This window comes from Thalassophryne amazonica, chromosome 8, assembly GCF_902500255.1.
Source record: "Thalassophryne amazonica chromosome 8, fThaAma1.1, whole genome shotgun sequence".
Taxonomy (NCBI): domain Eukaryota; kingdom Metazoa; phylum Chordata; class Actinopteri; order Batrachoidiformes; family Batrachoididae; genus Thalassophryne; species Thalassophryne amazonica.
The window spans coordinates 43,255,978-43,387,046 of record NC_047110.1 but is presented as its reverse complement, the minus strand read 5'-3'; the positions used below and the strand labels follow the sequence as shown (position 1 = coordinate 43,387,046).

Below are 131,069 nucleotides of genomic sequence, written 5' to 3'. Positions count from 1 at the left end.
AGTGCTGAATCAAATTTTTCCAGAAACTGTGAGAGACAGCCAGGTGGAAACCATTCGGAAGATTCAGACGGCTTTCGGTGAGGATACTTTGGGCATCACACAGATTAAGGAGCATTACAACTGGATTAAAGATGGCCCACAGTGTCGGAGGGTGCGCCGCGCTCCAAGCGGCCATCGGCAGGCTGAAACGACCAGATCATTTCCAAAGTGAACACTGTGTTGATTCGGGACGTCGTCTGACTATCAGAGAAATTGCAGAAGAGCTGGACATCAGCACTTTTATGGCACATTCCATTGTTACAGGAGATTTTGTAATGAAAGACGTGCGGAGGAATTTGCGCGTCGGGACGGAGCCACAATGGCGCGCAACAAAAAGCACGTCCGTGTTGGAAACCATTCAGAAGATTCAGACAGCTTTCAGTGGCTTTTCAGTTGAGTGAGTAGCTGCTTCACAATGCCCAGCTGTTACACAATTTCTCAGATACTCAATTGACACAAGAGATTTTGTCATGGAAAGTCGCGCGGAGGCTTCGCGCGTCATGACCAATTCGCTGATGAAGCGAGACAAAGGAACACCTCTGTTTCGGAGTGTTAGAGGACAAGTTGGGACAAGCCTATCTCGGCTTTCAGTGCTTACCAGTCGAGTGAGTATAAGAGAAATTGTGGAGAGCTGGACACTTTTAAACCCTGTGGTTTTGTCGCACAGTTTGAGCTGGAGCCAGGTACAACTATTGAAAATATTGTAGTGTCTGCCCAGCTTAAGTCAGTGAAGTCTGTAAGTAGCTGGAAGAGGTGGTACTGGACTACAAATGTTGATACGGCTGACAGTTATGCCCGGCCCTATTTACCATTTCCCTCTTCGCTCTGTCTTCTTGAAAAAATATCTGTAAACTTTGCACACTTGGCAGCATCTTCCTCCAAAGCTTTTCTTTTTCTTAATGTATCTTTTTCAGCTCCACCTGGCTTTTTTCTGTCCATCTTTTCACTCACGGGCCACTCCTCCTATACTTGCTAGTAGTGCAAGTCCCATCTGAGCGGACAGGGCTTGGTTGGACTGAACTAACTGTAATGAATGCATAGGGGTGTTAAACGTGTAATGGTATGTCCCTACCTTAGGCTTTGGAAAAGATAACAGCGTTGCAAAAGAAGCAGTTTTAAGTTATTTTCTTGTGAATTTTCGTGATTGTAAAACATTTATAACACTTAATGTCTTTTCTTTAAGATACAGCAGCCCAAGTGTCTTGCTGTGTAGCCTAACAGTGGTGGTCATATATGTATCCATATATTAACACCCCCTCACAACGGCCCCAGGTTGGACCAGCCCACTGGGAAAACTCCCGACTCTCCTGATTACCCAGCACGCGGTAGCATGTATTTGTATTGAACCATATGGCACACTTGCACCATTTCAGTGCACAGAACTGTACTCAAAATACACAGTACGACTCTGCACAGTATACGGTTATACACATGCATGTATTTGTTTCCACAAATCACTGACATGTCATCTCATATCCACACACTGTGTGTAACTCTTGTTTTATGATCTACGCAGGAAGGCGAGTCCTTTCTTCCCCTTCAGCAGAGAGAACATAGAGAGGGCCGACTCCCACAAAATGATGAAATCTGGACGCCATTTTGATTGTGTGTAACTGGGACAGCTTGGGTGCTGCAGTGGAGTGACGTTTTGTAAACAAAACTTCTCTTGACTGTGCTACAAGCTACTGTAATGCACTATTTGACTTTAGAACACAAGGAACTACTATTACAAACGTTTACTTAAACAGCTGTTATAATTGTGGAGTGTATAGAGTGGAAAATAAGGCACTGTAAGTATATTATAACTTAGGCAGCCTGATATTTTATATTTTTAGTTTTATATTTTATATTTAGTTTTATATTTTCTGTTTTGTTTTTAATCAGGTTCTTTTTGTCTCTTTCTCTAAAATTGTATTATATTGTAAAAAAAGTATTAAATTATAATTATTAAATTGTATTATTATTATTATTATTATTTCTGTTATTGTATTATTATGATTGTATTATTATTAAAATAAATTGTATTATACTTTAACATAGAAAACGCCATCAACTATTTCAGAAGACCTGCTTCACTGCACTGCTTCAGTCTGCGAATCACTGCTTCAATTGGTTCAAGGTTCAAAGCAAAGCCGCGCTGCAGAAAAGTTGATTACAGACCTGCTGCAGGCTCTGACAAAACACCCCCAAAAACCAATGGCCACTCTGAAGGACCAATAAGGGAATCGTTAAGCAAAAAGGTTATTGATGTCATTGGATCGAATTATTTCTTAACGATACCCTTTGGAAAGGAGTAGAATGCCACTTCCTTGTTTGTTTTATTGTACTTGGTGCAATTGATAGCCGAACACTCAGTTCCTTTAGAGCTTTATGTTTTTCTGATGTTGCTGGTATGATAGTTATGATCCATGGTCATGAAAAATGCACATAAACAAAAACGTTTGTCTCTAATACGACTCTAGAGTGACACAAAGACTGCCATTTGTGCATCTATAGCAACACCCAGTTACACACATTCAAAATGGCGGCCGGCGCTCACCCAATTCCAATGCAGCATATAGGAAGTCAGCCCTCTCTGTTCTCTCTGCCTTCAGTGCAGGAGGCGTGGTCAGCCCCCTGAGCCTCTTGTGTCTAAACCATAGAGCCGTATATGAGTACTAGAGTCTGCAGTCACACTAAGACGTGTGCTAGCAAGGAGGCATGGTCGCCATTTTGACACCGGGCAACTCAGTGGCCAGCAACCACCGACTCATAAATCTTGTCAAGAAACAGCTGAAAAATGCTGGAAAGCTGCGCATGTTGGCAATGCCCCAACCTGAGGAAGAAGGGAGACAGCATTTCCTTCCATAACTAAGTTGTTGTTATCCGTTCGGCTGCTAAGGAGTTTTGGTTATTCTTGTTACTTTTTCAGTGACTTTTGGGCGATAAACTGGTGTATCTTGCAGAGCGTCAGACCTGTGCAATGCATGAATATGAAGTTGTATACCATTTACATACGATAGTGCCTGGCAATGCCTGGAATAAAATGTGACTCATGAATGATCATCCGCAAAAGAATTGACTGTTAGATTTGAAGGGCCTGTACCCAATCTGAGGATTTAGAAACCACCTGGAATGGAATTTTACTCAAAGCTGAATTAATTCAGTATGATACAAAAATGGGTTTGCCATGTGGAATTAATTAATGCAGCCTGTGTGCCCAGTCTGGATTGTGTGTATGTCTGCAGAATTTGGAGGCCGAAACATACTGGATCTGTGTAAACTTTCAAGAATAAAGCCACCTTGACATATGCACAAATTTGATCGCCACACTGCGCCACGCAATTCATCATGGAAGTGTGACCTGCTTTGGTCCCGCTTGACGCAACGCTATATTAAAAAAATAAATAAAAATAATCATTTCATTTGCTCTCAGAACTTGGCTGATGAAACCATCTCTCATCGCACCCAGAATCACAGAGAAATTATCCACAGCTGCAGTCTCTACCGTGCATGTTGTGGAGCGGAGGACACATTTGGAATCGTCTCAAAGGTAATTATTTATAATACTATGTATGTGTATGTACACTCAACAAAAATATAAACGCAACACTTTTGGTTTTGCTCCCATTTCGTATGAGATGAACTCAAAGATCTAAAACTTTTTCCACATACACAATATCACCATTTCCCTCAAATATTGTTCACAAACCAGTCTAAATCTGTGATAGTGAGCACTTCTCCTTTGCTGAGATAATCCATCCCACTTCACAGGTGTGCCATATCAAGATGCTGATTAGACACCATGATTAGTGCACAGGTGTGCCTTAGACTGCCCACAATAAAAGGCCACTCTGAAAGGTGCAGTTTTATCACACAGCACAATGCCACAGATGTCGCAAGATTTGAGGCAGTGTGCAATTGGCATGCTGACAGCAGAAATGTCAACCAGAGCTGTTGCTCGTGTATTGAATGTTCATTTCTCTACCATAAGCCATCTCCAAAGGCGTTTCAGAGAATTTGGCAGTACATCCAACCAGCCTCACAACCGCAGACCACGTGTAACCACACCAGCCCAGGACCTCCACATCCAGCATGTTCACCTCCAAGATCGTCTGAGACCAGCCACTCAGACAGCTGCTGAAATAATCGGTTTGCATAACCAAAGAATTTCTGCACAAACTGTCAGAAACCGTCTCAGGGAAGCTCATCTGCATGCTCGTCGTCCTCATCGGGGTCTCGACCTGACTCCAGTTCGTCGTCGTAACCGACTTGAGTGGGCAAATGCTCACATTTGCTGGCGTTTGGCACATTGGAGAGGTGTTCTCTTCACGGATGAATCCCGGTTCACACTGTCAAGGTCACACCGTGACGAGATCCTGAGGCCCATTGTTGTGCCATACATCACCTCATGTTGCAGCAGGATAATGCACGGCCCCATGTTGCAAGGATCTGTACACAATTCTTGGAAGCTGAAAATGTCCCAGTTCTTGCATGGCCGGCATACTCACCGGACATGTCACCCATTGAGCATGTTTGGGATGCTCTGGACCGGCGTATATGATAGCATGTACCAGTTCCTGCCAGTATCCAGCAACTTCGCACAGCACAACCTGATCAACTCTATGCGAAGGAGATGTGTTGCACTGCAAGAGGCAAATGGTGGTCACACCAGATACTGACTGGTATCCCCCCAATAAAACAAAACTGCACCTTTCAGAGTGGCCTTTTATTGTGGACAGTCTAAGGCACACCTGTGCACTAATCATGGTGTCTAATCAGCATCTTGATATGGCACACCTGTGAGGTGGGATGGATTATTTCAGCAAAGGAGAAGTGCTCACTATCACAGATTTAGACTGGTTTGTGAACAATATTTCAGAGAAATGGTGATATTGTGTATGTGGAAAAAGTTTTAGATCTTTGAGTTCATCTCATACAAAATGGGAGCAAAACCAAAAGTGTTGCGTTTATATTTTTGTTCGGTGTATATAAAAGAAACTTTTTTTTTTTCTTGCTATTTTGTCATTTCTATTTCTAAATGCTATTTTATTTTTGGTGTGTGTGATTTCAGCATATATACCATCTGAGTCTGCCTCACTCACTCACTCATCTTCAACCGCTTATCTGGGATCAGCTTGCAGGGGCAACAGCTCCAGCAGAGGACCCCAAACTTCCCTTTCCCGTTGTCGCCGTCCGAACGGTCCCCATAAAAATCGGTCCCTCCTGATGAAGCGTTTCACGGATTAACACCTCGTTTCCACTTCAAACTGCACTCCAGTCATTATCTATCTCAGTGACAGGTATCTGAAGTTTTGTACAACAATCACTTCCACATAAATTCAGCATTATTTCATCATAAAAGGCGGCAGAAGCGATCAGAGCGCCGCGGCTAAACGAGCTGTTAGCTGATGTGTTCACTGCGTGTCGGTCATTTCAAAGCGTCAAGGAATTTCACCTCGTTTCTGCTTAAAACTGACTTTAGAATTATTTAAGAAGGTTTAACCTTTATTATCTAATCCCATTAATCCATTTGATTGCTTTGGGTGAAGAGACTCCGTCTCAGACATGCTGCTATGGTCCGAAATGATGCAGATGCAAAAGGCGGACCATTCGGTCTGCTACACCGGGCCATGTGAACCACCTCTGTTTGGGTGATACCGAGACGTCCAGCTCTAGAGTCAGTCTTTGTCTGACAGTTTGGCTTCAGTGGAAAATAGATACTCCGAGAGTAAAACAGTAAAGGAAGTTCTTTCGGCTTAAGATTTTCTTCCTGACAAAGTACCACATTACATGGAGAATGGGCAGGGGGAACTTTCTGCTGTGGAAACAAGCACACTAACCGCTTTTCCACCACTGTCAGCCTCAGTTGGTAAAACAAGTTGCTCACAAAAGGTCAGTTGATACCTGTCTGCTTCTGTATGCCAAAGTGCAAAATACTTAAGGTTGTTCATTTAAGGTGATTTCACACAAATTAACAACGTTTATTGTTATGTCAGAAAACAGGTTTCAAAGGTTGAATCATTTGAGTTAAATGCATTTAAACATTGTCATGTAATGAGCACCCTGCTCAGTGTGCCACTCTCATTCTCTTGATCTCTGCTATTTTGGCATTGTGGGATAGCTCGCCGGACTACTTTCGCCTGACCCAGCATGAATTTGCCGACATGAGAAGATGCTGCTGGATGACTGTGCATATATATATATATATATATAGACTTACGATCATTTAAGCGTAAAAACACACAAGCTACACAAGTTCTTGTGCCAAATATACTCCTTATGTTTTTGTTACCCATGAAAATGCAGTGTCATCGCAAATACAGCATTGTTTGGGAACTAATTTTTGCGCAGGAATTCATCAAGCACGTCACCCGCGGGCGAGTACTAACACAGTATATACAAAAACTGTACTGTTCGGCCAAAATGAGAACGTCCACTTTTAGCTTGCTATAAGCTAAGCTAGTGCCGCCTGTGAAGAGTACGTGTAATGAGCATCTTCAGAGGACGCACCTTCGCTTATTCATGAAGTGCAATTTGCTGCAGGGCTTACTGATGGCCCGGTCACACGGCACACGTTGATCGCAGAATGAAGAAAAAAGTCACAAAGCCACAAATCGTTGAGAAAAAGTGGATGAATGAGCCAGCACGTCTCCCATCACCGAAAAGCCTGCGAGTGCAGAGCGCATAAAAGACCGAAACAAAACCAAAACTAACAAAAGAAAAACAGCGACCGGCGACCTTGACGCTGTGATCATTTCTCTCTCCACAACCACTTGCAGCTGCCTTGTCTTGACAACAGGTTTGTCTTCACTACAACGTGTGCACATGTACATTGGAGCCAGAGATGGCTGCAGAGTGCATAAATAGTTAAAGTAGTTGATCACACGTTCTTGCCGCTATTGTTTCTGTATGAAAACATTGCTTTTCGTCCCGCACATGGATGAGTCACATTCAGCTCGCTGATCTTTAGTTATTGATCCGTTCAGATATCGTCAGTGTTTGTGCAAGACGTCAGACTTGGGAGGTTGGACGAAGTTGGATGACAATCAAACGTTCCTCATCGTGTCAAACGGAAAAGGTGAGGAACCATCAAGACAGAAAGCAAAACAGAATATGGATGAATTGAGATTGTCATCAGGATTTGTTCACATTTTTCAACAGTTTGAAAATTCTGGCAAAGTGCCAGCTACAGGAACGAAGGTGGACGACTGTTAAACGATGTCTCCGAAAGTCAACGTAAGTCCAGATTTCTTGTTTTGTTTTGGCTTCGGTGTCCTTCGTTAGTCCTGTCACGGTCACCGGGGCTTGACTCAATTTCAATTCCCTCTCTCTCACACACACACACACACACACAGAGCACAGAGCCACCATAAAGTTTAGATTGTGTTATTATTAGGTTATACGAGCGTATGTATTTGGACCATTGAAATTTTTTTCAAACTCACCATTTGACGGAGTTGTTGAAATTTGATGATGTTGTTTGGTTGCATGCTGCTATCCATCAGCTACTTGCTTTAAATTCAGCCTGTGAGACTAACTTCAGATTCAAAGCTTTGATTCAAGGCTTTGACTACTACAGAGTGCTTCAGCTGCAATCTTTTCTTCGGATTATGTGACATCACACCTTGATATTGAATGTTAATAGATAAATAGCTATTGTAGCTTAGTTAGTCCACAGTCGGCTTCTTGTTCTGAATTTAGCCAGAAAAATCCTTTGAGCCAAAGCTTCAAGGTGTGCTTCGAGATTCCAAAGAGTACTTTGCACTGATCTTTGCTTTGAATGATGATGTTGTGTGATGATCACAAAAGCCCACAAACGAAATAAGACCAAAGTAGCTGTAAATTGGACTTGGAACACAAATGCCGTAGTGGTCCTCAGCCTACCAGTATTTTTTCCAGCCACAGTCACAACGAGTGAGTGAAGCTCCTGCACTGGGTGTGAGTGATTTGTACACAGAGGTTTCCGGGGTCCCATCATCCCTTGCACACCTGGAATGGTTCTACTTCAGCTTGCCAGTTGTAAATAGCAAAAATGGCATCAACACCTGTCATTCATGAGGCAAAGAAATGCAAACCAGCATGGCATGTGGTCACCGAAGGCATTCAGATGTATGTAAGATTTTTTTTTTTTTCCCTCAAATCCCAGGACAAATCACATCCAGGTTAAGTGCCACCGATATTCCCATTCCAGAAGGTCCTTAATTTCCCAATAACTGCGAGGAAACAATGAATCTCCGTGTGACATGTTAGTACACTACCAGAACCACTCCAAAAACACAAAGGAGCATGGGACCCTGAATTCATCTATTGTCCAATAAAATTAGATTAAAAAAAACATGAAAAATGATGCCAGTTGGTCCGGGAGACACAGACCTGCATCCCTGATGGAAGGATTGATGCTGAAATGAAAACTCAGCCTCATGTCACATAGTTGTGAAAAGTTTCTGACTTTTGATAGACTCTCATGTGATCGGCGACTCAAACAAGAAGTGGTTCTTTGTCACTAACTAAAATTAAATTAAATTAAAACTCTGAACTGAAGGAACACATTTAAATGCATAGTGACACTGACAGACACTTCAAACTCTTACTTCTGAACAAACCAGGCTTATGTCTTATTTATTAATTGGGTTATCTATAGTAACTTTTCTCAATATTTTGAGAGGGTGGCGCCCTCAAGTGACCAGCTTCCTCTGATTTGAGAACTCATTTTTCAGGTTTTAGAGAACTTATTCACAGCACAAGACAAATTTAAGTCACTAATAAAGCGAATGTTAAGAAACGTAATACCAACCACCCTTCTGACAGGACCAAAGTGCAGCTATAGATAGGGAAAATTTGAGGCAGAATAACACAAAAACTACTCTACTATTGAAATGTTAGAGTCAAGATATTTTCCCTCGCTTTCTCAAAAAAAATTTTCTCTTGGATTGTCGTCCTTTTCCTCATTTTCAGCAGCTTCTGATTCCCAGATGAGGTTATTTAAGAAGGAAATGATCCACTTTTAATCATGCCAGCATATCAAACCACAATTAATAAGGACCTCAGGCAAAATAAATACATTCTGTTATGCAAGTAGTGTGAATTCACTGAGACACTGCGGGGCCAGATCAGTCAGAGAAGATGAAAAGCAAAGGCTGAAAACAGGATTTTGAATGCCAAATGTCAGTTTTCTGGAGGGATTAGAGAGGATTTGCAGTACGAGCTGCTGTACTGCTGATCAGTTGCGTGGCTCATTGTTCCTGCTGAGTGGTCGAATAAGAGGTCCTTCATGCTATCGTATGCGGGGATAAGCACTGCAGGGCCTATACAGGGCTTTTCTTTGTCTTCTTTTCCATATTGTCACTTTTAGGAGATTTAATGATCCACATGGACAGATTTTCAGCCTCCTCTATAAACTTGTTTAAAATGACACGTAGTATTTCTTTTTACACACTTAGAAAATTGTTTTTTTCCATTTCCTTGCAAGGCTTTTTTGCTGTTATTATTAGCTCAAACTGTGCTGTTATGCTCAGTCACAGGACTGTTATACAGATAAGTAATGCTATTTGTCAGGTAAGGAATGAATGTTTGAGTTCAGTGGTACGAATATGAGGTGAAAGCCGGAACATGTTCCAGCTTTCACTGAATTAAATATTTGTTCCATTGAAAGAATGTAAAAACATTCATTATTTGTTTTATATAATGGCTAAAATAGATCCTTGTCATTATGTTATATTAATTTACACCAGCAGAAAAGGGACTTACATTTTGGTACCTCCTCAGTGCAGTGAAAAAAATAGGAGAAATTAATCCAGCTTTGATGCGTCACTGCTGCTTTGACATCAACAATCCAACACAAACTTTAAATAGGAGTCCAAAAATAATTCTGACAATGAAGTCCGCCATACCGTGCATCAAATCAAAACAAACCCCGCCATGTTTGTTTTAAAACGGGAAGTCGCTTGTGCGCGTGTGTACTACCAAAAAAAAAACCTATGCATTTCCTCAGTGCAGCGGAAAAAAATCACATCAGACGGCTTACAGCGCAGTGGATTTGTTGTGTGTGTGTGTGTGTGTATATATATATATATATATATATGTATGTATGTATGTATGTATGTATGTGTATATATATATATATATATATATATATATATATATATATATATGAGGTCTATTAGAAAAGTATCTGACCTTATTATTTTTTTCAAAAACCATATGGATTTGAATCACATGTGATTACATCAGACATGCTTGAACCCTCGTGGGCATGCGAGAGTTTTTTCACGCCTGTCGGTTACGTCATTCGCCTGTGGGCAGTCTTTGAGTGAGGAGTGGCCCACCCTCTCGTCGATTTTTTTCATTGTTTAGGAATGGCTCAGAGACTGCTGCTTTGTTTGATCAAAATTTTTTCAAAGCTGTAAGGCACAACTGAGTGGACACCATTCGATAAATTCAGCTGGTTTTCGGTAAAAGTTTAACGGCTGATGAGAGATTTTGGTCTGTAAGTGTCGCCGTAAGGACGGCCCACGGTGCCTGACGGCGATCTGTGCTTCGAGGCGGCAGCGTCTCACCGTTTCAAGTTGAAAACTTCCACATTTCAGGCTCTGTTGACCCAGGAAGTCGTCAGAGAACAGACAACTTTCAGAAGAAGTTGGCATGTTTATTCGGACATTCCATTATTAACGGACATTTTGTAATGAAAGAACGTGCGGGCAGAGTCGCATGTCGGGCCGGACCCGACCGCGGGGGGTCGCGTCAGGAAAAACACCTCTGTTGGAAACCTTAACGGGCAAGTTGGAACATGCCCAAGCTGTTAATTTCTCAGTTACTCACTTGTTGAAAGCCATCAAAAGCCGCCTGGATTTTACAAATGGTTTTCAACACGGAGGTGTTTTTCCTGTCGCGGCGCACACAGATTCGCCGAGTCGTCACGTAAACGACTCGGCGAATTTGCGCGTACGTCTTTCATTAAAAAATGTCCTTAAACAGTGGAATGTCCGCATAAAGTCCTCATGCCGGCCTCTTCTGAATCTTCTCTGTTCTCTCACGACGTCCTGGGTGAATTAAGCCTTAAATTAGGATGTTTTCAGGTCGAAACAGGCCGACGACGGCGCCTGGAAGCACTGCAGGACGTCCTGCTCTGTGGGAAGTCCTTACACCGACAGAAACACCCCATAATCTCTCATCAGCCGTTAAACTTTTCACCGAAAACCAGCTTAATTTCTCGAATAGTATCCACTCGGATATTCCTCACAGGTCCAGAAAACTTTGATAAAGCAACGCGCACTGTCTGGAGCAGCGTGTGAAACAAAGGAATTCAGCCGAGAGGGCGGGACCACATCTCACTCGAGGCCTGCCCACAGGGAAATGACGTCACCGACATGCGTGAAAATACTCACGCATGCGCATGAGGGTTCAAGCATGATTGGTGGAATCGCACGTCATTCAAATCCATATAGTTAAAAAAAAAAAAAAAAAAGGGTCGGTTTATTGTCTAATAGACCTCGTGTGTGTGTGTGTATATACACTCAACAAAAATATAAACGCAACACTTTTGGTTTTGCTCCCATTTTGTATGAGATGAACTCAAAGATCTAAAACTTTTTTCACATACACAATATCACCATTTCCCTCAAATATTGTTCACAAACCAGTCTAAATCTGTGATAGTGAGCACTTCTCCTTTGCTGAGATAATCCATCCCACCTCACAGATGTGTCATATCAAGATGCTGATTAGACACCATGATTAGTGCACAGGTGTGCCTTAGACTGTCCACAATAAAAGGCCACTCTGAAAGGTGCAGTTTTGTTTCATGGGGGGGGGATACCAGTCAGTATCTGGTGTGACCACCATTTGCCTTATGCAGTGCAACACATCTCCTTTGCATCATCCGTGACGAGAACACTTCTCCAACGTGCCAAACACCAGTGAATGTGAGCATTTGCCCACTCAAGTCGGTTATGACGACGAACTGGAGTCAGGTCGAGACCCCGATGAGGACGATGAGCATGCAGATGAGCTTCCCTGAGACGGTTTCTGACAGTTTGTGCAGAAATTCTTTGGTTATGCAAACCGATTGTTTCAGCAGCTGTCCGAGTGGCTGGTCTCAGACGATCTTGGAGGTGAACATGCTGGATGTGGAGGTCTTGGGCTGGTGTGGTTACACGTGGTCTGCGGTTGTGAGGCTGGTTGGATGTACTGCCAAATTCTCTGAAACGCCTTTGGAGACGGCTTATGGTAGAGAAATGAACATTCAATACACGAGCAACAGCTCTGGTTGACATTCCTGCTGTCAGCATGCCAATTGCACGCTCCCTCAAATCTTGCGACATCTGTGGCATTGTGCTGTGTGATAAAACTGCACCTTTCAGAGTGGCCTTTTATTGTGGGCAGTCTAAGGCACACCTGTGCACTCATCATGGTGTCTAATCAGCATCTTGATATGACACACCTGTGAGGTGGGATGGATTATCTCAGCAAAGGAGAAGTGCTCACTATCACGGATTTAGACTGGTTTGTGAACAATATTTGAGGGAAATGGTGATATTGTGTATGTGGAAAAAGTTTTAGATCTTTGAGTTCATCTCATACAAAATGGGAGCAAAAGCAAAAGTGTTGCGTTTATATTTTTGTTGAGTATATATATATATATATATACGAGGGCTGTCAATAAAGTATAGGTCCTTTTAATTTTTTTCAAAAACTATATGGATTTCATTCATATGTTTTTACGTCAGACATGCTTGAACCCTCGTGCGCATGCATGAGTTTTTCCACGCCTGTCGGTGACGTCATCTGCCTGTGAGCACTCCTTGTGGGAGGAGTCGTCCAGCCCGTCGTCGGAATTCCTTTGTCTGAGAAGTTGCTGAGAGACTGTCGCTTTAAGGACTTCCCACGGTGCGAGACGTCGCGCAGCGCTCTCAGGCGCCATCGTCAGCCTGTTTCAAGCTGAAAACCTCCACATTTCAGGCTCTATTGATCCAGGACGTCGTGAGAGAACAGAGAAGTGTCAGAAGAAGTCGGTTTCAGCATTTTATCCGGATATTCCACTGTTAAAGGAGATTTTTTTTATGAAAGACGTGCGGACGGGTCCGCGTGTCGGGACGCAGCCGCCGCGGTTCGGCGGCACAGGAAAAACACCTCCGTGTTGATAACCATTTGTAAAATCCAGGCGGCTTTTGATGGCTTTCAGTGGAGTGAGTATATGAGAAATTGTTTAACAGCTGGACATGTTCCAACTTGTCCTTAAGGCTTCCAGCGGAGGTGTTTTTCCTGTGGCGGAGCGTCGCAGCAGCTGCGAGCCGACGCTGCAATCCGTCTGCACGTCTTTCATTAAAAAAATCTCCTTTAACAGTGGAATATCCGGATAAAATGCTGAAACCGACTTCTTCTGAAACTTCTCTGTTCTCTCACGACGTCCTGGATCAACAGAGCCTCAAAATCTCTCATCAGCCATTAAAATTTTCACTGAAAACCAGCTTAATTTTTCGAACCGTGTCCACTTCGATGTGTCTCACAGGTTTAGAAAAAATTTTGATCAAACAAAGCGCCAGTCTCTCAGCAACTTCTCAGACAAAGGAATTCCGACGAGGGGCTGGACGACTCCTCCCACAAGGAGTGCTCACAGGCGAATGACGTCACCGACAGGCGTGGAAAAACTCACGCATGCGCACGAGGGTTCAAGCATGTCTGATGTAAAAACATATGAATGAAATCCATATAGTTTTTGAAAAAATAAAAAGGACCTATACTTTATTGACAGACCTCGTATGTATATATATATATATATATATATATATATATATATATATATATATATACGCGTGCGTGTGTATAGGTGTGTGTGCGTGTGTAGACTGCAATGGTACCAAACGTATGGAACCAAATTTGCACTGTAAATGCAATGCAACACAAATGGGACGAATAATCCATGTCACATGACATGCAAAGCACCAATTAAATGACCAGGATCCACTCAGCCGTTATATAATAAAACATATGAGCAGGCTATTTAAGAAAATTATGCAGCTTATGGTAAATATGCATAATGACTGCTGAGTTGGTAAATTTATAAACTGGCCACAAAATAAATAAATAAATAATTAGTTGAGTTATCATGGTGGCCCATTGTGATTTAAATATTTTACCCTTCACATTTGAAAATGTGTAATTTCTGATGTTTAAATGCCTCTGAAAACTCTTAGTAATCATAGTAAACTCTGGTATAGGTCTTCCCTTACCTTAACTCTTCATTAAACATTAATGGCGAGGATCATAAATGATGTTCTCCCCAAGCGGTAAGCTTCGATGGGCTCAGAAGGTGCTCATCCAGAAGAAGAAAAAGTTTCTTTTCCTTAACTGGCCGCTTGAGGCTTGCTTCAAAAGTGAGCAGGTTCCCATTCAAGTTCAAGTTAAAATGTCCAACTTTAAAGCAGAAACAAACATGTTATAGCCTGGCAAAAAAAACAAAAAAACATTTTGGTTTCTATGGATAGTTTTACCCTCTATGACAACTGTACAGGGGTGAATTATTGTCTAACTTCTTAGTTTAAGAAATTAAGCGATAAAGTTATATATAATTAGGGGTGCAGTTGCTTTGAGTGACAGTCCAGCATCTCCCTCTGTAACTCTTTGACAGCTGGTAGCTATTGTGGAGGACTGTGCCTGTCATTGTCAGCATTTTATTACAAATAACTGGAATAGTATGGCTTGTTGTGTTGTGAAATGTCCTAAAGGGTCATCTTAGGTATCTCTGCTGCAATATTTTTGCTAATGCTACCAAAGAGAATAAAGTACCCACCCTGCTCAGAGTGCCGCTCTCACTGGACCGACATCTCTGCTATTTTAGCATTGTGGGATGGCTCGCGCCCATAGATCAACCTCGCCGGACTACTTTCGCGAAACTGCTCAGCGTGCCCTGTTGTTGGAACGACAACACCCAGAATGTGTCTTTTCCCAGATAGATCTCTTTCAGTGCAGCTTCTTGTTCTGACTTTAACACGAAGTTAACACCCAAGTCTTTCATCGCCAACTGTAAATGGCAATCAGACCATTCCAATCGTATCTTTCTGAACTCTTTCACATCAAACTCCATCGTGTCAATGTTTACAATGATCATAAACTTTTAAGTTTCTTAAATATTTATTATGGCCACTCTTAAAACTTCAGTTCTCTTTATAATTTTATTACTGGTAAATTTTAGAATTGATTTAGATGAGATATACTCATCATCTCACAGGAATATATCACAACTAGAAGCACTCGGAGAGTGCAAACCTCCGCCAAGGCCATGGGGTCACTGACGCCATAACATCTACACACCGTGGAATCATTGAACCTAAAAAAGTCTAACGATGTTTGCTAGTAAAAAAAGTTTAATCTGCTGTGACTGGATAGCATGTATCCTTAGCGCTTGGCATCACAGTTTATTGCAACTTGCACCTTTCCCAGAAGCTACTGTCATCTGAGCACTGATATTGATATTGCATGTGCTTATAGACAAAAACAAATAAGAGACAAAATTCAATTTATTATTCAACTAAACTGCAAATATATGAATTTTTTAACATTTATGAAACACTTCTCTAAATAAATAACAGTAAATTCTGAAATAGAACTATTTTTTAAGTGTTGCATGTGCTCCACAAGGCCATAGGGTCACTGACCCTAAAGAGATTCCCTCCTTGGCACAGTGATCTATTCAATAATTCAGTGTTACAACCAAAACTATGATACATACACTTTTCTTTCCTTTATATTTGACATCCTTGACCAAACATACCACTAGAACTTGGAATCACTTTTATGTCTTTATTAGTTCAAAGGTTATTGTATAAAAACAATTTTTCGGTAATGGCGGTTTTCTTCTGGATCTAGCTCCATAACAGTTGAAGCTACATCAAATCTGACGACACCTTACTGAATCAGTACAGATTCAGCTACAATTTAGTGTTAGTTGTGCATCTCTAGCTTCATTTGTCACCTCACACTGACATTTTCTATTTTCCCTATATTTTTGCATATTCTGTTTCACCAGATCCGGAATCCGGATCCGATCATCACCAAACTTTGTTGTTTGATAGAACATTTGACTGTTACACCCTAATTTTTTTCAAGCCTTTCTGCCTTGTTTTTGTGGAGTTAGAAACTAGAATGTCAAAATTCCCCCTATCCCACAATGGTGAAGAATCCTTTAAAAAAATTCCTGGATCCGGATCGTGATCCGGATCACCACTAAAATTTAATCACTTGTTCCTCTTGTCATTTCCAACCACTCCACAAAATTTCATCAAAATCTGTTCAAAAGTTTTTGAATTATCCTGCTGACAAACACACAGACAGACAAACAAACATACTCGACCGAAAACATAACCTCCTTGGTGGAGGTAATTATCTGGGAACTACTTTTTCCACAGGAATTCATCAAACACATCGGCCGCGGACGCGTACTAACACAGAATCCCTAGAAACTGTGGAAAGTTGGTTGGCCATAATAAGAGAGTCCACTTTTAGCTTGTCATAAGCTAATCTAGTGGCGCTCGTGAGAGTGTGTAGAGTACCAAGAGACTGCACTTTGACGTATTTTAGACAATATCCACGAGCGGCGCTGTGTAAGTGCTGTCGCCATTTGGACTGCTGATGATAACATCAGCATTCATGACAGTGTAATTTAACATTTTTTTTTCTTTCTTTTTTTTTGTCTTGATGGTTCATAATTGGGGTTTATTTCTATTGTGAACACAATACTGAAGACACGATGGATAGCCATGGTGAACGCTGGGACCATTGTCACTAAGAAAATAATTACAGAAAAGACTTTTAGCTCTTAAAATAAGTCATTTTCTGCTTGTTGGCAGTTGAGAAATGCACCCAGAGCAAACATATTTAATGTTCAAACTGATAAACTTTATTGTTTTTGTGCAAATATTTGCTCATTTTGAAATGGATGCCTGCAACACATTTCAAAAAAGTTGGGATGCGGCAACAAAAGACTGGGAAAGTTGATGAATGCTCAAAGAACACCTGTTTGGAAACAGGTGAGTGTCATGATTGGATATAAAAGGAGCATCCTCAAAAGGCTCAGCCGTTCACAAGCAAAGATGGAGTGAGGATCACCACTTTGTGAACAATTGCATGAAAAAATAGTCCAACAGTTTAAGAACAATGTTTCTCATCATTCAATTGCAAGGAATTTAGGGATTCCATCATATAATTAGAAGATTCAGAGAATAAGGAGAACTTTCTACATGTAAGCAGCAAGGCCAAAAACCAACACTGAATGCCCGTGACCTTCAATCCCTCAGGTGGCACTGCATTAAAAACCGACATGTGTGTAAAGGATCTTACCGCGTGGGCTCAGGAACACTTCAGGAAACCATTGTCAGTTAACACATTTGTCACTACATCTACTAGTGCAAGGTAAAACCACCATGCAAAGTGAAAGCCATACATCAACAACATCCCGAAACGCCTCCACTTTCTCTGGGCCCGAGCTCATTTGAAATGGACATATGCAAAGTGGAAAAGTGTGCTGTGGTCTGAGTCCACATTTCAAATTGTTTTTGGAAATCATGGACGTCGCATCCTCTGGACAAAGAGGAAAAAGACCATCCATATTGTTACAAAGTTCAACAGCCAGCATCTGTGATGGTATGGGGGTGTGTTAGTGCCCATGGCATGGGCAACTTACACATCTGTGTTGGCACCATCAATGCTGAAAGGTACATCCAGGTTTTGGAGCAACACATGCTGCCATCCAAGCAATGTCTTTTTCAGGGACGTCCCTGCGTATTTCAGCAAGATAATGCCAACCCACATTTTGCACGTGTTACAACAGCGTGGCTTCGTAGTAAAAGAGTGCGGGTACTAGACTGGCCTGCCTGCAGTCCAGAACTGTCACCCATTGAAAATGTGTGGCACATTATGAAGAACAAAATACGACAACGGAGACCTTGGACTGTTGAACAACTGAAGTCGTACATCAAGCAAGAATGGGAAAGAATTCCACCTACAAAGCTTCAACAATTAGTGTCCTCAGTTCCCAAATGCTTATTGAGTGTTGTTAGAAGGAAAGGTGATGTAACACAGTGGTAAACATACCACTGTCCCAGCTTTTTTGAAACATGTTGCAGGCATCCATTTCAAAATGAGCAAATATTTGCACAAAAAGAATGAAGTTTATCAGTTTGAACATTAAATATCTTGTCTTTGTGGTGTATTCAATTGAATACAGGTTGAACAGGATTTGCAAATCATTGTATTCTGTTTTTATTTACATTTTACACAACGTCCCAACTTCATTGGAATCTGGGTTGTAAACTGTTACACCGGATCACCATTGACAAGCCGGGTGGGTGGAGGAAGCATGGCTGGAGGGCACAGAACTGTCAACAACAGGTTTGAACTGGACAACATGGAAGGTAGAGTGGATGTTGTGTGGGCCGCTGAAGAGGAGGTATTGCTGGCCTACCACCACCAGAGGGCGCTCTGCTTGAAGTGCGGGCTTCAAGCACGAGAGGGCGTCGGAGCAACAGAGAGTGACAGCCGTCACTCATCATCAGCACCAGCTGTCACTCATCAACTGCCATCATTCAACATCACCATAAAGGCCGGACTGCAACTCCACCTCCCTGCCGAGAAATCATCTACGACTTAGGTAATATTCTCTGCTGTGTCTAAACGTTGACTTACGTGTGATCTGTTTGCAGCCTTTGTCCTGTGGTGCCCTGTCAGCTGGGTTGGTGGTCAGTGAGAGTGCTGACGTCTTCGCCTCTCACGCCAACCAGATAAGTGGTAACAGGAGCTGCTGACGTGTTCCTATTTCGGAGGTGGAGGTGCTCCCTCCCAGAGGAACTGTTTTTCTGTGTTTGAGGATTTACTTGGTGTGTATCCACACACCCACCATTAACTGTCTCTGCTTCCTGCCAGCAGTACCAGGTCTGACAGCTGGAGACGCTGGCTACCTGGAGATTCAGGGCTTGTCGGCTCCGGTGTTCTTCAGATCCGTTGGCGGTGGAAGCCGTGTGGGACCCGGCTCTTCTCTGGACTGACGTCTTCTATCCTCGAGCCTGCCCACACGTCACTTTTCGTGTAATTGACTATCATTCTCAAACTGCATTTGTCTGTATTCCGTGGTGCACAATTTATCCATTGTCCGTTCATTTACGCCCCCTGTTGTGGGTCCGTGTCACTACACTTTCACAACAGTGGATCCACAGTGAAATGAGAAGCCTCAACTTGACAACAGTAGGGCTGATAATCTTGACAATAGAGAAAGGACCCAAGTAATGAGGTGACAACATCTTGAAGTCTGTCTTTAAAGGAATGTTCTTAGAGGACAGCCAAACAGTTTGACCTGGTTCATACCGCGGAGCTGATGTTCAGTGCTGAACCGCCAAGTGTTTAGTGTTACTGGAGGTTCGGGGGAGTGCTGTACAGTCGTCTTCCCAGATCATACAGCACCAGAGAAGATGATACTGCACAGATGGGACAGCCAACTCACTCTCTTGGGAAGGAAACAGAGGAGGTTGATAACCAAGAGAGGCTTTCAAAGGTAACATGGCAGTGGCAGCACTGGTCAGGAAATTGTGTGTATACACCCCAAGCTAAGTGGGTGGTTCAGGCAGCAGGGTTTGATGCCCCAACACAGCGTAATGCTGACTCCAGATCCTGATTAACTCTCTCAGCCTGACCATTTGTTTGAGGGTGAATACTGGAGCAGAGGCCAACTGATGCACCCAGAGCTTGACAGAAGACTCTCCAGACTTGAGAGATGAACTGAGGACCTCGATCTGATACAATGTCTGCTGGGATACTGTGAAGATGGAAAACATGATAAATCATAAGGTGAGGCAAAGACACTTCACTTCTGCAACAGCTGTGTTGATATTGGATTCTTTCGTGAGCCACCTCATGTGGTCTGACCACAAACTGTACAGGTCTGACGGGTTTAAAACAGTACAATGAAGTCCAACGAAGCCATGGGGGAATCTGTTGCTATGGGGTGTTCTTTTGCGTGTTGCATCTTGGTACTGCATACTCTTTGGTGATACTCTCATCTAATTTAATGTGGTATGCCAATGGCGTTAGCACTTTTAGCAGATATTGTAGCCTAATTGTTAGGTCCATTTAATGGACAATTACTGAGAAAATAAGTGGCTCATAACATTTTATGGCCACACCAAGGCAACCGTTATGACTACCACCGCATAGTTCCCAAAAACACAATTTAATGAAAACCTGAACCAAGGTTAGCCCATTAGCTTAGCTGTTTCTGACTCGAGAGGGTAGTGTTAAGGTTTATGAAGAATAAACATGTAATTTTGTTATACTTTCCAACTGAGTATTTTGAAAACAGAGTTAGGTTTGCATTTTAGGGTATGTGTAATAATTGGCATCATTAAATTTGTAATGTGAGCTGTATTACACAACACAGTGTGTGGAGTTATGTACGTTTTTATATGTACATATATAAAAATGAAGCGCACGGCTTAAATTCACACCACAACCACAGTAACCTCTATGAGGAAGAATGATCACCAAAATGGTGCTGCACAAGAGTGCCTGGAGCTATAACATTACACGCACAACATCTCCTCAAATTGTAGGAGGGGCTGCAACCCCACTGTGGTGTCTCCTAGCTCAGTGGTTCCACAGATATTAGGGTTGGACCAGAGAGATGGTGCAGGGATGGACTGAGTGGTGAAAAAGAGGAGAGTGTGGAAAACAGAGAGGTATGGAGAGTTGGTATAATCAATCATAAACTCCGTGGACTGCAATCTTCTGTTTCCTGAGATTAAGTCCAATCAGCAATCATCCTGCTCTGCAATTCATAACCTTGTAAAAACACATTTCAGCATGAAACCACTCATTTTATTTCTTTTTAAAAATTTGTGCAAGGAATTACATGAAAATGGAAACAAAATGTTTTATTTGTAGATACAGTGAAACTGCTGTAAAATTGAGCAGCAATGCATATGAACTGCCAAAACCTATTAGTTTGGGTTTTTTGTTTATTTGTTTTGTTTTTTGTCTGTTTTTTTTACAGTTCAATAAAACCAACATGTCTGTATCATAGTAAACCAATGCCAGCGACAGATCAATGGCACGTACATCTGTTCAATTCAATATTATTAATTTCTATAGCGCCTTCTCACGACAGTTGCCTTAAGGCGCTTCACACAACACAAATTCACAACAGAACAAAATTAATTCAAATCAGAAAAGGCACAATAAAAGTAAAAGAATAAAAGAAAATACAATCCAGACATAAAAACATAATATATTAATAAGACAATCTAAAGAAGTGGGTTTTTAATCTTGATTTTAAAGTCTCCACCAAGTCCGACTGCCTTATAGTCGCAGAGAAATCGTTCCACAGAGCAGGGACACGGTAAGAGAAAGCTCTATACCCCACAGACTTTTTATTCACCCTAGGAACACACAAAAGTCCTGCACCTCGCGAACGCTAGGCCTGAGCCGGTACGTAGGGCTTAATCAGGTCAGCCAGGTAGGGAGGTGCCAGTCCGTGAACAATTTTATAGACCAGCAAGAGAACCTTAAAATCCAATCTGGCAGTAACAGGAAGCCATTCACAGCCAAATCAGCAATGGGCTCATTATGTGACTTCAGCAGTCTGTCCACTTCAGGTTTAGTGGATTTACACTGATTAGTTAAAAATACTGACTTATCATATACAATGACAGTCTGCAAAACCAGTCCTCCCATTTGTGTACATTAATGAACATATACACATTGTCAGTAACTGCCAGACCCGTCTCTCCGATAGGCTAACCGAAAGAAAAATAAATAAATTACCATGTCTCTTGTTTTTGTAGGAGTAGTGGTTTTGTCTTTTTTGCTTTGGAATACGAGAATATTCATTATCTCATCTCTCATCTGCTTATTGTATCATCTGGGTCTCATTTTATACATGTCACCTGCACCTCATCTCCTCTGTGTCTCATGCCATCTGCGCCTCATCTCATCTGTATCTCACCTCATCTGTATCTCATGTCACCTGCAGCTCATCTCCTCTGTGTCTCATGCCATCTGTGTCTCATCTCATCTGCATGTCATCTCATCTGTGTCTTATCCATGTCTTGTCTCATCTGTGTCTCACCTGTGTCTCACCTGCTCCTCATTTCTTCTGCATCTCTTCTCATGTGCATCTCATCTATGTCTCATCTGCATCTCATTTGTGTTTCATCTAATCTGCATTTTAAATGTCTCATCTCATCTACATCTCATCTGCATCTCATTTCATCTATATCTGACCTTTGTGTCATCTGTCCCTCATCTCATCTGTGTCTTGTCTCATTTGTGTCTTAACTGTGTGTCAACTCACGTGTCTGTTCTGTGTTTCACAGAGGAAGCAGGCGTCTAACTCTTGACTGGAGTGACGTGTTCCAGAATTCTCAAGCAAGCTGCTTGTTTATAACAGAGTAATTATTTGTTAGTATTGGTTTAGAATCGTGGAACTTTGAAAGCATTTAAAGGGGAACTAAGTAACATTTTTACCTTAATTTTATAATTTGGGGGTAATTGTAATGGTTAAATTACTTTCGGGGAGATTGAGGGCTCTCTCTCTCCTCCACCAGGGGTCTCATAGCAGAAAATCAGCCTTACAACTTCAGAGACCCTGACAGGGTGTTGTTTGAACAAAAGTCTCGGGTCTTGCAAGAAACACAAACTGCTTTATGGCATGACAACAACACATGCATGCCCCCCCATTTGAGGCACCAGTGAGCTCTCCACTATAAGAACAAGCCAATCTTCTTTGTCTTTCGGCTGTTCCCGTTAGGCTGGGCATGCACTGTACGATATTTTCAATCGTTGTACTCGGCTCCAGCTCAAACTGTGCAACAAAACCGCAGGGTTTAAAAGTTCAGAGCGCACGATTCATGTTCTCACACTGTACGGCCCGATGCTCTGATGCGATCTGACTGCTCACATACCCTGGGTCCCTCCTCTGTCCCTCCTCTGCACATGTCCAAACTATCTCAATCTCGCCTCTCTGACTTTGTCTCCAAACCATCCCACCTGAGCTGTCCCTCTGATATGTTCATTCCTAATCTTGTCCATTCTTGTCACTCCCAAAGAGAATCTCAACATCTCAGCTCTGCCACCTCCAGCTCTGCCTCCTGTCTTTTTGTTAGTGCCATCGTCTCTAAGCTGTGCAGCATAGCTGGTCTCACTACTGTCTTGTAAACTTTCCCCTTCACTCTTGCTGATATTCTTCGGTCACAAATCACTCCTGCCACCTTTCTCCACAGGGTTTACTTCTTATATGTTCATAATCATGGCAGAGCAAGCGTAAAAGCACCAAAAAAAAACCACTGTCAGAGGAAAAGAGTGAGAGAAAAACAGTGTAGCAGAGCTGAAAGATAAAGAAGTGTGAAAAACAGATGCTGACCTGCATTCCTGCCACTGGGGGAAGCTTTCACCATTAGTTCACCATGAAAGCCTGATTTTATATTTCCTCAGTGTTTGTGCATTGGTGCTAACAGCGTGTCCTCACACAGAGAGAGAGAGAGTGCCAGGTGAAGAGAAAGATTGCGCACATGAGAGAGGCAGAGAGAGAGAGAGAGAGAGAAAGAGAGGTGGAGAGAGAGAGCAGAGAGAATGAGGAAAAGGCAGAGAAAGAGATCGAGATGAGCTCCACTGCGCAACTACGCATGCGCATCTTTCCCAGACTTTAACACTTCAGTTGAGCTCCCCCACTGAAGAAAACCCATGTAAGTTTTGTCTTAAAACTAAAATAAAAATACAGTAATAAATGTCTTTTCAATTTTAAAAAGCAAAGATTTGCATGTACACTCTATCTTTAAAGCAGAATATTGTCATTAGATGATGGGAAGCTCAACTCAACAGGAAGATGTGCATGCGCAGTTGGGCGGTAAAGAGAGGTAGCTCAACTTGACGGGTGAGGTGTCAAAGTCCAGGGTAGAGAGATGCGCATGAATGCTGAAGATATATTATGGTTATGATTATACTTGCCTTAGCACAAGCAAGTATAATCATGATATGTTGTTTGAACTAATTTTGTTATGTGTTCTCATTTTTCAGTGTAAACCATTGTTGAAGTGCTGTGACCTGATGTGACCTTTATTGCTGTTGCCGTGTGGTTACTATGCTGTTGCTAAGTAGATATGCTGAGAGAACAATTTATTGTGCAAAAATATGTTTGTGTTACAGGAATGTGAAACTCGCGCAGGAGAGTAGATTAGAGAATTTTTGGTTTCAGTTAGCAAGGTCAGCTAAAACCGCGAGTCATGTGAATATCTGTTAAGTGCACACATAACCTTTATCTTAGGTAATGCCGGAGAAAGGTGGAAGACAGCGCTTGTCAAGAAGGCAACTCAGAAGACCAATCCAACAAGGACAACGTCTAAGATGGTCACACAATGTCAGTTTAGAGAGGGATCAAGAAATGTACAAAAGAAAGGTAGGAGCGATAAGCGAGGTTCCTTACTGGGCTATAGATTTATTCTGTCAAGCCTGTATTGAACCCACCAGAACTTCTGTTGTTACAGTTTGACTCAGTCTGTTAATCAAGACTATGACGAGGTCAAGCTGAGCAATGGTTTGAGTACTAGTCTTCTCATTAAAAGAACACGCAGGGGCAACCGAGCTAAATTGTTTGATATTTACATGTTGATTTTTTGGGTTCACAGTTGTGTGATACTGTGGTAAAAAGGTCCGCTCCAACAATGCTCATGCTCAGTTGCACGATGGAGCTCATCTCAACTGGTAGTTCATCTCGACGGCACACTGGCAGTGAGTTTTTATGACAGTTTTGTGACATATCTCATATGTATTCCGGAGCTGTACAGGGAGCTCCATAGAAAAGAATGCAATAAAAAAAAAACCCAGACACAACAACAAAAAATTGACCAAACTTGCTTAGTTGTCCTTTAACATAAAACCCAAGCTGGGTGAGGGATCTCTTTCAATTTTTTGGTATAATAGTGCCATTCTCAGTGTTAAATAAAACTAATTATTACAGTTATTTTCAAAATTTGCATTTCTATTAATAATTATCAAACTAAACAAATTCACTAAAAATAAATTGCCGCTGGAAGCACTGCATTCAAACCGGAAGTGTGACGTACACGTATGGGGTAATGTGTTTACAATACAACAGGAAGCCATAAGCTGTGCACCTCTTTCATTTCTTACACAGACACCACAGAGAGTAATTTAACATTGTTTACATTTTATTTTATTTTTGTCTTGGTGGATCATGGAATTTATTTTCATCACAGGAAGAGTCAACTGATGTCTGTAATAAATGCTGATGTTGCATGAATGAGGTGCTGTGGCTCTTTTAACTTTTAAAGTAAGTTAATTTTCTTGTTGTGTAACAAAACACCAGCAATCTCTGGTTCAGGCTGAAAACACAGAGCGACTTTTTTCAAAATGCTACTTTTCTTCAGCCATGACAAAGAACTATTTTCGGACATTGTTTTCCAAAATCAGGATGTTTTATGTGGATAAGTTTTCGTCAGGCTGTGATGATGAATCTGACTAAAAGGACGTAACAGGTAAGATTGAGACTTTACATTTGAATTTATATCATGTCTCCAGCTAGACTGATAAGTAATCTACTTCTGAAACTCACTTCCTGTAAAGACTTTCCCCGGTTCTCAGTTGTCTCTGCGCTCACGACAACATCTGGCTTCGGTCTTCTTGATCGGGTTCCTGTTTCCAGGCCTCACATTGACTGTGACTCGCCCTGCATTTACACACTTACTGAAGTCAAAAAACATTGGGACTGCAGTATCGAACCCAGGAGCTCCACTCGAAAATCTCTTTCATAGCAGTCCTGCTCAAAATGGTTGCTACACACTTTTCACAGCCTCTTAACAGGTGAGTTCTTTAGTTTCATTGTGCTTAGCCACTGCCCAAGCCTTTCTTTATTTTTCAGCGGTAGCCCATGATAGCTAATATTCTTTCTTCTGTGTCCCTTGTTTGTGCAGCCAGGAGCCATGCAAAACATTTTGCTAAAACGCTCTCCTACTTTTTCTCACTTGACCATAGAATTCAATTATAAAGCTAGCCCTTCTTTAATTGAAAAAGCTAGATAAAAAAAAAAAAAAGTGCACGAAAGGACTTGTTTGACTTAGTCCTGCCACAATCACTAAACAATCTGGATCTCGGGTGCCACCAAAATATTAAGGCCAAGTCACCATCTGCCATCAGAAGTGTATCTATATAGATAGATAGATAGATAGATAGGTAGATAGCTAGATAGCGTTTATCATTGTCATTACAACAATGAGATGTCCGCACTCACATTCCACATACAACAGCAATTGATCTACAATTATTACTTGTTTACCGTAATAATGGCACACATCAGAATTAGGACAGCACATATACATTTGACATTGTTTATGTGCACTAAACTTGAAACAGTCCGTTTCCCAATTGAGGCAATATGAGTGTGTTTGTAGCCACTGCAACTGTCAATTCGCGCCGCCAGGCCACCTTGAGAGGACAAGGCCTGCCGCAGGGAGGGAGGGGCAGAAAGAGTGATAAGACTGGAGCATGCTTCGGTCCATGTGTAAGTCTGACAGTTTATTGTCCTTGTGGGTTGAGATAAGAATGGAGCCAAATAATCTCGCCAGAGCCTGGATAAATTCCTCTGGAGGAAAAACAGTGGGCAATTGAGCTTGATGCCTGTAGTGTTGCAGCCGAGCAGTGAAAAACACTTTTTACAGTTCCACTCATTCAGCCAAATCCCAATTATGAATTAAGAATATTCCTAATTTGAATTAAGAATATTCACTGGCCTCCAAAACCTTCAGCTTCAACTGCAAGGCACGCATCAGCTCCAAGGTGTCATCCAATTTGCATCTGAGTTCAAGAGTCAACGCAGTCTGAGAATGCACTGCCTTGCCGACCTCGTTAATCATGATGGACAAGCGAGGGCCCGTGGTTCTTGATGCCGCCGTCTTATCAATTTTCCGGTAGATCAGGGCAGCACATAAGCCAAAAAGTACCAGCCCTGCTACCATAAGACCAAAAATGAATAGGTCCTCGACGTCCTCCACAGAGAAAGGCACCAAGCATGCCACATGCCAGGAACTCCAGGAGTCGAGGACATAGCCCGCAGGATAAGTTCCATCTGGGCAGGCAGGATCCCCCGGTCCTGACCTTCTTGTAGAAAAAATGGTGTCAATAGTGTTCAGAGACCAGCTGATCAATTCCATGGTTAATCCAATAGTAGTCCAATAGATCCAGAATCCAATATAGTTTTGAGGAATTCACAAGTCTGGTGAAGTAGGGACTTGAAGGTTAAAAGCAGAGAGATAAGGGAGAGTGGAGGAGATGCGACCGCCCTTGTCGGAGTCCCATGCTGCATGAGAAAGTGTCAAACTTATAGAGACATTCACTTATTTCTGCAATAACATTCATGTCTCTGGGTCCTTGAACTTTGAGATCAAAGGATGCCTGGAGTTAAGCAAAGCCAATATTTTTGCAGGAGAATGAAGGTCTAAGTCTTTTCAGAGACTCATATGATGTGTGTCATTTGTTTTGGGAGGGAACCCCAGCGTTGACATTTTGGCCATATGGCACATTGTTGTGGGTGTGATCCAGCACACCACACTTGAAGACCGCAATAACTGGAAATGGCAATGGAATCACTTAAGTTTCACCTGCTACTGCAGACAAATGGTTACGTTCTCAAGGTGGGGATGGACCTGTTGTCCACCTGGGTGGTTGCTTTCAAGTCAGTTTATTAGTGCGGTGGGTGAGGCGACACATGGCACCAGCACTGACCTATAAGTTGCCACCATGTGATGAAAATTTTCATAGCTTTTCAAGAGATCTTACCAAGAAAACACAAAAGAAGCCAGAAATGTAAGGGTGATTCTTTAACTATGGGCACTATTGGCCTTGTAAATTGATGGACATTTTATGAGTTGTTATCATTTATTTAATTAATCATTGCCTGCTTACATGATATTCAATGTAATCAAAATTAGTCTGAGTTAAGTTTCTGTTTCTTGTGAAATGAACTGTATCAACTATCTGTTATCTGTGTGATGTGGGAGTGAAACCAGCCACAAGACTGAAAGAATATGTGTCTTAGCTGACTTGTTAAAGGATTCTACATATATTATTGTCTGAATTATATTCTTTTATACTTCATTTACTCATTCAATCATAATAATTATGTACCCATTCATATATGCTGCATTTAAGCTAAATGATTGCTCAGCCACAGTGATGAACTAAAGGTTGTTTCAGGACTCTGTTGACATCGAAACTTAACTGCTTACTCCCTTCTTTCGGTAAAAGAAACGAGCATGTTTCACAGGAAACCGTAACTCACAAGCAACCGTTCACCCCTCCCTTCCCCAAATGCAATGTACCCTAATGCTACGTTGTATTGTTTATGATTTTTTTTTCTTTTTCAATAAAAGAGCAAGCGCCGGGGGGGGGGGGCGGAGAGGAGCAGGGAAAGCAAGGTTGGTCTTAGGTTTGTACGCTCTCTCCGAAGCTTCTCCCCTTTGCGCAAAGCTCACAAAAGAGATCTCTGTCTAATGTTGTCTCTTTTTATGTGATTGTGCTTTGAGAAACTGTGTTTTGCAAGATCCGATCTCAGGCACAGTTTAAGTGCCAGGTCCAGTTAGGGCAACGGACATAAATGTAATTTCCACCACACCATTGCCTTACAATATAAAGCGCCTCGGGACAAGCAACTGTTTGTTGTGATTTGGTGCTATATACATGTGCTCTGATGTCACTGTTTATCTCCATAGAAACTACCTAAACAATCTTTCATACAAACTGTTTAAAGGGACATTACAGTGTTGTGGTGGAAATTACGGCAATAGTGTGGGACAACTACATTTTGTTTAAAAAAACAAGTTGTATGACATTGAATACCCCAATTATGTTTTGATTATTTTACTGATATTTTATTCAGAGATATTTTAAAACATTAGAAAAAACGTTTCTTTACCATTCATTTTTATCATTGAAGATCAAAAGTCTGGGTGTGGGACAAGCACAAAACGGCAATATTTGCATATAATGATGCTGAAAAAAGGTGAAAAAGTCAACATAGACTACTAGGAACAAATTTCTTAACACACTTTCATTGTAAAGATAACTATAAAAGTGTGAAATTTCCCCTTTTTTCTGTTTTTCATACAATATGATCAAAGGACATCATAAGTGCCCGTAGTCTAAGAATCACCCGTAAACAATCAGCTTTATTTTGAAAGGGAAAGACAATGTACTCCTCATTTTCCTAAAATACTAATGCACAAAAAAATGATTTGTTTAACTTTTATTTCTAGACTGACATTAAGTATGTCACACACATGGACCAGACTGTGGAATCTATGAGGTGGAGATGGAAGTGATTGAGCCTGATGGAAAACCAGTTGAGTCTTTTTAATACCGTGATAAAGTTGGTTTTGGCACGGGTCTTTGGACCCACCCTGGAATCTATAACTTTGTATTATTTCCCTTAATGTGGGAAACACACTGTAAAGCTGTAAAACACAGTGAGCTGTGAAGTAATCACCACGTTACTTTGTCAGTACTGTTGAAGCTCACTGAGCTAAAATTACATCTTGTTCCCTTTTGATCTTATTTCATTTTGCACGTGAGAGTCGCTGCTGCTCCACAGCCAAGGTCTAAAAACAAAATAAAAACAAAAAAAAATCCTCCTGCAAAGTAGCAGGATGCCAAATGTTCTGATTTACAGCCTGGAGCACATGCAATGCCTTTGCTCTTACGGCTATAAAAGGCAAATGAGAGCGAGATGTCCAGATCCCACGTGTTATATTAACCGACATTCTTTCCAACAGAGTGGAGCGACTGCGTGAACTGACTGTAACCACATGCTGAAAAGGGGCAAACCTTCAAAGCTGAAGCTCACGTGAAGGGCCCACGATGACAGAGGGCAGGTCTGACACAATCAGCACCAGCCTCTGGTGAATACTCCATATAGAGAAGCCTATGATGTTCATTTTCATCTGCAAAATACTGACTCCACACCCTCTTCTGACTGTAAATCACAGGTATTTCCTCCGGTCTTTTAAAGGGGAACACCTAGCGGTCATAAGTGGCTGGAATTTAAAGAGAGAATGAGTGCCAAAGACTGCAAAGTTCAGCTTTGGGGTCAAAATCGCAATCTAATGTAACACTGAGGGAAGAAAGAAGGTATATGTTGCTGTCACGTTCCTGTAAATGCTTTGAAGTACTGAACGGTGATAATCGAAGTTGCCAACAGGGCTCTCAACTGCCGTTACCCCACCCGTCCCTCTCAGTATTAGGTTTGCAATGATTGAGCGCTGTTCCTCACTGGCCTCAGGAATGCAACGGATGACGGATCTATTTTCCTACATTGTTTCACCTGCTCTAAATGGAACCACATGCTGTTCAGCACCGCCTTTCCTTTGACTGTAATTGGAAGCACATGCACACTGAAGCCGAGAGCACAGTGGAGCCGACACAGCCAACAGGGGCTGCCCCGGCCCTCCCACCTCCCAGCTCCTTCCAACCCTGATCCCCCGACCCCCAGGGACTGGGGTGCCGCATTTTGACCAAGTAGGAGGCCACAGTAAAGAGCTGGTAAGCATTTATTGAACTATCTGACCTTGCTTCAGAAGTCAGATTCAGTTCAGCGCAATCACTGTAGCCACTGTCGGGCTCCGGGCCGATATCTGAGTGGTGATTGAGAGTCTGCACAGGATGAAACATTGCATGCAACAGTGCTATTATTTATAAATTTTATTGGTCTTGTTATTGGGAGGCATCAGAGAGACAGAAACAGAACTCTTCACATTTAGCAACACGCATACTTCTCAACAATGGATTACCTAAATTTGCCCACAGAGGTGTCTGAGCTTTTTAGTGCAATATGGGTGCAATCACAGCCAGTCCACCATATACGCTGTCACTGATTTATTTATTGCAAGGAACTGATTAAGGGCCCGGTCCCACTGGGGAGAGGATTAATTGCGCATGAATTGAGTACACAAAGTACGGGTGTTCATTGTCGTCCGCAACAAAAATGGCCAAAAATGACAAATGTCCCAGTATGAATTATGGATATATTAATAATATATAGCGAATATATGATGAACAATCACAGTTGTATAACGCATGTCATGAGGAAACAGATCCGACGCATTGCGATTATCACAGCAATATTACGGGTATATTATGAACGGCATCTGCATTGCAGCTGCAGACAAGAAGGGAAAAACGCAACTGTTTTATCAAGCCTTGACAATGTAAACAAATCAATTACCTTTTAAGACAGCTCAAAATGCTTTCTGCAGCTTGTTAGCCGTTCATGGCCCAGCTGCAGCTTCCTCTGTGATTCAGGAGGTGATTAGAGTCGTTTTCAACAGCCAATTTGCAGAATAAAATGATTAATCCGCCACGAAATAATTATTTTATATACACAGCGTCCAGTGCAGACCACGTGGCAGCCGGTAGAACAAAGAACAGCATCCAGCTGTGAACATCCGCCGCAAATCAGATGCAAAGCAGACGTAATAAAAACGCTTTATTCGTGGCCAGTCTGCATGCAGTCGCTACAACTTATTTTAGTTCGTGATGTGGACATGATGGGCACGCAAAATATCCATTTTACACACTGTCCCAGTCCGCTGCCAAGCCACAAATCCCTGTCAGTTGCGGATATCAGCAGATGACGGCGAATATACAGCGCATAGATTATGTTTGTGTATGTATGGAGTATGTATTGAGTATGTAAGGCGGATGTCATCTGCAGCCAAAATTTTGTGCAGCTCAAAAATCCTGGCAAGGGAAAAACATGCCTATGCGGATAATTACAGACATGTGCGTATGTCGGCCGACTCATACAAGCATGTTTCAGGCATATTGCGGATGTTAAGCGAATATGAACCAATTTTGTGCGCAATCCATACGTAAATCCTCCTAAACGCCAGTGGGACCGGGCCCTAAAATAAGATTGAAGGTGTGAGCCAAGTAACAATGGGGCACCACAGTCTCGTTTGAACCCCTGAATGATATCGTGGGATTTGACATCTCCGGAGACAGCCTGCACAAACACAGCATCACTTCACACCAAAAAACACTGTACTGTTTTGTCGGCTGCACACCTTGACAGAGCAGCTGTGCTCTCTTACCGGCACAACCGCCTTGACATGTTTGAGCTCCGGGTCATAAACAAACTGCAACACATGTCCACTTTCCACCTCATAGTCACTTTATCTTTGCATTTTCACTTTGTTTGCTGTGTAATTTCTCCAAAAACTCCAAATGTTTTTGGATCTAGGATTATTGTGTCATATGTTAACCCTTTAGCGGAAGGCCAAGGACCTAAAGTCATAGGGGGAACACACTCTTTTGTGCAATAAAAGGAAAAAATAATGCCAACACGAACACACAATATAACACAAGATAATAAATATATTCCTTCAGTCATTAATTTTCAATATCCGCTTAACTCACATTAAGGCTTGGGGGGGGTTGAGGCAATAACTCATTTTCAATATCCGCTTAACTCACATTAAGGCTTGGGGGGGTTGAGGCAATAACTAATAACAATCATGATAATGTTAATTTCATAGCACTTTCAGGCAAGAAATTTCAAAGTGCTGTACTTATGAACATCAAAAACATACACACCCACACACACACATCTATTGTTGGACTCCTTGTTGCCATTAACTGGCCCTGGGTGTAAAACACCAAAATATGTAATTCATTCATTTTCTATATTTATTTATCTATTTATTCCAATTAAAGGTTACGGGAGAGCTGGAGCTTATTCCATCAGTCATAAGGTGAGAGGTGGGGTACACCTTGGACATGCTGCCAGTCTAATGCAGGGCCGCATATGGGGAGGTGATGGTCTAGTGGGTTAAGTGTTGGGCTTCAGCCCAGAGAATCCTCTGTTCGAAACCCAGCCAGAACAGAAAATCACTCAGGGCCCTTGGGCAAGGTCCTTAATCACCTAGGTGCGCTTAGTATGTCATGAACCCCATGCATGGCAGGACCTTAATGTTGGTGCGTGAATGGGTGAATGTGAGGCATAATTGCAAGGTGCTTTGAGCTTCTGATGCAGATGGAAAAGCGCTATAATAATGCAGTCCGTTTACCATACACATTCAATTATGGTCAATGTAAAATTTCCAATTAATCTAACCTGCATATCTTTGGAAGTGGGAAGAAGCCAGAGCACCCAGAAGGATCCCATGAAAACACAATAAGAACATGAACATGCAAACGCCAAACAAAAAGGACCAGGCCAGAAGCAAACCTGGGATCTTCTCGCTGTGAGGCAACAGTGCTACCCTCTTATTTCTATAAATATTTATATGAAAACCGCACCTTTCCCATTTTACAAGTACAAAGGTAGAAGGCCAGCCTGTGATAGACTGGCGGCCTATCCAACGTGAACCTCGCCTCTCGCCCAATGACTGCTTGGAGAGGTTCCAGCCCCCCTTCCTTAATTGGAATAAGCAAATATAGAAAATGAATGAATCACAGGTAGAAGGCCATATAAACATCATCGCGCTGACTGCACACAAATCCATTTTCAGGTTTCAGCCTCATTACTGTAAATAAAGCATGAAGTGGTATTGCTGATTGAGCCTGACTCTGGCTGTAAACCCATTAGTGTGAACCCACAGGGTGCCTCTAAGTGGCTCTTTTGCTGAAGAAATGCTGGCAGGCCTCCTCCTGCCCAACTACAGCTATGACCAGCACTGTGTTGAAGGTACTGGGCCAGGTTAGCAGGTGTGGTGCCAGACATTAGTGCAAGCTGTCCTCCAGCTGCACTATTCAACAAGAAGACAGAGCTGCTGGAGGGCTTTGTCTCTGCGCAGCAGTCACAGAGGGCACAGGGGCAGAAGAAGGCCATGCGTCTCACTTTTCACAGATAACACGGCTGGAATGTAGACATCAACCCAGTGTGGCATTTATGTGTCTTAGAGCCTTCCTGCAGCCTGCAGGACCTTGTTGTAGGCTGTGTTACAGTGACATCTACTGATGACGAACAGAGTTACAGAAACAACTTCTTGAACTCCATTTCTGGGCTGATTACTCCAATACAAAGGCACCTTCCCTGCTCCTAGAGACCACCTGTCCTGCATGTGTTCCAAGGTCTTAGCCAGAGACTCGGTCAAGGACCACTTTTTTGCATGCTAAAAAGTTAATGACACACAGATTACACTTTAAGGTTATGAATCAGAATTGAATGTATTGTCAAGTAAGTTCTCACATACAAGGAATTTGATCTAGTGTCATTGGTGCATGAACAACAATAACAATAAAAGGAAAAATAATCTGGAAAAAGTAATTGGTGCATAAACAATAAAAATAAAATGGAAAAAATACTTCTGGAACAAGTGAAGGAGTCAGACACATGGGAAAAACTATGTTCACTGTCAAATAAATAAGGATTCAAAGGAATTTTATTGTCATATGCACAGAAGAACATGTTCCCTGCACAATGAAATGTGTCTACTGCATTTAACCCATCCTAATTGCCAGTAGGAGCAGAAGTCGCCATTAGGCGATTATAAATAAATATAACGTAGTGGGATGGGGCTGTGCAAAGGCATGCAGATGTACAGTCCCTTTAGGTGCAGGGATGATCAACCTGTACTTTGTAGGAGTGTGTGTGTGTGTGTGTGTGGGGGGGGGGGGGGTAAATGGGGGTCTCTGGCATGATTTATAAGTCTAGCTGCGGACGGAAAGAAGCTGTTTCTGTCTTGGGGTTTGAGTCGTGATGGACCTCAACTGTCTGCCGGAGAGGAGGGTGACAAAAAGAGGAATCGACCGCTGTCTTCCTTGCCGTGTTGACAGCGTCGTCTACCGACCTGTTGACTTTGTAGGCAAACTACAGGGGATCCAGGTGAGGGTTAGAGATGGCCTTGAAGTGTGTGAGGACAAGGTGCTCAAAGGCCTTCATCACCACAGAGGTCAGAGCAATAGGTCTGTAGTCATTAAGTCCTGAAGTTCTTTGTTTTTTGGGCATGTCCTGGCATGTCTCCACTGAGGTGTTGAAGATGTCTGTGAACACCAGGGGACAGTTAGTCTGGACCTTTCTTCAACATGGATGGTGAGACAGAGTCAGGTACAGCTGCTTTGCATGGGTTTTGCCTTTTGAAGAGCCTGTTGACATCTCTCTCATGAATGGAGAGGAGGTGCTGGTGGGTTGGAACTGTTTTGTTGTCTTACTGCCAGGTCCATAAGTAACTGGAAATCAGATTTTTTTTTTTTTTTTTTTGGCAATTTTGCCTCTGTACACCACTATGGTGGAGGTGAAATTAAACAATCAAGATGTGCTTGTAATGTGAACTTTCAGCTTTAAGTCAAGATTTAACAAAATATTTCCTGGACCATTTAGAATTATGGCCATTTGCATACATCAAGATATACGTGAAACTCAACCACTTTCCTCCTGTGACTGTGTCACAGATGTTGGTGTGAACGATGTGATGTTTTCCAGGTCGCACAGATAGCGTCAGCAGTGAAACATCACCTTTAACTATTCATTTTTGCAGGACAAAGAGCAGCTGGGATGTGACAGAGGGCCAGATACACAGGTGATGTGATTACGGACATGTTCTAAATCACGTAGCTCTCACAGGTCACGCACAGACAGATCTGTATCTATGCTCGGTGCGAAGACAGACGCACTCACAGTGTCACTGGTGCAGAAAGTTCTCCCCTCTGAACACAGATTGTTTTCACTGACAGAACAGGATATCTCATTCTCCAATAAAGTGGATGAGATGTATATCTGCATGTAAAATTAGCCTTGTGCAACAAACAAAAGTACGTATTGAGGAGTCTTGTGTTTTATAATGCTGTTGCATTTTTGCACAATTGCACCCTGATATACAGACAAAATGTTTTTAACGAGCCCCGAAGAGAGATGAAACATTAAATGAGGAAAGGCCCCTTCACACATAACACGATTGAAGCAGATTGGTGTATGAAGGAGATATTGCATGCCACTCATGAAAAATGGGAACCACCTCGAACAGCTTTCACCAACCATCCATGCACACCAATGGCCAAAAGACAGTGAGTGCCCATTTGACCTCCCTCTCGGCAGGTGTCAGCCAAATTCCAGGTGCCACATACGAACATCTAACAGTGCTCACTGGACACTTAGAAAAGGTGGGGCTATTCGTGCTCCTGGCACAAGAGTAGAGTGCAGATGACCACATTCAAGCTGTCTGTGAAAATTGTGTGAGTGCAACACAAATGTGCAATTGCCAAGCAGCACATATGTCAAGCAAGGGGCCCTGCCCCCTACAACACATGTGGCATGCGGGGGGGGGGGGGGGGGGGGGGGGGGGCACACTTGCATGACATGTTGATAATTATGGACAGACAAGATCACATGGGGACCGGCCAGCCACATATGGGCGCACATGGCACTGCAAGGCGCCTCTCAGCTGACCGCTGGCCAGCCACTTGCTAACAGCTGGAAATGACAGCTCAGTGTATGCAACATGTTAACATAAAACAACTGTGAACAGTACTGTATTTCACACACACAAACTGACAGTGTCGAAACATCAATATGCTCCATTAATGTAGGATCATATTTACAGTACTGCTGGAATGACTGTATCAAACGAGCGGTTACTATAGGATGAGTGTCACTTGCATTTCTTTGTTTCTCTCATTTTTCTGTGCATGATCCTGCACATCGGTGCCTGAGCGTCAAAGACCCCAGTTGCTGGAGGAGGCCAAGGGGACATTCACATTTCACCTGGTTGCAGCAGATAGATGGTTATTTTAGAGATGTGGAAATGCATTTATTTCCTCTAGGCTGGACTATTGTAATTCATTATTATCAGGTTGTCCTAAAAGTTCCCTAAAAAGCCTTCAGTTGGTTCAGAATGCTGCAGCTAGAGTACTGACGGGGACTAGCAGGAGAGAGCATATCTCACCCGTGTTGGCCTCTCTTCATTGGCTTCCTGTTAATTCTAGAATAGAATTTAAAATTCTTCTTCTTACTTATAAGGTTTTGAATAATCAGGTCCCATCTTATCTTAGGGACCTCGTAGTACCATATTACCCCATTAGAGCGCTTCGCTCTCAGACTGCGGGCTTATTTGTAGTTCCTAGGGTTTGTAAGTGTTGTGAAAGTGTAGGAACACGGACCCACAACAGGGGGCGCAATGAACGGACAATGGAGGAAGGTGAATAACAAGGTTTACTATTGTGAAACGAGCACAATGAATACAACAATCACAATTTGGGGTCGAATCCGCTGGTGTCGTGTGGGCAGGCTCGAAGGTAGGAGACGTCCGTCTCAGTCGAACCGAAACCACCCAGATCTCCTCTGCCACCGAACCCTGGAAATACTGGAACCGCCAAGTCCCGAATTCCCAGGTGGCCACTGCCTCCGCTCGTCGGATCCGGTACTGCTGGCGGGAGAGAGCAACAACACAGGCGTGGATGCGACAGCACCCAGCAACGGAGAGGGGAGAAGCCGCCTCCACCTCCAGTTACAGTATGACAGGCAGGTGAGTACTTATCTAAGCAATTCAGCTGTCCTGAAAAGGTTTAACAAATCTGTTAGCTATGTAGTCAGAATATAAATGCAGAGAACGTTACCTTCGTCTAAAGGCGATATCTCGGCACTGAGGTGGAGACGCCGTCCTCCTGATATACCTCTGTGCTGAGTGGAACAGCTGTGTCCGGTGATGGGTGACAGCTGTCACCCAGGCTGCTCCCATAAGGCGGCAGCGCCCTCTGGTGCCTGGAGCCCGCACTCCAGGCAGGGCGCCCTCTGATGGTGGTGGGCCAGCAGTACCTCCTCTTCAGCGGCCCACACAACAGGACCCCCCCCTCAACGGGCGCCTCCTGGCGCACGGCCGGGCTTGTCCGGATGGCGACGGTAGAAGTCGGCCAGGAGGGCCGGGTCCAGGATGAAGCCCTTCTTCACCCAGGAGCGTTCCTCGGGACTGTACCCCTCCCAGTCCACCAGATATTGAAAACCCCGGCCCATCCGACGGACATCAAGGAGCCGGCGTACAGTCCAAGCCGGTTCCCCGTCGATGATCCGGGCAGGAGGCGGCGCCGGACCCGGGGTGCAGAGGGGTGAGGTGTGAAGAGGCTTGATCCGGGAAACATGAAAAACTGGATGGATCCGCAGTGAGGCCGGAAGCTGGAGCCTCACTGCGGCGGGGTTGATGACCTTGAGGATCTTGTAAGGTCCGATGTACCGTTCCTGAAGTTTCGGCGAGTCTACCTGCAGAGGAATGTCCTTGGTAGACAACCAGACCTCCTGCCCAGGACGATACTTGGGGGCCGGGGCCCGCCGCCGGTCTGCATGTGTCTTCGCCCTCGTCCGGGCCTTCAACAAGGCAGAGCGGGCGGCACGCCACACCCGACGGCACTTCCGTAGGTGGGCCTGGACCGAGGGCACACCGACCTCTCCCTCAACCACCGGAAACAAGGGGGGCTGGTACCCCAAGCACACCTCAAACGGGGAGAGGCCGGTGGCAGATGACACTTGGCTGTTATGGGCGTACTCGATCCAGGCCAGGTGGGTACTCCAGGCCGTCGGGTGCGCGGCTGTCACACAGCGAAGTGTCTGCTCCAGTTCCTGATTCGCCCGCTCTGCCTGCCCGTTGGTCTGGGGGTGGTACCCAGACGAGAGGCTGACCGTGGCCCCCAGTTCCCGGCAGAAGCTCCTCCAGACGTGCGAGGTGAACTGGGGACCGCGATCGGAGACGATGTCTGATGGTATGCCATGCAGACGGACGACGTGGTGGACCAGGAGGTCCGCTGTCTCCTGGGCCGTTGGGAGCTTCGGGAGGGCCACGAAGTGGGCCGCCTTGGAGAAACGGTCCACTATCGTGAAGACGACGGTGTGTCCCTGGGACGGCGGGAGACCCGTGACAAAGTCCAGGCCGATGTGGGACCAGGGGCGATGAGGCACGGGCAGTGGCTGTAGCTGCCCTGAGGTCTTTCTATGGTCGGCCTTGCCCCTGGCGCAGGTGGTACAGGCCTGGACGTAGTCCCGGACGTCGGCCTCCAGGGATGCCCACCAGAAGCGTTGCCGGACGACTGTCACGGTCCTTCGCACCCCAGGGTGACAGGAGAGTTTAGAACCGTGACAGAAGTCCAGGACTGCAGCCCTAGCCTCTGGTGGGACGTATAGTCTGTCCTTTGGTCCGTTTCCGGGGTCCGGGTCACGGGTCAGGGCCTCCCGGACGGTCTTCTCTACGTCCCAGGTGAGGGCGGCCACGATAGCGGACTCCGGGATGATGGGATCCGGGGGATCCGACGGTTCCGTTTTGACTTCGTCTTCGTGCACCCGGGACAATGCATCCGATCTTTGATTCTTGGTCCCGGGACGGTAGGTGATCCGGAAGTCAAAACGGCCAAAGAACAGTGACCAGCGGGCTTGCCTGGGGTTCAGCCGCTTGGCGGTCCTGATGTACTCCAGGTTCCGATGGTCAGTGAAAACCGTGAATGGCACGGCTGTTCCCTCCAACAGATGTCTCCACTCTTCGAGGGCCTCTTTCACAGCAAGGAGTTCCCGATTGCCGACGTCATAGTTCCGTTCAGCGGGGGTCAACCTGCGGGAAAAATAGGCACACGGGTGAAGGACCTTATCGGTCTTCCCGCTCTGGGAGAGCACCGCTCCTATCCCTGAGTCCGAGGCATCCACTTCAACCACTAACTGGCGGCTAGGATCGGGCTGCACCAGAACTGGTGCAGACGAGAAGCGCCGTTTCAACTCCTTGAACGCGGCTTCGCACCGATCCGACCAGGTGAAGGGGACTTTTGGGGAGGTCAGGGCTGTCAGGGGGCTAACTACCTGACTGTAGCCCTTAATAAACCTCCTGTAGAAATTAGCAAAGCCGAGGAACTGTTGCAGCTTCCTACGGCTTGTTGGTTGGGGCCAGTCTCTCACCGCCGCAACCTTGGCCGGATCAGGGGCGACGGAGTTGGAGGAGATGATGAACCCCAGGAAGGACAAAGAAGTGCGGTGGAATTCACACTTCTCGCCCTTCACAAACAGGCGGTTCTCCAACAACCGCTGCAGGACCTGACGGACATGCCGGACATGTGTCTCAGGATCCGGGGAAAAGATGAGTATATCGTCTAGATATACGAAGACGAACCGGTGCAGGAAGTCCCGCAAGACATCGTTTACCAACGCTTGGAAAGTCGCGGGAGCATTAGTGAGACCGAACGGCATGACCAGGTACTCAAAATGACCTAAGGGGGTGTTGAATGCCGTCTTCCATTCGTCTCCCTTCCGGACCCGAACCAAATGATACGCATTCCTAAGATCCAGCTTGGTGAAAATTTTGGCTCCATGCAAGGGGGTGAACACCGAATCCAACAAGGGCAACGGGTATCGGTTGCGAACCGTGATTTCGTTCAACCCCCTGTAATCAATGCATGGACGAAGCCCGCCGTCTTTTTTACCCACAAAAAAGAAACCAGCACCCATCGGAGAGGTGGAATTCCGGATCACCCCGGCAGCTAATGAGTCCCGGATGTAGGTCTCCATTGATTCACGCTCCGGCCGTGAGAGGTTGTACAGCCTACTGGACGGGTACTCACAGCCTGGAACCAAATCAATGGCACAATCATAAGGACGGTGGGGAGGAAGCGTGAGAGCCAGATCCTTGCTGAACACGTCAGCGAGGTCATGGTACTCCGCCGGCACCACCTTCAGATTGGGCGGGACTCGGACCTCCTCCTTAGCTTGGGAGCCGGGAGGAACCGAGGAACCTAGACACTCCCGATGGCAGGTTTCGCTCCACTGAACCACTACCCCGGACGGCCAATCGATCCGGGGATTGTGCTTTAGCATCCAGGGAAAACCCAAAACCACACGGGAGGTGGCCTGAGTCACAAAGAACTCGATCACCTCCCGGTGGTTACCTGACACCACCAGAGTTACTGGAGGTGTCTTATGCGTGATTGGTGGGAGTAGGGAGCCATCTAGCGCCCGAACCTGCACAGGCGAGGTAAGAGCCACCAGAGGGAGCCCTATCTCCCTGGCCCATCTACTGTCAAGCAGATTCCCCTCAGAGCCCGTGTCCACCAGTGCTGGGGCCTTCAGGGTTGAATCCTCAAACAGGATCGTGACTGGGAGTCGTGTAGCAATGTGGGTGTGTCCCACGTGAATGTTTTGGCCCACCCCTGGCCCAGTCTCTAGGGGCGGGCGTTTGGCCGCTCGGGGCAGTCTCTCACATGGTGCTCTATGGAACCACAAACAAGACACGCTCCGTGGGTCAATCTCCTCCTTGCATCTGGTGCCCTAAATGTTGCCCTACTCGTGTCCCTAGCTTCGTCAGTAGGGGGAGCTGTGACCCCACGGAGCGCAGGGGCTGTGGAGCGTGGGGAAGGCGGAGCTCGATCGGAACCGGAAGGGAGAGGGACGACGCGTGCCTGGCCACGCCCTTCGCCTCGTTCCCGACGGCGTTCTTCTAACCGGTTGTCGAGTCGCATGACCAGATCGATGAGCCCGTCTAAGTCCCGCGGTTCGTCCTTCGCCACCAGGTGCTCTTTTAGGACCAATGACAGTCCGTTTACAAAGGCGGCGCGGAGGGCAGTGCTATTCCAGCCGGATCTCGCCGCCGCGATGCGGAAGGCGACTGCATAGGCAGCTGCGCTCCGACGCCCCTGTCTCATTGACAGTAGCGCGGTTGAAGCGGACTCTCCTCTGTTGGGATGGTCAAACACCGTTCTGAGCTCCCGTACAAACCCAACGTATGTATGAAGGAGCCGTGAGTTCTGCTCCCAGAGCGCTGTAGCCCAAGCGCGTGCCTCCCCACGAAGCAGATTTATTACATAAGCTACTTTGCTAGCATCAGTCGCGTACATCACGGGACGCTGTGCGAAGACGAGCGAACACTGCATCAGAAAATCCGCGCACGTCTCCACACAGCCTCCGTACGGTTCTGGAGGGCTTATGTATGCTTCTGGGGACGGAGGAAGGGACCGTTGAACGACCAGTGGAACGTCACTTTCACGCGCAGGGTCCTCGGGAGGGAGAGCCGCAGCGGCGCCCGAAGGGCGCGCCTCCACTTGTGCGGCGAGAGCCTCCACCCTGCGGTTTAGGAGAACGTGCTGCTCGGTCATTAAATCGATCCGAGAGGTGAAAGCGGTGAGGATCCGCTGCAACTCACCGATTACCCCTCCCGAAGCCGCCGACGCGCCTTGGTCTTCCATTGGCCGTTCAACAGCCGGTTGACGCCCCTCGGGGTCCATGACGCTGGCCGAGATATCCTGTTGTGAAAGTGTAGGAACACGGACCCACAACAGGGGGCGCAATGAACGGACAATGGAGGAAGGTGAATAACAAGGTTTACTATTGTGAAACGAGCACAATGAATACAACAATCACAATTTGGGGTCGAATCCGCTGGTGTCGTGTGGGCAGGCTCGAAGGTAGGAGACGTCCGTCTCAGTCGAACCGAAACCACCCAGATCTCCTCTGCCACCGAACCCTGGAAATACTGGAACCGCCAAGTCCCGAATTCCCAGGTGGCCACTGCCTCCGCTCGTCGGATCCGGTACTGCTGGCGGGAGAGAGCAACAACACAGGCGTGGATGCGACAGCACCCAGCAACGGAGAGGGGAGAAGCCGCCTCCACCTCCAGTTACAGTATGACAGGCAGGTGAGTACTTATCTAAGCAATTCAGCTGTCCTGAAAAGGTTTAACAAATCTGTTAGCTATGTAGTCAGAATATAAATGCAGAGAACGTTACCTTCGTCTAAAGGCGATATCTCGGCACTGAGGTGGAGACGCCGTCCTCCTGATATACCTCTGTGCTGAGTGGAACAGCTGTGTCCGGTGATGGGTGACAGCTGTCACCCAGGCTGCTCCCATAAGGCGGCAGCGCCCTCTGGTGCCTGGAGCCCGCACTCCAGGCAGGGCGTCCTCTGATGGTGGTGGGCCAGCAGTACCTCCTCTTCAGCGGCCCACACAACAGTAAGAGTAGAATGGGAGGCAGAGCCTTCAGCTTTCAGGCTCCTCTCCTGTGGAACCAGCTCCCAATTCAGATCAGGGAGACAGATACCCTCTCTACTTTTAAGATTAGGCTTAAAACTTTCCTTTTCGCTAAGGCTTATAGTTAGGGCTGGATCAGGTGACCCTGGACCATCCCTTGGTTATGCTGCTTTAGACGTAGATTGTGGGGGGGTTCCCATGATGCACTGTTTCTTTCTCTTTTTGCTCCGTATGCATCACTCTGCATTTAATCATTAGTGATCGATCTCTGCCCCCCCTTCACGGCATGTCTTTTTCCTGGTTTTTTCCCTCAGCCCCAACCAGTCTCAGCAGAAGACTGCCCCTCCCTGAGCCTGGTTCTGCTGGAGGTTTCTTCCTGTTAAAAGGGAGTTTTTCCTTCCCACTGTTGCCAAGTGCTTGCTCATAGGGGGTCGTTTTGACCGTTGGGGTTTTTCATAATTATTGTATGGCCTTGCCTTACAATATGGAGCGCCTTGGGGCAACTGTTTGTTGTGATTTGGCGCTATATAAGAAAAAAGTTGATTGATTGATTGATACCTGGGTAGTTGCCAGGCAGAACCCAGGGAGGTTCCGTGGTGTTGTTCTGGGTGCAGCAAAGTTCAGCACCAGCACATGCTGTCAGACTTGACTTGATATTTTCAGTAATTTTTAAGTAATTAAGGAATAGATGTTCATTGTCAAAATACTCTGTCCCTTTGTAACTTATTAGGAGTGTTCTCTTGTGTCTTGCTTTTGTCTTACTGTTTAAGTACCAATAGTACCCATATTTTATGTTAACCATATCTGCCCTATGAACAAGCACAATGGCAACAGTGGCAAGGAAAAACCCCTCAGGGTGTTTTTGATTACAGGAAGACACCTCAAGCAGACCAGACTCAGTGGGGTGAACATCTGCTTTGCCCATACTAGCAACAACAAAATAACAAAACAAAGCACTACAAAGAATCATCAAACATACCAAGACAGGAATGCTGCAACTAAGCAACAATATACATAAAGAGTCCAGTGATTACACAATGGGCAATGGCTCAAAAGACATCCAGACTGTGAAGCATGTGTATCTATTGATGCCAGATGAGTTATTAAAGAGAATATTCCCCAGTTTTCATCCACATGATGCTTTGTTCATTCCTAGGCATGCACCAGACTGCTACATGTCCCAGTGCTGGAAGAATCCCCTGGTCCTGGTAGTGTCCTTTCACCAATGGTCTGCATTTTCATCAGCAGCTGGACCTCAGACAGAGAACAAAGGAGAAATCAATCAACCAGAATGAATAGTTCACTGTAATACCATCTTACAACAGTAAACTGACAGACAAAATGCTAACATGCTTGGAAGAGTCTCATGCTACACTAAAAGTCCCCAGAACTGGGATGTGTTGAGACTCCAGGGAAAGGCAATGATTCATTGCAGTTAACTCTGTGTTAATTAAAAGCTGGAGAGAACAGATGAGTCTTTAACCTGTATTCAACTTCACAGAATCAGACTCTTATCTTGAAGGGCAGACTATTCCACAGAAAAGGTGCATGATAAGAAAAAGCTCTTTGACCTGTTGATATCTTTGTTTTTACCTTTGCAATCTCTCCGTAACTTGCAGTTTATTGATACCACTCAAAAAACGTCACACACAAGATGTTAAATCTATCATAAACGTACTTTTACAGCTGCTTATAAAGAAGGAATGAACATGCAACTGTTTTATCAAACCATGACAATATAAATATATATACAATATATACAATATAATATATATTACAAATAATTATCTTTTAGGCTGTTCCAAATATGTTCTCCACCTCAGCACACGAGACAGAGACAGGAAAAAAGCTCCAAATGTCCTCTGTGAGTCCAAAAGTGATTAGAGGTCTTTTCAACATCCAAACTGTGACAGAAAATGATTAAGCCGCTACAAATTTTTTTTTTTTTTATATACAGCGTCCGGCGCACAAAGCAGCTGGGCACAAGAGGGCTGAGCCAAAATAGCCTGTCCAAAATAGCTTGTCCTGTCCTCGTAGCCACCAGGCGCTCGGATAATGGGCTTTTAACAGCCTCATCCTCACTATAAACATGCCTCTAAAATCCTTGTTTGTCCTCGTAGTACCCCATACACAACGCTGCTCCACGCTGTTGTTGCTAAATGTTGAACTTCTTGAAATTAGCGCCGCGCTCAGAGATGAGCCTCGTTAACCAAATATTCTGCTTCTAATAGCCTCTCAGAGCCACTATTCTCCCACAATTGTTGAATAACTGGACTCATACCAAAGGAAAAAAAAACATGCTACGTGGCTCATTATTCATCCTTCATTATTCGGTGGGACCAGGGCTTAACTGTACAGTTATAAGACCTGGGCATGGACCAGTGACCTAAAAGTGATGATGATGTCTTTGGCACCAGGCACTTCTGAGGATCTTTGGGTGCTGCTAGAATGACTTTGTGTCAAATGAATATTTCTTCAAGGAGACTCATGAAGAGAATCACTTGCACTGTGAAGAAACATCAGCTATGGCATTTTTTTTTTACATGTGGTGTATGTCTCTGTGCATGGTCCAGCACATTATTGCCAGTGTTGAGGAACCTAGTGGTTGGAAAAAAACAAGGGGTTGCCCACATTTCCCCTGGCTGCAGAAGAAGGATAGCCACTGGACTGACAATGAGATGCATGGCTGAAGCTGATGCTGCACGCTGCAGTGTAGCTTTTGGAATATACTCTACCAGGAGGACAGGCCCACTGATGGTGTCAGGGATGGAGGCTGGCTCTGCATCCCAGGGTGCTGGATGACCCTCTGCCTGCGGCACAATTGCTTGCGTGGTCATCTCAATAATGGACTGTTTTTGATGTTATTCTGGTTTTCTGTTTCCTGTTTCTTCAGCTTTGCAAAACTTTGTAAAAACCTTGCAACTGTTAGAATGCCCAAAGCAGTGTGTCACCCATCTCAATCTGGTCTGCTTGAGGTTTCTTCCTCAATATCATCAGAGGGAGTTTTTCCTTACTGTCACCTGTGTGCTTGCTCAAGTTGTTGGTAAGGTTAGACCTTACTCGTGTGAAGAGTCTTGAAGCAGTTTTGTCATGATTTGGTTAGATACATTTAAGTGAATTGAATGACACAAATTGACATGCAGTGACATGCAGTGTTTTTGAATAGGTTGCGCAGTGTTCACGCAAGTGGCACAAAATTTGTGTATGCCAGAAATTTTGAACATTTAAAAATTTTCTTTGCACAGTGGCACACAGCCGCGCACAATTCATGCACAGTTTATGACATGTTTACTAAATGGCATGCAGTCTTGCGTGCCAATGCCAATGCATGGATCAAATTTGTGCAGGTGTCAAGGTGCCTATAGCCAGTGGCCTGCTACCTAGCTTGCAGCTACATCAGCGGTGTGGGTTGATGAAAGAACTACTTGTAAAAGGAGGCAAACACACCTTTAAGTTCTTATTCATTTAAACTTTCTTTCTTGGTGTTTAGATTTTATGGGGTAGGTAAAGTGTTTTTTTATTTATTATTGTTATTATTTCAGATTTTTACTTTGCTGAGTTTGTTAATCACATTGGCTGAAGGAGGAGGAGAAATATATTCAGTGGTGGATTTACTGGGAACTGAAGCATGCCAATGTTCTGTGCAACCATGTCATTGAACTCTTCATAAAGACAGAAAGCAAGATGGACTTGGTTTTCAAAGAATGAGCAGCTTGTTTAATTTATTCAGTAAGTTTGCTTGTTTTAAATCATAGCTGCTGGTGTGGTGTAAATGATACAGTATCTGTGTTCAATGCCCTGTAATTTGTGACAGCAGTGTGTGTGTGTGTAGCGGCTGCACTCTGCCTTGTGTTGTTATGACTCCGCCCATTCGCTCCCCTCGGGACGCGAACTCACGAGCGAGCTCATCGGACTCTCTAACTAGAAGGCTAAAACCCAGGGCTCTGGCCTTGTGACCAGAGAATCCTTTTGAGCTGTTGGGAGTGAGATTGACTAACTACATCTGCACAGCGACACCTGCTGGCCTCCGTTACATGTGTATGTGTGTGCGCCCTCGTGTGCGCGCGTGTGCATGTAGCAGCTGCTATATGTACAGGAGCTTGACTGAAATGTTTTGAATATTGATCGTGTTATTTATGTTTATGACATTTTTGCTTAGTTAGCGGTCGTACAGTATGAATTAATGTGGCTAGTTGTGAATTTTCTCTTGTTTCTTTGGTCATGTCAGTGAATTGGGATATATGTAATGTGAATTTGCGATTCTGTGTTGTGTGATACTGTGATTAATTGTGGTAAGATAGCTCTGAAGGCTAAGGTGTAAAATGCATGGTCCACCACTGATCCCAACAATGTCAAAGAACTTTCTTTTGTGTTGGTGATAAACTTTCTTATATCATAACGTCATATTTGTGTATCAAAATAGTACTACAAATGATGTAAGATAGTCCAAATTATGTGGTTTCAAAGTTGAAGACTGAGGTTAGACCAAGAGTGAATCAGGGACTAAATTAAACTTCCAGGGGGGCAGGTTTAAAATCCCAAAAGTGCAATGGAATGTTCATCTTTTACAGAAAAAGGAAAGCCCATTCTACCTTGTCTATAGCTCCTTTCTTGTGAGAAATATAGCATACAGTATGTCACATTTCACAATCTGAGGATTTATGTGGTATGCAGGATATTTCCCAGAGTTTGCAATGCTTTTTGTGTCAGATAATAGGGTCTCACATCTAGTATCACAATGCTAATTACACTACACTAGACTAACTATGAGGTGCAATTCTATGAGTATGGGGAATTTCCAGGAGTGACAGGTTGAAATAATGAATGTCATATTCAAATGATGAAGGAAGTCCTATATAGGCCCAACTGGTGCTGATGCCCAGAAATTATTTAAAAAATCATACATTGTGATTTCCGGATTTTGTTTTTTTGTTTTTTTGAACACCTATGAAAATCAATGTTAATATTTGGTACAGTAACCTTTGTTTGCAATTACAGAGGTCAAACGTTTCCTGTACTTTTTCACCAGGTTTGCACACACTGCAGCAGGGACTTTGGTCCACTCCTCCATACAGATCTTCTCCAAATCTTTCAGGTTTGGAGTCCCACCGCAAAGAAATTATTGGTTTGGGAACCACAGAATCTCATCTCTGCTGTTTGCGGACGATGTGGTTCTGTTGGCTTCGTCAAATCAGGACCTTCAGCGTGCACTGTGGCGGTTTGCAGCCGAGTGTGAAGCGTCCGGGATGAAAATCAGCACCTCCAAATCCGAGGCCATGGTTCTCAACCGGAAAAAGGTGCTTTGCCCTCTTCAGGTCGGTGGAGTGTCCTTGCCTCAAGTGGAGGTGGCCTTTCTGTGTGGATTTTGCATGTTCTCCCAGTGTTCGCGTGGGTTCCCTCTGGGTGCTCCGGATTCCTTCCGCATCCAAAGACATGCAGATTAGATGAACTGGAAATTTTAAATTGGCAGCAGGTGTGCGTGAATGTGTTGGCCTATATGTGGCCCTGCGATAGACTGGCATCCTGTCCAGGGTGAACCCCCGTTTCCAACCATGACCCTTAATTGGAGTAAGCAGGCATAGAAAATGGATGTGTACGTAGCCCCTCTGTTTTCAGAGACCATAAGTAATTGGATAAAGAACATATCAGGATTCATTTTAACTTTTACAGTTTTCTCTTTACAAGTCAGGGATTGTTTGGAAGAACATTTCCAAATCACTAAACATGTCTTGGATTCTATTTCCATCGGCCATGAAGAAATACAAGTAGTACTGTTATACAGTGCTGTATGGTCAATCTGTCTGGAGTAATCAGTTCTCAAAAGGTGACTGACTGTGCAAGAAGGAGACGAGTGAGGGAAACCGCCAAGACACCCAAACAACTCTGGAGGAGTTATAAGCTTTCTGTGGCTACGAATGAACAAACTGTGCATGTTGCAACTTTTCTCTGTTGCACCACCAGTCACACATTTATGGTGGAATCTCACAGAGCAGAATTTTCATGCATGAAAACAGATCAAATTTAGTCAAGAGTCCCTCATATACTTTCTGACACTCTGTGTTCACCTTGACCACCTTCCATTTTAGAAGATAATTCTCTATTTCCCTCCATCATGAAGCTGCAGAACTGGTGATGCAACAGAGATAAGTTACACTCATTAACATTAGGTGGGTGCCCAAGCCAGTGCATTCTGAGTGCTGGTCCCAAACTTGTGTAAATGAGTAGGGTTGTGCAAGGAAGGGCATCCTGCAAACATTTTCCCAAAACAAACATGCAAATCACAAAGCAAATTTTCACACCAGATCAGCTGAGACCTGTGTTAAGAACTGCAGCAGTGCTGGGCTACTGGAAAGAGAGAATAAAGGAACACTTCTCTGGGTTACGAAATGCTTGCTGCAGCAAAAATACAGGGTGCTCTTCAAAATGGGCCTCGGCATTCACATTGAAAAACCAGGAAATTTATTTAATGATATAAAAAGCCTTTTTTCAAATTTGGCTACATGACAGCTCGCTTCAACTATTCAGTCCTGATGAAGACTGAATAGTAGCCCAGCACTGTTTTTTCAGTGCTGAGCTACTGTTGGGTGAAAAAAGAAGACAAAGAGCCAGAAAGAGGTGGGAGAGGATGAACTATAGATGTGTGGAAGCAAACTTTGAATGTTGCCAGTATGAGTGGTAAAGGGAGAGTCAACCGATATGATGTTAAGAAGAAAGGTAGGAGATACTGTGTGTGTGTGTGTGTGTGTGTGTGTGTGTGTGTGTGTGTGTGTGTGTGTGTGTGTGTGTGTGTGTGTGTGTGTGTGTGTGTGTGTGTGTGTGTGTGTGTGTGTGTGTGTGTGTGTGTGTGTGTGTGTGTGTGTTTTGTGTGTTCAAGAGGCCACGCGGAAAGAAATTAATGCTAGGAGCATCAGAGGTGGGTTCAAATTGTGTCGTAGGATTTGGTGCGAGGAGTAATTATGGTGGGGTCATTCTAAAAGAAGACTGTATTAAAGAGTGCTGGAGGTTAAGCAAGTGTCTGACAGTGTGATGAAGGTAAGGTTGGAAATTGAAGGGGTTATGATGAATGTCATCAGTGCATATACCCCACAGGTAGGTTGTGAGATGAAGGAGCAAGACAATTTCTGGAGTAAGTTTGATGAGGTGATAGAGAATGTGCCCAAGCATGAAAGAGTGGTGATGGTTCAGACTTACAGTGGGGGAAATAAGTATTTGATCCACTGTCAATTTTGCAGGTTTTTTCCACCTACAAAGAATGGAGAGGTCTGTATTTTTTGTCATAGGTACACTTCAACTGTGAGAAACAGAATCTTAAAAAAAAAAAAAAAAAATCCAGAAAATCACATTGTATGATTTTTAAATAATTTGCATTTTATTGCATGAAATAAGTATTTGATCCCCTAGAAAAACAGACCTTAACAATTGGTACAGAAACATTTGTCTGCCATTACAGAGGTCAGATGTTTCCTGTAGTTCTTGACCAAGTTTTCACACACTGCAACAGGGATTTTGGTCCACTCCCCCATACAGATCTTCTCCAGATCTTTCAGGTTTGGAGTTTCAGCTCACTCCAAAGATTTTCTATTGAGTTCAGGTCTGGAGACTGGCCAGGCCACTCCAGGACCTTGAAATGCTTCTTACGGAGCCCCTCCTTACTTGCCCTGGCTGTGTGTTTGGGGTCATTATCATGCTGGAAGACCCAGCCAAGACCCATCTTCAATGCTCTTACTGAGGGAAGGAGGTTGTTTGCAAAATCTTGCAATACATGACCCCATCCATCCTCCCTTCAAAACGGTGTAGTCGTCCTGTCCCCTTTGCAGAAGAGCACCTCCAGAGTATGATGTTTCCACCCCCATGCTTCATGGTTGGGACGGTTTTCTTGGTGTTGTTCTCATCCTCTAAACACAGCAAGTGGAGTTTATTTCAAAAAGCTCTATTTTGGCCTCATCTGGCCACATGACCTTCTCAAATGCCTCCTCTGGATCATCCAGATGGTCACTGGTGAACTTCAAACGTGCTTGGACATGTGCTGGCTTGAGCAGAGGGACCTTGCTGCCCTGCATGATTTTAAACCATGACAGCATCATGTGTTACTAATGTAATCTTTGTGACTGTGGTCCCAGCTCTCTTCAGGTCGTTGACCAGGTCCTCCTGTGTAGTTCTGAGCTTTCTCAGAATCATCCTTACCCCACAAAGTGAGATCTTGCATGGAATCCCAGACTGAGGGAGATTGACAGACATCTTGTATTCCATCTTCCACTTTCTAGTAAATAATCATAACAGTTGTTGTCTTCTACCAAGCTCCTTGCCTGTTGTCCTGTAGTCCATCCCAGCCTTGTGCAGGTCTACAGTTTTGTCCCTGGTGTCCTTAGACAGCTCTTTGGTCTTGGCTATGGTGGACAGGTTGGAGTGTGATTGATTGAGTGTGTGAACAGGTGTCTTTTATACAGGCAACAAGTTCAAACAGGTGCAATTAATACAGGTAAAGAATGCAGAATAAGAGGGCTTCTGAAAGAAAAATTAACAGGTCTGTGTGAGCCAGAATTCTTGCTGGTTGGTAGGTGATCAAATACTTATTGTAGGTGGGAAAACCTGCAACATTGACAGTGGATCAAATACTTATTTCCCAACTGTAAGTGGGCAAGTTGGCGAAGGGAACAGAGGTGATGGGGAGGTAACTGATAGGTATGTTATCAAGGAGAGGAATGCAGTAGAGCAGATGGTAGACGTTTATGCAAATGGAATAAATGACTGGTGAATACTTATTTTAAGAAGGAGGAGCACAGGATGACAGAGTAGAGGAAGGTGCACACAGGTACATTCTTTGTGGGAGATGCATTCTCAAACAAAATGGAGACTGTATAGTGGTGGCAGGGGAGAACGCTAAATATGCTCATAAGCGAGGGGAGTGTGTTGAGAAAGTGCAGGGAGAACTTTGAAGAGCTGATGAATGAAGTCATTGAGAGAGAAGGCTGAATGATGTGGAGAGAGTAAATTAGGAAATGCAACAGATTAGTAAAGATGAGGTGAGGACAGATATGAAAAGGTTGAAGATAACATACCAGTAGAGGCGTGGGAATGTTTAGGAGTGTTGACAGCAGAGTTTTTAAACAATATACAAATAATGAATGTTTTTGAGTGCAGTGGTAAGAATATTTGCATGAGTTGAAAAATGGAACATGCCATTCCATGAGGCTTAATGTATGTTCCATCTTTCAACTCTTGAAAATATTCTTTCTATTGCACAAATGGAAAACATTCATTATTTGTTTTATATGACACCTAAATAGAGCCTTATCATTTTACTTATTTTATTGATATTTTACTTCAAATTAGAGAGGTGCTTGTTCTGACAGCATGAATCAGTGGGCAGCGGGGCCCACAGAATTCTTCCAGCCAGCATGCAGCTCTGCCAACACACTGATGGGCAGAGCGAGAGCCTGAGGAAACAGAAATTTTCTTTTTTAAATCAAGTGAAAAATCGCTGTAATAAAGTCCCTTCGGCAGCTCCCTTGTTTGCACTTGGGGTCACCACAGTAAATCCAAGGTGGATCTGCATGTTGAATTGGCACAGGTTTTGCGCCGGATGCCCTTCCTGACGCAACTCCACATTACATGGAGAAATGTGGCAGGGGTGGGATTTGAACCTGGAACCTTCTGAACTGAAACCAAGCACATTAACCACTTGGCCATTGTAATAATTTGTCTAATTCTTCATCTGACAAGGCTTCAACAGCCACTAAAGATGTCCTTGTGAACACCGTGGTGCTGGATTTAGCATCCTTATATGTTAGCATTTTTGCATCAAGCTAATGGAGGCACGTAATAGAGCAAAATGGATGGGTGAAAAATGCACTGCAAATAGTACCAAAATACTCACTAGTCAGTGGGACAACAAATAATAAATGTCACCTGATATAGAATCCACCAATCAAATGACAAGGATCTAATTAGGTGTCATATAAATTGCTTAATACTTGTAAAATCTGACAGAGTTGAGAAAAGTGAGAAGATCCCTGAGGAGTGGAGAAGAAATCTGGGTGATGTGCAAAGCTGCAGTAACTACAGAAGCATGAAAGATGAGTTTAAGCAAGGTGTAGAAAACAGGTGAAGATTTGTGAGTAGCATCATGGTTTCATGCTGAGAAAACCAATTCAGATGAAATTTTTGAACTCAGAGTGTTGATGGTGAAATATAGAGAAGGCTCGAAGGTTTTACGTTGTGCATTTGTGGATTTGGAGAAAGCTTATCACAGGGCGCCAAGAGAAGAGTTGTGGTATATGAGGAAGTATTGAGTGGCCGAGAAGTATGTGAGGGTGGTGCAGGATATGTACGACGACAGTGTGTCAGTGGTGAGATGTGCAGGAGGAATGGCAGATGCATTTAAGGTGGAGGTGGGATTACATCAAAGATCAGAGCCCTTTCTTGTTTCTAGTGGTGATGGACATGCTGATGGACAAAGTCAGACAAGAGTCTTGTGATATGTGGTGAGAGTAGAAAGCAGGCTGAGACGAGCCTGGAGAGGTGGAGATATGCTGTGGTGAGAAGGAGAGACAGAAGAAGCAAGAGATGGTTTGGACACGTACAGATGAGGAACATAGGGCATACGGGGAGAAGGATGCTGAGCCACCAGGCAGGAGAAGACGGAGGCCAAGAAAGAGATTTGTGGACGTGGTGAGAGAGGACTGCAGGTGGCTGGTGTGACAGGAGGTGCAGAGGATAGGGTGAGATGAAGACAGATGGAGACCCCATACAGGAGCAGACAAACCTAGAGGAAAAGTTCCACTGTGCATACTTTCTCCAGTCACAGTGTCTTGGTGGCTTCCCTCACTCGTCCGCTTCTTGCACAGCTGAACTGGATGGTCTTGAGACATTTACAATACAGTATCATAGTGTTTGCATTTTTAAAGCTTAAAGCACATCTTGATTGTTTCATTTTAACTCCATTGTGGTGGTGCACAGACAACATTACATACAAAAATTCTGCCACTGTCTAAATGCGTATGGACCATGCTGCATTTCTAAACATCCCACCCCAGCTACATTCATACAGCCTGCTATACTACACGGATGAGCTGCAGGAACACAAAGGACTGACTGTAGTATACATCAACATCATGCCCTGTCTTCCATGTTAGACTAATTGAACAGGTGAAAGTCAGTGACATTCATCATATACACTGGAACAATCATAAAGGGCACATCAGGCTTGGTAAAAGCGGGAGAGACAGGCAGCATGGCACGCTGTAAAAGCCAAAGGCCTCTGCTGCAGACTGATGCAGCGGAACTCAAGCAGGAGTCAAGGAAAAGGGACACACACACAAAAAAAGACATTGTCTGAGGATTTGTCCAGTGCTTGTAGACACACCGCAGTTCTTTTTTATAATATGCTGTAAAATGCAGTGTACAAAGCAGCTGTACATCTGCAGTGCAAAGCACAAACTCTGCCACTGGCAAACAGAAAATGGCTTGCAATTAGAGACACAACATGAAATCCCTGGGTATGAGTGTGACTCATCCAGTCTGTGGTGTGACTGATAGTCGGCGACACAGACTGGAAACTAGTGGGTGTCATTTTGAAATGCACCAGCAGAAAACTGACATGAAGGAGTAAACAGTGGTCTTGTGTTTCAGCGTGGTGAAGTCTTCTTATGCAACTGGCCAGCCGAGGCAGGGATTGAATGGCATTCAAAGAGTTTGGTGCAGCACGGAGAGAACAGCTCTTGAATCTCAAGAGTTGAAAGTTGGCCTAGTTTCACCTACTGTATGTCCCGGGCCCCCGGCGAGAGGAGAGTTTGTACATTCATTAAAGGAGTCCCGCTGATAAGTGACGTTGGCCTTAATGCAGTGTTTTCTTCTGGGAGACATTATTATTTACGCACATACAGCAAAATGCTGCTCACAATTAAATGTACTCAGCGATAAAGAGTGTATAAAATCCATCGTAGTAAAATCAGTGCAGGTATCAGGTGTTACAAAGCTGTGGAAAAAGGAATGATTAACTGTTTGTTTTCGTAGTGCAGTGGTTCCCAAACCTTTTTAAATCAACATTCTCTTTACGTTTTAAAAAAAATCCACGTTGTGTTGACTTAAAGGAGTCATATGCAAAATCATTTTTATCTGACTTGTGCTGTTACACATGGTTGGGGTTGCATGTTACACTTCCTTAAAGTAGCACACTTATGTGCCTGTGCAAACACCTGTCATAAGCTTAGGCCATTCTACCTCACTTTTTCCTCACATAACTCACCTATTATAAGCTAAGATAGGCCTGAAATTGCTCATCTGAGACATCTGTGACGTATGTCACAAGTGGCCACATCTGAACAGCTACTTGTTGTTCTGCAATTATACATCTCCTGGTCTTGGCCACCACCACTGCCCTCTGGCTACAAACTATAATTAAAAAATGTAGGGCCATTTCTACAAATGTGGAGTATGCACAGAAAATATGCGCTTGCTTTTTCCTAAACATGAAATGGTAATTCGCTGTCATTCAGCCGCTTGTGTGCATGAATGGTTGTAGAAACGTGTACGAGGCCTTTGAGGTGGCTCCAATTTTTCACGAATGGCATGCAATTCCTCCTCCGTGTGCTAGTTGGCTTCAATCGTGTTATGTGTGAAGGGGCCCTAAGATTTGTAAATAAGGCCCCTGCTAATTTGTAAAGATGTGACTCCTTTAACATGACTCACTTTTCCAGAAGTCACTATTAGATAAATTCCACATTAGTAAGAATTTGTTCAGACTGTTTTTGAAATTAAATGACATCATGAGTCCCTCACAAACACTGAGAAAGAAATGCTACTTTGGTTTTGTTTGACAAATATCACCTGTTATTTTCTTCTCTGTCAAAAAGTTGGCTGTGCATTTTGTACTTTAAATGTTATCTCATTGTCTGAAATCCTGGAACCTTATTCATTCATTCAACTTTCAATGCACTCCCCCCTTCCCCCCAAGTTTGGGAACCAAGGCATTCACTGTTTTGTTTTGTTGTTTTTTTTTCTCTCATTTGTTTGTTTTCTACATGAATATTATTTCATGACACTCCCCCCCCCCCTTTTTTTGACAGCAAAATGACAGCAAAATCTGGCCAACTTTTTGCCCATGATTAAAAATTTGCTCTGACTGTAATTCCGTCTAATACCCAATTGTAGATATTAGATTACAAATACTGTTTGGATATGAGTTTGAATGAATCCATCCTGTGAAAAAGCCTGTATGTGAGTGATGTCAGTTACCCAGAAGCACCAGATTCTGAGCTGAAGTAGAAGCATAAGAGAGATGCACAAAGTGTGATGAGTCATATGCTGACATTACATAAGCAGTCTGGGCTGGAAGGTAACTGATAACAGCAGGTATGACCTGTGGATGGTCGACACATCAAATTTGAATTAAAACACTTTCGGCTGTATTAGCATCTTGTCAACCTTTACAGTCTCTTTCAAGCTGTTCTTTTCCAGCAGCAGGTCTCTGACTGAACACCGGGTCGTACTATGATTAATAGGAATGGCTTTGCGTGGCTTCCGCTGATTCCTGTCTTCATATCTCATCAGACTACCTCCCAGTGACTCATAGAACACCTCAGCTGAGCAGTGATTACCGCTGGGAATGTGTGTGAGGGACTCAGGCAACAGCCGGCCAGCTTTCATGTCTCCTCTTGCTGAAGAGAACCAAGTCACCAGTCCCAAAGGTGGGTGCCTGTCCACGCCTGTCCACTTCGGTGCTCATCTTTGTTTATGCAAAATTAATGGTGATGATGGATGCCAAATGCAGGTGTCCACTGTGTTCACTGTCATGAGTCCACGAGGCAGCACACTGTCCACATCCTCACTCACAGACTGTCTCACACTGACGCCTGGCTTTATCCGGGATCTGTTGATCCTGGATTACAGCACATGATCTTAAGTGTCTCTGGGTGAATGAATCCTGTCGAGACAACGAGCAAAGTCATTACTTCCCATTTGAATTTTGATTCTAGCATTTTCAATTAAAGGAAGACCGCAGCATGCAATATTTTACTACACTGCATGTGAGCATGTCTTATTTTTTAAAAGTACCTGCATTGTGTTCCTTTCACTTGGTGCTAGTCTGCAAGAGTGGAAAAACAAAATTAAAACTTAGATATTTATAAGAACGTTCTTCTTCCTTGCAACACTGGTCTAAAAAAACACCAGGACTTGCCAGTAATATCAAACTGTACAATTATGGCAAAACATAAAAGACAAAAACAAAAAAATTGCGCCTCCCTATTTCTGCGCACAGTGACAAGAGGTAGGGACTGACCAATTCAGAACAACTCCCCAGACAGAATAATACTGGTATTTTATATGAGAATTAACATCCTTATTCCTTCTTTTGAGCTCTGTGTGTTAAAATGCAACAGCTGCATTCACACACTCACAGCAGCTCCATTCTTATACAATAAACCTGTGCAGATCTACAAACAGTTTCAGCTCTTGACTGCCTGACATATGATACTCGTATGTACTAGCTGGCCCACTCGGCTACATGCAACCATTAACTGGATTGTTTAGTGCAGATGACAGAAACCCATGAATGGAAAATTGAATCCATCTGTTGGCACACTGTCCCAGTTGCTACATCTTAATCATAAGCAAAATGCCGTCGCTTCCCTCTTCCACACATCCCCCCCATCCAACGCCATTAAATCTATATTAGTCATATGTATAGAGTCACCATCATGCACACTCCAGTGCCACAAAAATGTTGATTGTAGATGTAAAACCCAGAGGAGGGGTTATGGAACAAGACAAGATCAGTCATCACATATGTTGTATATAGATTGATGACTGATACGTTAGTAAATATCAGGTTTTTAGAATTTATTCAGTGTTTTAAAAATGCCAGACATCATGTAGTTAAAAAATTAAATCCATCATCTATATGCATATCTTATGCTGTTATAATAGTGAAGTGGTGTTCAGATTTTTAATGAGCCAGCTAACAATCAAATCAACTATCAGGTGCAGATTAAAAAACATAATTTCACTGACAGCATTAATGAAAGGACACTCATCACAGTTAATACAAGTGAAGCACCGCGCAGCGGTGCGAAGGTCGCTCTATGGTACAGGGAGTCCCAAACAGGAAGTGCCAAATTTTGAGTCCACAGTGAAACAGGAAATGTCAAATGTCAAACACTTCTTGGATTGATACACGAGATCCCATGGAATCTTGCGGGAACTCAGTGGCACGTTCACACTGAAACAGGAAGTTCCAAATTTTGAGTCCACAATGAAACAGGAAATGTTCAAATGTCAAACACTTCCTGGATTGACACATGAGATCGCATGGAATCTTGCAGGAACTCAGTGGCATGTTCACACTGAAACAGGAAGTGCCAAATTTTGAGTCCACAGTGAAACAGGAAATGTCAAATGTTGAACAATTCCTGGCATGGGTGGAGCTAGAGCGGAGGCCAGGGTTGCACTGGACTCCCCTGAAATCTGATTGAAAACAGATGATTAACATGTCAAGGCACCACACGTCTGGTTCATAAGAGCTGCATTTTGAAATCACAGTCACATTGACTGCTAGGCTCCTCCTGTCTAGTAGTTGGTGCTGTGTACCACAAAAAGTTCTAATCCACCTTAGCAGAAGAAGAAAAATGTTTGCATCAGATTTGAACTAAACGCTTGGTTTCAACCACGGACTCCTAATGACACCAAAGTAAACCATAGCATTGGTGAGGAAACGGCCGCATTTTATGCCAGAAATGAGGTCTAGGTTGTTAAAAGCGGCATTTCTCCTTTAATTTGGGTTGCCTTATATATGCATTTGTCTCCAGTGATTTTTAAACAAGCAGGCAGCTGTTGATTAAATAACCTCTTAATTTTGCTGTCTGAAGAACTTAAATAACCTCTTAATTTTGCTGTCTGAAGAGCTTAAATAACCTCTTAATTTTGTTCTCTGGGTGACACCAAGATGATGCATTTCACTTAAAAATACACATGCCACAGAGTGTTTCTCAACTGTACTCAAAAGTAGTGGAACACTTGGCATTTCACACATTTTAATTTATTGATGCCATTTCAAATACAAATAAATAAATAAATCTAAAGTTATCTTCCTTAAACTCAAACTGAAAGTAAATGTCTACAACTTGATATAAACTAATTAAAAATATAAAATCCAGCTTCCTGATGAAGTGGTGCAGAGGAGGATTTTCTTAAAAAGAAGACCTGAACATTCGGCTACAATTTGCCAGAAAGTATATTTGAAATGAAAGCCTAGATTTGATATTTTGGTGAAAGAAACTTTTATATTTCTTCATAATTGATGTAAATAAAGTCCAAGACATATTCAATGACTTGAAAATGTTCATGTTTCCATCCCCTGACTTGTCTGAAGAAAACTGGCAATAAAACTGATTATTATTTACAGGTATTATCAAGTTTTAGAGATTTGCTTTCAGTTTGAGTTTGAGGAAGATAATTTTTGAATTTTTTATTCTTTATATTTTTGTATTTCTTGTATTCAAAATGGCATAAACAAATTAAAATGTGTGAAATACCAAGTGTTCCAATACTTTTGGAGGGCACAGTATCCTAACCTTATGATGAGTGCAAAATGAGTGTGATATTATTACTGTTTTAAGAATGTTTAATTTTCACTGCTGCTGCACTTTGTGTGAAAACATAGCCATATTGTATATCATATTGATATGACAATATTGAGATAAAATAATTTGGCCATATTGTACAGCCCTACTGTCAACTAGCTGAAAACTTTGAATATTAATTTACATTTCCTTTTTAAAAAAAATGCCTAAAGTGGCAGGGGGTTAAGAGGGCTGTAATTAGGGTGGTCTGGGGGAGCAGAGCCCCCCTTAAAGCTGAAAGGTTTTAGCCATGCTCACGCTCCCAAGAACCATTTTACTGAAAAAAAGTCTGAGGGACCTGAATGATATGGTGAGATACTGAAGAGCTTCACTCATTCATGTCTCTGACATATACATTATACACACAGTATACACATATATACATTATTTTTGTCAAGCCCCTAACGACTTCATCTTGCAACTAAAAGTTTATTTTTAATGTGCTTCCTTTGCCTGTTTTTGAGGATACAGGTGCAGCTAGTAAAATTAAGGCCAGCTGAGAGTAATAATCCCTCCAGCGTGTCCTGAGTGTTCCCCGGGCCCTCTTCCCAGTTCATTGTGCCTGGAAGACCTTCCTAGGGAGATCTATTTCCTGGACACATCTGTGCATGGTGGCTCTTGATGCACTGGCTCTAGCCTAAGTTCACTCCCCATGAAGCTTCTCCAAATTCCTGAAAATGTAAAAATCCTAAACAGAACCTTCTTTATGGAACCTTATTATGTTCAAAATAAAGATGATGCGGGCTGGCTGTGGTTTTACTTTCACACCAGGGATTGTGTCTCTCTGTGCCCTGAACTACACCTGTCTGACTACAACATGTACATCAGTGTCACAGGTAGAATCGCCCAGGATGTCCTTTATTTTTGTTTGACAGAAATGCACTTTCCTGAGTACCACTGTACTGTATTTGCAGTATAACAAATGTTTACCTTTGTGTGTGGACTTGGAGTGACTCGCAGCCACAGTGGTCAAATCTGCTGGTAGACCCACATACACACCGCCATAGTTCCTAAGGCAAAAAGACAACATAAATTATTTTTACGTCCACCAAGGACATAATAAAATCATTTGCATTTATTTATTTATTACTGTCTCTTAGTAGGATTACTGCACAGATTTTGATGAAATTTTCGCCACTTATAGATATTAGGCCATGGAATCCTCCATTAAATTTTAGAGGTGATCCAGATCCGAATTCTGGATCAAGCTTCACTTTATACAGTCTTTGAAGGATTACATCAAAATTACTTCACGGATTCTCACCAAATTCCCACCACAGATAGATATTAGGGCATGGAAGACTCCACTGAATTTTGGAGGTGATCCGGATTTGGGATCAGGACTTCAATTTGTAGGCTTCACTATTTAGAGGATTCAATCAAAACTACTTAAGGGATTTTCACCACACATTGTGTTAGGTCTTGGAAGACTCCATTTAAATTTTGGAGGTGATCTGGATCCGTATCCAGATTCTGGATTACAATTTCACTTTGTAGACTTTTAAGGATTATGTCAAAACTACTTCACAGATAGGACATCACAATGTAAAACCATGATAAGGAAGACATTATTTTGTTTCAGCTTGTGAATTAAATATCAGACTACAACATCTTGATCAGTCGGCCTATTCTGGATCAGTAAGTATGCAATTATTGCAATGTGTTGTGGAATTTGTATCCAGGTAAAGTTCAAGTCACAATGTGAATCACATATCTTTTATTTTGAGTCTTCCTCAACCCATGGCAGATGTCAGAAATCTCAGATTGCTCTTGTCTTTAAAATAAAATAGCAAGTTAATGATGTAGGCACCATCTTTGCTAAGATGCCGAGACTTATCAATTTCAGTATTGTTTCACCGGGTATGCTGTTGCAGTTTGTAAACTCTGCTAAAAGTACAACTTGTTTTTTTTTTACATGGTGCCAGCTAAACTGTTTCAGGATCTGTGGGCTATACTTGGGCCCACTACACTGAAAAAGATCAGCCTGTCACTAACCTCAGGTTCTGTTCCTACAAGTTTTAAATCTGCATTGATGAAACCTATTCTTAAGAAACCTAAGCTGGATCTGGGTTTATTGAAAAATTACACTGATATTGAACCGATCCTTTAACTCTAATATTCTTGAAAAAGTGGGAGCAGTTTATGGATTAGCTTGCTGAAAATAACCTCTTTGAGACACTGTAGTCTGCATTTAGAATGTACCATTCCACAGAGACAGTACTTACTAAAGTGGTGAATGATCTGCTTGCAATGGACTATGACACCACCACAGTGCTGCTATTGTTAGATCTTAGCACTACGTGTGATACATTGGATTTTTGTATACTATTACATAGTCTTGAGAACTGTTTTGGGATTGCTGGCAATGTTCTTGTGTGGTTGACATCTTATTTATCTAATCACTCTCAGTGTAGCTTGTATAACAATGTTGTTTCAAATCTTATTCCTGTGAAATATGGGGTACCACAGGGGTCCGTTTTGGGCTCTTTGCTATTCTCCCTCTATACAGCACCTCTTGGTCAGATATTGCAGCATTTTATTTTTCATTGCAACATCGATGACACATGCCAATAACTGCAGATAATAAGATAAGATAAGATAAACTTTATTGATCTCACAGAGGAGAAATTCACATGTTACGTCAGCTCTTAAAAAACACACAAGATGGGTGCAAGTAGAGGAAAATGTTCATCAAACAGCGTGTGCAAGGATAAGCAATAATACTTGTAACAGTACAGGGCATAAGAAAATGAGGTAGAAATAGAATATGTATGTATGTATATATATATATATATATATATATATATATATATATATATATATATATATATATATATATATATATATATATATATACACACACACATATACATATGCATATATATATAAACATGATTGGGATTGAAAGAGATAGGAGCAGCTTATTTACAATATGTGAGATGGAGTTTAGATGTGGTAAGGTCACATTAGTGCAGGGATTTGTAAACAAGTTGTTATTGCACATGATTTGTGGACATATTGTTGCATGTGGTTATTTCACAGTGTTATTGTACAGTCTGACAGCAGCAGGGAGGAACGACCTGCGGTATCGTTCCTTCTTGCACTGAAGGTGCCTCAGCCTGTCACTAAACAAGCTGTTCAGCTCCACTACAGTCCGGTGCAGACGGTGAGAGGAGCTGTCCATGATGGATTTGAACTTAGTTAACACCATCCTCTCAGCCACCTCCTCCAGAGACTCCAGAGGACAGCCCAGGACAGACCTGGTCTTCCTGACCAGCTTATTCAGTCTCTTTCTTTCCCGCACTGTGCTGCCCAGGGCCCAACAGACGACAGCATAGAGGAGAGCAGAGGCTTTATCAGAATCGTAGAAGGTCTTAAGCAGAGGCCTGCTCACTCCAAAGGATCTCAGTCTCCTCAGGAGGTGGAGGCGGCTCTGGCCTTTTTTGTACAGGGTGTTGGTGTTGTGAGTCCAGTCCAGTCTGCTGTTGAGGTGAACACCCAGGTATTTGAAACTGTCCACAGTCTTTATGTCCTCCCCCTGGATGTTCCCCGGTGGGTGAGGTGGTGGTTTCCTCCTGAAGTCGATCACCATCTCCTTCGTCTTACTGGTGTTGAGACACAAGTGGTTGCGCTCAAACCAGTCCATGAAATCTGTGATGACCGACCGGTACTCCAGCTCGTTCCTCTCAGTCCGAGTCCGAGGTGTAGAGGGTGAAGAGAAAAGGCGAGAGGACGGTGTCCTCGGGGGCCCCGGTGCTGCACCTTACCACCTCAGACTGACAGCTGCGCAGCCGCACGTACTGTGGGCGGTCAGTGAGGTAGTCGATGATCCATGCGGCAAGATGTCCTTCCACACCTAATCTCACATACACTACGACTTTACAGGACTGCCTGGCTTCCATGAAAAACTGGATGTCTGGCAACTTCTTACTTTTAAATTCTAACAAGACCAACATAGTGGCCATTGGTCCTGCAAGACATGCATAAGTTTGACTAGTTAATCAAGTGAAAAACTTTGGGATGATCTTTGATCCCCAACTTTCCTTCGACATGCACATTATAGAACTCACTAATCACTGCTTTCTTTCACTTTAATAATATTGTGAAGATCTGACCTGTCCTGTTTATGGCTGATGCATTTAATCATTAGTGATTGATCTCTGCTCTCTTCCACAGCATGTCCTTTTCCTGATTCTCTCCCCTCAGCCCCAACAAGTCCCAGCAGAAGACTGCCCCTCCCTGAGCCTGGTTCTGCTGGAGGTTTCTTCCTGTTAAAAGGGAGTTTTTTGTTCCCACTGTCGCCAAGTGCTTGCTCACAGGGGGTCGTTTTGACCGTTGTGGTTTTTCTGTAATTATTGTGTGGCTTTTGCCTTACAATATAAAGTGCCTTGGGGCAACTGTTTATTGTGATTTGGCGCTATATAAATAAAATTGATTTGATTTGATTTGATGCAGAGACACTGATTCATTCCTTTTTCTCTTCTAGATTGGATTACTGGGCTGTCCTATCTTCTGGTTTTCTTCAGGATCAGAGGTCTCCAATTGGTTCAAAATGCTGCTGGTAAGAGATTTGACCATATTACCCCAATACCAACCTTCCTTCACTGGCTTCCTGTCCATGCAAGGTCAGATATTATCATAGTCAAGGTCAGATAGGACATCTTACTATTCATCACTAATTGAAGAAAATAAGAACAACCCCAGGTTTCTTTTCAGCACTGTAGCCAGGCTGACAGAGTCAGAGCTCTATTGAGCCGAGTATTCCTTTAACTTTAACTAGTAATGACTTCATGACTTTCTTTGCAAATAAAATTTTAACTATTAGAGAAAAAATTATTCATAACCATCCCAAAGACATATCTTTATGTTCAGCTGCTTTCAGTAATGCTGGTATTTGGTTAGACTCTTTCTCTCTGATTGTTCTGTCTGAGTTATTTTCATTAGTCACTTCCTCCAAACCATCAACATGTCTATTAGACCCCATTCCTAGCAGGCTGCTCAAGGAAGCCCTACCGTTAATTAATGCTTCGATCTTAAATATGATCAATCTATCTTTATTAGTTGGCTATGTACCACAGGCTTTTAAGGTAGCAGTAATTAAACAATTACTTAAAAAGCCATCACTTGACCCAGCTACCTTAGCTAATTATAGGCCAATCTCCAACCTTCCTTTTCTCTCAAAAATTCTTGAAAGGGTAGTTGTAAAACAGCTAACTGATCATCTGCAGAGGAATGGTCTATTTGAAGAGTTTCAGTCAGGTTTTAGAATTCATCATAGTACAGAAACAGCATTAGTGAAGGTTACAAATGATCTTCTTATGGCCTCAGACAGTGGACTCATCTCTGTGCTTGTTCTGTTAGACCTCAGTGCAGCTTTTGATACTGTTGACTGTAAAATTTTATTACAGAGCTTAGAGCATGCCATAGGTATTAAAGGCACTGCGCTGCAGTGGTTTGAATCATATTTATCTAATAGATTACAATTTGTTCATGTAAATGGGGAGTCTTCTTCATGGACTAAGGTTAATTATGGAGTTCCACAAGGTTCTGTGCTAGGACCGATTTTATTCACTTTATACATGCTTCCCTTAGGCAGTATTATTAGAAAGCATTGCTTAAATTTTCATTGTTACACAGATGATACCCAGCTTTATCTATCCATGAAGCCAGAGGACACACACCAATTAGTTAAACTGCAGGAATGTCTTTCAGACATAAAGACATGGATGACCTCTAATTTCCTGCTTTTAAATTCAGATAAAACTGACGTTATTGTACTTGGCCCCACAAATCTTAGAAACATGGTGTCTAACCAGATTCTTACTCTGGATGGCATTACCCTGACCTCCAGTAATACTGTGAGAAATCTTGGAGTCATTTTTGATCAGCATATGTCCTTCAATGCGCATATTAAGCAAATATGTAGGACTGCTTTTTTGCATTTGCGCAATATCTCTAAAATTAGAAAGGTCTTGTCTCAGAGTGACGCTGAAAAGCTAATTCATGCATTTATTTCTTCTAGGCTGGACTATTGTAATTCATTATTATCAGGTTGTCCTAAAAGTTCCCTGAAAAGCTTTCGGTTCATTCAAAATGCTGCAGCTAGAGTACTGACAGGGACTAGAAGGAGAGAGCATATTTCACCCATATTAGCTTCTCTTCATTGGCTCCCTGTTAATTCCAGAATAGAATTTCATTTCATTTTTCATTTCATTTCATTTTCATTTATTTATTTCATTCATTTAAAAGAAAAAAAAAACAGAAAAGCAGAAATAAAGCATCTCAATTACCAGAATGAAAAGGAGCAGAGAGAAGAGCAAGTCTTATATTTTCTGCCCCTTTTTACAATACAATCTTTCAATATCCAGCGTCATTATTCGACATTATTTAACAGATTGTATTTCTTTAACTTGTCACATACCACTGACTTATTTCATAATTATGACCATTATTTAATAGATTACATCTCTGACAGGTTATATTTTTAAACTTAAAACATTTTTACAAACAAATTAACAAATTACCTTTTTTAATTCCTTACAGCCCACTGACTTATTTCATAGTTTCATACTTACTTAATACATCTAGTTTAATATGTTTTTTTAAATAATTTAATAATTTAAGGAAAATACTATTGACCGTATTTAAGTGTATGTAATGTATCTTCTACTATTGGTTTATTTCCCACCAGACTTGATCCTACATTTGAAAAATAATCATTAAACCCATTTGCCACTTCTTTTATGTCATATATCTCTTTATTTTCTTTGACAAAGTAATTTGGAAAAGTTGCTTTCGCTCCATCACTTTCAATCACACTTTTTATAATTCCCCATGTTGCCCTCATATTATCTTTACTCTTATTTAATTGTTCACTATAATAATCTTTTTTTGTTTCCTAATTATTGTCAATAGTTTATTTTTATATTTTTTGTATCTGTGTTCTGTTTCCTTTGTTTGCATTTTTAAAAAGCACCTGTATAAATAGTTTTTCTTTGCACAAGCATTTTTTATTCCCTTTTTCAGCCATGGTTTATTTACTCTTTTCTTACTAATTTCTATTAATTTACAGTTTTTATTATATGATTTCATCAATATTTTCATAAATGAGTTATATGCTACATTAACATCACTGATATAAACTTCTTCCCAATTTTGATTTTTAAGATCATATTTTAATGCCTCTAAGGCTTTTACTGACTTATCTCTTTTAAAGTTTATAACAGTTTTTTTTTTTCTTGTACCTATTTTTATATTTAAATATTGAAAAGACTGGTAAATGGTCACTAACATCTGTCATCAAGATCCCATTCCTGATAATTTCATCTGTTCTATTTGTAAATATATTACCGTTGCACTTTGCGATGTAATGCTGGTTAGTTTTGTTATCAAGTGGAATAACCCCAAACTATACATTGAATTCACAAAATCACTTATTCTTTGGCAACTGGAGCTTTCTATGTTAATGTTAAAGTCTCCACATATAAAAAGCCTTTTGTTTTTAATTTGATGGAATAACTCTGTTATTCTATCTGTAAATTTCACAACACAAGTGTCTGGTGCTCTGTATACATATCTGATTAAAATATTCTTAGATGTTTCATGTACAAGTTCCACTGTTACAATTTCTATGACGTCATCCACAGTTGTCATTTCTTCTACAATTGTACATATCAGATCTGCCTTTATGTACAGAGCAACACCACCGCCCCTTTTATCTCTTCTGTTCACAAAATACAGCTCATATCCCTCCATTTGAACATCAGCCATGAGATCATCATTAAGCCAAGATTCAGTGATTGCAACAATACTAAATCTATTTTTAAACTGATTTAAATAATCTTTTATTTGTGACATTTTACAATACAAGCTTCGACTGTTTATATGTATGAGTGACAGGGTATCTTCTGCCATTTTTTCACTATTTAGCTGTTCTACCGTATAATACTCACAACCAATTGTTTTTAAGTCAAATATACTTTCATCAATATTGGTGTCTATGTCATATATTTTATCATCTGTTTCCATGTTTGATCAGATTTTTTTTGTTGGTCCAATTACCAACAGACGTCATATTTGATTGTCTATTCAGGTCTGTATTTCGTAAGGTCCTCCATGTTTTTGATTTGTATACCGTTTGTTCCTGCTTTTACTCTAATCCACACCCTACAATTCCAGACCCATGTAGCAACAATGTGCTTCTGTTTTTTAATAGTCTTGCTTCCCTAGTAATATCTGCATTTTTTTTTTTGTTAGATGCTCATTTATGTAGACACTCGTTCCTTTCAAATTCTTTGCCTGTCTTAATAATTAATTTTTATATTTTCTGCTTGTAAATCGTATAACAATGTTAGACAGTTTATTTTTTCTATCTTTAGTTGGAACAGTATAGCAGTCTGATATCGTGTCTTGATGGATGTCAACACCTTTTGGATATAAAATGTTTGTAACTTGCTGTTCCAATGATTGTCGTTCTTCAGGTGGTGCATTCTCCCCAATGATTCCACCAGAATCCACCACCCTTACATATGTCCGATGCCTTGTTTCTAGTCCAGATATTATAACATGATCTTTTCTAGTGAATTGTTCAAGTTCATCTACACGTTGTTCAAGTTTCTTAATGATCTTGTCCTTCTCTTTAACCAGTTTTTGGAGTTCTTTAATCTCCACCGTCAGCTTGTTTAAATTAGACATGTCTTTTAATATCTGGTTTATTGAGGTCTTTATTTCCTCTATATTTTCCTCAAGTTTCTCCGTTTTCTTGGGTGGTGCCATGTTAACTATCGTGGCTTAGTATGACCACTGTTAATTGCAAAAAACAATTCTCACCTGTAACCTCCACCACCACAGGTCCGGTCGCCGCACACCAACCCTCCCCGTTGCTAACCTCATTCACAGCCGCCCCCAGCCTCGGTCGTAGCCGCTGCTAGCCACGGATGTAGCCACCATCAGCCAGGAATGTAGCCGTAGGCGGCCTCAGATGTTACCGCCGCCAGCCTCGGTTGCCGCCGCTGCTAGCCGCGGACGTAGCCACTGTTAGCCTCGGATTAAAATTCTTCTTCTTACTTATAAGGTTTTGAATAATCAGGTCCCATCTTATCTTAGGGACCTCTTAGTACCATATCACCCCAATAGAGCGCTTTGCTCTCAGACTGCAGGCTTACTTGTAGTTCCTAGGGTTTGTAAGAGTACAATGGGATGTAGAGCCTTCAGCTTTCAGGCTCCTCTCCTGTGGAACCAGCTCCCAATTCGGATTAGGGAGACAGACACCCTCTCTACTTTTAAGATTAAGCTTAAAACCTTCCTTTTTGCTGAAGCTTATAGTTAGGGTTGGATCAGGTGACCCTGAACCATCCCTTAGTTATGCTGCTATAGACTTAGACTGCTGGGGGGTTCCCATGATGCACTGAGTGTTTCTTTTTATTCACCTCTTTTTGCTCTGTATGCACCACTCTATATTTAATCATTAGTGATTGATCTCTGCTCTCTTCCACAGCATGTCTTTTTCCTGACTCTCTCCCCTCAGCCCCAACCAGTTCCAGCAGAAGACTGCCCTTCCCTGAGCCTGGTTCTGCTGGAGGTTTCTTCCTGTTAAAAGGGAGTTTTCCTTCCCACTGTCGCCAAGTGCTTGCTCATAGGGGGTCGTTTTGACCATTGGGGTTTTTCTGTAATTATTGTGTGGCTTTTGCCTTACAATATAAAGTGCCTTGGGGTGACTGTTTGTTGTGATTTGGCTCTATAAAAATAAAATTGATTTGATTTGATTTTAAGTTTAACATAAAAAATAAACCTAATTAAACATTACGTGACAGGCCGTGCACTGCATTCTCAGGATGCAGGATTACTATGTGTACCTAAGGTTAAAAAAAAGTCAGCAGCCCACAGAGCCTTTTCTTATTGTGCACCTGTCCTGTGGAGATAAAACAGTCGGAGTCTGTGGAGTCATTCAAGTCCAGATTAAAGACTCATTTGTTCTCCCTCTCATAAGGTTAGCATACCTGTGAAGTATGGAATTACACTTCCTCTCCTTTTAAATCATATTAACAATGGAAAAGGTCTCTGCCTCACTATATCAAAATTCTAGGTCAGTTAGTGAAACACATGGCTAGCTGGTGACCACATTAGTAACACCTGTGCTTCTCTGATGAATTACTGCTTCAGTGCTGTTATTTCCGGCCGACTGATTCTGAACTCTTTCTCTGCCACTGCAGGATGCAAAATCCTGAGATGTAAGAGGCTGATGTTGCATGCTGAAGAACTGGTCACAGACTTACCTGGCTTCAGCTTATGACATCTGTAACAATCAGAAGAATTCAAGAGCTGAAACTAATCTAATTTTTTCACTGTGTAAATAGACTGAACTGAACTGAAATTGAAAACAGCTGCACAGTGATGAACTAGTTCAAAAGGTGTGAGGAACAGAAAGAATAGTGCAAGTAGAGGACACCAGAGGGAGATTATACAAATAATGAATGTTTGTGAGTGCAGTGGTAAGGGCCCTGTCACACTTGGCACGAATGAGCATGAATGAAGCCAAATCAGGGCACATGGGGAAAAAAAACGCACTTCAAGGCGCAGTCAGGAGGGACAGTCATTTGGACAGCCATGTATGAATGCCGTTCGAATACCCAGAATGTGTGCTGAAGCCACCTCGAATGATTCGCACACATTCGGTGTGCAGTAGCCTCCAAATCCAAGCCGAATGCAGCAGGAACACAGTACGAATACCCAGAGTTCAGGTCGAATGTGGCCAGAACACAGCATGAAACCCCACAATGCCAGGAGAATACAGCAGGAATATGCAGAATGCACTTCAAATGCTGTACGTGTGTGGCCCGATCTCCACCTGAGATCTGGGTGGAAGGCAAGCAAGGGGAGGGGCGTGGCAGAGTGAGCGCTGTGGTCCTCTGTTTTGAAGACCTGCCGTGCCCCACTGTTGAATTTTGAATGACATCCAACCCATGGACTGATTACATGTAAATCAGGGTCCCCTGACTATCGCAGTGCATGTGACGCATGGGATTAGATTATTACAGTCATCAGATCACCGACATGCACACCCACAGCTGTTATTGCCAGTAATAGCCATCAGTTCGTGGTGCATTGCAGTAAACCCATGATCAGGGGATCCTGTATTACATAGTCCATATATTGGATAAAATACAGAAACCAGAGGAGAGGTAAGGCAGGTCCTGACATTAATGCATCAGACAGTGGCCACATGCCCCCCCCGTTGCATGCGTGCCCCCCCCCTCTCTTTCTCTTTTACCCACCAGGAAATCAGCTGTTTAATGGACAGCAGGATGCTCTGCTGTCCAGATGGGCTCACGTACGTGAAGCAGTGCGATCAGCCATTATGAGCACACACACACAGATGAGTGATCATTTGATCCAGCCTCACACACGCGCAGTGGTGCAATCAGCTGTTACGTGCTCACGCACAGTGCGGCCAATCATTCAGCTGACATGACAGCCCACAGCAAGGCGATTGTCCAGCTGATATAACAGCACACAGAGCGGCGATCATTCAGCTGACATGACAACTCATGCCGCGACGATTATTCAGCTGACATGACAGCTCACAACGCGGCGCTGTCTAATCATGCATAATATCATGCATATTATGGATGTAACAGCCGATTCAGCTACGTGCGCAACTCCATGGCTCTGAGACTCTTTGACTCACACAAACACACTGTGTTTTCCGTGTGACTGCGTGATGTTCACATCTGGTGCACATAATAATTGCGTGCCACAGACTTTGCACATTACTATAAGAGGTCTGTCCATAAAGTATCGTACCTTTTTATTTTTTTTTAAACTATATGGATTTGATTCATATGTTTTCACGTGAGACAAGCTTGAACCCTTGTGCGCATGCGTGAGTTTTTCCACGCCTGTCGGTGACGTCATTCGCTTGTGAGCACGCCTTGTGGAAGGAGTGGTCCCGCCCCGTCGTCAGATTTTCATTGTCTGGAAATGGCGGAATGATTTGGGGTTTTTTTTCCATCAGAATTTTTTCAGAAGCTGTTAGAGACTGGCACCTGGAAACTATTCAAAAAATGTATCTGGCTTTCGGTGAAAATTTTACGGGCTTCACAGAGAATAAGGTCTGTTAGTACAGCTTTATGGACCCTTTTAAGGACCTCAGCGCGCCGCGCTCCGAGCTTCAACGACACGGCACAAGCCACCGGACCATTTCTGAGCAGATGGCTCTGTGGATACGAGACCGCCGTGTGCTCTTTCTCTGGTTATCACAAGAGCTGGACATCAGCCATTTTCTGGCAGATTTCACTTTTAACAAGAGATTTTGTCATGGAAAGCCGCGCGGAGGCTTCATGCGTCACGACCGATTCGCTTTGGAAGCGAGACAAATGAATACCTCCGTTTTGGCGTGTCAGAGGACAAGTTTGGACATGTCCAGCTCTTCACAATTTCACTGATACTTACTGGACTGGTAAGCATTGAAAGCCGAGATAGACATGTCCAAACTTGTCCTCTGACACGCCGAAACGGAGGTGTTCCTTTGTCTCGCTTCCAAAGTGAATCGGTCGTGACGCGCAAAGCCTCCGCGTGGCTTTCCATGACAAAATCTCTTGTTAAAAGTGAAATCTGCCGGAAAATGGCTGATGTCCAGCTCTTGTGATAACCAGAGAAAGAGCACACGACGGTCTCGTATCCACAGATCCATACATTTAGAAATGGTCCGGTGGCTTGTGCCGTGTCGTCGGAGCTCGGAGCGCGGCGCGCTAAGCGTCCTTAAAGGGGTCCATAAAGCTGTACTAACAGACCTTATTCTCTGTGAAGCCCGTAAAATTTTCACCGAAAGCCAGATAAATTTTTCGAATAGTTTCCAGGTGCCAGTCTCTAACAGCTTCTGAAAAAATTCTGATGGAAAAAACCCCAAATCATTCCGCCATTTCCAGACAATGAAAATCCGACGATGGGGCGGGACCACTCCTTCCACAAGGCGTGCTCACAGGCGAATGACGTCACCGACAGGCGTGGAAAAACTCACGCATGCGCACGAGGGTTCAAGCTTGTCTGACGTGAAAACATATGAATCAAATCCATATAGTTAAAAAAAAAATAAAAAGGTACGATACTTTATGGACAGACCTCGTATTTCATTTGCGCACCCCAAACGGGATGCTCTGGGGTGCAGTCTAGCTCATCCAAAGCACAAGCTGGACATGCCAGCAGGATTTGGTGTGCCTGGACCATTTCGAGGTTCCTTCAAACACGATCAGAATGCTCCGAAGGCAGTTGAGTTGCCATTTTCAATGCATAGAATGCAGTCAGAATGCAGTCAGACTGCACTTCGACCGCTTTTGTGCTTTTTCCACCTCATATGCACCTCAGCTTCAGTGAGTAAAAGTCTTACTATGTATTGCTTCTACCTGTGCACCTTACTGTAAATAGGTGATTTCACCAGTTAGCTCATCTACCTTCCTGAAGAGTTCAACTAATTACAGTCAGTTGGTTTTCTGGGTGGACAGAACAAATGTGTGGTCAAACCTTTACTCAGTGAAAACTGGTGTTCTCCACCTCTGAATGTAGCAGTAAAAACAAACAAATCACCAAAGAATATCACATATACCAGAAGACATGACAGAGTAGCATACTCAATAAGACAAGAGAATTACAATCACAAAGAACAGAAAACCAGGAGAACAAGAAAGTGACACCAGAGACGTGATCAAAAACCATGAACCATCACACAATGGAAAGAAATGTAGCAAAATACCTTCTTTTCTCATCTTCTGTTGAAGGATCTTCTGTCCTGATTGAGAGAAAAAGCACAGGTCAGTTCAACCTGTACGAGCACAAGGAGCCAAAAAAATTAATAAGAAAGGAAAGAAAAAAAAACGGGAACAGTATCAGGGCATTCAGTGCACCAAGACACAATAGACCCTTTTCACAGATCAACCCCAACTCACATTTCAACCATGCATATGCTTATTTATTTATTTATTTATTTATTTTACTCTGATGCATTATGTATAAATAAAAATGGCCAATATTGCAATTCTTATGAAAACTGGTTGAAGGGGGAAATACAACCCTGAATCAAAATGTTTCATGAAAATTAGTTCAGATTTTTGAGTAACTGAACAAACACAGACAAACCTGTCAACAAAAAAAGGGAAAACAGTGTTTTTGGCTGAGGTATTAAGTTGTTACATTGTAAAACTGCTGTCACAATGCTTGAATACTACTAAGTACTGGCTCATCTTTTTGTTTCCCTTCTGAGAATTTTGAACAACCAGTTCAGGAGATCATTACTTTGCAAATGTCTGACCTGCAGCCTGCATCTGCCTCGATGTGCTGGACCATTATTTTCTCCAAATAATGGCACACATTTGAGGTGTGCTGTTCACTTAACGTGTTGTTTGGTCTGTGTTTGTGCGATATTCTGCTGGCTGCACAAAAAGCTGTGATAAGCTCCAGTGAGTCAGTGTGCTGCTGTCAGCTCTCCTGGGTCCTGTGCTGGATGATCAGATAGTTATCAAGGAGCACACAAACACACACATGCAAATACATACATGTGGAATCCACACTAACACACACATTTAAAACAACAAGCTGGCTGATTCCAGGAAATGCTTTGGAAATGCAGCTCCTCCCTGAGTTTGATAAACTTTAACTGTACATGTCATATGACAGTGTGACTTCCATGTGGCACTTAACAGAAATTCTAAGAATATATAATATTCTAGTGTGTTGCCTGTGGGGATCCATGGCTCGAAATTGGGTAGTGTTTATAAAATTGTCAGGGATTGACGGCTGGCTGGGTTGTCTGTGTTGTTTTTGGTCAGTTGTTTGTTCGGACTCACAAACGCACCTGCAGTATTCCAAAACCTAGTTAACGATGTGCTGAGGGAATATTTAAACAAATATGTCTTCGTTTATCTGGATGATATACTTATATTTTCTCCAGATCTGGCAACAAACACCCAACACGTTCGCACCGTCTTGCAAACACTGCTTCAAAACGATCTTTATGTAAAAGCTGAAAAGTGTGAGTTTCATAAACCCACGGTGTCTTTTTTGGGGTTCTGGATCTCAAAAGGGGAAATCAGGATGGACCCTGAAAAGGTTTCAGCGGTACGTGACTGGGCTACTCCCACTTCCTGTAAAGAATTACAACGGTTTTTGGGTTTTGCTCATTTCTATCGCAAATTCATCCGGAACTTCAGCACAGTCGCGGCCCCACTGCATAACGCCACCTCGTCGCGTAGGTCGTTCGAGTGGACGCCAGAGTGCGACGAGGCATTCATAACCCTAAAGTATCGCTTTACCGCAGCCCCCGTGCTGCACCTCCCTGACCCAGCCTGACAGTTCGTGGTGGAGGTCGATGCCTCTAATGTGGGGGTTGGGGTGATTTTGTCCCAAAGAAGCTCCTCTGACAATAGGCTCCACCCTTGTGCCTTTTTATCCAAGAAGTTATCTCCTGCTGAACACAATTATGGCATCGGCGACCGCGAGCTGTTAGCTGTAAAGGTGGCCTTGGAGGAATGGTGGCACTGGCTGGAGGGGGCACAATTTCCTTTCGTCGTGTACACCAACCACAAAAACTTAGAGTACCTCAAGACCGCCAAACATGTCAATTCTCGCCAGGCCCGGTGGGCCATATTCTTTAGCCATTTCAATTTTACTTTGTCTTATCGTCCGGGAAGTAAAAATGGAAAACCTGATGCTCTGTCCCGTCAGGGGGATTCCACAGAGGTATCCACGGACCCAGACACTATCCTGCCCAAGTCGTGTTTCATTTCCGCCATAACTTAAAATCTGCATTAGGCAATACACCGATTCCCACAGGCTGTCCTCAGGACAAGCTTTTTGTTCCGGTTTCCCTTAGGGGTGAAACGATTCAGTGGTGTCATGAAAACCGTATGTACAATCATCCAGGTATCAAGAAAACTCTCTTCACTGTGCAACAGCGTTTCTGGTGGCCCGGCCTTGTTAAAGATGTTACGGAGTATGTAATGCCTGTCATGTATGTGCTATGTTTAAGTCGTCCAATCGTCCATCCGCGGGAGCTTTGTTGCCGTTGCCGGTTCTGACTCGCCCGTGGACACATATCACAATAGATTTTGTGACTGGCTTTCCGTCATCGAGGGGGCATACCGTCATTATGACAGTAGTAGACCGCCTTTCCAAAATGGTTCATTTCATTCCACTGAAGAAATTGCCATCCGCCAAAGAGACTGCTGAGGTTATGTTGACTCAGGTGTTCAGATTACACGGGCTACCACAGGACATAGTTTCTGATCGGGGTCCACAGTTTATGTCACATTTTTGGAGGGAGTTCTGCCGTCTCCTCGGGGTGCCTAGTAGTCTCACCTCGGGCTATCATCCACAGGCCAATGGGCAGTCAGAACGGTTGAACCAGAAGCTAGAAAAAGGGCTCCGGATTCTCGCGTCCCGCCATCCCGCAACCTGGTCAGATCAGCTTCCATGGATCGAGCTTGCTCATAACAGTTTGCCCTCAAGTTCCACTGGCTTCGCCCCGTTTCACGTTGTTTTTGGTTATCAACCCACGCTATTTCCCACTACCAGTCTCGATTCCACGGTTCCCTCCACCCTGCGTTTGATTTTTCGTTGCTGTCGAACCTGGGACCAGGCCCATTCGGTCTTGCTGCATACGTCTTTGGCATACAAGTCCGCCGCCAATCGCAAGCGTTCGGCAGCTCCGTTTTACTCCCCAAACCAGAAGGTTTGGCTGTCAACGCGCCACCTGGCCCTTAGGGGAGTTCCGAAGAAATTGGGTCCCAGGTTCGTGGGCCCCTTCCCTGTCGCCAAGGGCATTAATCCAGTTTCTGTTCGTCTTCGCCTTCCCTGGTCCATGCGCGTCCATCCCACTTTTCACGTCAGTCAAGTCAAACCCGTCCGGTCCAGCATGTTGTGCCCCCCTGCCATTCCCCCGCCGCCCGCCCGATGTGTGGATGGTGGCCCTGTCTTTGCTGTGCGTTGGCTGGTGGCTTCTCGCCGCCGCGGTCGTGGTTATCAGTATTTGGTGGATTGGGAGGGTTATGGCCCCGAGGAGCGGTCATGGGTTCCCTCCCATTTTGTTTTGGACCCTGGTCTGATCCATGAGTTCCATGCCGCTCATCCCTCTTCCCCTGGGCCGCCGGAGGTCGGCCGTGCCGGGGGGTACTGTCAGGGATTGACAGCTGGGTGGGTTGTCTGTGTTGTTTTTGGTCAGTTTTGTTATTTTCCTTTTGTTCATGTATGCTTTGTATTCCTTTTCTGGTTGGGGTGTGTCTGTTGCTGTCTCGCTTTCTGTCTCTGGCCATACCCAGTTTCTGGTTCCTTCCTTGCACACCTGTCCTGGGTTTGATGATTGGCTTCGGGGGGTATTTATGCTCACTGTCTGTGTTTGTTCCTCGCCAGATTGATGTGCCCTGTGCCTTCTCTCCAGCTCTTGATCTTGTGTTTTTGTATTGCCAGCTTCACCGTGTATTCGACCTCCTGCCTGCACTACCCGACCACGACTAGCCTTATGATCCTGGTACTGCTGCTGAGTTTTTTGGACTGTCTTTTTGTGTACTAACCCACGCTTTCCTCATTAAACCCGATTTGCGACAAGAGCTGCTTGAGTGAGCCTCGCATTTGTGTCCTCTTACTCTCGCCTGTCAAAAATAGGTAGCTGACATTTTTCAAAGGTGGTAATAAATTCTGTAAAGTTTCTATAATGAGTTGGAATGATGTGTGAGTCCAGAATGATTTAGAACCTTAGACCTCAACAATTTTTAGAAGAAGTCAACTCATTTCCTGTTAATTACATATTTTTTTATGTTCATTTACTGCCTTAATGTATTTATACATTGTTTAGGTTCTTATTATCATACACACAATTATTGTCATTATTATTATTATTACTATTTCATTTTTTTATTACTTCTATTTTGTCATTTGAGTTTTAATTGAACCATAATTGATATGTGTTTTCACTTTCTTGTGTCATCCATGTATTTTTTTAATGTATTTACAATTATATTGTGTACTTACACTGAACTTACTAATGTAATTAACAATGTCCATTGTTCAGTGTTGTCAGCTAATATCTCTAGTTTCTCCAAAAATATTATTCCTACCAACGGTCCATTTTGGTGCCGTTCATCCTTGATCCAAAATGCATAAGCATACCAAATGGCAAATGTCAGCTCTCCACATTTTGTCCGTGATCGAAGATATACTCATGCACGCTCACAGCTTTTTTCTGCATTCTACTGCAAGCAGGTGCTTTCAATTTTATACACCCACAAACAGAGAGTGTGGCAGAAGACATCAAACGCAGTAAAGTTTTACTAGTTTTACTAGTCATGGTAACAGCAACATGACACTTAACTCATTCATGGTAATTGTTGTGTGGGCCGCCAGAAGAGGAGGTACTGCTGGCCCACCACCAGAGGGCACCCTGCCTGAAGTGCGGGCTTCAGGCACGAGAGGGCGCTGCCGCCACGGACACAGCCGGGGGTGACAGCTGTCACTCATTATCTCTTGACAGCTGTCACCCATCTACTCTACATCATCTCACTCCATAAAGACCGGACGTCATCTCCACCTCGTTGCCGAGATATCATCTACCTACGGAGGTAATATTCTCAGCCGTTGTTGTTCTAAAGAATTCATAATTCTCTGAGTTGTTGCAGGAGTTCCTGAGGAGCCTACTGACAACGGGACGCTAAGTGTGGGGAGACGTGACGAGTGACGCATGTCCAACTAAGTAGCCCTCAGTCTCTTCCTGTGTTAGAGGTGGAGGTGGAATATCCACCATAAGTGTTACTGGGTGTTCACACACCCACATCTGATTGTTTCTGTTCCTCGCCAGCAGTACCAGATCCGACACGCAGAGACGGTGGCCACCTGGGGACTCGGAACTTGGCGGCTCCAGTATTTTCCAGGTTCTGTGGCGGAAGAAATCGTGTGGTTCCGGTTCTTCTCAGGACAGACGTCTTCTATCCTCGAGCCTGCCCACACGACACCTTTGTTAATTGATTTTTGCACCTATTCTGTAATCTGCTGTGTTGAGTTGTGCTATTCACAACAGTAAAGTGTTCATATTTGACTTCCTCCATTGTCCATTCATTTACGCCCCCTGTTGTGGGTCCATGTCACTACACTTTCCCAACAGTAATGGCAACATGATACTTAACTAAACTGACTAAACCAACTGAACTACAGAAACAGAGTAAATCAGTAACACTAACAACACTGTGAAAACTAACATGAACCACAATAACATTTAAAACACTGAACTCCCATGGTGCATTGCAACACAATGTCCATTGTTCACTGTTGTTAACTAATATTGCTAATTTCTCCAAAAATATTAGTCCTATCAACTTTATGTTTTTGCAGCGTTCATACTTGACCCAAAATACATTAAGTATACCAAACGGAAAATGTCAGCTCTAACACATACACAGCAATACTACATACAGAAAGATGGTGTAATCTGCTGCAATCACAGAAGCAGTTGTGAAAAGTGCAGTTTTTTCTGTTCCCAGTGGAGAAGGGAAGACGAGGCAAATGGGAGAGGTTGTGTCGTTACATTTAGCTAGATTTAATGTGAATAATGATAATGGGGCTGTCCCCGGAAGTAGGATTATTGCATCGTATGCTTTTTCATTTAACACCTTTATTGTCCACCCTTAAAAGGTTATGCTGCCCCATTAGAATCAGATGGTTTAGTGGATGGATGGAACAAATTGGACGACTTTTATTCACTGAAGCCAGGTTTTCCATCTCTGCACAACAGAGTGGAGCAGACAAGAATTTTCCTAAAAACAAGACATGGAATTTCAGCTACACTTCCCCAGAAGGCAAATTGGAGCTTCAAGCCTAAATTTAATCTGTTTTCTTCAAACAAAGTCTGTTCCACTCTATCAATAGATTGTCATTACAGAGCCATGTGCCACGGACCCGTCACCTGTTGGCAGTTTTGTGAAACTGCATTGTTTGTCTTGGAGATTTTTTTATTCTTACTTTTTATTGTTTTTTTTATTTTTTTATGGCTAAACCCTTGTGTGGCTCTTGGCCACCCAGAAATGCAAAGTTCCCAACAAAGGTAAATTAGTAATTAGCAAGATGTTGACAAGAATGCTAATTCTCAGAAATGCCTTAGAAAAGGACAAAAGCATACTTTTTGAGTAGGAAAATACCATTTATTTGAATACTACAGTAGTGGTAGGATGTTTGTATGCACTCATCGTGGTAATTTTGGGTTTTTAATGATGTCCTTGAACTGTTCTTTTACCAGGTTGAAATGGTTGTACAGCATACATCATTATTTATTAAAAAAAAGTATTGGGTGGACAAGTTTGAATTTATTATGGATCTTCTCCCAGCCACACAGGGTCAAAATCATACATACAGGCTCCAATATATACATACACAGCCCCCCCACACACACTAATATTTGGTTAAATGTCCCTTTCAGACCATAGTTGTGTGTGAGAGTGTGGCTGTGTTTGTCTGTCTATATGTGGCTCTCCGATAGACTGGTGTCCTGTACATGATGTACCCTGTCTCTCGCCCTATGACTGCTCCAGCCCCCGTGATCCTTGACTGGAATATAGGAAATGAATGAATGAATGTCCCTTAGCAAGGTCTTAAATGGCTGCAGCACATATATATTAACAAATGAACTGAAGCTGACCAGAAAAAACATATGAATTGAAGATCATACTGTCTACAATGAAACAGAAGTCAAAGTAAATGTAAAAATGACCACAGATTTATTTTTATTTGCATTATTTGCATTTTGTCCCAATTTATTCAACTTATTCATCCATCCATCCATCCATCCATTTTCTTCCGCTTTATCCGGAGTCGGGTCGCGGGGGCAGCAGCTCAAGCAAAGCCGCCCAGACCTCCCGATCCACACACACCTCCCCCAGCTCCTCCGGGGGAACCCCAAGGTGTTCCCAAGCCAGCCGAGAGATGTAGTCCCTCCAGCGTGTCCTGGGTCTTCCCCGGGGCCTCCTCCCTATGGGACGTGCCCGGAACACCTCTCCAGCGAGGCGTCCAGGGGGCATCTGGAAAAGATGCCCGAGCCACCTCAACTGACTCCTTTCGACGTGGAGGAGCAGCGGCTCGACTCCAAGCTCCTCCTGAGTGACCGAGCTCCTCACCCTATCTCTAAGGGAGCGCCCAGCCACCCTGCGGAGGAAACTCATCTCGGCCGCTTGTACTCGCGATCTCGTTCTTTTGGTCATGAGCCAAATCTCATGACCATAGGTGAGGATCGGAACGTAGATCGATCAGTAAATTGAGAGCTTTGCCCCCCTACTCAGCTCTCTCTTCACCACGACGGTCCGATACAGCAACCGCATCACTGCAGATGCGGCACCGATCCGTCTATAGATCTCACGCTCCATCCATCTTTCACTCGTGAACAAGACCCCGAGATACTTAAGAACTTATTCATTAAACTGTATATAGCACAGGCAATGGCACCTAAGGGTGTCGACAATGGCTGATTGTCCATAATGAACAATGCATTTTTGTGCTACTCTTTGTTGTTCACATGTGGATATACCCACTGTTTCACACATAATTCTTCTCAAACATTTCTCAGAAGTGGGTATTAGACCACGATTTTACTCAAGAAGGAAATGAACACAACAACTCATAAGGACTGCCTGAGTTATTTGATTGGCTGAATTAGGTTTCACCACCTATTGCACAAATCAGGTTCTATTGTCATTTTTAAATCAAGACTAAAAACATGCCTTTTTTCAGCTGCCTCCAGTTGTTGATGTTGGGAAATGCTTTTGCTTAGTGCCCCCCTTCTGCCCATGAATAGAGAGAGTGTGCTGTTTTTTTTGTTTGTTTATTTTTAATAATAATAATAACAAAGGATTATTAACCTCGCTTGCTCGGTTAATAATTTGTGTATTATATGGCTGTTTTTGTAGCTGCATCGACATTTTGTATGTCCACTTCAAGCTCGTTTGCTGTTAATTCCTCCAGTTCAAACTCATCAGTGTAATAAAATTCACTTGCAGAATAGTCCTCTTCAATGAAATTCAGTTTATTTTATTTATATAGCGCCAAATCGCAACAAAATTGCCTCAAGGTGCTTCACACAAGTAAAGTCTAACCTTACTAACCTCTAGAGCAAGCACACAGGCGACAGCAATAAGGAAAAACTCCCTCTGATGATTTGAGGAAGAAACCTCAAGCAGATCAGACTCAGAGGGGCGACCCACTGCTTGGACCATACTACAGACACACGACAATACAAATACACAGGAAATTTTGGGAATCCATGCTGGTGTCCAGGAGGGGACGCTTGTAGAACAAGACACCCACTCCCACCTCTGGATGGAGCCGCACCTCAAACAGAGAGAGAAAAAAACAGAATCAGGCAGCAGAAAGACAACAAATACAGTATAATTTGTCAGCATTAAGCAACAAGGAAGAAATAGTAAAGTGATCACCGGCCAGCTTCACTAAAAGACCTAGACTTTAGAAAAAGTTGAGGCCGTGACCCGCTCTGTTTACTAATAAAATTAATTTAAAAGGGTAGGAAGCATAGTAACATACTATGCCAGTGTGCTAGCCATACTAAAGGGAAAGTAAGGGTGTCTTAAGTCTGGACTTGAAAGTCTCTACAGAAACTAACTGTTTTATTGACACAGGGAGATCATTCCATAAAGCAAGTGCACAATAAGAGAAAGCTTTGTGACCCGCAGACTTTTTATTCACAGGGACACAAAGTAGCCCTGTGCCCTGAGAACGCAGAGCCCAGGCTGGTACGTTGGGTTGAATTAGGTCAGCGAAGGAGGGGGGTGCCAGTCTGTGAATAATTTTATAGGTTAATAGCAGAACCTTAAAATCTGATCTCACAGGGACAGGAAGCCAGTGAAGAGATCCCAAAATAGGTGTAATGTGATCAAACTTTCTGCTTCGTGTCAAAAGTCCAGCAGCAGCATTTTGAGCCAATTGGTGACCCCCTAATACTGGATTGCGGTAAACCAGAAAATAGAACATTGCAGTAGGTTCTTCGTCGTTCTTAATTTCTTTGTTCGCTTTTTGTTTTATTTTGCTTTTAAATTTCTTGTTTAACGAGAGAAATGTGTGTCGCCTTGGTTCCTGCTGAGTCCTGCCTCTTATTCTGTTTGTTTTCCAGGTGGCATGCTGCAGAGCTGATCATCACAGCTGTCACTCATCATCCCCTGCAGTATATCCCCACTTCTACACTTCTGCCTTTGCGAGAAACTCAGTCCTCACCTCTAGAGATCCCACACCTCTTCAGCTCCGTGGGCTGCTACCTGACTTTGGACTTCATCCTCACCATCTCCACTCCGCCTGGATAATCTTAAAGTCGCAGATGTGACACGTGTTCCGGACCGAATGTCATGGTAACCGGTCTGATATGAAAAAATATACCAGAAATCAGATGATCAGAGCGAACGTAGCCTCGCAGCCATATACTTATTATTATTATTATTATTATTATTATTATTATTATTAAATATTATGGTTGTTGTTGTTGTTGATTTTGTTATTAAATGCTGGAAGTGTAGCAACTTTTTAAAAAATGATGTAAAATGACCTTACAAAATATTACAAAAAGTAGGTTGCTCCTGAAAAGTTCCAAAGAAGTAACAAGATACAGGATTTGTATCATGGCCTGCAGAGCAGGTTGGTCAGTAGGATCGCCAACTACCAATATGCAGACCTGGGTTTGATTCCCGACAGTGCTACCTGTCTGTGTCCTTGAATAGGACACTTTACCTGTATGGTCTCTGTCTATCAGTCTCGACTAGGGAAGTAATCTGCATTGGACTGGCATCCCGTCCAGGCTGTAGACTTTTACTAGTATATTGCTGCAGAATCTGGGGATAGGCAGTGGGCCTCTGGTCCTATACAGGACTTCTTCACAATCTTTACAGCAGGGTGGCATATCTGCAGTTCATCCAGCCATGTGAGAAAATGATGTATCCAGAGGATCAACATTGTGAAATTGATAATCGTTGGCTACGATTCCAGCTGAGTAATGGATTCTGGAACATTGCAAGTCTGACCTCTAGTGTTCTGCCCAGCCTTGTGATGTTATTTATTTATTTTCCCACGGTGTAGCCACTGGGCTCGACATCACTATTTCACTTGTGAGCAAGATTACGTCGGTTGTACTGGCTTGATTTTCACCAAACGTAGTATGCATTATGCACAGTAACGCCAAGAAGGCTACTGTGTTAAGGGCCCTGTCCCACTGGGGAGAGGATTAATTGCGCATGAAGTGAGTACACAAATTGCGGGCATTCGTTGTCGTCCGCAACAAAAATGGCCAAAAATGACAAACGTCCCAGTATGAATTACGGATATATTAATAATATATAGAGAATATATGATGAACAATCACGGTTATCAATCAATCAGTTTTTTTATATAGCGCCAAATCACAACAAACAGTTGCCCCAAGGCGCTTTATACTGTAAGGCAAGGTCATACAATAATTATGTAAAACCCCAACGGTCAAAACGACCCCCTATGAGCAAGCACTTGGCTACAATGGGAAGGAAAAACTCCCTTTTAACAGGAAGAAACCTCCAGCAGAACCAGGCTCAGGGAGGGGCAGTCTTCTGCTGGGACTGGTTGGGGCTGAGGGAGAGAACCAGGAAAAAGACATGCTGTGGAGGTGAGCAGAGATCGATCACTAATGATTAAATGCAGAGTGGTGCATACAGAGCAAAAAGAGAAAGAAACAGTGCATCATGGGAACCCCCCAGCAGTCTACGTCTATAGCAGCATAACTAAGGGATGGTTCAGGGTCACCTGATCCAGCCCTAACTATAAGCTTTAGCAAAAAGGAAAGTTTTAAGCCTAATCTTAAAAGTAGAGAGGGTGTCTGTCTCCCTGATCTGAATTGGGAGCTGGTTCCACAGGAGAGGAGCCTGAAAGCTGAAGGCTCTGCCTCCCATTCTACTCTTACAACTGATCCGACACATTGAGATTATCACGGCAGTATTACGGGTGTATTATGAATGCATCGCGCACGTGTTGCACATGCATGGCATCTGCATTGCGGTCATAAAATAAGCTCACTCGCTCCTTTCGGCATCACTATTTACACCAACAATACAGCCTCTGGAGCAAGTGCTGGACTTTACAAGTTGATCACAGAGTTAATGTTCATGTTGTCATGCGAGGGTTAACTGTTCATGAGTTTGGGGAGTGGGGGGGGGGCGCTTGGGGTTTTTTTTTTTTTTTTTTGAGAGTGTCACAGAAAACAGACTTCAGCGTGAGTTGTGGCTAAACAGCAACTCTTCCTTTTGTTGGTGTTAAATAAAAGTCCTGGATTGCAGCAGCTACATCTTTGTGGATTTACACAGCTGGACCGGCACTGACTGGCAGGTATGTTGCTTTCTGCCACATATAGTACTTTGGGTTTACGTGACGTGTTTGTTATGCATTCACAGATTGTCCACAAATCAGCTGCAATCAGATGTAATAAAAACACTTTATTTGTGTCCAGTCTGTATGCATTCGCTACAACTTATTTTAGTTTGTGATGTGGACATGATAGGCATGATATATATCTGTTTTACACACTGTCCTGGTCCGCTGCCAAGCCGCAAATCCCCATCAGTTGTGGATATCAGCGGTTAACGGCAGATATACAGCACATAGAGTGAGTATGTATTGTGTATGAATTGAGTATATATGGAGTATGTAAGGCGGATGTCATCCGCATCCAGATTTTTGAGCTACTCAAAAATCCTGGCTGCGGACATGCGTGCCTCTGCGGATGATCACGGGCATGTTCGGATGACGGCCGACTCATACAGGCATGTTACACGGATATTGCAGATGTTTGGCAAATACGGGCCAATTTTGTGTGCAATCCATACGCAAATCCTCCTAAACGCCAGTGGGACAGGGCCCCAAGGTTAAAGGTCACTGGAGCATCTTTGTAAAAACCTTTTCCCTATTTTCCTGATTGTCAAGCATCACTTATCAATGGTAAGCTTATCAGTGTTTGCCCAGGGCACCATGGGTTATTGCAGACTACGCACTTGTTTTCCCTGAGCATGGGCTTTTTCATGTCATAAGGATTAAGTAAGCAAATAATACGTCACTTTGCGCACTCCTCAGACTACACCAGTCATACCATAATAAATCCCAGACCTGTTTAATGATCAGAATCGCCACACTCTTTTAATGATTAAAAAGCCTGCACTGATCTAGTAATCATAATAAAAATACAGATGATCTTGTCTAATGTCTGACGTCTGATGTTTTCAACCATTGTCATTGCATAGTGGTTTCGGTGGTGGAAAAGTGGTTAGCATGCTTGGCTTCAGTGCAGAAGGTTCCCAGTTCAAACCCCACCCCTGTCACATTTCTCCGTGTCATGTGGAGTCATGTCAGGTTGAGCATCCGGAGTCAAATTTGTGCCAATTGAACATGCAGAGCCACCTCGGACCTGCTGTGGCGTCCCTGAGTGAAAAACAAGGGAGCAGCCGAAGACTTACTTTTATATATATATATATATATATATATATATATATATACGAGGTCTGTTAGAAAAGTATCCGACCTTATTATTTTTTTCAAAAACCATATGGATTTGAATCACGTGTGATTGCGTCAGACAAGCTTGAACCCTCGTGCGCATGCGTGAGTTTTTCCACGCCTGTCGGTTGCGTCATTCGCCTGTGAGCAGGCTTTGAGTGAGGAGTGGTCCAGCCCCCTCGGCGGATTTTCATTGTCAGGAAATGGCGGACTGATTTGGGCTTTTTTTCCATCAGAATTTTTTCAGAAACTGTTAGAGACTGGCAGCTGGAAACCATTAGAAAAATTTATCTGGCTTTCGGTGAAAATTTTACGGGCTTCACAGAGAATAAGGACTGTTACTACAGCTTTAAGAACGGCTTTAAGGATGGCTTTAAGGACGGCTTTAAGGACGGCTTTAAGGACGCTCGGCGTGCCACGCCCCGTGCCGCCATCGAGAGCCACAAACCACCGGATCATTTCTAAACGGATGGCTCTGTGGAGCCGGGACCGTCGTGTGCACTTTCTCTGGTTACCACAAGAGCTGGACATCAACCATTTTCCGGCAGATTTCACTTTTAACAAGAGATTTTGTCATGGAAAGCTGAGCGGAGGCTTCGTGCGTCATGACCGATTTGCTGATAGAGCGAGACAAAACCACCTCCGTTTTGGTCTCACAGGACGGCTTTGAGATGGCGTTCAGACAGCTGTCAGTGGTTTTTTCATCGAGTGATTATCCGAGAAATTGTGGATGTGCCTGAACATGCCAGAACATGTCCCATGAGGCTTCATCACGGCGTTGCTTTGCGCCATGCGGCACCGCCGCGACCGTCTGTCTCAATGTGCCGAAAAAGTGCTGATGTCCACGTCTTTTCACAATTCCTGTGCTAGTCAGACGACGTCCCGGATAAAACACAGCGTCCAGTTTGGAAATGAACGGCACATTCCACTGTTAGAGGAGTTTTTGTCATGGAAAGAGGAGCGGAGGCTTCGCGCGTTGCGGCGGTGCCGCATGGCGCACAGCAACGCCGTGATGAAGCCTCACGGGACATGTTCTGGCATTTCCAGGCACATCCACAATTTCTCGGATAATCACTCGATGGAAAAACCACCGACAGCTGTCTGAACGCCATCTCAAAGCCGTCCTGTGAGACCAAAACGGAGGTGTTCCTTTGTCTCGCTCCATCAGCAAATCGGTCTTGACGCGCGAAGCGTCCGCTCGGCTTTCCATGACAAAATCTCTTGTTAAAAGTGAAATCTGCCGGAAAATGGTTGATGTCCAGCTCTTGTGATAACCAGAGAAAGTGCACACGATGGTCCCGGCTCCACAGAGCCATCTGTTTAGAAATGATCCGGTGGTTTGTGGCTCTCGATGGCGGCACAGAGCACGGCGCGCCGAGCGTCCTTAAAGCTGTAGCAACAGTCCTTATTCTCTGTGAAGCCTGTAAAATTTTCACCGAAAGCCAGATAAATATTTCGAATGGTTTCCAGCTGCCAGTCTCTAACAGTTTCTGAAAAAATTCTGATGGAAAAAAAGCCCAAATCATTCCGCCATTTCCTGACAATGAAAATCCACCGAGGGGGTGGACCACTCCTCACTCAAAGCCTGCTCACAGGCGAATGACGCAACCGACAGGCATGAAAAAACTCACGCATGCGCACGAGGGTTCAAGCTTGTCTGACACAATCACACCTGATTCAAATCCATATGGTTTTTGAAAAAATAATAAGGTTGGATACTTTTCTAATAGACCTCGTATATATATATATATATATATATATATATATATATATATATATATATATATATATATATGCACACACACACACACACACATATACATATGCAAACACTAAAAGCTTTATTTCAAATGTTGTTGACATAAATGTTTGCAAAATAACTTCACTTAATAAATGTCAGACTGTAGCTCCACAGCAGTTGTTTTGTGAGACACATGAGGAGGATACAGGATGGAAATTATCTACTTACACATCTTTGGAGGCTTCTGCAGGCCCTGAAAATAAATTGAAAGACAAGATTCAACTCACAGTTCCAAATCAAATAAAGACAAGCAGGTGCTTTTCAGAACAGCTGCAAACTGAGCAATCTGAAGGATCATCTCCACGCTGTTTCAGAGTGTGACGCACAAAGAAGTGGCATTAATAAAAAAAAGTCTAAAATGCTTGCAAACCACTGTTTTAACTGTTCAAACTGACAAATGTGAGTGATGTGGACCCATTGGCTGGCAGTGTTTTTGCAGAGAAGATTCCCGACAGACATCAGCAGTTAGCACCAAATGTTCAGTAAAACAGCAGTTGATGTCAGTTGAACATCTGCTGGATGCTGCCTTTCAGTTACTGGATTATATATGCAAAATGTCTTAATATGTATTGAGGTTGAATGTGCAGAAAACAGCTTTATGTTACATTTACCTAAATGATATGGTTGTATTGTTTTGTAAATTTTATTCATAAAACATGCAGTAATCTGCACAGATGGAAAGTATAATGCACGGTTACAATGCAACTCAAACATACTTGAATGTGAAGGTCGGCAGGTTTTATTTTTAGATGTTTTACGGTTAATCTTTTCCTTCCACATGTAATGCAGCACCACTAAATGGACTGGTTACTACAGTAAGTGGCTAACTAAACACAGAGGCCACTTAATTGGCTATTATAAGATAACTGAAAATTTTTATGCTAAAAGATCTCAAAATGACCCAAAATAAGATATCCTCTCGTGTATCTATTAGAATCCAAGCTTTGGAGGCTGTGGCTCCATGTGGCTCCACTCCCTCAGATTGAATGCATTATGCTTATGCTTGCCCTGTTAACCACAGCTAATTATATTTAAAGATAAAGATCAACTTTATTTATACCGAAGGAAATTATTTTGCCAGAGTACAGAAACAATAAGCCGTAAACAAAGGTTTGTTAAATACACAATTACAGAAAGTATTAGTATTAAATAGAAATCAATCAATCTTTTTTTTTTTTACATTATCTATAACAAATTTAAACAAAATGACTGGAAGATATACAAGGTCTGTTAGAAAAGTATCGGACCTTTTTATTTTTTGCAATAACCTTATGGATTTGAATCACATGTGATTGCATCAGCCAAGCTTGAACCTTCATGCGCATGCGTGAGTTTTTTCACACCTGTCGGTTGCGTCATTCGCAAGTGATCAGGCTTTGTGGGAGGAGCGGTCCAGCCCCCTCGGCGGATTTTCATTGTCAGGAAAATGGCTGAGCGACTGCCGCTTTGCTGCATCAAAATTTTTTCAGAAACTGTGAGAGACAGCCAGGTGGAAACCATTCGGAAACTTCAGATGGCTTTCGATGAAGATCTTATGGGCATCACACAGATTAAGGAGCATTACAACCGGATTAAAGACGGCCCACAGCGGCGGAGGGCGCGCCGCGCTTCGAGCGGCCATCGACAGGCTGAAACGAGCAGATCATTTCCAAAGTGAAGGCTGTGTTGATCCGGGACGTCGTCTGACTACCAGAGAAATGGCAAGAGAGGTGGACATAGCACTTTTTCGGCACATCACACTGTTAAAGGAGATTTTGTAATGACAGATGTGCAGCGGAATTCGCGCTAATGGCGCAGAACAAAAAGCACCTCCGTGTTGGAAGTCTCACGGGACATGCCCAGCTCTTCCACCATTCGGAAGATTCAGACGGCTTTGGGTGGCTTTTCAGTCGAGTGAGTATCCGAGAAATTGTCGAAGAGCTGAGCATGTCACAACATGTCCTGTGAGACCAACACGGAGGTGCTTTCGTTCCGCGCCAATAGCGAATTAGCGTGGCGAATCCTCCGCTCCTGTTTTCATGACAAAATCTCCTTTAACAGTGGAATGTGCCGGGAAAGTGCTATGTCCACCTTTTCTGCCATTTCTCTGATAGTCAGACGACGTCCCGGATCAACACAGCATTCAGTTTGGAAATGATCTGGTCGTTTCAGCCTGTAGATCGCCGCTCGGAGCGCGGCGCGCCCTCCGCCATTGTGCGCCATCTTTAAACCGGCTGTACCACTCCTTAATCTGTGTGATGCCCATAAAACCGTCCCTGAAAGCCATCTGAATTTTCCGAATGGTGTCCACATGGCTGTCTCTCACAGTTTCTGGAAAAATTTGATGCACCGCTGCTCCAGCCGTTCAGACATTTTCCTCACAATGAAAAGCCGACGAGGGGGGAGGACCAGTGCTCACTCAAAGCGTGCTCACAGGCGAATGACGCAACCGACAGGTGTGAAAAAACTCACGCATGCACACGAAGGTTCAAGCTTGGCTGATGCAATCACACAAGATTCAAATCCATAAGGTTATTGCAAAAAATAAAAAGGTCCGATACTTTTCTAACAGATCTCGTATCACACAAGATGTTTGACAATGTTGCACATAACTCTGAATAACTCTGTTTGTTATATATTCATCCTGCAGAAGGGGGAGGAATTAAAGTCTGATTGCCACAGGTTGGAAAGACTTCCTATGACATTCTGTGGTGCACCTCGGTGGTCTCAGTCTATGACTGAAGGTGCTCTGACAGGCCATCAGTGTGGCATGCAGGGGATGGGAGGTGTTGTCCAGGATGCTGAGCAGTTTCCTCAGCATCTTGACACTCCAGCTCAACCTGCAGGATGGAGCCAACTCTCCTGATGAGCTTGTTGAATCGGTTCGTGTCAGCTGCCTTCAGCCTGCTGCCCCAGCACACTACAGCGTAGAAGATAATGTTGGAGACCACCAAGTGATAAAACATCTGCAACATATTTCTGCAGACAATGAAAGATCTGAGCCTCGTGAGGAAGTACAGTCGGCATTGACCTTTCTTATACACATACAAAGTCTTTCACAACTAAAGCATTTTATGGTAGGGCTGAAAGTGCAAATGGGGAGAAGGTACATTCATTCATAATGGACTACATGTACTCAGGGTTGTGCTGTACTTCTGATTTCAAATAATACTGCTTGATTGTTTCTGGACTGGCTCTTGTTAATGGTGTTTATGCTATGTCAGCATGAGTATACACAGGAAAATGTGAAAAATGGAACATTTTCAAAAACAGGAGAAAAAATACTCAGAGGATTGCTGCATCTCACTTTGTTCGCTTTCATCCTAATTTCCCGAGAGAGATGAATCCTTGGGTTGAGTGTGGGGATTTCAGCAAAATCCATTTGGAGGATGGGGGTTTCAGCTAAGTTTACAGAGTCGGGCCCGGTGTCGCTGACCGAATGGTCCGCCCCTAAAAGTTGGCCGCCCTGCCTCAACTGCGCATGCGTCATTTCAGACCACAGCAGCACGTCTGAGACTGACTCTCTTCACCAAAAGGGATTAATGGGATTATTAACCATCAGATGACAAGGTAAAACCTCTTAAATCATTCTAAAGTCAATTTTAAGCAGAAACAAGGCTCTTTTAAGAAGAAATGAGGCGATAATCTGTCAGGCTTTGAAATGATGGGGGTGCAGCGAACACAGCTTCAGCGGCTCATGCTGCTGCAGCCCTCTGATTGCTTCCGCCATCTTTTATTACGAAATAATGCTGAATTTATGTGGAAATGATTGTTGTACAAAAGACAGATGATGACTGGAGTGTAATTTTAAGCAGCAACGAGGTGATAATCGATGAACCACGAGAAATGACGCATGCACAGTGAAGGCAGGGCGGACTGATTTTTAGGGGGCACTGTTCGGTCTGCGACACCAGAAGTTTGGAACTTGTCGCTTGTGTTACCAAATGTCAGCCATTGGTCATTGGTTCAAATGTCATTGGTTCGTGATACTGTGACGAAAAGCGCCTCATTTTCGTCACGGCAGCACAAATTCATTCTAATTCATTCCATGATGGCTGCACAAAATTAAAAGTGAAGCGGGGGAGTCAGGTGGTTATGGTTAGAGTGGGGGGAAAGAGCAAGATTAGGTTATGGTTAAGGCTAGGGTCAGTGGTAGGAATAGGGTTAGGAATAGTGAGTTTAAAAAAAAGTCACATAAAAATTTGACTCATTTCGTCACAGGAGCACGAAAAAAAAATGTGAGACTAGGCTGGCAAGGGAGGAGGCCCGCAGGATGCCCAGGCAGCACTGGAAAAAATTTCTCCTTGATAGCAGAGATAAGATCAGAAAGACCAAATTGGGTTGAGCTGATAGAAAGGCAACAGTAACTCAAATAAACACTCATTTTAACCAAGGTAGGCAGACGAGCATCTGTGAAATCACAACACACCGAGCACTGAAGCAGATGGGACACAGCAGCAAAAGACTATGCCAGGTACCACTCCTTTTAGAGTTTACATTGGGCATGGACTCACCATATTTGGACAATGGAAGATTGAAAAACTGTTGTCTCGTCAATGAGCCTCTATATCTGCTGTAGTATTCAGATGACACGGTTAGAATCTGGTGTAACTGTAAGAGTGTTCCATGATGCATATCACAAAATGGCTGGTGCACATCTAAAATGTCCTTGTAACTATCTGATCTCTACCTAAAACTGCTTTTCAAAATGGCTGATGTACAAAATGTCCTTGTATTTGGTATCTGATCTTTTTATAGATGTCTACTTGATAAAACCACAGTATTCACATCTATTTGAAAAAGAATCAGCATGATGGAGCACTTTGATTTATTGCATGACACGCAGACACACATTATAAGATTTTTACATACCAGCCATGAACGCAACGTGAGCAGACACCCGCTAATACCCACCTACATCACCTCACTTTGCAGCCAATCACATAGACACTGGTTCACAACAGGCTAAGGACCGCCCACATGGGGCTGGCTTAGACATAGAAATAAAAGTTAGTGTAGAAAGAAAATCTGGGCATGTGATCTGGTCAGAGACCCCAGCGCTGCAGATGACTCTCTGTATCAGTGTTTGAACTTTTTCAAAACAACATCTAAACTTTGAAGTCCGTTTCCTGTCCGATTCTTTTTGAGATCACTCACCACATAAAAGAATCTAACGTAACCAATAGGAAAACATGGATCCATCTTGTATCAATAATTATCAATAATTCAGGCTGCTGCTGGTGATGTAATGGTGTGGCAGCTGTATGATGCTAGCATGTTAATATTGACCAAACAAATGTTCTTATCGCCATGAAGAATTAAGATGATTCTGAGGGACAAAGGTGGTCCAACCCAATATGTACAAGGTGTACCTGATGAAGACAGTGTGAGTGTGTATTTGTGAAAAGGGATGATTCTTATTTATATTTCATGACATCAGCAGACAGAGCATTTGTGATCTTTGATGTGTGGGAATAAAAGCCTTTGATGTGTAAAAGTTGAATGGATTACATCATGACTCAAGTTTGCTGTCTGTGTGTCTGCTGACAGTCTTGCCTCTCTTCATGTGTGACACAGTACAATGAAGGAAAATTACTCAAAACAGGGTTTATTGAACATTTACTGTTAGCAGGAGGAGCTGCAAAGCTTGACAAATAAAAATCGAGTGAATATGTACTGAACAAACCCTCTATGATGTCAGCAATAGGTTTCGTGAAGCCCTGTTCTGAAGCTCAAATAGGGTGGCTCAAAATGTCACTATCATGGCACTATTATAACCCTGTCTCCATATAACTCTTGATCAACCCATAAATGGGCAAGAGGTGGAGCGTAGGCAAGACCAGTATGACCTGGGCGGGATGAATGAAGCTCTAACTTACAGTATCTCTAACACAGTTACCAAACAAGCGATGCTAAGTTAAGGTTAACAAGCTAGTTTTGGTTCAGATGTTTGGCTAATATATTTTTGTGGACTGTTCGATGGTTGGATGCAGGTCTTAAAGCCTTAGTAATTCCCACCACCTCAGTGGACTTAATGCCACCAAGTTACTGACCAATTAGGACTAACATGGTGCTAACAGTTGGTCCTATATAGGCCTTAAGGCCCATTGGTGCCAGTGCTTATATGAGGATTCTGTAGCATGAAGCAGATGAGAGTCCCCCTGGACAGTCAAGTCAACTCGACTGGGTCAAGTCCACAGCAACAATCAGCCTCTGCTGGCGGGACCCTAACTCTGACTTATACTCTCACTCAACGTGACCATACCCCTAATTTTTCCATAAAAGAATTGTATTTACAGTATATATAGCGTGTTCCATCTGTCTCAGACTTTACAATTATGCCTCACATTCACCCATTCACATAAACACACTCACACACCGATGTCAGGCTGCTGCCATGCAAGGCACTCACTACACACCAGGAGCAACTAGGGGATTAAGGATGTTGCCCAAGGGCCCTTCGTGATTTTCTGGTCAGGCTGAGATTTCAACCGAGGATCCTCTGGTCCCAAGTCCAACGCTTAACCACTAGACCATCACCTCCTGGCATCCATAACTTTATGACTTAAAATCTTAAACAATTAGGTAGACCAAAAAAAATCACCACCATGAATGGGAAAACTGGCTATAATGCGTAAAAAACATAATTTTTTTGTTAGGCTACAAACATGTTATTTGTACTTTAAAGTCAGATATTTTGACAATGGGGGAGTGTCCTATGGGGAGTGACTCAGTTTTGGAACCTGCCTTAAGGGACCATTGGAGTAACTGCAAGATTTGCTACTGTCAATTTGGCTTCATTTTAGTCAGCCAACTCACAAACCAGCAGCAGCACATAGTTTTGAGTTTGGCAGATGGCCTCTGAACATCATCATGCTGTTGTGAAAGTGTAGGAACACGGACCCACAACAGGGGGCGCAAATGAACAGACAATGGAGGAAGTCAAATAACAACACTTTACTGTTGTGAATAGCACAACAAACACAGCAGATTACAATAATAGTCAATGAAGTCAATTCACAAAACTGTGTCGCGTGGGCAGGCTTGAAGATAAGAGACGTCTATCCAAAGCAGAACCGGAACCACATGATTTCCTCCGCCACCGAACCCCGGGAATACTGGAGCCGCCAAGTCCCGAACTCCCAGGTGGCCACTGCCTCCGCTTGTCGGATCTGGTACTGCTGGCGAGGAACAAAAACAGTTAGATGTGGGTGCGTCTGCACCCAGCAACACGTATGGTGGAAGACCACCTCCACCTCTCGTCGGAAAAAAAGGAAACAAAATATCTGCTATCCAACACACAAAGCAACAGGTATTCCTGTCAGGAAGACAACAAAGTCGGCTGAGTACGTTACCTCCTCGGTAGAGCGATATCTCGGCAAAGAGGTGGAGATGTCGTCTTGCTGATATACCACTGAAGATCAGATGATTGGTGACAGCTGTCGTAGGTGATAAGTGACAGCTGTCACCCCGGCTGCTCCTGTGAGGCGGCAACGCCCTCTTGTGCCTGGAGCCCGCACTCCAGGCAGGGTGCCCTCTGGTGGTGGTGGGCCAGCAGTACCTCCTCTTCAGCGGCCCACACAACAGGACCCCCCCCCCTCAACGGGCGCCTCCTGGCGCCCGACCAGGCTTGTCCGGGTGGCGGCGGTAGAAATCAGCCAGGAGGGCCGGGTCCAGGATGAAGCTCCTCTTCACCCAGGAGCGTTCTTCGGGTCCGTACCCCTCCCAGTCCACCAGATACTGGAAGCCCCGGCCCATCCTACGGACATCCAAGAGCCGGCGCACAGTCCAAGCCGGCTCGCCATCGATGATCTGGGCAGGAGGCAGTGCCGGACCCGGAGCACAGAGGGGTGAGGTGTGATGCGGCTTTATCCGGGACACATGGAAAACAGGATGGATCCGCAGTGAGGCCGGAAGCTGAAGGATCTTGAAAGGACCGATGTAACTATCCTGCAGTTTGGGGGAGTCCACTTTGAGGGGGATGTCCTTCGTCGACAACCATACCTCCTGCCCTGGCCGATACGCAGGGGCCAGGGTCCGCCGACGGTCTGCATGGACTCTTGCCCTCGTCCAGGCCTTTAGCAAAGCAGAACGGGTGGCACGCCACACCCAACGGCACTTCGGCAGGTGGGCCTGGACCGAGGGCACACCGACCTCTCCCTCAACCACCGGAAACAGCGGGGGCTGGTACCCCAGACACACCTCAAAAGGGGAGAGGCCGGTGGCTGAAGACACCTGACTGTTATGGGCATACTCGATCCAGGCCAGATGGGTACTCCAGGCCGCGGGTGCGCGGCCGTCACGCAGCGTAGGGCCTGTTCTACTTCATGATTGGCCCGTTCTGCTTGCCCGTTGGTCTGAGGATGATACCCGGACGAGAGACTCACCGTGGCCCCCAGTTCCCGGCAGAAGCTCCTCCAGACTTGCGAGGAGAACTGGGGACTGCGATCGGAGATGATGTCTGTTGGAATCCCATGCAGCCGGACGACGTGGTGGACCAGGAGGTCCGCTGTCTCCTGGGCAGTCGGGAGCTTCGGGAGGGCCACGAAGTGGGCCGCCTTGGAGAATCGGTCCACTATCGTGAGGATGGTAGTGTTGCCCTGGAACGGTGGGAGGCCCGTGACAAAATCCAGGCCGATGTGGGACCAGGGGCGATGAGGCACAGGCAGCGGCTGGAGCAGTCCCGATGCCCTGCGGTGGTCAGCCTTGCCCCTGGCGCAGGTGGTGCAGGCCTGGATATAATCCCGGACATCGGCCTCCAGGGACGCCCACCAGAAGTGCTGCCGGACAACTGCCACGGTTCTGCGCACCCCCGGATGACAGGAGAACTTGGAGCCGTGACAGAAGTCCAGGACTGCAGCTCTGGCCTCTGGTGGGACGTAAAGTTTGTTCTTCGGCCCAGTTCCGGGGTCCGGGCTCCGTGCCAGGGCCTCCTGGACGGTTTTCTCTACGTCCCAGGTGAGGGTGGCCACAATAGCAGACTCCGGGATGATTGGTTCCGGTGGATCCGACAACTCCGTTTTGACTTCGTCTTCATGCACCCGGGACAAGGCATCCGATCTCTGGTTTTTGGTCCCGGGGCGATAGGTGATCCGGAAGTCAAAACGGCCGAAGAACAGTGACCAGCGGGCTTGCCTGGGGTTCAGCCGCTTGGCGGTCCTGATATACTCCAGGTTCCGGTGGTCAGTGAAAATCGTGAATGGCACGGACGTTCCCTCCAACAGATGTCTCCACTCTTCAAGAGCCTCTTTCACCACAAGGAGTTCTCGATTGCCGACGTCATAGTTCCGTTCGGCCGGGGTCAACCTGCGGGAGAAATAGGCACACGGGTGAAGGACCTTATTGGTCTCTCCGCTCTGGGATAGCACGGCTCCTATCCCTGAGTCCGATGCGTCCACTTCAACCACAAACTGGCGACTAGGATCGGGCTGCACCAGAACGGGTGCAGACGAGAAGCGCCGTTTCAACTCCTTGAACGCGGCATCGCACCGATCCAACCAGGTGAAGGGGACTTTTGGAGAGGTCAGGGCTGTCAGGGGGCTAACTACCTGACTGTAGCCCTTAATGAACCTCCTGTAGAAATTCGCAAAGCCGAGGAACTGTTGCAGCTTCCTACGGCTGGTGGGTTGGGGCCAGTCTCTCACCGCCGCAACCTTGGCCGGATCAGGAGCGACAGAGTTGGGGGAGATGATAAACCCCAGGAAGGACAAAGAAGTGCGGTGAAACTCACACTTCTCGCCCTTAACAAACAGCCGGTTCTCTAACAACCGCTGCAGGACCTGACGTACATGCTGGACATGGGTCTCAGGATCCGGAGAAAAGATGAGAATATCGTCCAGATATACGAAGACGAATCGGTGCAGGAAGTCCCGCAAGACGTCGTTAACCAAGGCTTGGAACGTCGCGGGGGCGTTGGTAAGGCCGAACGGCATGACCAGGTACTCAAAGTGACCTAATGGGGTGTTGAATGCCGTCTTCCATTCGTCTCCCTTCCGGATCCGAACCAGGTGATACGCATTGCTAAGATCCAGCTTAGTAAAGATCTTGGCTCCATGCAGGGGGGTGAACACGGAATCTAATAATGGCAACGGGTATCGGTTGCGAACCGTAATCTCATTCAGCCCCCTATAATCAATACATGGACGAAGTCCGCCATCTTTCTTGCCCACAAAAAAGAAACCTGCCCCCATCGGGGAGGTGGAGTTCCGGATCAGCCCGGCAGCTAATGAGTCCCGGATGTAGGTCTCCATTGATTCGCGCTCAGGTCATGAGAGGTTGTACAGCCTGCTGGACGGGAACTCAGCGCCTGGAGCCAAATCAATGGCACAATCGTACGGACGGTGCGGGGGAAGGGTGAGTGCCAGATCCTTGCTGAAGACATCAGCAAGATCGTGGTACTCAACCGGCACTGCCGTCAGATTGGGAGGGACTTTGACCTCCTCCTTAGCCTGGGAACCGGGAGGAACCGAGGATTCTAAACACCCCCGATGGCAGGTTTCGCTCCACTGAACCACCACCCCAGACGGCCAATCGATCCGGGGATTGTGCTTTAACATCCATGGGATGCCCAAATCACACGGGAGGTAGAAGGAGTTACAAAAAACTCAATCTCCTCCCGGTGGTTTCCAGACACCACCAGAGTTACTGGTTGTGTCTTGTGTGTGAGTAAAGGGAGGAGGGTGCCATCTAGTGCCCGCACCTGCAACGGCGAAGGAAGCGCCACCAGAGGGAGCCCTACCTCCTTTGCCCATCTGCTGTCTAGCAGATTCCCTTCTGACCCCGTGTCCACCAGTGCTCGGGCTTGAAGGGTTAAATCCCCGCTCAGGATTGTGACTGGGAGTCGTGTGGCAATTTGTGTGTGTCTCACTTGAATGTCTTGACCCCCCCTTAGCCCAGTCTCTAAGGGCGAGTGTTGACGTTTTGGCCATTTGGGGCAGTCTCTCTGTGTGTGCTCTGCTGAGCTGCAGAGAAAACACTCTCAACGGATCAGCCTCCCCATTTTGGCCCTGTGCGTCTCCCTAACAACGTCAACAGGCGGAGCTGTTGCCCCACAAAGCGCTGCGGCTGTGGAGCGTGGGGAGGGCGGCCCCTTTTCGAACCCGGAAGGGAGAGGGGCGGCGCGTATCCGGTCACGTCCTTCGCCTCGACGGCGTTCCTCTAACCGATTGTCTAATCGTATAATGAGATCAATAAGCCCGTCCAAATCCCGCGGTTCGTCCTTAGCCACCAGGTGCTCCTTCAGGACCAACGACAGTCCGTTTATGAAGGCGGCACGGAGGGCAGTGCTATTCCAGCCGGACCTCGCAGCCGCGATGCGGAAGTCGACTGCATAAGCAGCTGTGCTTCGGCGCCCCTGTCTCATTGACAGCAGCACGGCTGAAGCGATTTCTCCTCTATTTGGGTGATCGAACACTGTTCTGAATCCCCTCACAAACCCATCATACATCAGAAGGAGCCGTGAATTTTGCTCCCAGAGCGCTGTAGCCCAAGCGCGTGCCTTACCGCGAAGCAGATTAATCACATAAGCTATCTTACTAGCATCAGTCGCGTACATGACGGGACGTTGTGCGAAGACGAGCGAACATTGCATAAGAAAGTCCGCGCACGTCTCCACACAACCCCCGTATGGCTCCGGAGGGCTTATGTATGCTTCAGGGGAAGGTGGGAGGGGTCGTTGAACGACCTGTGGAACGTCACTGTTGTGCACAGGATCGACAGGAGGGGGAGCCACAGCAGCGCCCTGAGGGCGCGCTTCCACGTGCGCGGCGAGAGCCTCCACCCTGCGGTTAAGGAGGACGTTCTGCTCGGTCATTAGATCCAACCGAGCCGTAAAAGCGGTGAGGATTCGCTGCAACTCACTGATCATGCCTCCTGCAGACGCCTGTGCGCCCTGCTCTTCCATTGGCCGTTCAACAGCCGGTTGACGCCCCTCGGGGTCCATGACGTTGGCCGAGATATCCTGTTGTGAAAGTGTAGGAACACGGACCCACAACGGGGGCGCAAATGAACGGACAATGGAGGAAGTCAAATAACAACACTTTACTGTTGTGAATAGCACAACAAACACAGCAGATTACAATAATAGTCAATGAAGTCAATTCACAAAACTGTGTCGCGTGGGCAGGCTCGAAGATAAGAGACGTCTGTCCAAAGCAGAACCGGAACCACACGATTTCCTCCGCCACCGAACCCCGGGAATACTGGAGCCGCCAAGTCCCGAACTCCCAGGTGGCCACTGCCTCCGCTTGTCGGATCTGGTACTGCTGGCGAGGAACAAAAACAGTTAGATGTGGGTGCGTCTGCACCCAGCAACACGTATGGTGGAAGACCACCTCCACCTCTCGTCGGAAAAAAAGGAAACAAAATATCTGCTATCCAACACACAAAGCAACAGGTATTCCTGTCAGGAAGACAACAAAGTCGGCTGAGTACGTTACCTCCTCGGTAGAGCGATATCTCAGCAAAGAGGTGGAGATGTCGTCTTGCTGATATACCACTGAAGATCAGATGATTGGTGACAGCTGTCGTAGGTGATAAGTGACAGCTGTCACCCCGGCTGCTCCTGTGAGGCGGCAGCGCCCTCTTGTGCCTGGAGCCCGCACTCCAGGCAGGGTGCCCTCTGGTGGTGGTGGGCCAGCAGTACCTCCTCTTCAGCGGCCCACACAACACATGCCCTCCGATGCTTCCTTGAAATATGACGGAGTGATGGTTACAAACGTATATTTTTCCCTCCTGATCTGAGCCCACAGGTGGACGCCGGGGTGGAACCAGGACTGAGCAGCAGCAGTGAGATGGCAGCAGCAATGACAGGCAGAGGGGGAGCTGGGAAATTGCATTTTAAATAGCCTGCCCAATTAAGATTTAGGTGATCATGTAAATAGTGTGTTTTAGTAGGAGATCTTTGGTAATGATGTGAATCTAAAAGCCTCCTTACACAGGGATGGAGTTCCTTCTGCTTCCCTTGTGTGACCAGAAAATTGCGGACGACTCCACAGGACATTGAAGCAATGCACAGTGCATGCCTAGGTCATACAAGTGATGCTCTGTGGAGGCACACAGGATGCTATAGTCACCATGAAGTTTTGAGCGTGTTCAAAACAAACACAGAAGGGAAGCAGATCTTGAGGATGCTCAAAGGACGCACAGATGACACCATGGTGGGCCAATGGAAGCTGAAAGAACACACAATGATCGGAGCTGTTTTCCATTATTTTTATGACTAAAGTTCATGTTATAAAGTACAAAATGATTTCCTTGTCAGCCTATGTTCCACCGAGTTTGTCGGAACATTTGTGCGTGTTCAAAACTTTGAGTGGATGTTGGGCTTTTCCGCATGTTTGTTTTCCATTTTGTTTGCTGCTTGTCCACTGCTTTCCCTGTACCTGTCTGATTGTTCATTCTGGGTTTGTGATTGGCCAAAGCTCCTGTGTCAGTTCAGCATAAGTGGAGAAAGCAACAACATGGAGCACAACTCCATGTCTAGAAGAAAAAGACTGCTTGCTCTCTCTCTCTCTCTCTCTCTCTCTCTCTCTCTCTCTCTCTCTCTCTCTCTCTCTCTCTCTCTCTCTCTCTCTCTCTCTCTCTCTCTCTCTCTCTCTCACTCAGTGGGGAGATGTGGTGGAGTTGTTTGATGTCCTGGTGCATGAACAGTCAGAAATATGACTTCATGCTTTTAGACCAAAGCAAACTCTGCTTAAATCCAGCAAATACAACCCCTGGCAAAAATTATGGAATCACCGGCCTCGGAGGATGTTCATTCAGTTGTTTAATTTTGTAGAAAAAAAGCAGATCACAGACATGACACAAAACTAAAGTCATTCCAAATGGCAACTTTCTGGCTTTAAGAAACACTATAAGAAATCAGGAAAACAAATTGTGGCAGCCAGTAACGGTTACTTTTTAGACCAAGCAGAGGGAAAAAAATATGGACTCACTCAATTCTGAGGAAAAAATTATGGAATCACCCTGTAAATTTTCATCCCCAAAACTAACACCTGCATCAAATCAGATCAAATCGCTAGTCTGCATCTAAAAAGGAGTGATCACACCTTGGAGAGCTGTTGCACCAAGTGGACTGACATGAATCATGGCTCCAACACGGGAGATGTCAATTGAAACAAAGGAGAGGATTATCAAACTCTTAAAAGAGAGTAAATCATCACGCAATGTTGCAAAAGATGTTGGTTATTCACAGTCAGCTGTGTCTAAACTCTGGACCAAATACAAACAACATGGGAAGGTTGTTAAAGGCAAACATAGTGGTAGACCAAGGAAGACATCAAAGCATCAAAACAGAAAACTTGAAGCAATATGTCTCAAAAATCGAAAATGCACAACAAAACAAATGAGGAACGAATGGGAGGAAACTGGAGTCAACGTCTGTGACCAAACTGTAAGAAACCGCCTAAAGGAAATGGGATTTACATACAGAAAAGCTAAACGAAAGCCATCATTAACACCTAAACAGAAAAAAACAAGGTTACAATGGGCTAAGGAAAAGCAATCGTGGACTGTGGATGACTGGATGAAAGTCATATTCAGTGATGAATCTCGAATCTGCATTGGGCAAGGTGATGATGCTGGAACTTTTGTTTGGTGCCCTTCCAATGAGATTTATAAAGATGACTGCCTGAAGAGAACATGTAAATTGATGATATGGGGCTGCATGTCAGGTAAAGGCACTGGGGAGATGGCTGTCATTACATCATCAATAAATGATGTATATATATATATATATATATATATATATATATATATATATATATATATATATATATATATATATATATAAATAAATATTTATATAAATATTTAAGCATAAAAATTCAAAAAGAAAAAATAATATAGCACCTTCAACTGCACCACAGACTAAAACAGTTAAATGTGGTCTATTAAACATTAGGTCTCTCTCTTCTAAGTCCCTGTTGGTAAATGATATAATAATTGATCAACATATTGATTTATTCTGCCTTACAGAAACCTGGTTACACCAGGATGAATATGTTAGTTTAAATGAGTCAACACCCCCGAGTCACACTAACTGCCAGAATGCTCGTAGCATGGGCCGAGGGGGAGGATTAGCAGCAATCTTCCATTCCAGCTTATTAATTAATCAAAAACCCAGATAGAGCTTTAATTCATTTGAAAGCTTGACTCTTAGTCTTGTCCATCCAAATTGGAAGTCCCAAAAACCAGTTTTATTTGTTATTATCTATCGTCCACCTGGTCGTTACTGTGAGTTTCTCTGTGAATTTTCAGACCTTTTGTCTGACTTAGTGCTTAGCTCAGATAAGATAATTATAGTGGGCGATTTTAACATCCACACAGATGCTGAGAATGACAGCCTCAACACTGCATTTAATCTATTATTAGACTCAATTGGCTTTGCTCAAAATGTAAATGAGTCCACCCACCACTTTAATCATATCTTAGATCTTGTTCTGACTTATGGTATGGAAATTGAAGACTTAACAGTATTCCCTGAAAACTCCCTTTTGTCTGATCATTTCTTAATAACATTTACATTTACTCTGATGGACTACCCAGCAGTGGGGAATAAGTTTCATTACACTAGAAGTCTTTCAGAAAGCGCTGTAACTAGGTTTAAGGATATGATTCCTTCTTTATGTTCTCTAATGCCATATACCAACACAGTGCAGAGTAGCTACCTAAACTCTGTAAGTGAGATAGAGTATCTCGTCAATAGTTTTACATCCTCATTGAAGACAACTTTGGATGCTGTAGCTCCTCTGAAAAAGAGAGATTTAAATCAGAAGTGCCTGACTTCGTGGTATAACTCACAAACTTGCAGCTTAAAGCAGATAACCCGTACGTTGGAGAGGAAATGGTGTTTCACTAATTTAGAAGATCTTCACTTAGCCTGGAAAAAGAGTCTGTTGCTTTATAAAAAAAAGCCCTCCGTAAAGCTAGGACATCTTACTACTCATCACTACTTGAAGAAAATAAGAACAACCCCAGGTTTCTTTTCAGCACTGTAGCCAGGCTGACAAAGAGTCAGAGCTCTATTGAGCCGAGTATTCCTTTAACTTTAACTAGTAATGACTTCATGACTTTCTTTGCTAATAAAATTTTAACTATTAGAGAAAAAAATACTCATAACCATCCCAAAGACATATCGTTATCTTTGGCTGCTTTCAGTGATGCTGGTATTTGGTTAGACTCTTTCTCTCTGATTGTTCTGTCTGAGTTATTTTCATTAGTTACTTCATCCAAACCATCAACATGTCTATTAGACCCCATTCCTACCAGGCTGCTCAAGGAAGCCCTACCATTATTTAATGCTTCGATCTTAAATATGATCAGTCTATCTTTATTAGTTGGCTATGTACCACAGGCTTTTAAGGTGGCAGTAATTAAACCATTACTTAAAAAGCCATCACTTGACCCAGCTATCTTAGCTAATTATAGGGCAATCTCCAACCTTCCTTTTCTGTCAAAAATTCTTGAAAGGGTAGTTGTAAAACAGCTAACTGATCATCTGCAGAGGAATGGTGTATTTGAAGAGTTTCAGTCAGGTTTTAGAATTCATCATAGTACAGAAACAGCATTAGTGAAGGTTACAAATGATCTTCTTATGGCCTCAGACAGTGGACTCATCTCTGTGCTTGTTCTGTTAGACCTCAGTGCTGCTTTTGATACTGTTGACCATAAAATTTTATTACAGAGATTAGAGCATGCCATAGGTATTAAAGGCACTGCGCTGCGGTGGTTTGAATCATATTTATCTAATAGATTACAATTTGTTCATGTAAATGGGGAATCTTCTTCACAGACTAAGGTTAATTATGGAGTTCCACAAGGTTCTGTGCTAGGACCAATTTTATTCACTTTATACATGCTTCCCTTAGGCAGTATTATTAGACGGCATTGCTTAAATTTTCATTGTTACGCAGATGATACCCAGCTTTATCTATCCATGAAGCCAGAGGACACACACCAATTAGCTAAACTGCAGGATTGTCTTACAGACATAAAGACATGGATGACCTCTAATTTCCTGCTTTTAAACTCAGATAAAACTGAAGTTATTGTACTTGGCCCCACAAATCTTAGAAACATGGTGTCTAACCAGATCCTTACTCTGGATGGCATTACCCTGACCTCTAGTAATACTGTGAGAAATCTTGGAGTCATTTTTGATCAGGATATGTCATTCAATGCGCATATTAAACAAATATGTAGGACTGCTTTTTTGCATTTACGCAATATCTCTAAAATTAGAAAGATCTTGTCTCAGAGTGATGCTGAAAAACTAATTCATGCATTTATTTCCTCTAGGCTGGACTATTGTAATTCATTATTATCAGGTTGTCCTAAAAGTTCCCTGAAAAGCCTTCAGTTAATTCAAAATGCTGCAGCTAGAGTACTAACGGAGACTAGAAGGAGAGAGCATATCTCACCCATATTGGCCTCTCTTCATTGGCTTCCTGTTAATTCTAGAATAGAATTTAAAATTCTTCTTCTTACTTATAAGGTTTTGAATAATCAGGTCCCATCTTATCTTAGGGACCTCATAGTACCATATCACCCCAATAGAGCACTTCGCTCTCAGACTGCAGGCTTACTTGTAGTTCCCAGGGATTTGTAAGAGTAGAATGGGAGGCAGAGCCTTCAGCTTTCAGGCTCCTCTCCTGTGGAACCAGCTCCCAATTCGGATCAGGGAGACAGACACCCTCTCTACTTTTAAGATTAGGCTTAAAACTTTCCCTTTTGCTAAAGCTTATAGTTAGGGCTGGATCAGGTGACCCTGAACCATCCCTTAGTTATGCTGCTATAGACTTAGACTGCTGGGGGGTTCCCATGATGCACTGAGTGTTTCTTTCTCTTTTTGCTCTGTATGCACCACTCTGCATTTAATCATTAGTGATTGATCTCTGCTCCCCTCCACAGCATGTCTTTTTCCTGGTTCTGTCCCTCAGCCCCAACCAGTCCCAGCAGAAGACTGCCCCTCCCTGAGCCTGGTTCTGCTGGAGGTTTCGTCCTGTTAAAAGGGAGTTTTTACTTCCCACTGTCGCCAAGTGCTTGCTCATAGGGGGTCGTTTTGACCATTGGGGTTTTTACGTAATTATTGTATGGCTTTGCCTTACAATATAAAGCGCCTTGGGGCAACTGTTTGTTGTGATTTGGCGCTATATAAATAAAATTGATTGATTGATTGATTGATTGAAATGCACAAGTTTACATTGATATTTTGGACACTTTTCTTATCCCATCAATTGAAAGGATGTTTGGGGATGATGAAATCATTTTTCAAGATGATAATGCATCTTGCCATAGAGCAAAAACTGTGAAAACATTCCTTGCAAAAAGACACACAGGGTCAATGTCATGGCCTGCAAATAGTCCGGATCTTAATCCAATTGAAAATCTTTGGTGGAAGTTGAAGAAAATGGTCCATGACAAGGCTCCAACTTGCAAAGCTGATCTGGCAACAGCAATCAAAGAAAGTTGGAGCCAGATTGATGAAGAGTACTGTTTGTCACTCATTAAGTCTGTTGTGTGGGCCGCCAGAAGAGGAGGTACTGCTGGCCCACCACCAGAGGGCGCCCTGCCTGAAGTGCGGGCTTCAGGCACGAGAGGGCGCTGCCGCCTACAGGAACAGCCGAGGTGACAGCTGTCTCTCATCAACTATGACAGCTGTCACCGATCATCTGCATCTCACCTGGGATAAAAGCAGGATGACACCTCCACCACATATCGACTTCTGCGAGAGGTAATATTCTCAGCCTTAAGCTGTGCCGTACTGCACTGTGTGTTTCTGATCTTTGTACAGGAGGTTTCAGTCGTTTGTGTCAGCGGGAAGCTGAGCTGGTCGGTAACGACAGGGTGACGGATCGCACCCTTCACGATCAGTGAGACAAGTGACTGTTCAGGTTCTGTAAAAGACTGTGTTCATATTTTCAGAGGTGGAGGTGGAATTCCCACCATTATTGTTACGGGGTGTACACACACCCACACTTGACTGTCTTTGTTCTCCGCCAGCAGTACCAGATCCGACACGCTGAGACGGTGGCCACCTGGGGACTTCGGGACTTGGCGGCTCCAGTATCCCTCGGGTTCGGTGGCGGTGGAAATCGTGTGGTTCCGGTTCGTCTCCAGACGGGCGTCTCCTATCGTCGAGCCTGCCCACACGACACCTTTATTGATTGACTTGTATTCATTCTGTAATTTGCTGTGTTTGGTTGTGGCATTCACAACAGTAAAGTGTTCAAATTTAACTCCTTCTATTGTCCGTTCATTTACGCCCCCTGTTGTGGGTCTGTGTCACTACACTTTCCCAACAAAGTCCATGCCTCAGAGACTGCAAGCTGTTATAAAAGCCAGAGGTGGTGCAACAAAATACTAGTGATGTGTTGGAGCGTTCTTTTGTTTTTCATGATTCCATAATTTTTTCCTCAGAATTGAGTGATTCCCTATTTTTTTCCCTCTGCTTGGTCTAAAAAAGTAACCGTTACTGACTGCCACAATTTTTTTTCCTTATTTCTTATAGTGTTTCTTAAAGCCAGAAAGTTGCCATTTGAAATGACTTTAGTTTTGTGTCATGTCTGTGATCTGCTTTTTTTCCACAAAATTAAACAACCTCCTCCATCATCCGAGGCCGGTGATTCCATAATTTTTGGAATCACCGGCCTCGGAGGATGTTCATTCAGTTGTTTAATTTTGTAGAAAAAAAGCAGATCACAGACATGACACAAAACTAAAGTCATTCCAAATGGCAACTTTCTGGCTTTAAGAAACACTATAAGAAATCAGGAAAACAAATTGTGACAGTCAGTAACAGTTACTTTTTTAGACCAAGCAGAGGAAAAAAATATGGAATCACTCAATTCTGAGGAATAAATTATGGAATCACCCTGTAAATTTCCATCCCCCAAACTAAAACCTGCATCAAATCAGATCTGCTCGTTGACATTGACCCTATGCCATGACATTGATCCTATGTGTCTTTTTGCAAGGAATGTTTTCACAGTTTTTGCTCTATGGCAAGATGCATTATCATCTTGAAAAATGATTTCATCATCCACAAACATCCTTTCAATTGTCCAAAATATCAACGTAAACTTGTGCATTTATTGATGATGTAATGACAGCCATCTCCCCAGTGTCTTTACCTGACATGCAGCCCCATATCATCAATGACTGTGGAAATTTAGATGTTCTCTTCAGGCAATCATTTTTATAAATCTCATTGGAACGGCACCAAACAAAAGTTCCAGCATTATCACCTTGCCCAATGCAGATTTGAGATTCATCACTGAATATCACTTTCATCCAGTCATCCACAGTCCACGATTGCTTTTCCTTAGCCCATTGTAACCTTGTTTATTCTGTTTAGGTGTTAATGATGGCTTTCGTTTAGCTTTTCTGTATGTAAATCCCATTTCCTTTAGGCGGTTTCTTACAGTTCAGTCATAGACGTTGACTCCAGTTTCCTCCCATTCGTTCCTCATTTGTTTTGTTGTGCATTTTTGGATTTTTGAGACATATTGCTTTAAGTTTTCTGTCTTGACACTTTGATGTCTTCCTTGGTCTACCAGTATGTTTGCCTTTAACAACCTTCCCATGTTTTTTGTATTTGGTCCTGAGTTTAGACACAGCTGACTGTGAACAACCAACATCTTTTGCAACATTGCATGATGATTTACTCTCTTTTAAGAGTTTGATAATCCTCTCCTTTGTTTCAACTGACATCTCTCGTGTTGGAGCCATGATTCATGTCAGTCCACTTGGTGCAACAGCTCTCCAAGGTGTGATCACTCCTTTTTAGATGCAGACTAATGAGCAGATCTGATATGATGCAGGTGTTAGTTTTGGGAATGAAAATTTACAGGGTGATTCCATAATTTTTTCCTCAGAATTGAGTGATTCCATATTTTTTTCCTCTGCTTGGTCTAAAAAAGTAACCATTACTGACTGCCACAATCTTTTTTTCTTGATTTCCTATAGTGTTTCTTAAAGCCAGAAAGTTGCCATTTGAAATGACTTTAGTTTTGTGTCATGTGTGTGATCTGCTTTTTTTCTACAAAATTAAACAACTGAATGAACATCCTCCGAGGCCGGTGATTCCATAATTTTTGCCAGGGGTTGTATAAACTAGGATAATCCTTCTGCTCAGTGCAGAGCTCTGTGGAAATTTAATGTTATCTGTAGCACCCCAACTTCACGGGAGACAACGATGATGCACAAGGGATGTTGAAGCACCTACAGTGTATACAGAAAGGTTTTTTGTAGCTGCATCCTTTGTGTGTCTTGGCAAATTTCTTTTTATGTAAAGGTCCCCTTAGTGTACATGTAGCATGCAGTTCAGGTTGTCTGCCAGAATTCGTTCATGGATTTGTTTCATTCTTTAGTCAAGGTTGCACGTAAGCAAGTCTGGGTTTGGATTGTAAAATAAGATCATCAATGAATGCTTTTCCCAGTGAAATCTTGGGAACTTTCTCTGCCATCTCTAATGTACAGTATTGCAAAGAGCAAGCTTCTTTTCTGATCTCCTGTACGCTACATGTTTTCTACCACAACACTCCCACATACAGTGAATATTATTATTTCTTTTAATAGGAATTGAAGGTTTTGCACAGTAAATGCATGAGTCTGCTGATATGACACAGAAGCCTATTCTGCATTCAGACAAAAGCTCATTCATATCCAAGCATACACATGTGGCTGCATGAAAGTGGAGATGAAGTAGAGTCATCTGAGCTCAGGAAGTCAACAGCTTGAAAGTGAATTCTTGTCATGTGGTTATCTCATAGAAATGAAAACAAATTACACATCAATCGCCAAATGTGACATAGTTATATAGTTAAAAGCATAATAAAAATGTAGGAGTGCCTGCTGTCTAAACTCTAGAAGTGGAGTGTGCTTTGCTCGTGTACTGGTAACAGAGTGCAGAGTCCACGTTTGTCAAAGTGACAGGATGTCACATGTCCTTGGCACAGTGCTGAAAGATGACCTCTAGGAAGAAGTAGAGAGAGTCAGAGCTGCGTGTCCTCAGAGTGAGCTGCAAAAAGTTTGTACCTGAGTTTTCAGAGGTGGTGTTTGTAGTTGCCATCTGCCACGCCGGTGTTTGCCAACCCGGACAGTGGGAATATCACCTCAACCGGCAACTTAGCCCCGCGACTGGACAGCAACAACGTCCGAGGCCCAACGTGGTGAATTCACTGAGGCCGCGCGCTGCGTCATTAGAGCCGCGCGTCACGAGTGCTGCTTCCCCGAGGCCTCGTGCAGCCACCGCGGATCCATCAGCGCGGAAACACCGAGGCCGCGCGGCACCAGCGCAGTGCAGATCCATCCCGGTGATAAACAACACAGGCTGTTAACATCGGCGATCGACAAGCCGCTCATAAGCCGACCATGGGGCCTAAGAAGGTTCTGACAGCGGAGGAAGGTGACGATATTAAAAAATCTCTGGACTTTTTATCAGAGGAGATTTCTGTTGTGAAGCAGCAACAGAAATCAATCATGGATCTGGTGGAGGAGGTGAAGGCATTACGGCTCCAGAATGCCGAGAAAGACCGGCATCTGGTGCAGCTGGAAAATAGAGTGGCTGAATTGGAGCAGTACACCAGAATCAACGACGTCATCATCACAGGTCTTCACATCAAACCACGGTCCTACGCACGGGCGGTAACAGATGAGAGCGGAGGGGATCCCAGTGAACAGGAGGTCAGCTCTGTGGAAAAACAGGTTGCTGATTTCCTCCTATCTAAAGGTATAGAGATGGATTTAAATAACATTGAAGCGTGCCACCCTCTGCCCCGGAGAAATGACGGTGATAAACGAACCGTCATCATGAGATTCATCAACAGAAAACACAAAACAGCACTGTTAAAACAAGGAAGAAAACTGAAAGGGACAAACGTATTCATCAATGAACATCTCACCAAACGGAATGCCGACATCGCCAGGAAAGCACGCTTCTTGAAGAAACAGGGAAAAATCCAGCACACATGGACTTCAAACTGTAAAATATTCATCAAACTGAACGGATCACCAGAACAAGCAAAAGTCATGGCAATAAGGAACATCGAGGAGCTGGACAAATATGAACAATAGTGTTTCTTAAAGCGAGGATCTGGACAAATATGACCAATAAGGTATGAGGACACAAACACATCACAACACCATGACACAGACCAGAGGAACCTATTCATCTACTACCTATTCATCTACATCTGGAGACAAGAAGGATATAACTCAAAGGATTGCTGATCATGGAAAAGTAGAACTGAGAACATTTAAATACACAGACCACAATGTACTGGACTTGGAGCACGATATAGACCCGGACAATAATTTCTTCTCAAATATCAATGACAGTTGTTGCTATTATACAGATGAACAGTTTAATCGGATCATTAAAACGGATAACAAATTATCAATAATCCATTTCAACAGCAGAAGTCTATATGCAAACTTTAACAACATTAAAGAATATTTAAGTCAGTTTAAAAAAATATTTAACATAATTGCTATATCAGAAACATGGATCAATGAAGATAAAGGAATGGATTTTGAACTGGATGGATATGAATTTAATTGTGTAAACAGAAAGAATAAGAGTGGAGGAGGAGTGGCTGTGTATGTGGATAAGAACATGGATTATAAAATAGTAGACGATATGACAACTGTGATTGATAACTTATTAGAATGTATAACTATTGAAATATGTGAAGAAAAAAGCAAAAATGTATTAGTCAGCTGTATATATAGAGCACCAGGATCTAGTATTGAAACATTCACTGACTGTATGGGAAAAATGTTCTCAAAAACTAATCAAAAAACTGTGTTCATTTGTGGTGACTTAAATATTGATCTGCTCAATCCAAATAAGCATAAAATAACAGATGAATTTATCAGTATAATGTACAGTATGAGTTTATATCCAAAAATCACCAGGCCAAGCAGAATTACATCCCATAGTGCCACCTTAATTGATAATATATTCAGCAATGATATTGAGAATAACACTGTGAGTGGATTATTAATCAATGACATTAGTGATCATCTACCAGTTTTCATCGTTTATAATAGAAACCATCGGCGGAATCAGCCAGAGGAGAAAATAAAATACAGGCGAGTGCGGACAGAGGAAAACATGAACACACTAAAGAAGGATTTACAGGAGCAAAACTGGGAAAAGGTATACAGTGAAAGTGATGTTGATAGTGCATATGAAACTTTTTTACAAATATTTACATCATTATATGATAAAAATTGTCCAATTAAACAAGACTACAGAAAACAAAAAATCCAAGCTCGACCATGGATGACGAAAGGGTTACGAAATGCATGTAATAAGAAAAATACACTGTATAGAGAATTCATAAAACTAAAGACTAAAGAGGCAGAAAATAGATATAAGAAATACAAAAATAGATTAACTAATATTATACGGGTATGTAGGAAGGAATATTATAGTAACATATTATATAATAACAAAAACAATATTAAAGGAATATGGGATATATTAAATAGCATTATCAAAAATGGTAATAAAAAACAGAGTTACCCTCAGTATTTCATTGATAATAATGTCAAGAAGGAAAATAAGGATGAGGTAGTCAACGGTTTTAATAATTTTTTTGTAAATATTGGACCAAGCTTGGCAGAAAAAATTCCCGATTCCCAACCTGAGGATTGGGATAATAATCTCATAGAAAGAAATCCCTGTTCAATGTTCCTCACAGCAGTGGATGGAAATGAAATTATAGACATTGTGAATAATTGTAAATATAAAACATCTACCGATTTAAATGAAATTGATATGGTGGTGGTAAAACAGGTCATTGAATGGATTGTAGAACCATTAACATACATCTGTAACTTATCATTTCAAACCGGTAAATTTCCCAATCAAATGAAAATAGCTAAGGTTGTGCCGCTGTATAAGACTGGGGATAGACACCACTTCACAAATTATAGACCTGTTTCTTTGCTTCCACAATTTTCCAAATTATTAGAAAAGTTATTCAATAATAGATTAGACAAATTCATAAATAAACATAAATTACTTACTGATAGTCAATATGGATTCAGAGCACATAGTTCAACATCACTTGCATTAATAGAATCAGTTGAGGAGATTACAAACGCCATAGACCACAAATTACATTCAGTTGGAATATTTATAGACCTTAAAAAGGCTTTTGATACAATCAATCATGACATATTAATCAGTAAACTTGAACAGTATGGGATTAGGGGGTTGGTGTTGCACTGGGTGAGAAGCTACTTAAGTAACAGAAAACAGTTTGTGAAGTTGGGGGAATATACATCATCATGCTTGGACAATGCTTGTGGCGTCCCACAGGGGTCAGTATTGGGTCCAAAACTGTTTCTAATTTATATAAATGATATTGTCAATGTTTCCAAAATATTAAAATTAGTATTATTTGCAGATGACACAAGCATTTTTTGTTCAGGGGGGGATTTGCAGGAGTTACTGAGGAGGATCAGTATAGAAATGGGAAAATTGAAAATATGGTTTGACAGAAACAAATTATCATTAAACTTAAGTAAAACAAAATACATGTTATTTGGCTATTGTAATACAGACATACAGGTTCAGTTACAAGTTGAGGGGGTAGATATTGAAAGGGTACATGAAAATAAGTTTCTGGGGGTGATAATAGATGATAAGATAAACTGGAAGACTCATATAAAACATATACAAAGTAAACTGTCAAGAAGCATTTCAGTTCTAAACAAAGCGAAACATATTCTGGACCACAACTCACTCCGCATTCTTTACTGCTCACTGGTTTTACCATATTTACAGTACTGTGCAGAGGTATGGGGTAATACTTATAAAGGTACAACACAATCACTATCAGTAATGCAGAAAAGAGCTATAAGAATTATTCATAATACTGGCTATAGAGATCATACAAATCCACTATTTTTACAATCCAAATTCTTAAAATTCACAGACTTGGTTCATTTTCAAACAGTACAAATTGTGTATAAAGCAATAAACAATTTACTTCCAGCAAATATTAAAAATATGTTTTTTAACAGATCAGGGGATTACAGTCTGAGGGGGAAATTTAATTTAAAGCATCAGTGGGCACGAACAACATTAAAAGGTTTCTGTATTTCTGTCTGTGGGGTGAGGATGTGGAACAGATTGGGAGTGGGGCTCAAGCAATGTCCAAGCATGAACCAGTTCAAACAGCGGTACAAAAATATGGTTTTTTCTGGGTATAGGGAGGAGGAAGGGTAATGAGGGTTAGGGTGTTTTTGTTGTTTGCTTCGGCTTGTAAATATATAGTATTTTGTATGTAAGTAGGTATGTGTAGGTGTATATTTATGTTTGTGTATATATACGTGTATATATGTATATGTGTATATATGTGTATGTTGATGTGTATATGTATGTGTGTGTATATATATGTATATATATATATATTGATATCGGTTTAGGTGTGTAGGAATTTATGTGTATATGTGGCAAAGGGTATTACTGGTTGTGGGGAAGAAGGGGTAGGGATAAATAAGCTGATGCTTCACCCTACCCCTTTTCGGACATGTTGGGTACACAGTAGGAACTTTTTTGTTGTTGTCTTTACTGATCTATCTTGTAATTGTTGTTGTATCAAATGTTCGAAATAAACAGTTTTCATTCATTCATTCATTCATTCATTCATTCATTCATTCATTCATTTTCATTCATTCATTCATTCATTCATTCATTCAAGTAGAAACACACAGAAGGCCTATTACACAGTTTCCATCCTTTGCAGGGAAAAAAAACTTGGGTATTAACTCATATTCACATTTCACTGTACACAGTGAATAAGGAGCGTGATCAACTCCACACAGTTGTGCAAACACATGCTCTGCACCGCTTTAATGTGGAGTGGTGGTGGTGAGGTAATCCTGCAGATGTTTCAGTCTAATTATTATCTCTCACTGTGGCACACAGAAATGTGCTTGCTTGGATTTAAAACAGGTGTGGCAACAGACAGGAAGGAAAACATGGTATAAGCTCAATAAATATTCAATATATGTGATAAAACCATATAGTGCTTGCTGTGTTCACTGGGTTTATGAATGAAACACAGCAATTGATGGAGTATCATATGGCAGCTCGGCCGTAGGCTGCATCACTCAAGCGGAGAGACAAAGGTGGGTGAATCTTAATGAAACTGTCGCTCATCCTCAAAATACAACAGCAAGAAAATGCAGCTGACCTACAGGAGGACCTGATTTTGGATATGTTACAGTGTTAGTGTGAGTCAGGATAATCGTGATTGCTCGAAACATGGTCGAGAGGGTGTGGGGGACCCCCATTCATGAGAGCACCATCCCGTCACGCACACACGCACCTCAACCACGATGCATGAACAAGAGAAAAAAAGCTTCTACTCATTTTGACAAACATGCATGAGGAGAACTTAAATTGTGAGGGGAGTCCCCCCCAGGGGAGTCCCCCCCCCACCCCCACCCCCCCTACTCGACACACCACACACTGACACTGCACATTTGTGTCCTGCAAACAAGGGTAACCCTGGTGAACTTCATTGACATTCAAAACACCCTCTCACCCTGGTGCACATACAGTGACAACCCTCTCTCTTTCTTTGAAAGACTCACCCCCTCCTGAGGTGCTGGTGGCTGAGGAATTGCCACAACCCATTTTGCGTCGATGGAGCCACTGTCCAAGCAGAGTGGAGATGCTTCAAGAGGAGAAGAACAAAAGCAGGGATGCCCAAAACCCGAAGGCAGTGAGGGAGCACCAAGGGAGCAAGGGATGACAGTTGGCTGAAAAAAATGACTCCTTCTGTGACAAGGGGTGTCCCGTGGTTATGTCATCCCCTCCACACATACACACTGTGCACATGCACACAGAGTCTTCAGTCTGCTCCCACTGTAAGCAATGAGAATGAAGTGAAAGCATGGCGAGAGAGAAGCTTTTATACACACAGAGAGACAGAGAGAGAGAGAGAGAGGAAGATGGTATGCCCTCACATGATTTGCTCTTTTCCTCCACCCTGACATGGTTGCCCAGGAAACCGGGGGAAAGGAGGTGGATTGTGGGGTGAGACAGCCAATGGAGAGCTCAGTTTTTATATAAAGGTGAATAACTGAACTGCATTTAAGGAGCAGTGATGCATCAGCGACGTGTGTGACATCCTGTAAAATCCCCAGTGTGTCTTTGGACTCTAAAACCTGGAAGGCTTTCAGATCCAAATTCAGTTTTTGGACTGAGGTGTATCTTTCACTGGCGGTACAGTGGCTTACCAGTTAGCACTGGTGCCTCACAGCAAGAAGGTCATGGGGTTGCTTCCCACCCTTTCTGTGTGGAGTTTGCATGTTTTCCCCGTGTCTGTGTGGGGGTGCTTCGGTTTCCTCCCACCATCACAAACATGCTTATTTAGGGTCTACTCCTCTCACTGCCCTTGACCAGCATCTCTACATCTGGAGTTGGTCCCCGTTCACCGTACTGTGGCTGCCCACTGCTCCTAGTGGTTGGATTGTGTCTAACTAATTAGGATGGGTTAATAAACACAGAGGACAAATTTCGTTGTATGTATGTACGTATATGTACAGTGACAGTAAAGGCTCTGTTCTATTCTATTCAAAAGCAAAGGCATGTCTCATATTCATAAGTGAGTATTGGAGATTTGCGAATTGGACACGTGCACATGCTCTGTGTGTGTGTGTGTGTGTGTGTGTGTGTGTGTGTGTGTGTGTGTGTGTGTGTGTGTGTGTGTGTGTGTGTGTGTGTGTGTGTGTGTGTGTGTAAGATTTACTGTCATCTAGTGGTGAGGTTGCAGATTGCATTATTCCGCTGCCATTCACAAATTTGTTTTTCTTCACATTTTTGCTTCTTTGGCTACAGGGATTTAAGCTGCCTCACCCTTTTTGTGAAAAGCAATATGTATGATCCTCCATTTCACAAAAATGACCATTCTCAAATTTCTTAGCCTGCACTACCAACAATCAGACAGTATATATGTCACAAACACCAGGAGAAAGTGACTCACCCGGCTGGAAAGAAGCACACACTTGGGTTGAAAGGAAACTGGTGTATTCTCTCAAAAGTATCACAGAGGTCAGCCACAGGCCAGTACATAGAAAGGCTGGTAGCAGTATCCAGGTCAAGTATTCTCACAGTCTCTGTTCTGAATACTGAGAAGTCAAAAAAACATACAGGTGAAAGTATAAAAATCGGCAGGGAAAAACTCTAAAGTAAAAAAAAAAAACAGGAAAGGGTCTAAACACACTGAAAACTAGCGCAATGGAGAGCGTGAGAATCAAAGGGCAAGGACTTGCCATCTGGTGTTAAGTGAAGACATGCTTTCTGCTTTTAAATGCTGCCAGAGTATAACTAATTAATGTAACGTGGAATCCAGGAGTGTGTGAATAACATGTGGGTGAGTGCATGAAACAGAAAGTAACCAGGCACCGTGAATGCAGCAGAGATGCGGAAAAAGGTGAAATGGGAGGTTAAATGAAACAAAATCACAAATAGTTAAATATAAATAAAACCAGGCGTTCCATTAGAAAATAGAGGATGGAAAACCAACTAAAGCATATCACCAGTGAGAACTGATGGGTGCCCCCTTCTGTTGCCGAGCAATGACAGGGAAAAGCAAACAGCTGTGGAAGAGAAAACACACTGCTGCTGGTGAAAACACTGAAAAGAGAAAACTGTCAGCTGTACTGAATGATAAACAAAGCAAGTGAGCAATTATGCCTGTCCCAAACCAAAGATCCAGGTAAATACAAAAAAAAAACCCTTCCTGAGGGAGTGTGTCTGTGCATACAGGTTGACAATCACTGATTCCTCTTCTTTTTTTAAATATTCTAGTCCCGCTGAAAAATGTGGAAGGCAGCGTAAGTGTGTCCCTTTTGGGCTACTGTATCAACAGAATTGCAGCACGCCAGCCTCCATGCAGATATAAAGGACTCATTCCAAGCTTATGAAACCACATTGTCATTTTTGCAGGTTATACCCTAGGGTGGTCCTTATTTTGCAAACTTTTGAAATGCTGTGTAAAATGTTATTTGCTACCTCAAAATTTTGTTTGCTAGCTCAAAAGCATTGAAATTTTGCTATTTTCATGCTGTATGACGCTTTACTAACTAAAGCTTGAAAATCACCTATGGAGGCCATCTTGAATTTTTAAGTTTCTCAATTTTAGCAGAAAATGGCAAAATTTCAGTGCTTTTGAGCTACCTCTAAAAATTTATTTATGCACACAAAATTTTACACAGCATGTTTTCTCATCAATTGGAACCTATTTAGGGGATCAGAGTATTAAATTCAGAGTATTAAGTAGGTGATGTTCCGCAGAAAATAGCAAAATTTAAATGCTTTTGAGCTACCTCTAAAATTTATACAAACAAAATTTTACACAGCATGTTTTCTCATCAATTGGAACCTATTCAGGAGGTCAGAGTATTAAATTTCAAAATTTGTAAAATAAGGACCACCCTATTGTACAGTAATAAGATAAGACTTTATTGATCTCACAGTGGAGAAATTCACATGTTACTTCAGCTCTTAAAAAAAAAAAGACATGAATGCTGTATTTCATTTCTGCTTCTCGACACCCCTAAATCCTACACATTGTAGCATTAATTACAGGCGATTAGTCATGGACTTTTCGATGACTAATGGTACCCAACTAGTATACTAATAATTTTATTTTTCCGTCCCAACCCTATTAAAAATGCCCAAAAGAAAAAAAAAGTTGCCCCCTCACTGTTTTGTGCCAGTGTGGTTTAAAATGGTGTAAACTGAATGATTTTTTTAGGCTCTGGTATGCAGAAATATCTTTCCTAATTAAGCAACCTGTTGTGATGTTCCAAAAAGGAGACACAAGCATCTGTCTCTCTGAGTGCTCTTCTTTGAGTCAAAGAGCAGTCATAAGAAGCTGCAGACTTTTCACAAACCCACAAGGTCAGTATTAATTTATGCAGTCAAATAAATGTGAACATTCCCTCTTTACATTCTGTTATTTGCTGAGATGAGACTGGAGCAGATACACAAAGTTTAGACAGTACGTAGTATTGCTCTAATTCTAACATCCACTCGGGGGTGTGATCGTCTGAAGTCTGGCTCAGAACTGAGACTCTTGAAATTCAAATGAGACTATTCATTCACAAATGTTCTGTCTATGAATAAAAATTGGATCAGATTTTATATTGTGCAGGCAGGCTAATTATGGTTTCATTCATTTTCATCAGTGCCAACAGCTGGTAAATGGCTTCATGCACTGGAGCTGCAAGTTGGAATGTCTCATCCACTCTCACATGAGATGCACAATGGTGAGTCTGGGCCATGCTAAAATACGAAATGGAGCGAAATGGGGACTGATAATCATGAAATGGGGTAAAATGTAACGAAATGGCGCAGAGTGAACCAGACTGACTTGAAATAATTACTTTTATTTAATTGTTAGGCTTTTGTTTTTTGTGAGATGTGCTCAGTACACGTAGTAGGGGCAGGTGCACCATCTGGCGTTCATTACGTTTTACCCCCATTTCATTATTATCAGTCCCCATTTCATCCCATTTCACTAAAAAAATTTAATAAAAGTATTTAATTGAATCATATTTGGAGTCGGTCTGCTCCATATCGCTACATTTAACCCCCATTTCATTATTATCAGTCCCCATTTTGCTCCATTTCACTTAAAAATAATTAAATAAAATAACTTAATTTAATCATATTTAATCACATTTGGAGTCAGTCTGCTCCATTTTGTTACGTTTTACCCCCGTTTCATTATTATCAGTCCCCATTTTGCTCCATTTCGCTTAAAAATAATTAAAAGTAATTAATTGGGGGGCGCAAATGAACGGTCAATAGATGAGCCAAAAAGTAACAATTTAATGTTGTGAAGGTGCACAATGAATATACAAACAATCTCAGTATCTGATAACAGTCAATCCACAAAGGTGACGTGTGGGCAGGCTCGAGGATAGAAGACGTCTGTCCTGAGAAGAGACGGAACCACACGATTTCCGCCTCCACCGAACCTGGTGAATACTGGAGCCGCCAAGTCCCGAATTCCCAGGTGATCACGTCCCCGACTGTCGGATCTGGTACTGCTGGCGAAGAGCAAAGACAGTCAAGTGTGGGTGTGTGTACACCCAGTAACAACAACGGTGGGAATGCCACCTCCACCTCTAACACACACTCATGCAGCGTCTGTGTAACCACTTATCTGACGTAGGACGAAACAGTCGCGACCCACGCCGGTCCTCTGGTTGACAGCTGCAACACAATAGCACTTGGAATCAATCAATATAGGCAGAGAATGTTACCTCCATAGAAGTACGATATCTCGGCAACGAGGTGGAGATGACGTCTGGTCTTTATGGAGTGAGATGATGTAGAGTAGATGGGTGACAGCTGTCAGGAGATAATGAGTGACAGCTGTCACCCCCTGCTGTGTCCGTGGCGGCAGCGCCCTCTCGTGCCTGAAGCCCGCACTTCAGGCAGGGCGCCCTCTGGTGGTGGGCCAGCAGTACCTCCTCTTCTGGCGGCCCACACAACAGGACCCCCCATCAACGGGCGCCTCCTGGCGCCCAACCAGGCTTGTTCGGGTGACGGTGGTAGAAGTCGGCCAGGAGGGCCGGATCCAGGATGAAGCTCCTCTTCACCCAGGAGCGTTCTTCGGGTCCATACCCCTCCCAGTCCACCAAATACTGGAACCCCCGGCCCATCCGACGGACGTCCAGGAGCCAGCGCACCGTCCAAGCCGGCTCCCCGTCGATGATCCGAGCAGGAGACGGCGCCGGTCCGGGAGCACAGAGGGGTGAGGTGTGGTGAGGTTTGATCCTTGAAACATGACAGACCGGGTGGATCCGCAGTGAAGCCGGGAGTTGGAGCTTCACTGCGGCAGGACTGAGGACTTTGAGGATCTTGTATGGTCCAATATATCTGTCCTTGAGTTTCGGGGAGTCCACCTGGAGGGGGATGTCCTTCGTGGATAGCCACACCTCCTGCCCGGGCTGGTAAGCAGGGGCCGGGGATCGCCGGCGGTCTGCATGGGTCTTCGCCCTCGTCCGGGCCTTCAACAAGGCAGAACGGGTGGAGCGCCACACCCGACGGCACTTCCGCAGGTGGGCCTGGACCGAGGGCACACCGACCTCTCCCTCCACCACGGGAAACAACGGGGGCTGATACCCCAAACACACCTCAAATGGGGAGAGGCCGGTGGCAGAGGACACCTGGCTGTTATGCGCATACTCGATCCAGGCCAGATGTTCACTCCAGGCTGTCGGGTGTGCGGACGTCACACAGCGCAGGGCTTGCTCCAATTCCTGATTGGTCCGTTCTGCCTGTCCATTGGTCTGCGGGTGATACCCGGACGAGAGGCTCACAGTGGCCCCCAGTTCCCGGCAGAAGCTCCTCCAGACGTGTGAGGAGAACTGGGGACCACGATCAGAGACGATGTCGGTGGGTATCCCATGCAGACGGACGACGTAGTGGACCAGGAGGTCTGCTGTCTCCTGGGCTGTTGGGAGCTTCGGGAGGGCCATGAAGTGGGCCGCCTTGGAGAATCGGTCCACTATCGTGAAGATGGTGGTGTTGCCCTGGGACGGCGGGAGGCCCGTGACGAAATCCAGGCCGATATGGGACCAGGGGCGATGAGGCACAGGTAGCGGCTGGAGAAGTCCTTGGGACCTTTTGTGGTCTGCCTTGCCCCTGGCACAGGTGGTGCAGGCCTGGATGTATTCCCGTACGTCGGCCTCCATAGACGCCCACCAGAAGCGCTGCCGGACAACTGCCACGGTCCTTCGCACCCCTGGATGACAGGAGAGCTTGGAACCGTGACAGAAGTCCAAGACTGCAGCTCTGGCCTCTGGTGGGACGTACAAACGGTTCTTCGGACCAGTTCCGGGGTCCGGGCTCCGTCCCAGGGCCTCCCGGACGATCTTCTCCACGTCCCAGGTGAGGGTGGCCATGATAGCGGACTCAGGCAGGATGGGCTCCGATGGATCCGACAGTGCAGTTTTGACCTCCTCTTCGTGTACCCGGGACAAGGCATCCGACCTCTGGTTCTTGGTCCCGGGGCGATAGGTGATCCGGAAGTCAAAACGCCCGAAGAACAGTGACCAGCGGGCTTGCCTGGGGTTCAGCCGCTTGGCGGTCCTGATATACTCCAGGTTCCGATGGTCAGTGAAAACCGTGAACGGCACAGACGCTCCCTCCAACAGGTGTCTCCACTCCTCAAGAGCCTCTTTCACCGCAAGGAGTTCTCGATTGCCGACGTCATAGTTCCGTTCAGCCGGGGTCAACCTGCGAGAAAAGTAGGCACACGGGTGAAGAACCTTATCGGTCTCTCCGCTCTGGGATAGCACGCCTCCTATCCCTGAGTCAGAGGTGTCCACTTCAACCACGAACTGGCGGCTAGGGTCGGGCTGCACCAAAACTGGCGCAGTAGAGAACCGTCGTTTCAACTCCTTGAACGCGGCTTCGCACCGATCCGACCAGGTGAAGGGGACTTTTGGAGAGGTCAGGGCTGTCAGGGGGCTAACTACCTGACTGTAGCCCTTAATGAACCTCCTATAGAAATTAGCGAAGCCAAGGAACTGTTGCAGCTTCCTACGGCTTGTTGGTTGGGGCCAATCTCTCACCGCCGCAACCTTGGCCGGATCAGGGGCGACGGAGTTAGAGGAGATGATAAACCCCAGGAAGGACAAAGACGTGCGGTGAAACTCGCACTTCTCGCCCTTCACAAACAGTCGGTTCTCTAACAACCGCTGCAGGACCTGACGTACATGCTGGACATGGGTCTCAGGATCCGGAGAAAAGATGAGAATATCGTCCAGATATACGAAGACGAATCGGTGCAGGAAGTCCCGCAAGACGTTGTTAACCAAGGCTTGGAACGTCGCGGGGGCGTTGGTGAGGCCGAACGGCATGACCAGGTACTCAAAGTGACCTAACAGGGTGTTAAATGCCGTCTTCCATTCGTCTCCCTTCCGGATCCGAACCAGGTGATACGCATTTCTAAGATCCAGCTTAGTAAAGATTTTGGCTCCATGCAGGGGGGTGAACACGGAATCCAACAATGGCAACGGGTATCGGTTGCGAACCGTAATCTCATTCAGCCCCCTGTAATCAATGCATGGACGGAGTCCGCCATCTTTCTTGCCCACAAAAAAGAAACCTGCCCCCATCGGGGAGGTGGAGTTCCGGATCAGCCCTGCAGCTAATGAGTCCCGGATGTAGGTCTCCATTGATTCGCGCTCAGGTCGTGAGAGGTTGTACAGCCTGCTGGACGGGAACTCAGCGCCTGGAACCAAATCAATGGCACAATCGTACGGACGGTGCGGGGGAAGGGTGAGTGCCAGATCCTTGCTGAAGACGTCAGCAAGATTGTGGTACTCAACCGGCACTGCCGTCAGATTGGGAGGGACTTTGACCTCCTCCTTAGCATGTAAACCGGGAGGAACCGAGGATCCTAAACACACCCGATGGCAGGTTTCGCTCCACTGAACCACCACCCCAGACGGCCAATCAATCCGGGGATTGTCTTTCAACATCCATGGGAAGCCCAAAATCACGCGGGAGGTAGAAGGAGTTACAAAAAACTCAATCTCCTCCCGATGGTTTCCAGACACCACCAGAGTTACTGGTTGTGTCTTGTGTGTGATTAAAGGGAGGAGGGTGCCACCTAGTGCCCACACCTGCAATGGCGAAGGAAGCGCCACCAGAGGGAGCCCTACCTCCCTTGCTCATCTGCTGTCTAGCAGATTCCCTTCTGACCCCGTGTCCACCAGTGCTGGGGCTTGAAGGGTTAAATCCCCGCTCAGGATTGTAACTGGGAGTCGTGTGGCAATCTGTGTGTGTCCCACGTGAATGTTTTGACCCCCCCTTAGCCCAGTCTCTAAGGGCGGTTGTTGTTGTTGTGGCCGTTTGGGGCAGTTTTTCTGTATGTGCTCCTTTGAGCTGCAGAGAAAACACTCCCCGCGGACCAGCCTCCTCATTTTGGCCCTGTGCGTCTCCGTAACAACGTCAGCAGGGGGAGCTGTTGCCCCACAGAGCGATGCGGCTGTGGAGCGTGGGGAGGGCGGCCCCTTTTCGAACCCGGAAGGGAGAGGGACGGCGCATATCCGGCCACGTCCTTCACCTCGCTCCCGATGGCGTTCCTCCAACCGATTGTCTAACCGTATAACGAGATCGATAAGCCCATCTAAATCCCGCGGTTCCTCCTTAGCTACCAGATGCTCCTACAGGACCGATGACAGTCCGTTTATGAAGGCGTTATTCCAGCCGGACCTCGCAGCCGCGATGCGGAAATCGACTGCATATTCGGCTGCGCACCGGTGCCCCTGTCGCATTGACAGCAGCATTGTTGAAGCGGTCTCTCCTCTGTTAGGGTGATCAAAAACCGTTCTGAACTCCCCCACGAACCCAGTGTATGCTGATAACAACCGTGAGTTCTGTTCCCAGAGCGCCGTAGCCCAGGCGCGTGCCTTACCCCAAAGCAAGTTAATAACATAAGCCACCTTGCTGGCGTCAGACGCGTACATCACGGGTCGTTGTGCAAAGACGAGCGAACACTGCATCAGAAAGTCCGCGCACGTCTCCACACAACCCCCGTACGGCTCTGGGGGACTTATGTATGTTTCAGGGGATGTTGGGGGGGTCTGTTGAACGACCAGTGGAATGTTAATACCCGGCACCGGGTCAGCAGGAGGAGGAGCCGCAGCAGCGCTCTGATCGCGCGCTTCCACCTGTGCGGTGAGAGCCTCCATGCTGCGATTAAGGATGACGTTTTGCTCGGACATCAAATCCAGCCGAGCGGTAAAGGCGGTGAGGATTTGCTGCAACTCACCGAGCACGCCTCCTGCAGACGCCTGTGCACCCTGCTCTTCCATTGGCTGTCCAACAGATGGGTGACGCCCCTCGGGATCCATGACGCTGGCCGAGATATCCTGTTGTGAATGTGTAGTGACACGGACCCACAACAGGGGGCGCAAATGAACGGTCAATAGATGAGCCAAAAAGTAACAATTTAATGTTGTGAAGCTGCACAACGAATATACAAACAATCTCAGTATCTGATAACAGTCAATCCACAAAGGTGACGTGTGGGCAGGCTCGAGGATAGAAGATGTCTGTCCTGAGAAGAGCCGGAACCACACGATTTCCGCCGCCACCGAACCTGGTGAATACTGGAGCCGCCAAGTCCCGAATTCCCAGGTGATCACCGTCCCCGACTGTCGGATCTGGTACTGCTGGCGAAGAGCAAAGACAGTCAAGTGTGGGTGTGTGTACACCCAGTAACAACAACGGTGGGAATGCCACCTCCACCTCTAACACACACTCGTGCAGCGTCTGTGTAACCACTTATCTGACGTAGGACGAAACAGTCGCGACCCACGCCGGTCCTCTGGTTGACAGCTGCAACACAATAGCACTTGGAATCAATCAATATAGGCAGAGAATGTTACCTCCATAGAAGTACGATATCTCGGCAACGAGGTGGAGATGACGTCTGGTCTTTATGGAGTGAGATGATGTAGAGGTGATGGGTGACAGCTGTCAGGAGATAATGAGTGACAGCTGTCACCCCCGGCTGTGTCCGTGGCGGCAGCGCCCTCTCGTGCCTGAAGCCCGTACTTCAGGCAGGGCGCCCTCTGGTGGTGGGCCAGCAGTACCTCCTCTTCTGGCGGCCCACACAACAGAATCATATTTGGAGTCTGGGTCAGTCTGCTCCATTTCGTTACTTTTTACCCCCATTCTGTGATGATTAGGCTCCATTTCACTCCATTTTGTATTTTAGTATAGCTGTTGAGTCTTGAATATTGTTGGTGTTGAAAATATTTTCTGTTATTTCAAAAAGTTTCTTTATAGAAAAAGGTTTGTTATTAAGCACTAATATGAAGTCATATATCACCTTTCTATTGGTCACTTGACCTTTGACCTCAAGTGACCTTGTAAGGTCAAACCCAAGGTCATAATTCAGTCAGTGTGGACTCAATGTAGATTAAACATAGACAAGGGTAAAATGGTTCAGTTGGAACAGAACTGAAAACCAGTTATAGCATGGCTGTCGCAGTCTCTGAGTACCCTTTCCAGTGAAGTCCCTTTCTTTGGTTATATTAGTTTTCCAATAATCCTAGCATTTAGGTTAACGTGGACTGTTGTAGTAGCAGTGAAGATGATTTGCATTTCTTTGCCTATTCTTTGCCTATTATACTCAAGAATTTGAACCTCTGAGTGTTGTGTGTTTAGAGTCGTCATGGTTACAAGCAGCCATGAGATCCATTCAGGTCACATGAGTAGACTGTGACTAGAAAGCTGCTGACAGAGGAATATTCTTACAGTACCCATTCTCAGTTGCATTTGAAGGACATTCCCACTTCATCTTGAAATTCCCAGTAGGGCAGCGTGGTTCCATCTTCTCATATTGATGCTATTCAGACAGACAAGAGAGTTTTCTCTCTCGAGTGAAATCTTGAATAAGCCTCAGAAAAGCCCACTGATAGAGTAAGAAGAATATTAGCTCTTATCAGATTGAAGGATACAGTCATCTGTTTATGGTGCTGCCTGCAAACACTTAATTTCAAATGTTGGGAAGAACATTTTTCCAAATATCACACAATCAGGGAAAGCAGGCAAAAGCCACGACAGAGATTAGATCAAGTCGGGTAACAGGCACTGATGCTGTGGTCACCACATTCACCATCCTACAGACCTTTACTAGGTCCTGTTGGAGCAGTATGTCTCAGGGCTAAATTGCTACTTTGCTAACTTCATATAATGCTAATAATAACATATAATAATACCACTAATAACATCATATCCTCTTATACAGATAATGATAATGATAGTAATAATAATAACTTTATGTTGTATGCCATGATACATACGGTCCTTCTGCTTATCACGCTCCACAGACGGAACACAGTTTTACTTTTACACATACCGTTTAGGATAAGACAAGATAAGATGAACTTTATTGATCTCACAGAGAAATTCACATGTTACGTCAGCTTTTAAAAAACACACAAGATGGGTGCAAGTAGAGCAACAAACAGCGTGTGCAAAGATAAGCAATAATAATAATACTTGTAACAGTACAATAAAATAATATATATATATATATATATATATATATATTATTTTATATATATATATATATATATATATAAAACTTTTCTTCATCCAATATTTCTCTATGTTGGACGACTTTCCATCTATCAATTGTTATGTTCTCCACCCCCTCCCAAAGTAAACAACAAAGAGTCAAGTAAATTAGATCAATTTATTTTGTTGTGAACAGCATATGAATGCTTCTAAAATGTCAGTAGCGTGCTTGTCTACCTTCTTAGTGTTTTTTTGCATCCTTGGAGTTCAATATTTCCACCAGTGTCTCCTCTGTGAACTCAGCAAACCTCACTGGCAGATGATTTTCTGCTGTTGTTGACATGTTTGTTGCCATTTTTTCAACCAGCGTCTGTCAGCAAGTTCCTGACCTCCGTGTCATTAGTGATGTCATCTCATGAATAATTGTATGCCGCGCTCTGATTGGCTAGCTGTTGGCAGTAAGCTCTAACGCTATTGGTCAGTGGGAACCAATCCAATATAACTTTTGGCCCTAGCCTTTTTGGATCCCTTTGGATCCAACAGCCTTTGTGGTGCCAAGCATGCCAAAATACAGGTAAATGATGGACAGAAAGGCTAATCTGTGATTGGCTATTGCAATCTGAGTGGAGAACATATATATATATATATATATATATATATATATATATATATATGTGTGTGTGTGTGTGTGTGTGTGTGTGTGTGTATGTATACATATACAGTGAGGAAAATAAGTATTTGAACACCCTGCGATTTTGCAAGTTCTCCCACTTAGAAATCATGGAGGGGTCTGAAATTTTCATCTTAGGTGCATGTCCACTGTGAGAGACATAATCTAAAAAAAAATCCGGAAATCACAATGTATGATTTTTTTAAATCATTTATTTGTATGTTACTGCTGCAAATAAGTATTTGAATACCTGTGAAAATCAATGTTAATATTTGGTACAGTAACCTTTGTTTGCAATTACAGAGGTCAAACGTTTCCTGTTGTTTTTCACCAGGTTTGCACCCTCTGCAGCAGGGATTTTGGTCCACTCCTCCATACAGATCTTCTCTAGATCTTTCAGGTTTGGAGTTTCAGCTCCCTCCAAAGATTTTCTATTGAGTTCAGATCTGGAGACTGGCCAGGCCACTCCAGGACCTTGAAATGCTTCTTACGGAGCCCCTCCTTAGTTGCCCTGGTTGTGTGTTTGGGGTCATTGTCATGCTGGAAGACCCAGCCATGACCAATCTTCAATGCTCTTACTGAGGGAAGGAGGTTGTTTGCCAAAATCTTGCAATACATGACCCCATCCTTCCTCCCTTCAATACGGTGCAGTCGTCCTATCCCCTTTGCAGAAGAGCACCCCCAGAGTATGATGTTTCCACCCCCATGCTTCACAGTTGGGATGGTTTTCTTGGGGTTGTTCTCATCCTCTAAACATGGTAAGTGGAGTTGATTCCAAAAAGCTCTATTCTGGTCTCATCTGACCACATGACTTTCTCCCATGCCTCCTCTGGATCATCCAGGTGGTCACTGGTGAACTTCAAACGGGCCTGGACATGTGCTGGCTTGAGCAAGGGGACCTTGCTGCCCTGCAGGATTTTAAACCATGACAGCATCATGTGTTACTAATGTAATCTTTGTGACTGTGGTCCCAGCTCTCTTCAGGTCATTGATCAGGTCCTCCTGTGTAGTTCTGAACTTTCTCAGAATCATCCTTACCCCACAAAGTGAGATCTTGCATGGAATCCCAGACCGAGGGAGATTGACAGTCATCTTGTGTTTGGAGTGCAGGGTGAAGACAGGAGGCAGAGTGTGTGTGTGTGATCAGTTTGCAGGCTGATATAGAGATGAACTGTTGAGTGTATGCATCTATAATATGTATTTGTTGCGGACATGACAAGCAGAGCTCTGCAGTGCTACAGCATAAAAATGAACAGAAACGCATTAAAATTACAAATTAAAAGCCTTTCTAAATAAAAATGTTAAGCTGCTTTTTAAAGACTCCACAGACTGTAGTGCTCTCAGATGTTGGGGCAGGGCATTTCAGAGTCATGAGGCAGCTGCCTGAAAAATCTGTCCCCTATGGTGCGGAGCTTGGTCCGAGGTTGGCAGAGGCGGTTTGAGTCAGTGGACCGGAGGCGTTGGGTGGTGGTGTGTGGAGTGAGGAGCTCTGTCAGGTAGTCCGGGGCGCAGCCAGAGGCACTGGGAGGTCAGCAGGCAGATCTTGTAATGAATCCTCTGCTGGATCGGAAGCCAATGGAGGGACTGAAGTTTGGGGTGATGTGGTCATATTTGCACCTCCTCTTCAGGACCTGGGCAGCACAGTTCTGGATGTGCTGGAGCTTCTGCATGCTCCTGGCCGAGATCCCGAAGTGGAGGGCATTACAATAGTCTAGCCTGGAGGAGACAAAGAGCCGGACCAGCCTTTCAGTATCACTGAAGGAGAGGGAGCTTAGAAATATTGGTCCTGTTTAGCTGTAGGAAATTTTCTGTCATCCACGCCCTTATCTCCTCCTTTATGTTGACTTGTTTTATGTAAGGCGCCTTGAGACGGCTTTTGCTGTGAAGTCACTCCCATAAAATCCCTGGAGGACTGTCTTCTATCAGTGAGAAGTTGGAAGTCTAGTAACTTCCTATTTTAAACTTTGATAAGACTGAAATGATGGTTCTTGGTCCAGCGAGACATCGGCATCAGTTTGACCAGCTGGCGCTCAGCCTGGGTTCGTGTGTCATACATCATATGGACAAAATGAGGAACCTTGGGGTAATTTTTGATCCCATGTTGTCTTTTGACCTCCACATCAGGGATGTTACTAGGACTGCTTTTTTCCATCTGAGAAATATAGCGAGGATCCGCCCCATCCTGTCCATGGCTGATGCAGAGACCCTGATTCATGCTTTTGTTTCTTCTAGACTAGATTATTGTAATGTTCTGTTTTCAGGGTTACCACAGTCCAGCATTAGGGGTCTTCAGCTGGTTCAGAACGCTGCCGCCAGACTTCTGACACGTAGCAGAAGGTCTAAACATATCACACCCATTTTGGCATCTTTGCACTGGCTCCCTGTCTCTGAGCAGATTTTAAGGTTTTGCTATTGACTTATAAGGTTGTTCATGGACTGGCATCATCTTATCTGGCTGATCTGGTGGAACTCTACGTGCCGGCCCGGGATTTGCGGTCGCAGGATGTGGGACTTCTCTGTGTTCCCAGGGTGAAGAAGAAGTCAGCAGGTCAAAGAGCCTTTTCGTATCATGCACCCACCCTGTGGAACAGTCTTCCTGCGACCGTGAGGCAGTCTGAGTCCGTGGACATTTTTAAGTCAAGACTCAAAACCTATTTTTATTCTCTTTTTTATGGATAGTTTTTATTTTTGTTTTATTTTTTTACTTCTGTTTTTATTTATGTATTTGAATTTTTTTTATTAATTTTTAATTATTTATTCAATTTTATGTTGACTTGTTTTATGTAAGGCGCCTTGAGACAGCTTTTCCTGTGATTTGGAGCATTATAAGCTAATTAAATTAATAATTAAAAAATATTTCTAAGGTGAAGAATGAGATTTTACAGAGGTGGTGGATATGATGATCAAAGGAAAGGGTGGGGTCAAACCTGACCCCAAGGTTTGTTACAGAGAAGGGGATGGAGTGGCCTGAAAATGAGAGAGCTGTAATGGGGGAACAGTGGAGCTGATGTGGTGTGCCAACAAGGATGGCTTCTGTTTTGGTCCTGTTTAGCTGTAGGAAATTTTCTGTCATCCATGCCCTTATCTCCTCCTGGCAGGCTCTAAGTGTAGACAGAACAGTTGTTGGGGATGTGGGGTTGGTTCGCAGGTAGAGTTGAGTATCATCGACATAGTGGAAGGAAATTCCATGCTTGCCGATGATGTGACCCGGGGGCGCATACAGATGGTGAATAAGGTGGGGCCAAGAATGGACCCCTGAGGAACCCCACAGGTGACAGTGTGGGGCCTCACCCTTGTTTCCCCCAGGGCCACATACTCAGCCCTTCCTGCGAGGAAGGACTGGAACCACTGAAGGACAGCTCCAGTCAGACTAACTGTGTGCTGCAACCGG

The 131,069-nt window shown here is 43.9% G+C and overlaps 1 long non-coding RNA gene across 1 annotated transcript; it reads right to left on the bottom strand.

Annotated features, from left to right (window-relative positions):
• Positions 1-56,342: 56,342 nt before the first annotated feature.
• On the bottom strand, positions 56,343-115,922 carry LOC117515499. The gene is made up of 6 exons (XR_004562173.1): positions 115,539-115,922; positions 88,110-88,134; positions 73,353-73,383; positions 60,536-60,615; positions 57,042-57,072; positions 56,343-56,910 (listed from the first exon to the last, which is right to left on the bottom strand). It is a non-coding gene; the product is annotated as an uncharacterized LOC117515499 (long non-coding RNA).
• Positions 115,923-131,069: the final 15,147 nt, after the last annotated feature.